This window comes from Ochlerotatus camptorhynchus, unplaced genomic scaffold, assembly GCF_037179485.1.
Source record: "Ochlerotatus camptorhynchus isolate MF236.1 unplaced genomic scaffold, CSIRO-AGI_Acam_v1.1 ptg000244l, whole genome shotgun sequence".
In the NCBI taxonomy this organism is placed as follows: domain Eukaryota; kingdom Metazoa; phylum Arthropoda; class Insecta; order Diptera; family Culicidae; genus Ochlerotatus; species Ochlerotatus camptorhynchus.
The window spans coordinates 3,031,636-3,154,455 of NW_027040734.1; the positions used below are offsets into that span (position 1 = coordinate 3,031,636).

Consider the following 122,820-nt stretch of genomic DNA (forward strand, 5'->3'; position numbering starts at 1 on the left):
TATATTGAATTCCATAAATGAATTATATATTTAGGTTAAGTAATCGTCTTTTAGCGATATCGGGGAGGTTTTTTAGAAGGTCAAATTTGATCATATCGCTTCCCGGAGCAAAGTTATTCGATTAAAGAAGTGCCATTGAAAATTCCAGCATTGTGAATGGTTCATCCAGAGAACCGTTACTTCGGGCTGTATCCCGTAAAGTTGATTGTGCTGGAACAGAATCTGGACAAACCTTTTTAGCGAAGTCGAATATCCATTGGGAGGAGTATTCTTCACTCTCATTGGAAGATGAGCGGTTTCGCATATAGCGAGCGCCTTTTTCCAAAGCGTTGTCATCGAGGTTTCTCTAGAAAGTCCCTCGATAAAAGTACGCCAGTAATTTCGTTTCTTTGCTTTTAGTAAGTTTTTAAGCTTTTTTTTTCAAGCTTTAGATATTTTTCAAAAAGCTCAGATCTTTCATGTCTACGATAATCTTTAAAGGCATCGGATTTCTCAAGATACAACTTTGTGCATTCGTCATCCCATCCAGGGGTGACGGGTCTTCTTTTGAGGGATGCACTTGGAACACGTCGTTTCTGAGCTTCTAATGCGCTTTTGTAGATTAGCTCGGTAAAGAAACGATACTCTTCCAGTGGTGGTAGAGGATCGGTAGAATCAATACCAAGAGTTATCGCCGATACAAATTTTTGCCAATCAATGTTCCTCGTGAGGTCAAAAGGAACTTGAATTGACTGATCTGTTTTTAGACGACCACTTTTGATTGAAATAATAATTTATTTGGCAAGTGATCACTACCATGGGGATCATTGATAACCTTCCACAGACAATCTAATGATAGTGAGTTAGAGCACAAAGAAATGTCAAGACGGCTCTCTCGAGCAGGAGGGTTTGCTATACGTGTTGCTTCACCAGTGTTCAAGATAGTCAAGTTGAAATCGTCGCACAAATCATATAAAATACCCGCTCTATTGTCATCGTATGATTCGCCCCAACCAGTACCGTGTGAGTTCATATCGCCCAGCATTAGAACTGGAGATGGAAGGATATTAACTGAACTCCAAAGCTGACGGCGGTTTATGGAAGTCCTTGGAGGGACATATACAGAAGCTATGCAAAGATCTTTGTTCTTCACATTTATTTGGCAAGCGACAATTTCAATGCCTGAAATTATTGGGATTGAGATTTTATAGAAGGGGTAGCACTTTTTGATCCCCAAAAGTACGCCACCATATGAATCATCTCGGTCCAGGCGGATAATGTTAAAATCGTGGAAGTTTAGTTCATCTTCAGAAGAAAGCCAAGTTTCACAGAGTGCAAATATATCACAATCAGAATTGTGAATCAAATACTTGAACGAGTCTAATTTAGGTATTAAACTACGACAGTTCCTAAGCCTAGAGGTTGCTTTTTGAAACCTTGTAGTAGTCACATAGTCACTATGAACGGAGTTCCAATTTTTGGTCAAGTCAAGGAAAATATCTTGGATTAGTACTTAACCAAAAATTAACTTTTAAAAATCACATTGAGGGCATTCAAGCCAAATGTAACACATATATAAAATGTTTGTATCCTCCTATATACAGGTAAAGGGTGTCCACGATGAAATTGCCACACACAAAATTGATTCACAAAATTCGAGTTTTCATCCGATTGCCATCAAATTTTCAGGGATTGAGAAATAACTATTAAACTTCATTTTACCATTTTACTCGTATTTTATTTACAGTCCATACGCAAATGCCCGCACCTTGGCCTTAACCCCGGCCATAAGATTCTGCACAACCTGTGAATCAACCGTTTTTTGCATGTAAACCCATACTTTCTTCAGTTCCTCGACTGTCTTCACTACCTTAGGTCGTTTAAGAAGGTGCTGCTTCATAATCGCCCAGTACTTCTCGATGGGGCGGAGCTCCATTTTCGGCACGAAATTGACCTTATTGTCCGCATACCACTTCAGCACGTCCTTGGAGTAGTGGCATGAGGCCAAATCCGGCCAGAAGATTGTTGGGACGTTGTGGGCCTTCAGGAGAGGAAGCAGCCGCTTCTGGAGGCACTCTTTTATGTACACCTGTCCGTTCATCGTGTCCTGGGTCACGAAAGGTGCACTCCGTTTCCCGCACGTGCAGATGGTTTGCCAAACCAGGAATTTCTTCGCAAATTTGGACATCTTCTGAGTGCGGACATGCTCCGGAACGCTGAACTTATCCTTGGCCGTGAAAAACAGGTTGCCGGGGATCTGTTTGAAGTCGGCCTTCACATATGTTTCGTCGTCCATGATGCAGCATTCAACTTTCGTCAGCATGTTGAGGTACAACTTCCTGGCACGGGTTTTGGCGGACTTGTTCTGCTTCTCGTCGCGATTAGGGGCATTTTGTACCTTGAACGTTCGAAGCCCAGCCTTAGTTTTGGCCTTCTGGACAAAACTTCGGCTTAGGTGCAGCTTCTTAGCCACATCCCTAACGGAGGCGTTCGGATTTCGGTTGAAGGCCACAACTACGCGGTTGTGATTTTTGGTGTTGTACGGAATACTTTTTCCTTCACTTCTGGGCTTCCGATCGGTCGTCAACCGTTCCTCGAACCGCTTAATCACAGCGACACCGTGGAATTCGCGATTCCCAACGTTTTAGCGATGGAACGATGCGAGAGATCCTTGTTCTCGTGATGAATGCGCAAGATTTTATCACGCACGAGCTGTTCTTTCGACTCCATTTCCGCGAGTTTTGATCACAGGACTTTAAAACTTGCAGGATGTAAATAATGCACTATGAACTAAATCCACCCAAATTTTCATTAAATTCTACCCAACGGTTAAAAAGTTAGAGCAATTTCATAGTGTGGCAATTTCATCGTGGACACCCTTTAAAATGAACACATGAATAATGCTCGCATAACATTTGAAAATGGATTATGATTTTTTCTAAACAACTTGCAAGGTCCTTTTCACTAAAACCGAAGTATGCTTACGTAAACCAAGAGAACTATCAGGAAGGGGAGAATTTCTCCTACCCGATGGTGTTAGTTTGCGTGGGCGTATTCGGTTCGCGCGAAAAGGGCTTAACAAGTTTTGTGTACAAAAGTTGATAGGCCCGTTTCAAATGTTACGCGAGTATTATTCATGTGTTCATTTTTAGTAAACAGGGCCCCGCTGTTGTGTCACTTTTTGTCGAGCGAGTGAACTCAAATCCATCCGTGCACTCGTCTATGAATCAAAACGGATCTAGATGAACCCATAAAGGTGGTTTCAATTTTTAGAACGGAATACACTGTCAAATCATAGAACACAATCTGGACAGAAAATACACACTCAAACATAAAACACAATATCTGTCTTTATAACTAGAAAATGGATTACACACTAATCATAACAGGCACATAATTAAACTACAACCTGAAGAATAAACTTCTAATATTTAAACAATTTTTTAGACCGGCCATGCTTTACGTTGTGCCAATATGATCAAGTTGTTGCACTACCAGGAAAAAAGCACTTCAAAGAATTCAGAACAAAGTTCTGAAGATGGTTTTGAAGTTGCCTCCCTGGTACAGTACTACCATAGAGGTAACTCTTAGACCACTGGGTCCCGAAGAAAATCATTATTATTTTTGGCTCACTCAGTACCAGAACAACGGTCCCAAGCAGTCCCAAGCTATTTCACTCACCCCTGCATGTTCTGCATGAATCCACACACCCCTGATGTTATCTGTCAAACTTTCATAGCGAATCAAAACAAACATAGTGTAGTAATAGAAATTCAACTAGAATAGGGTACGTTAATCGTTTGCTTGGGACCAATAGGCTACTAAAGTGGTGAGCCAATTTAAAATCGTTAGTTTCCTATTGATTGTTGGTACTACCGAGGAAGTTAGAATTTCGAATGTTGAGACTTTAGAACAAATGTCCAACAAAATAATTAATAATTTTAGGCAAAAATCGTTGCAATCCTCAATTATGTGCCTACCTCTCAGTGTTTTCTAACCTATTAATAATTTACTTTCCATTAAAAAATGTCATCACATGGAGCAAAAATACATAATTTTCAAAACCCATTCGATTTAGGCACGGTGCCAAAATCGACCCGTACCTAAATTGACCGAGTACTGTAATTAGGGGTTGAAACCGTTGACGTTTTTTACTACACTCGCTTCGTTGTAGTGCGCGACAGTCTGTCTGTATTCGTACTCTCATGCTCTACCGTAATCTCTCTTAGACAACACAAACGGTAGAACAACATTCGAGCAAAAAGAAAACTATCAAATAACCACAGACAAACAGACATAACACATTGAATATTTCTCACTGTAAAACATCGTCGCTAAAACATTACCGCCATCTGTTGAGTACACTGTGGTGGGTAGTACGCTGAACAGATGGCGGTAGTGTGTAAACGTCAAACGCAAGGAAAATGACTATGCGCGCCGCAGGTGGCGGTACTACAAACTACGATACTTTTAAATTGACCGTTAAATGCTAGTTCGATGAACAACTTGCGAGTGTTATGTCTGTTTGACTGTGAAATAACTATCATATGACATGTGTGAATTCGTTCTGATTCCTCAATTTGGTGTAAATTAAACCATTTCTGTTCAGAAATGTTATTACTAGGGCATCGTTGCTTGCTATTTTCAGAATTCACACAAGCACAACATCAGCAGCTCTTATTATGAGAAAAACTAAAATACATATATTCGTGACGGTCTTCGGTGACAGTGTCGTATGACAGAGCCAGTCATATGACATTTTAGTTTGGTTAGTGTAATTTGATTGCATATTTTGCAAGTATCGGAAGCAAAGGCAGACGATTATCACAGAAAATGTGTCCACTACAGTGACCGCTTACAAGACTGTCAGTAATACCAATTAAATTATTAATGTTTTTCAGTACAAAATCAAACACGATGCCTTCAAAAACACAGCGGCCTATATTCAAAATTATTCCGAAATTGCCAGCATTATCATCAACAAGGATTTGTCCGAAAAACATGGCCTCAAAGCATACACAGAGATCGAATACTGTGATCGAACTGGAGTTGATGAATTTCCCATTGGTGAATACCAAATCTCATAGATTGCAGTAGATATTTAACTCATTAGCCCCCCCTTTCTCAACTCCCTCGCACAGATAACCTGGACATTGCCTTCGTCGTCATCATGGCCGTGCTGATCATTCTGGTGTTCCTCTCCAGCTGGTACGACTACCAGTGCAAAGTCGGTTTCGGCCTCAATCACTACCGCGAGGATTTACCCACTCAAAGTTAGGTCGTGCCACCAACGAGTTCAATTCCTTAACTAATATCTGTCTCCTCCATCACCACCCCGATAGAGTCCATGCTGCTGGCATCGTTCTCCGTGATCCGTAATTGGTACCGGCTGACGGTCCGCGCGAGGGAACCACTTAACCGGGACCTTCGGGTTATCCAAGCGGTTCGGTACCATACCTTCACCCTGACGCTGATTGGCCATGCCAGCATACTGGTGCAACCGCGAACCGGGTGGGTTTTGGAGCAAAAGTACCGGGAGCTGCAGACGATGATCATTGTCAATGGGTTTCAGATTGTATCGACGTTCATCGGAATCAGTGGGTTGGTTTTCACGATCATGTTCATTCATAAGATGCAGGAATTGGGCAAGAAGCCTGGATGGTTGACGATTATTACGGTGACCGTTAATCGCTACATTCGGTAAGTGCGTGTTCCCCGCAACGTTCAAGTAAGGTTGATGGCAGTTAAACTCATCAACAGGCTATCTCCGGTCTACGCATTGGTGTTGCTGTTCAAAACTACATGGTTCATACGGCTTCAGGATGGCCCGTTCTGGCGGAGAGGTGTGGAAACGGAACGAACCTTCTGCCGTCGGAACTGGTGGATCAATCTACTGTACTTCAACAACTACTACAAACTGGAAGAACCGTGCATGCAACATTCGTGGTTCTTGGCCAGCGACTTCCAGCTATCGATCATCGGACTGATAGTTGTCACAGCGGTCGTAAGGTTCCCGAAGATTAAGGTGTTCCTTTTAGCCATGGTAACAGGCATATCGGTGTTCATTCCGGCCGTCGTTGTTTACAAAAATGGCCTCGACGGTGTGACCATCTTTTCACCAGAGTAATTACCCGATTTGGAATTTAACAAAATAAGAACTGTGCTATAACAATGTATCCTACAGAGCCAGGCGTTTCATATTTTGGTACGACGAAGTATACCACAAAACCTACCTGCCGACTCACATGAATCTCATCATCTACATGTTTGGAATAATCACTGGACTGCTGTATTTCCAGTTCAAAAAGAGCAACTGCAATTTTGGCACGCACTGGGTAAGGTGTTAAGTTTTTGGATCCTCCTGATCTAGTTGTCCGTGTCAAACTGTTCCCTTCTCTTTCCTGTAGCTATTCCGCATCACCTGGTACTCGCTGTTTCTTCTTGGACCGGGCCTCTTCCTGACGGGACGCATATTCTATGTGAACGATTTCCCGAAACCATCGCTCTGGATGTCGATCTACTTTGCGGCGGCTCGCGTACTGTGGGCCCTAATCATCGTGGTTGGATTCTTCGGTTTCGTTTACCGGGTTAACAAACCCGTCACCCGGCTGCTGAGCATTCGCTTCTTCGAAATCCTTGGTCGACTGACGTACGGAGCGTATGTTGTACATTTCTTCATCATCAAAATGATGTTCTACAATGTGCGGGAGCTTTCCAACTTGAGCGTTTTCGATATCGTAAGTACCGATGCAAGTTTCAATTTTGTTTTAGGATTGTAAGTTAATTGATTTTACAGTCAACAAAACTCCACGGAACACTGTACCTTTCGCTTATCCTATCACTGGCTATGGCCTTGCTGGTAGAACTGCCCATATCAGCGATTCAGAAACAGTTACTGGCGGGACTAATGAAGCAGAAGAGACGAGGCAGCCATAACCACGTGGTGCCCGAGGAAAACGCAAACGGGAAGAAGAATACACCCACAAACAACGGCGGATATGCTAATGATGCTTTCAGCAGCTCCTTCAAAGAAAACGTTGAATTGCAGCAGCGACTGTGAATGATTATTAAACCTTAGTTTGGATATCTAACGGCTTTTTATTCTAGTTATATTCGAAATGATTGCTTAGTGGCTTTTCAAAGTATGATTTGGATTGTATTCGATTTAATTTCATCGGGTTTTTGTGATTTTTGGGATTTGTGTGAAGGGAAAAAGATCGGAAACATATCTTGATGTACGGAACTATTGAGCAGCTTCGCTCATTTGGCAAAAACGGTCGCTGTTAGGACACTGATACCCCGTTCATCACAGCTTCACTGCAAACCACTGTGAGTGACGATCGTTTAAGCTGGGTGACATAAATCTATTCAAATGAAATTACGTCCTTGAAAGGAATAAATTATGGTTTCAAACCCAAATCGAGCATAAATTTACCGAGAATATAATTTTCTGCACATTTCTGACCGAGTTCTATTGGTAGCAATTTTCCACGTTCTTTTTTAATAGTAGTAAATTTGCTTTTATTTCTGTTCATTATGATTTTACATTGTTTTAACATTTTCAGGCTCTTCATCTTTGTTTCATATTCTAATTTACGTATTAAGGTTTTTCTACTAGTCTACAGAATACCCCTGGGGGAGGTGGAGTGGTGTTATGTTTGAATTGAAAAAAGTAATAACCTACCTAACTACGAGTATAACTTAACCTAACGTGCTAGATCACGTATGATCTGATGAGTTGATCTCAGACAGGTGTCTCTGAACCTTTCCAGGATAAAAACTCTCCGTTCTTCTAATGTCTGAATTCCAGCCAGAATTTCTAGTTCGGATCGCGTTAGGATCATCCTAAGGATCTTCTTCTGGATCCTTTGGAGTTTGAGGTGATGGCATTTGGCGCAACTCTCCCAGATTGGCATACCGTACTCGATTACGGGAAGGATGATTTATTTGTAGACAGCAAGCTTATTTTTCAGGGACAGTTGTAGACCTCCTGTTGATGAGTGGATACAGGGATCTTATCACGACGTTACACTTGGTTTTCGTTTTATCAAAGCTCCCTAAAAATCAGCTTGCTGCCTATTGTTAAGCCAAAGTAGACTACCTCTTTCGACCATTCCACCACTGTGCCGTTCAGGCAGATCTGATTATTCTCCGACGGAACAAGTCTGGGATATTTAGAGTGTGGAAAGATGATGACCTGGGCCTTTGCCGCGTTGATACGGATCTTCCAGCTGTTGAAATATTCAGACAGGACGTCCAGGCCTCTCTGAAGTTTGGCAATCAGAGCTCCGATGACCCTACCCTTGTAGACGATGGATGTGTCATCTGCGAACAGAGACAACGATCCACCATTAGGAAGAGCCGGCATATGGGAGGTGAACAGGTTCAATAAAATGGGGCCAAGGATGCTTCCTTGTGGAACCCCGGCACCGATGTTGGAAGCATCCGATGTGATGACATTCAGAACGACTCGGAACGTCCTGTCTGATAGATAGTTATTTATTATCTTCACTAGGAAGATTGGAAGACCGTACTGCTGCAATGCCAGACATTGTAGAACACTTTTTCAACGTCCAATAACACCATAGCAGATGTTTTCGAAACAGATTTGTTCCGTCTGTGAATGTTTGTTACTCGAGTCAGCTGGTGGACGGTCGAACGACCTTTCCGAAACCCAAACTGTTCCTCGAGTAGCAAGTTGTTTTCTTCGGCACATGTTAGGAGCCGGTGATAGACTGTTCTTTCGAACAGTTTTGATAACCCTGAGAAAAGGCTGATTGGTCGATAACTTGAAGGAGAGGACGGATCCTTCCCAGGCTTCCGGATGGGTATGACTTTAGCTGACTTCCAACACGAGGGGAAGTAACCAAGTCGGAGGCACGGATTAAAAATCAGATGGTTGTAGAATGTGGAACTCAAGTGTTTGAGTTCCAAATTCAGGACGTTGTCGAAACCTGGGGCCTGATTTGATACAGGCCAACAGAGACAAATATTAGGAATCTGATGGAGGTTGGTTGCGTTTACAGCAACCTCAGCTTCGTGAGGGCTGACGATGTTTTGTCCGAGATTATGAGAGCTGACGAAGTGTTGACCTACCGCGGCAGCCTTCTCTTCATGAGCTATCAGATAAACCACTGGATCGCCGGGACTAGCCAGTGGGGTCAGAAATCCATATCAAATCCTTCTCAAGAGGAGTTGTTGTCGCCGTCGGTGAGGTCTCCGCCGGGATAACAACAAGTTGAACGGAAACTTGATCGTAATTGTTTTGTGACAAAAGGAGCTCGGTGGCCTAGTGCCGACCGATTTTACTCATTGAGCAGTTGAATCGTTAGGACATCAATTCAGCATATCGTTTACCAAAACGAATTCTGCTGCAATCGCAACATCCTTGTGATTTCTCGTGGAACTGCAGAGGTGTTCTCGGCTTTCATTAAAGCGAGTATTACGTCAACATATTCCTATCCATTCGTTTCTTGACCAGCATTAATTACACCATTTTATTTAGGTTTAATGTAAGATTTGTTTGGTATAAAGATACTAGTTGGTTATTAATGGTTAATTATTGAAAATTGATCATAGTGTTTAGCCGTAATCAACCAATCACGTGCTCGCTCGCTATGATTATCGAGAGAACAGAGAGACAAGCTGGCACCGCTCAATACTCAATATAATTTTTTGTATCAGCAAAATACAGAAAAAAAGGAGGGGCATAGAATGCTAATCTAAATGCTTAAGTAATGGAAACGTAGAAAGTTTGAGGGCATTCTTTGCTCGACTGTTGAGCTGTTCAGTCCGTATGTTCACTCGAGATCTCGTTTCGATTTTGTTTAATTTTGTGCTGTCGCATTTCGCCGTGGAGCTGTTGCCACCTTCTCGCGTTCCGGAAAGTTTACTTGAACATGCAAACACGAAACAAATGGTGCGTAAACGTGCCAATGAGACAGGAGCGGGCCCTTCATGAGACAGGCTGCGGTGAAATATGAGCTGAAGCGGCTTGGGCTCAAGCCTGAGGCATTGTACCGGCGATGAACAGGCGTTCCAACCACAACACCAGCTTCCGTGATCAGTTGTTCCTTGTGCACATCACGAAGAGATCCACCAGTCTAGCGGCTCTGAGATCCAAAATCTGGGACCTGTTTCAGGTCATCATCAGTTGGGAGCATTACAAACTCCAACGTCGTGATGTAACGCAGTGTATGAACTGCCTCTCATATGACCATGGCACCAAAAACTGCCACATGAAGACAAACTGCGGAAAGTTTACTGGAACTCACTCAACTGCGTCCTGTGAGCAAGATGATGACATCGAGGCAACGTGTGTCAATGGCGGTGAAAACCACCAAGCCTCCAATCGCGGATGTCCCAAGCGAGTGGAGTTCATGAATATCCGTTGGAAGGCTACAATCAACAATCAGCCCCATCGCATCCGTAATCATCGTTCGCCTCCTGTACTCACGGAAGTCCAGTACCCAGCTCTCCAGCCCCGTAGACATGTTCCGAACCTAGCCCGCTTCCGCTCAACAACCAACAAGCCAATCCTGCGAATATACAAATGGTTCCCAACAGTCGGACAGTTCAGCATCGTCTCGCTGCTGCTGCGGCCCAGCCATTTCGAGGTCATCATCATCGTGCGCACCTGCAAGACTCGATCTGAACAGCTACATGCTGCCCTGTCCCTTGTCACTAAGTATGGACCGTGAAGCTATCAAGATCGTAAATTGAGTTTGTTGGCATTCTCAACGAACGACACATCGACATAGCCGTCATCACCGAGACTCACTTGAAGCCCGAGCTGAAAGTCTTCCTTCCCGGCTAATACTATCGGCTCGTAAGGCTTGACCACACCAGCTCCGGGGTACTACCAAGCTTCCAGCTGAAAACTATCGAGGCCATCGGAGTTGAGGTGAGTACATCGCTTGGTCCAATCACCATCATCGCGGTCTACTGCCCCAAGCAAACCAACATTAGGGACGGCTCGGCCGCAGACCTCCGAAGAGACATCATCAAGCTAATACGACGGTGGCAAAATGTCATCATCGCTGGCGACCTGAACGCCAAGCATCAAGCCTGGGGCAATAGCCGGTGAAACCAGAACGGCACAATCTTGTACAACGATCTGCAGGAAGCCCACTACAACATCCTGTGTCCGGACACTCCCACCCGGTTGAGTCGATCCGGAGCTCATGCCACCATCGACATCTTCACCAGCAACATTGGCGATAACATCTCTCAACCTATCAGGAACTGAGCTCGGACCACTATCCGGTGGTGGGCGAAGTAGGTTCCTCGAAATTACCATCGTGTCAACTGGCAGCAGCACTAGCGCTGTGTGGACACAGCAATCGACTACGACGTCCTACCGGAGTCGTTCGACAGGTACTCTGAACCTTGACAGTCCAAAGATCTTATCAGGCTTCGTAACACCATTCGTAGGCAGTTCCAGCGTTCTGGGCTGCCCCATTTGAAGACCAATGTCAATAGGCTAACCAAAATTATCCACGCCAGGATGGTGGAACTCAGAAATAACGATTTTGCCAACAAGATTCACTCTCTCCCAGATTGTGCAAAACCATTTTGGAAGATGAGAAAATTTTTGAAAAATAAGCCGAGACCGATCCCTCCACTTTCCTCTGTTGACCAGAACTCGGACCCATCCCTACTCATAACCCCAGTTGAAGAGGTCAATGGTCAATGTGATTTCACATAATCTTGGTCAAACCATGGTGAGCTACCATGAGCCTGCCGTACTGGAGGCAATGTCTAGAGTCGTTGACACCCCGTAGTAGTGCATGATGATAGTAGAATATCGGCTGATAGCAGCTATTAGAAGCACTAAAAACATGAAGGCCGCGGGTATGGATGGTGTGGTCAACCTCAAGTTGAAAAACTTGAGTATTGACTTCTTCAACCATCTTACCGTTATCTCAATAAAGGTTTGGAGCTTGGCTACTTCCCTGCATGCTGGAAGTTAGCCAAAGTGATTCCAAAACGCAAGTCTGGCAAAGATCCTACCAGTGCCAAAAGCTATCGCCCCATCAGCCTCTTATCCTCCATCTCGAAGCTATTCGAAAAGTTGATACTCAGCCGTCTGCTGGTGTTTTCAAATGATAATAGCATCTTTCTCAAAGAGCAATTCGGGTTTATGAAAGGCCACTCTACCATCTACCACATCATCAAGCGGAAAAAGTCCGTTTCCAATACATCTGCCATGGCATTGTTGGACGTCGAGAAGGCGTTCGACTATGTCTGGCATGATGGCCTAGTGTACAAGCTGCATCGATACAACTTTCCGATCTACCTCGTGAAGATCATCAAAAACTACTTGTCGGGCAGATCATTCCAAGTCTACTTGAACAATCTCCCCTCTGATACGTTCAACGTTGATGCAGGGGTCCCTCAGGGTAGCCTGCTTGGGCCTATCCTATTCAACATGTTCATGTCAGACGTTCCTCCCTGCCGGGTGGTGGTACCCTGTCCATGTTCGCCGATGACACCTCCATCATCTATAAGGGTCGAGTGATCCGTGCTCTGACGAGTAAACTACAATCAGGCCTGGATGTTCTGTCCGACTATTTCAAGAGCTGGAAGATTGGTATCAATGCAGCTAAAACACAAGCCATTCTGTTTCCATACTCGAATTCACTTCGACTTGTTCCGCCTGCTAACGTCAAGATCCATCTTGATAGAGCTCCCATTGAATGGTCAAGTGAAGTGGTCTACCTTGGTCTCACCCTCGATAGAAAATTGCTATTCCGATCCCATGTGGACAAGACATCCACCAAGTGTAACATCTTGATCAGGTCGCTCTACCCTCTGATAAACAGGAAGTCCTCAAAAACAAGCTTGCTGTCCACAAGAAGATCATTCTGCCAGCTATTGAGTATGGTATGCCAATCTGGGAGAGTTGTGATAAGTGTCGCCACCTAAAGCTTCAGAGGATCTAAAACAAGATCCTCAGAATGATCCTTAACAGTCCACCGCGAACTCGTAATTCTGAGATCCACCACCTGGCCGGTCTTCGAACACTCGAGGAGCGAAAGACGTCCACGCTGGAAAGGTTCAGAGTCACCTGTCTGCTATCAAACCACCAGATCATTCGTAATTTGGCAACCTAGTTCAAGTAGTTAGGTAGGTTCCTGTGCTCAAGTAGGTAGGTTATCAAATTTTTAAATTCAAACGAAAACAAGCCCTTAAAAGGGTATCCTGTAAATTAGCGCTAAACGCAATCATCACATTAGAACAGCTAATTCACTAGAACAAAGATGAAGAGCCAAAGGCTAACCAATTGAAATGTAAAACCAAATGTTGAAACTTGATAACACTATGAGGTAGAGGGATGATTCTATCTATCATTTGGTATAGTTTGTTTGTGAGATTGAGCTTTTATTCAAGAGAAATCAGTAATTGACGTGTTTGTTTTCAAAAGCAATTACGCCCAAATCTCAAATCACTCCGGGAATAAACGTAAATTTTACTACTACTGTTTTGCAAGTTCACTGTACACAAACATCATCCTCTGATCGAATGAAACCTCAGACCATTCAAAACAAAACACCGAAATCGCTTTTTCGAATGATAGCTGCAACCGGATGACGGTTGTTTTGAAATTAGATGATTTTCCTCTCGAATACGGGATGAAACTTGTTATGAGAAGGGATAGGGCCTTTAGTTGAAATGCGTAATGCTCTCTGCAGAATGACTGTCATACGTAATGGAAATGCATAAATAATTCTATCGAACGTCATTTGCTGATCTGAGCTGACAAAAGAGGTGGAAGCATATGCATCGCTATCAGAGCTGTTACGAAAAAAGGTAAAGGATGAAAACCAATGGTGGAGGAGTTTTTCTCGACTACGAAAATTTTTTGTATCCATAATGGAATGGCTTATTATGGCTATTCAGTATGGAATTGTAGATAATCTATCTATAATCTATCTATACATATAAAAATGAATTTCTGTCTGTCTGTCTGTCTGTCTGTCTGTCTGTCTGTCTGACCCTTATAGACTCGGAAACTACTGAACCGATTGGCGTGAAAATTTGTATACAGGGGTTTTTGGGGCCGTGGAAGGTTCTTATGATGGTTCGAGACCCCTCCCCTTTCTTTAAGGGGGGGCTCCCATACAAATGAAACAGAAATTTCTGCATAACTCGAGAACTAATCAAGCAAATGGAACCAAATTAGGCATGTGGGGGCGAGTGTGGGGGTTTAAGGAGATAATCATAGGGGGTAGCCCCTTAGATAATAGGGGGGGGCTACGTACAATATAGCATGCTTTTTTTTTAAATCGGCGCATAAACTCAAGCTAATATTGAATCCCGAGCAAGACCGGGCACACTCAGCTAGTCAAATTATAAATATAATTAAAAGCACTTGCATGTCACACTATTCTTAAATGTTTGTCCTCTGAGTGCCGTATGTTTTATTTGGATGACAGTCATATGGATGTTCATCATCTGACGACGAATTCAACCATAAGAAAATCATCCGAAATTCGAATGCATATTGTTAAAGGGCTCGAGCAATGCAATAATCATTCGAAGTATTGCGGATGTTTTGGTTCAGTGTTTGAGAGCAGTCATCGTTTGGCTGCTGAGTGATAAACAGGGTTGTTCGTTGCGTTGTACACTGAAAACGAAGCTAACTCAGTGATTAACTTTTACTCATATGTGCGTCACTTTTACTCATTCGTAAGAAAATTTTCTTAAAGCGTAGGTTACTCAGCGGATGAGTAACCTACGCTTTTAAAAATTTCTTCATACAACGCAATGAACACTGCTATAAAGAGTTCAGTTATGAAATTCACTTTATTCCAAAACGATATCCGAAACAACAAACTAGAAAATCGAACAAAAATTTCGTAGTCCTACGTCAACCATGCGGTCGTGTCTTGTACACCACCCTCCAATTTTTTAAATATGTATGTAGATTTTAAGCGGTGAACTTGAAAGAGCGATTGATTTTACGCTTATGAAATACGAAGGCCGGCTAATTACAGATCATTCGGATGAGATCCTTTCCAGTTATTTATTTAACCCTCCGTTACTCGCGCCAACTTTTGTAACACGAGTACTCGGGCGTTGTACTTTGTACAACAGTGTGAGTTTTCCATTGCCATTTTGCAGCTGAGCTACCAATCGATATGAAACCAACGGGTATTCCTTAAAAAACTTGTTTTTAACTAAACAAGCTTAACTTTAATCACAGTTAAATCCCAAAAATGCGGATAATAGAGAAAATGTGAATGGAAACTGCGTAAATGGTGTCCGTACTACGTGGGATTTGACTTAATTGGTTACAACATGGAAAATCTCGAGATCCTGACCAAATAGAAACTTACTGTCTTGGGCAAAGTTGTTCTAGAGATCATAACCTTTTCGCTGGTGGAGAGTAGTTCAGAATTTGGTCACTACGTAGTGCTAGAATACATGTGAAATTCTCGCATGTGATATATCTCGAGATCATGACCAGATAGAAAGTTACTGTCGTCGAGAAAGTTGTTGATGAGATCAAAGCCTATTTCTTGGTTCACAATACACTCAGGTCTTTTTTACACGGGAGATACGTCCCAACAAACAATTCAAAGTCACAAATAAGCATACACATTGAATAAATGCTGTATAACAGTGTACAATGCTGAATAAAACAGAATGTCGAATTATGTGCTGAAAAAAGCTCATTGAGATCGATAGATGCGCCTTTATTCCACCGTTTGCTCTGATATGATTAATTTCCTTATTAAAAGCTTTATAAACGTTGACTGTCTTCCTTATTCAGAACCAAAAGTTTGATCTAATAACAAACTGAATAAGTGTAATTTGCACATACATTGTCGCTTTAATTCGACTGTTTTCAATTGATTGAATAGAATGCTTTATTAAACGTCTTATAAATGTTTTCTGGCTCCATTATTAGATTTCATTACATTGCTTTACAATATTGCTGTATAAAGGTGAATACACTCAGCAAAATAGCTCTTATAACACCCAACAAACAATTCAGCGTCACAAATAAGCATATATATTGAATAAATGCTGTATAACAGTGTACAATGCTGAATAAAAAGAGTTGTCGAATTATGTGCTGAAAAAGCTCATTGAGAACCATAGATGCACATTTATTCAACTGTTTGCTGTGATCTGATTAATTTACTTATTAAAAGCTGTAAAAGTGTTAAATGTCTTCCCAATTCAACGCCAGAAGTTTGATCTAATAACAAACTGAATAAGTGTAATTTGTACATACATTGACACTTTAATTCGACTGTTTTCAATTGATTTAATAACATGCTTTATTAGACGTCTAATAAATGTTCTCCAGCTCCTTTATTAGATTTCATTGCATTACTTTACAATATTGCTGAATAAAGGTGAATACAGTCAGCATAATAGCTATTATACCACTATGCGTCCATGTTGTAATCAAATGATTTGTAAATGCTTTATAAACGACGTATTAGATTCATTATTCGACAACACTGATTCAATCTAACAACAAGGCGAAATCAGTAGAGTAGTGGTTACCGTTTCCGCTTTCCAATTAGAAGGTCGTGAGTTCAATCCCAAGCTTAACCCTTTTTTTTTATTTGTTTTCTACATCTAATTAATTTAAATAGTAATCATCGATCACATGACTCACGATAATGAATGCATTTATCTAGTTAAAAAAATAACCTTCCTTGGGATTGGAGTGGTGAAGAGGTAACATTGGTCTCATGTTAAACAACGATGAATGAATTAATCATTCCCACAGGGCCTTGAAGGAGCTAGAGTTGCGATCGGGAGTGCTGATAGGTATTTACTTTCATGCAAGCTTTTATTGATTATTGAGTTGCCCATATGATGAATTCTAGGATAGCTCAGATGACAAGGCAAGCGGCTGGTGATCGGAAGGTACATGGTTCGAATCCCATACAACGACATGTATAAATATTTATAAATTTTCTAATATCTGTGTGGTGCGAGCAACGTCAGAAATAATGGATACAATTACACTTAAGAAACACACCCTTCCTTCCCTGTCTGTCCCCGTCCCATCTTATTTTCTGGTTAATTTTCCCACAGTTGAATAATCGTTTAATAAATGTATAATAATGTCTAATTAAACGCTACTTCACATGAGAATCAAGCGTATACAGAGCATCACTGTTTAAAAAGGAAGCAGTGATGTCTAATAAACGCTGAATAATCAAAAATTTTATCGTATGAACTCTGTTACAACTCATATAAGTCGAATAAAAGCTTCTCGACATACCTTATACAACACCAAGTAGTTCAATGTTGTGGTTGAATAAATTCTCCAGATTTGTGTGAACAAAGCCTGAACAGAAGTTATTATTAAAAATAGTACAAGTACTATCAAGCATGCAGTTGAATAAAATGGCTAAGAAGTCGTTTCTTCAATAGGCGATTGTTTGTTGGGGTACGTGTATAAAAAAAACCGTGTAAAAAAACATACGAGATTTTGATTTTCACATGTTAAAAAATCGGATTTTGATGCGATTTGTAATTATAGCATGCTATGGTCCAAATAGACACATTTTAAAAATTTCTGTATTTACACCAAAAATTGTGATTTTTTTTTATAGTACGCCGTACGATTACCTATAGCTTGAAACGGATAATGTGATTGGAATCAAGTCGATAGGTTGTATCGTTGTCGAGAAATCGTTAAAAGCGTTCCGTGTAAATCGCAAAAAACCGTGTAAAAATAACCGTGTAAAAAAAAACCGCGTTAAAAAACCGTGTAAAAAAAGACTTCAGTGTAGTTCCAAATTTTCTCAATACGCGGCGCTATTATACACTTGAAATTCTCATATAAAATATCTCGAGATTCTGACCAGATAGAAAGTTACTGTCTTCGGCAAAGTTTTTCAGGAAGTCAAGATCTTTTCGGTGGTGGAGTAGTTCAGAAAATTCTCACTAAGTGGCGCTAGTATATACCTGCAATTTTCGCATATTCAATAGCTCGAGAACCTGACCAGATAGAATGTTACTGTCTTCGGCAAACTTGTTCAGGAGGTCAAGTATTTGTGGCTGGTGTACAGTAGTTCCGAATTTTCTCACTACGCGGCGCTAGAACACACGTGAAATTCTCATATAAAATATCTCGAGATCCTGACCAGATAGAAAGTTACTGTCTTAGGCAAAGCTGTTCAGGAGATCATAGCCTTTTTGCTGGTGAACAGTAGTTCAGAATCTTCTCACTAAGTAGTGCTCGTATACATGTTAAGTTCTCGCATGTGATATATCACTAGATCCTGACCATATAGAGAGTAAATGTCTTTGGCAAAGTTGTTCAGGAAGTCAAGATCTTTTCGTTGGTGGACAGTTGTTCGGGCAATTCTCGCATATCAAATATCATAAAATAAAAATACAATTTATATCAGCCTAAGTGGGATAAGACAAATTTATTTTGGATTTCTTTTACTAGTGAAGATTTTCATTCAGATTTGCAAAGCATGATTGACCGCCCACGGTTGCTGCTCTGTTATTACCAGATCATCTGTAATTACACAGATAACCAACAGATGATGTTTGGGACTAACATTCATCCTCAATGTGTAAGAACTGGAGATCTAATATTAAGCAATACCAGCGCCGGCCGTGTCCGAATGCAGGTCAACTAGGGAATGGGAAGGAATGTGTTGACGTGGTACTCGCTGTGAAGGAAACCGAGAAATCCTCTGCGCTTCCACGAGAAATCACTGGGATGTTGGATGTGGGGAAAGGTTGCACACGCACACGCAGGTATCGTTTTTGGTAGAGCGATTATAATACACAAACACACACACACACATACGCGCGCACTCATCCAATTTCTATTTTTAGATCAGGACCCACACTGTGGTAAGTGATGCGATCGGTGTTAAAGAAGAATTTGTTTTCATTAAAATCTAGTGGGTATAGAATAAGGCAAAGTGAAAAATTGCAAGGAAGGGGACGGGCCTGGGATTGAACTCCCGACCTTCTGCTCAGTAAGCAGAAACGGTAGCCACTGAGCTACCGAGCCTCGTCAAGATTTTCATTCAGATTTGTGGATACATAAATTGGGGTGAGTCTTCCACTTGTGTACCTCTGATAAATTAGTGGTAACATCTGCCACCAAATTAATGTTTAGAGTCTCCCTTTTATTTTAGGCTAACTTCAAAATGTCTTATCGAGGGGTCTAAAACAAAAAAAACCCTGTATTTACGTGTACACGGAAAAAGAGACTAGCTCAGAGAGTGAGGCACTTTTGCTCAGTTGAATGGAGACATTTATAAAACCGTACACTCCCGATCATAAGTTTAAGGACACCCCCTAAAAATGTCCAATTTTCGTTCTTTTTAGAACATTTGAAAGATTTTGAATGGAAATACGAATAAGGGAATTGCACAATATCATTTTCAAATTTTGTATACCAAAGGTTCACCCAAAGTTACACATTTTTTTTTTAAATTTACTCTGAAGAATCATGATTGATTTTCTCAGAATTGATTTGAAAAAAAAAATTGTAATTAAAAGTAGTAGTAGTAGAACCCTTATGCTATACCATTCATACCATTCAAATAACCTAAGGAGATCAAAAAATGGACGTAAAATGAGAGAGCTTTGAACAAAACACATTTGCATGTTCACCATCCGGAAGAACTTTGCCGCATGTAGAACTTTGGCGATGACAGTTACTGCCTGACCTTAAGCTATAGCATGTACAAATACTTTACATGCACACTAGCGCCGCATACCGGAAAACATTCTGAACTATTTACTGATCACCAGCAAAACAGCTTTGATCTCCTAAACAACTTTGCCGAAGACAGTAATTTTCTAGCTGTTCGGGATCTCGAGCTGTAGCATATATGAGGATTGCACGTGTATACTAGCGCAGCGCAGTGAGAAAACTCTGAACTACTGTTCACCAGCCAAAAGACCTTGACCTTGACCTCCTGAACAACTTTGCCGAAGACAGTAACTTTCTATTTGGTCAGGATCTCGAGATATTTATACGTGAAAATTTCACGTGTATACTAGCACCGCGTAGTGAGAAAATTCTGAAACATTGTGCATAAAAAATAGGCTTTAACCTCCTAAACAATTCTGTTCATGACAGTAACTTTCTATCTGGTCAGGATCTCGAGATATATTACAGGCGAGAATTGCACATTTCACTAGCGCTACGTAGTGAGAAAATTTTGAACAACTGTCCACGAGCAAAAATGTTGTGATATCCTGAACAACTTTACCGACGATAGTAATTTTCTATCTGATCAAGAACTTGAGATATTTTATATGCGAGAATTTCACAACTTTGTCGTAGACAGTAGCTTTCTATCTGATCAGGATCTCGAGCTATTGTATATGCGAGAAAGGCACGTACATACTAGCGCCGACCTGCGAAAAACCTTGATCTCCTGAACAACTATGCCGAAGACAGTACTTTTCTATCTGGTTGGGAACTCGAGATTTTTTATATGAGAATTTTACGTGTATACTAGCTTCGCGTAGTGGGCAAATTCTAAACTATTGAGCACCAAGCAATAGGCTGTGACCTCCTGAAAAACTTTTTGAAAGACAGTAACTTTCTATTTGCTTAGGATCTCGAGAAATATCACATGTATACTAGCGATACGTAGTGAGAAAATTCTGAACCACTGTCCGCCAGCGACAAGACTATGAGCTCCTGAACAACTTTGTCGGAAACAGTAATTTTCTATCTGGTCAGGATCTCGATTTATTCCATGTTGTAATCAATGAAGTCAAATCACAGTTTACGCGGTTTCCATTTACATTTTCCCTATTATCCGCATTTTTTGGTGTTTACTGTAATCAAAGTTTAGCTTGTTTCGATCAAAACAAGTTTTTTGAGGAATACTCGTTGGTTTCAGATCGATTGGTAACTCAGCAACAAAATGGCAATGGAAAACTCATGTGTGTTGTACAAAGTACAACAGCGCGAGTAACGGAGGGTTAAATTTAATTAAATCTTTACCAAATAACGTCTCAAAAAATTAATTGAGGATGGTGGACACTAGCTTGATGGTGGACACTTTTGCTTACTGAATTGATGATCATTTGTTTAAGACGTGCTGATCGAAAATCCCTATCAAATCCTTCTCAAGAGCAGTTGTTGTCGTCACCGCCGGGACCGAAATCTAGTAACAGTAAGCTAAACGGGAACTTGATCGTAATTGTTTTGCGATATAAGGAGCTCGGTGGCCTAGTGTCGACCGATTTTGCTTAATGACGTGTTGATTGGAAATCCATATGAAATCCTTCTCAAGAGAGCTTGTTGTCGTCGTCGCTGAGGTCACCACCGGGATAACAACAAGTTGAACGGGAACTTGATCGTAATTGTTTTGTGATATAAGGAGCTCGGTGACCTAATGATGACCGATTTCACTTACTGATCAGTTTAATCGTTATGACATCAATTCAGCATATCGTTTATGAAAACGAATCCTGCTGCAATCCCAACCCTTTTATCCAACATCCCTGTGATTTCTCGTGGAACTGCAGAGGTGTTCTCGGCTTTCATTAGAGCTAGTATTACGTCAACATATTCCTACCTCTTCCTTTCTTGACCAGCATTCGGGCGAGGCCGGCGCTGGTATTGCTTAGTTTTAGATGATTGCTAGTCCCAAGCAGCTCCCTGAGTAATTACAGCCGATCTGGCAATAACGGAGTTGCATCCATGGGCGGTCAATCATGCCCATGCCATGCTCATCAGCGAACAGGGTTGCATATGGCAAGTGGTTGTCCAGATCCTACGTAACTTTTCTTATCTTTGTCATTCCAAACACGTCCACGGCTTTGATCGAACAAACTTCGTTAGTTATTATTTTTGGTAAATATCGTCACTGCACCGTTTCACTGGTACACAACCCGCAACAATGTTCACACACAAACAAAAAATCAGCCTTTCGCAGGTTGTTTCCTCTGCATAATACATGCCGACAGGTCACGCCAAAGCACGAGAGCCTCCGAGTTTATTTTCTCCGTATTTACATAAAAAAGGAATTTCCCATTCCCGCACACACTTACCTGACAACGGTCACCACCAGCGATCATGATTGCTCCGAGGCTCCCCACAAAAAGCCGTTGACGTTCAAGCGTTGAAGGTTGTAAATCCAAAATAAATTTGCCCTGCCGTTACTGTTATGTGACAATATTATTTTCCTCCCAGAGTCGATAAAGCTGGCTGGCAAATATTAATCTGCTGCTGCTACTTGTAATCCAAAAATAGTCATCACACTAAATTCCATGTTCACATAATATACCCAACTGCTTAATAGCACTAGCTTTCCTTTCGCAATTCAACGTTTGTTTGGCACTCGCACTTCACTCAATTTCCTGAATTAATTTATTCGTGGCCAAAATACTTATTGCATTAATCTTGTTGTTCTTGGTTGGCCCCGATCCTAATCATTCCATGCATCTTCACGAAACCAAGTGGAGTCAAGTGAGCTTTCGAAATGAGCCAATCCGTTTATGTGTGATCTGAAAGAAAGTTAAAAAATGATTTTCAAAAATTATACCAAATATGTTTAAACAAAACATAAAATTGAGTTGAGATTCAAAATTTGCTGTTTAAATCAAACGAAACCGTGTTAGTAGTAACAACTGACGATGGGGAAAATCAATCCATAAACAGAAGAGGGAAAATTCCGTTCAATTTTATAACGAGTCTATGACTCACCCGTTACTCCGTTTATAAATCGGCCACCTAGCCATTTCCTTGACTCTCTGGGCAAATAGTATGACCACCGTTATTGCCCCTTTTGGTCAACAGCCAACCAACCAACGAGCGACCGACGACGACGGCGAACGCTCTACGGTATCGATTTCATCGTCCTACCTTAAACACAAACATACACGGGAGCACTTTGCGGAGTGGAACATCGGTGCAGATGGTTTATTTTTAATTTTTGACAGGGAAACTTATGTTGTGCATACAACGGCCTCAACACAACCTTAAAAAACAAGACTGGAATCTGTACTCTAAATAAGAGCTGAGACCGCACTGAACTGCACTACTGGACCTGGACCTGCAGGATGGATACCTAAACAGATTTTGTCGATTGTTCTTGCGGGACTCAGTTCCATGCAAGGATACGAAAGGAAAAATGTCGGGAAGCCGCTCATTATTTTAGTGCCTAATAAAATATGCAATCGATAGTTGGAAATGGGTTTAGACGGTTTACAACTGAACACTCGACATGGAAGGCATCGATGGAACCGCATCTAGTGACTGGGTTCGTTACATCAGTAGCTACACAGGAATAGACCTTTCCCGTGATGACTTTATTTTATTAGAGTTTTTAATGGGAAACGAAAGAAATCGCTACATTATTTCATTTTTACTCAGGATCTCTCCCTTACTAAGGAATTGTATAAAGACTAAACTAGACGAGACTACCTTACCACCGCTTTTAAAGCTAGTTCATAGGGTATTTTCTCTTGAAAATTTGGGTAGAAGTAGTTTAGAGTGTATTGTTTACACTGTATTTTTATCGCTGTCAGTTTTTCGAAAGTTGAAAATAATGGCGTCACCCGAAAAGCAACGTCGCAAATTGATTTTGCGCAAGCACCTGGAAAATCCTCAACTCTCTCATCGAGACATCGGAAAACAACTCGGAATCGTGCCGTCTACGGTGAGTCGTGTGATTAAACGTTACTACGAAGCTCTGAGCATCTAACGGAAGGAGAAATGCGGTCAGAATGGATGTTCTATTAGTGATCAGGATCACAAGCGTGTCGTGAAAGCGTTTAAGCGGAATCCCAATGCTTCGGTTAGGGATGTGGCCGAAAAGTTGAATCAGTCCAAGTTTTTCGTTCAGAGAGCCAAGGACCAGGAGGGACTACATACGGACAAAGTACAGAAGGCTCCAAATCGCGACGAACGGGCCCGGAAACTGTACACCCAGATGCTGATGAAGCCTCATTGTCTCATCGTGGATGATGAGACTTACGTCAAGGCGGACTTTCGGCAGCTTCCGGGGCTACTGTTCTTCACCGCCAAGCTCAAGTTTGATGTTCCGGAGGAAGTAAGGAAGCAGAAACTTTCAAAGTTTGCCAAGAAATACATGATTTGGCAAGCGATCTGCTCATGTGGCAAACGGAGTGCGCCGTTCGTGGCTACCGGGACAAACGGGGAGATTTACCTCAAGCAGTGTCTACAGAAGCGTCTGCTTCCTCTGTTGAAGCAACACGAGGGCCCTACGATCTTCTGGCCGGATCTAGCTTCGTGCCACTATTCAAATGTTGTGTTGGAGTGGTACGAAGCCAACGGGGTCATTTTCGTACCCATCTACAGGCTGCAGTAAAAGCTGTCGACAACGGGCTGTCGACAAGTGGGCGAAAAGTGTTGGCTTCAGAATTTCCGCGACAAAATCAAGCATTTTCTACGACAGACCCAACGACCGTCGAGAACCCAGCCATGATATCTTCATCGAGCTGTACCGAGAACAAATCAACTGAAAGTTGTTGGCGTCAACCTTGACCGGCCGCTGTCCTTCAAACACCAACTGCGGATCTTAGTTCTGCAAGGTAAAATTCGTGTTGCAATTCGTTTGATGGAGAAGGATTCCAGGTATTTCGATCTTCCAGTTGTGGAACGAGCGTCCGATCGCCTGGCGGCGGTTGATGTGGAGCAAACATCGCTGTACGGACACGTCTCGCCAATCGAGAGTAGAATGAACCCAAGCCGCATATTGTTTGGGATGTGAAACGGCAGGTGAAAGCTGGGGATCCCCGAATACAGTGCGTCCCATTGTGCAGGAATTACTAGCAAACCGGTTTAACCGTGTTTTGGCCATTTATACGGATGGCTCTAAGTGCGAGAACATAGTTGGAGCAAGTGTATTTAGCAACAGCATTCAGCAAGCAATAGGTCTTCCATCACAGTGTAGCAATCAAGTCGGAAGTTATCGCAACGAGAGCATCGAACGAACGTGTTATCATTCTGTCTGATTCGGCTGTATTTCGAAGATCACAGCATCCGTGGATCCAGGAAATCAAGCGCTTTGTTGGATCCCTGGTCATGCAGGAATCCACGGTAACGAAGCACGAAACAGTCCACCAATCAACGTCGCCGTACCAAGGAATGATGCCTTCAAGAATATGAACCAAGTCTTTCGTCAGCAATTGGAAGCATGTTGGGCACAATTGCCAGATGTCAAGCTGAAGGAGGTCAAAAGGGAAACGAAGAAGTTGACCAATCAGTACAGTTCTGCCGATCAACGCGTACTGACTCGACTGCGAATCGGTCAGACTAGGCTTACGCATGTCCGCCATCATGTGAATGCTATGCAACCGTTGTTAACATTCGTCACATTTTTGTGCACTGCAGGAAATTTGATGCGGCCCGAACGAAATACAAAATCGATTCTACAAGTCTTTATACGGCGTTACGCAAACAACGAGGATACTGAGAAGCGGTTGCTGAAGTACCTGCATGAAACCAACGTTTATCGGAAACTTTGAAGGGCGAGGATAGAAAGCAAGAAAACGGAGCGGAGGTCGGCTGCTAAAATAATGGATGAAGACAATGATGGTAAATAAAAAGCAAACGAAACAGAAGAAGAAATGAAGTCTGTAATGAATGGCAGAAGATGCCGGGGAGGAAATCGAAGAAAATGCAGCGGAAGAATGTTGCCGATGAATGTTGGAAGCAAGTGAGTTAATGAAGAAGATGCTGAATGGAAATACAGATAATGACCTAGAGGAAATCGAAGAACATACACACTAAGATTATTTTACGGAAATCTGTGAAATTTTACCGAAATCTCAACAGCTGAACGTTTAGTAAACAGTTTGGTGGTCAATAAATATCTGTGAAAAATCACAGAAAATCGTGAAAAATCACCGAACTGTTTACCGATTCTGCGGTAAAATTTCACAGATTTCGGTAAAATAATCTTAGTGTGTAGAGTGCAAAAGGATGAAGATAAAGCAGAAGAGGAAAGTGCGGCAACAGGCGTGAATGAGTATGGAGATGCAGAAGGATGAAAATAAAGATAAAGCGGGGAATCAAAGGATGGAGCAAAAGAACAAGAGAAGCAGAAATACGAGAAGACGATTAACGCTGCTGTTATGAGCAGAAGAAGTTGGAAAATAATGAATGTACAAGAAGCAGGAAACGAGAAGATGATGGAGGAGAAATAGAAGAATTATTATTATTATTATTTAGCTTTATTTAGGAGGCTTTCAGCCTTAGGCTGGTTCGCCTCCAATAGAAATAGAAGAAGCCGAAGATGGATAAAGTTGAAGATATACGGAAAAGAAGATGAGAAGGCCAAAAGTGTGAAAGAGTAGAAGTAGAACAAAATGCAGCAGAAGTACAAGGAGACGAAAGCTAGTGAACTAAATGTGAAAATTATTAGAAATCCATGATGAAGCAATGAAATTGGGTTGTTATCTTCCATTTAATTCCACTTAATTAATTTTGGTATCCATGACAGATACGTATTTCGACTACAATTTGCAATCTTCATCAGTGTCATTCCCACTAAAGAACTTATCAAAACCTAACCTGTGTAGAATCGGAACCTACCTGACTAAAAAACCAAAATTTAAGTAAACTAAAGGAGAAAAATCGATACAAATCTCTAATAAGGAAAAGTCCCCAAAACCTTGGTAGCCAAAAATGGATACCAATATTAATTAAGTGGAATTAAATGGAAGATAATCTTTTTGTGCTGTTTAATTAGAAATCCAGTTTCATTAATTGCCAGGACGGGTCTTCATTTTTATTTATATTACATGAAATGGCTCCACTTCAAGTAATCTCGTTAATTCAGTTTTGATCTGATCCAGAGCGTACAATGGGGAAAATTTAGCAAATGATCTTCTTCTTCTACTTTTTCTTATTGATTTCTTCATTTAACGTCGGTCTCTGTTCAGCAACCGACTGCCGATTAAAGCCCTGTCAAACTGCACCGCTTTGCTCTTTTGGAACAGCTTTATTCAGTTTCCTGGTGACAGTCGTCCATACTTTTACTAGAGAGCCTTGGTGCTAATAACCGATGGACATCGATTGCGATCAAATAACGGCAATCGGTCAGGGAGACGGCTTCCACACATGGGTCGGGACCAATGGCTAAGTTCCCTTCCGAAGAAAGACGTGACCAGAGATTTTTTATCGCCTCAGAATAATCCCAACGACAATTGATTTTCTCTAAACGCGAACATTGGATAAAACAACACTACTTCAAAACATTTTCAGGGAATCTATCGCACTAGTTATAAATAAAGTCACTTAGGGGCTGTTTATAAACTACGTAAACACTCTAGGAGATTTAGGGGGGAAATGGTTGTTTACGGCCCATATAAATTTATAAAAAATTAACGATTGTCTAGGCAGGGGTAGAGGGGGTCAAAAACCTCTAGAAAAGTATCTACGTAATTTATGGCCAGGCCCTTACAAACGTTACTAGCAGTAAAACACTTCGTGGCGTGACAACCCAACTAATAATTTTATAGCACGTTCAGACTACAGAGTTATAACAACAATCAATACGAAACTAACGATTTTAAATTGGCTCACTACTTGACTAGCCTATTGGTCCAGGCATGGAAAATCATTTACATTCATTTCATGCATTCATTTACATTCATTTGCCTCTAACTTTTTTCATCAACAGCATTTCGCAAAGAACTTTAGTAGGTTTTGTTATTAGCTACAACTTTTGCTCATAACTCAAATCTGTATCTCTTATACATCAGGAGTTAGAGCGGGCAGAACTTGTTACTGTTTTTGGAAATGAATGTAAATGATTTTCCATGCCTGGTCCCAAGCAAACGATAAACGTACTTCATTCTAGTCGAAATTCTAGTACTACACTATGTTTGTTTTGATTTGCAATGAAAGTTTGACAGATAAAATGAGGGGTTAGTGGATTTTCCTTTGTTTCGAGTGGTGAATCGTATAGCTTGGGACCGAAGAGAGTAACAGAGCTGAGAAAAGTTGAGAACGTTTCTTCGGAACCTTCTAGTCTTAGAGTTACCTCTATGGTTATAACATGTTATAACGGTTGTCAAATAATTGCAACACAGAAATCACCATCAACATAGCGCTATAACATGTTATAACTCTATAGTCTGAACGTACTATTAGCTGCAGAACGGCTTATTCCATGCAAAATTGGATTATAAATCTAATTCTTGCCTGCATAAGCTATTTTGCAGCTAAAACACATTCAAACTACTTTGAATTTAACCGGATAATGGATATCTCACCCCAAACTAGATACTGACTGCCACAAAACTAACACCCGCGGTCAACTACTGTAACCTAAACGAACGCGATAGAAAGACGCACGTGCTTTCGTCCGAATCGGCCGACCGAAAGGAATAAACTAAGCTTTCCGGTGGAAAAATAAATACTACTAACCTCCACATTTTCCCGAAGTAGGCTGCTCTCCTCCCAGATATCCCACCCACGTTCCACTCCGTTCTCCGTCGTTGTCACTGTTTCTGATGGTTGGTTTGTTGTGTTCGCTGTGCCATATCCTGCTGTAATGGTTGATCGTTGGTAGTTTGTTAGTAGTCTATGGTAGGGGAGAGTGGACACACAGTTGAGCAGTCTTCGGATTTTGTTTGAACGAATTAAACTGGTAACTCTTAAGACTTTGACTATATGTTTTGTATTACTTCTGCGTGAAGTCAACGATTTACATAGTTAAAGATGCTAATTTCAAATAACAGACTAAAGTGGTAATTTTTATACGATAGATGAGGAGATGAAAGCATAAAGTTGATAGCTCCACCTCAACTCCAACGCAGGCAACGGCTGTAGTTAAATTAATTCCATTAACTACTGCTTTAATTACATTAATTACAAAATGTAGAGCACTAACTACATTTTAACTCCATTAATAACAGTTAATATTTCGTAATTAAGGTACATTAATTACATTTTCAATAATTTTAATTACATTAATTCGGAGATGAACCAGCACGGCTGCAAATCTCCTAAATAAAGAAAAAAAAATTCATTAATTACGAATAGATAATTTTAATTACCGTCAGTACTACTTCAAAACGCATTAATTACTTTAAGTACTTTTGATTGCATTTTAACTTCAACGCACGGGTTCTTTGTATTGCGTGCCCCGCGGTTTATAGTTCCGTTAGAGTACGGCAGTGTGAAAATTGTATACAGAGAGTAGAAAGCGAGCAAGGAAAACTTTAGGAAGATACAAATCGGTTTGATCATCTCTCTTTACCAAACTCCCCCGATGGAGAAGGATGGTGAGGGGTATTCCTCTTGGAGGTTAAAGAGAAGTACAACCTGCTTGGTTGTTGGTCTAACAGTAACTAACATTTATTTTCTGAGAGAATACAAATTAATAATAGCATGGCTTGCTTCAATGTCGTTCTTGTTTCTACTTCAACACTCCTTCTCAAGGACGATGTTCTGCAAGCCAATCTCCTCCCGTATCTTCTGCAGCTTAATTCGGCCTAGTGGTTTTGTCAGCGCATCCGCTAACATCTCCTCTGATGGACAATACACGATGTTGAGGACTCCTGATCCGTACAAATCCCGGACAAAGTTATACCTGGTATCGATGTGGTTTGTTTGTCTCGTCACTCCTTCGGCACTCAGCATACTGATACAGCTTTGGTTGTCTTCATATACGGTAACGGGTTGCTGAATATCCTCGCCTAGTCCTCGCATTAACATGAGCAGTCAGAGAAGCTCTTTGGTGGACTCCGCAAGTGTGACATATTCCGCTTCGGTTGAAGACAAGGTCACGCACTCCTGCTTGCAAGCTGTCCAGCTAATTACTCCTCCGCCAAGCTTGAACAGAAATCTAGAATTGGACTTTCTATCCGTACGGTCGCTCGCCCAGTCAGCGTCAGCGTATCCTTCAAGATTGCCTCTTCCTCCCAGCCGCAGCTTTAGTCCAGCAGTACCCTTCAAATACCGCAGGGCTCGTTTCGCTTCCGTCCAGTCACGTTCCGTTGGTTTGCTGACTTTGCGCCCAAGGATGGACGCCGTGATCGCTAAATCGGGTCGTGTGCAAACAGCAACGTAGAGCAAAGCTCCCACAAGGCTATGGTATTTGTCGATGGTCAACATTTCCTCCTCCTTTTGCTCTATGGTGATGAACCCGGGGTCCATCGGAATCGGTGACGATTTTGCTTGTTCCATCCCAAACGTGGTCAGCATCTTCGAAATGTACGTGTCTTGACACAATAGGAAACTTCCATCAGCATCACGTTCAACACGAATCCCAAGGTAGTTGCTAACATCACCCAGACACGAAATCTTGAATTTCTGCTCCAGGTGCTTCCGTACTCGTTCGTACTCCTTGACGCCGTCGGTGACGATCAACATATCATCCACATACAGTAGGATGAAGGACAACTCACGACCGGTCTTTACGAATAGACAGCTATCGGCTTCCGTTGCTTTGTACTCCAGCTTCTTCAGAACGTCGGTAATGGTCTTGTTCCAAACCCTTCCTGCTTGCTTCAGGCCGTACAAGCTCCTCCTCAAATGGCATACATCCGTTGGACTTCCGGTTTCGTACCCTGGTGGCTGACGCATGTTAATTGTCTCCGAAATTTCTCCATACAGATACGCCGTCTTGATGTCGACATGCTTCACCTGCATCTTTCGGCGTGCTGCTACCGACAGAGGCGCCCGGAACGTGGCGTGTTTTGCAACCGGCGCGTAGACCTCGTCGTAGTCAGTACCAAATTTTTGACTGTACCCTTGACCGACAAGTCGGGCCTTGCATCTTGCTACATTCCCTTCCTCATCCAGCTTCTTCTTGAAAATCCACCGGCAGCCTACTTCCGATTGGTGGGAAGGCTGACGATATCCCATGTGGAGTTTTCCTGCAGCGACGTATACTCCTCGTCCATCGCTTTCTTCCAGTGTTCACGCTCTGCACCCGACAGTGCTTCTGCTAGCGTCGTTGGCTCGAACGATTGCTGACTCATCAGCTTGCTGGTTTCAGTGAATCGGTTCGGCGGTACCCCTTTGGTTGACCGACTTGAGGCACGTATCGGAATACACGTGGACAATGGATCTCTCGGTACGTTGAGGGGACGTTCATCGGGATTGTGCTGCTCGGTGAGCGTAGCGTCCTCGTATGATTCGTTGGATGTATCGTATTGATCCTCTTCCGCTTCGGATTCCGACACGAGTTCTTCCTCATCGTCAGTTGGCTCACCGAGAACGTCCCTTCCATTGTCATCTTCTTCGTCCTGGAAGCTGCATGTCGGCAAATATCGAGCATCTCTGCTATTGATAATGTGTCCAGTGCTTCTGTCCAGGAATCGGTACGCTTTTTTTTTTTGCACCGAATAACCAACGAAAGTCATCTTCTGCGCTGCTGCATCCAACTTTGTCCGGTTTTGCTTCGGGATCCACACATAAGCGTCTGCACCAAAAACTTGAAGGTGACCCAGGTCCGGTTTTTCTCCCCACCATGCTTCGTAAGGTGTGGTCTTCAATGACCTGGTCGGAAGTCGATTTTGAAGATAGTTCGATGTGTTCATAGCCTCCACCCAATAACTCGTCGGAAGCCTTGCATCCAGCAGCATACACCGCGCCATTTCGTTCAAAGAGCGGTTCTTGCGTTCTGCTGTCCCGTTCTGTTGCGGGGTGTGTGGAGTAGTGAACTGCTGCCTGATTCCTTCTTTCTTGAAAAAAAAAACTCTCCAGTGACCTGTTCTTGAACTCACCACCATTGTCGGAACGCACAATCTTCGGCGGTTGGCCAAACGGCGTCTTCACTTCCATCACAAAATCTCTCAGCTTCTCCTCAGCATCCGATTTCTCCGGCAGGAAAAACACATTTGTGTAGCGAGAAGCACAGTTGTCATTTTTCGCTTCTCGAACCGCCTTAGCTTTGGATGGATTCTTCCGATGCTTCTGGTCGCTTCTGCATTCTCCTTCTTGATCGCTTGCTAGCTTCCGACAGTCCCGCTACTTATGACCCGGCTTCTGGCAATAATGACAGACGATTACCTTCTTACCAGATCCAGAATGGTCTCCGCGTTGCAGCTACCATGTTTCGTCACTTCGTCGACAAGCTTGGTTTTCACGAACTCCAGCGCCAATTCATCGTCCGCCCGACTCTCCAACGCGGTCGTCAGCGTGTTGAACGTTTTTGGTAGACTACTGAGCACCAACGCAACCTGCAGCTTTTCGTCCAGCTTCAATCCTGACACGGAAAGACGTTCGAAAACTTCCTCCATTTCGTTCACGTGCTTCTCCATGTCCTCGCCTTCCCAGTACCGTTTGGAAATCAAGTTCCGCAGATACGATACCTTCGATGTCAACGTCGGCTTCTCGAAATGGTCCTTCAGCTTGTCCCACGCTTCACGAGCCGTTTTCGTCTGCTTGATGAGACCATGCTGGTTTGTCTCCATCAAAAGACCGATTGTCGCTCGTGCACGCTGGTCCCCAGAGTTCCAGGCTTCGATAGCGGCCGCATTTCCCGGGTCACGTTCTGCTTCTGGTCTTGCCCCGGTGACGTATTTCCATAGATCTTCACGAATCAGCAGCAGTTCGGTGCTGAACTTCCACCAGCTGCTGTAATTCGTTCCGTTCAACTTCGGGACTTGAATTTTCTCCATTTTACCTGGCTTCAATGAAAATTTTCTTCCGTTGTTGATCCGTTTCTTGGCAATCCAAGCGCTGGGCCCATAACCTCTTGGAGGTTAAAGAGAAGTACAACCTGCTTGGTTGGTGGTCTAACAGTAACTAACATTTATTTTCTGAGAGAATACAAATTAATAACTGGCGTCTTGCAGTGAAACTTTTCCAAGCTTTCGCCACCTACATTTTGAAGTGAGAACTACTAGAAGGAGGATAGTTTCCAAATTTTCCATGTAAAACAGACGATTTTTGGGGCAAATCGGTCCATAAAGAAAAACTAATAATTTCCCGTGGAAACTTTTGCTTGAATCGTGTAAGAAAACGTGTTTGAGAACAAATTGTTATTATTTCGGTATGGATCGGAGATGTTTTCATGGAAAATTATGCATAACAAGTTTGCACCCACAGCGAGAGGTTACCTCCTGCGCAGCTGCATTTTTCGGAAAATGGTGAATATGTACGATTTCCACTAAGATGAAAGTGGAAGTTAAGTGAATTTACTTAGGAAAGGTTGCATCATGCTGGCAGTGGTAATGGAGAATTGGTTGTTTAGGACGCCAATAATCAATAAATGTTCATTTTGGCCTTTTCTAAGCAAACATATTGATACTCACAATTTTCGATGGAAAACGCAACGGAACTTGCTTTACTCAACACGCACCATACTATAAAATGGTACTAGATGGTCTTCAAAGTGATAACAAGATGACAAATCATCTTTATTTTGAGTAATTGAGCAATTTACTTCTGCTTACATCATATTTACGATGCAGCATTGATGGAGCCGTGAAATGAAATGAATATATCTTATGAAACTTCAACTGGAAAAGTCAAAGATGCACATCAGTCTGATCGTAAAAACGTTTTCTTCTTCAATTCGAATGTTATATTGGAAGGATTTTACACAGGCTTGATGAATATTATGATTTAACGCTAATTTTCACGAATTTTATATGCAGTCTGTCAACATTATCATCATCATGCAGTGGCGACATCTGCGTAGAGCTTTTACGGCAATCTTCCAATAGCATGGCTTGCTTCAATGTCGTTCTTGTTTCTACTTCAACAATTCCATATTTCGTAAACTCCGTTGGCAACGAGGTTGGCAACAGTTTCTCAATTTGCTCTTCAATATATTCTTTCTCCCGAATGGCAAGCTCAGCAGTTTCGGCCATTATATGTATCCTTATCGGCCGGCACAGCCGAGTTGATGATGCCCGAAGATTACAAAAGTATGTCTTCCCATTCGTTTCGGCAACTATGGGAACTAGTGATGAACATGCTTACATCGCCTTTTGAACCGTCATCATCCTCGAATTTTTGATTGTGCTCAGCATTTCCGGTACTTCCGTCCATTCACCACTTGATCGTCAAATTGATGTTTAGAAGCTCCTCATCTGTGAAGTTATCCAAAGTTTCTTCGTTTGCATCGACGATTCGCTCCGACGTGTGGTCAAGAAGCTGTTGTAGATTTATTTTCACACATGTGTCGCTGACTATAACACAGAAAAAAAAACTTAATTTTAAACTATATTTAGTATAAATATAACTAACTTTTAAACATTTAAATATATTAAATATATTAAATAACTAACTTTTAATAATTTAAATATAGCTAACTTTTAAACATTTAAAGATGCTTGCAAGTTACAGAAATATTTACAAGATTTTTTCATACCGTGTATATAGTTTTCATCCGGAAAACAGCTTTTTTTTCGCTTCTAGAATGTGGTGGTACGGCGGATATATATTCGCATTTCGTTGTTTGGCCTCGGTCTGAATTCTAACGTGCTGCGATTTGGACAGCTTTGCATAAACAAATAATGCCAAAGCTTCAGCATCGTTATACTCGAACAATGGCAAGAGCAAATTTTCATTATGTCGTAAGTAACATTCGCACCGATCCGAGAAAAATAAAGTTTTGTTTTGATGACCGAAAAGTTATTCCTATTTCCAATTAAACACATATAATCTCATAGTGATAGCAATGTTTAACATATTTAGCCGGGTTTTAATCATACAAAGGCAAATCGCTAGCTTTCATGCTAAGAAATACTGGTTTTTGAGTCAAAAGTTATTATACGTCGTTTGGTGGCCCCTATTGTTACTTAAGTCAAAGTGTATTTACCAGGATATTCGGGAGAATTATCAATTACGTCTCCTTACGTGCAGCCCATTCATCATTTTAGGACCACCGAAATCATCTTAGCAACAAACAGTTCGATTTATTCACTTTAATCATGAGAAAGCGAAACGACGAAAGTACACACTTAGATTTTTTCGCCGAGATGGGCACCACCGAGCAGCTCGGCATTTTATTTTGCTGGATCTCAGTGAAAAACTTGCCGAGATTCAGCTAACAAACGGGAATTTTGCCGAGATCTCAGCTAACAAACATATTTTTTGCTGAATTTCCAGCAAAATAAAATGCCGAGCTGCTCGGTGGTGCCCATCTCGGCAAAAAAATCTTAGTGTGTACACTTTTCACTGGTTTCTCAGTGCTGTTACTTAAGGCAAACGGCATCTCCATAGAAATCGGGTGACTTAAGTAACATCGAAAACTATTTTGATCGGAAGGTGATTACGTCAAAAAGCAATTCGACTGGTAAATAAATTTAAAAATCGGATGTGTTCCTATATTCGGACAGTATATAGTGTAATAGCAGGAGCATCGATTGACACTGATAGCTCGACTTTGTTTACCTTTGTTACATTCGACGTAATGAAAATTTGCTCTTGGATTGTTCGATGATCTTTTCCACGATTTAGCTATTTTGCTTGCCCGCGACGGGGTAGTCTGCGCAGCCTCTTTGAGAATATCAGCAGCATGTTTCTGACATGACTCACGTAGCTTCATCTGCGTTGCAAATACAAGCTCTTCTGCTTGATGGTTCTCACGAATGGATGCTGTTTTCTTTCTTTTAGTCGAGTCACTACACTTTTCGAATGGCATTGGCTCGATGATGACGAAGGAAGCATATTGAGGATGTTTGCTGGAAGTTTGAAAGGTATTTTGAAATTCTCAAAATGGTGGAGCAGCACCCTGTCAGCTGTGCGATTATGTTTTATCCAAAGCCTTTGAAAAATATCATATTGGTATACTTTTCAACCTCCACAGCAACTTCCGGCATAATGTCTGAAGCAATCGAATAGGCTTTCAGGACCTCTTTGAATACGCTGCGATTTTTTATCGCCGAACTCCTTCCTGCTGCTCTTCATGTTGAAAATAGATGATGTTTATCGATTTCAACTGGAATATAAGAATGATTTAAAAAATAGTTCTTTACATAAATTCCAAAACATAGACAGTCAAATTTCAAATTGAGATATTTTACATACCGATGCAGGCCATTTATACAGTTGAAAACTGGGCACTGTTACCGTGATTCGTGTACTCAATAGAGCTTTCAAACCACTCCATGTCCAACAAATAATTAAGATTTAACAATGTTATTTTACTTCACTTGTCGATGGTTGCTAAGGGACTCAGAAAAATTATTGAAGTCTTGGGTCATGGCTTACTTGATTTCAACAGTAGCATTATAATGTATACAAGATATCTCTAACACTAGGTGCGGCAATTCTGATGAAATAGCATGCACATTTAGGCACGGCTATCACTATTTTGTTTAAATCATAGTTTACCAACAATCGCTTACATTCACAGATGTTTGCTATAATTTTGAAGTAAATTTATTAAAGTTTCAGATGCACCATGGGTACTTTGCCCCATGTTGCCCCCTGCTAAGTTACAAGTTCATAAATTATGGTCTAAAAATCTACAAAAACTTCAATAACTTTTATTCTACAGAAGATACTGCAATGCGGTGTGTATTTTGTTATTATTTACAACTTACTAGAACATGGCAAAGCCGAAAAAGTTATGATGAGAAAACCATTTTTGAGGGACCGTCGGCAATAAACGTCACATATCTTGAAAAGTAAAAAAGATATTAATTAAGCGTCTTCAGAAAAGTTCTTTGTCGAAGACACCAACACTGTATCATGAATCGTTGAAAAATAAATTTTCGATCTCATTTTTAGGGGGATTAATCTTTTAACTAAAAACATCAAAAGAAGCGCAGTAACATATTAAAACACTTCTCTGAAGACACCATATCTCTTAATTTCATGATAAAGGAGCTATTAATTAAGCGCACGAAAATGCCGAATTCCGATGTGCCGATAAGAGAGTTGAGGATTTTCCAGGTACTTGCGCAAAATCAATTCGCGACGAGTGTAAACAATACACTCTAAACTACTTCTACCCAAATTTTCAAAAGAAAATACATCATATTCTACAGCGTGATGCAATTTGATGTGGGACACCCTTTATTCACTGTTTATCTAATACCTTAATAACTTACAAACGATATAATGCGTTACAAGGCCAGAAAAGACAGACAAATGTAAATATTTCCACTAGCAGCGCCGGTGGTGTAGTGGTAAGCGTGGCCTGGGTTCAATCCCAGTTGGCACCGCCGAGATGTTCTGAGGCATAACATCTCAGTAAATCCACAAACGAACTTCGTTTGTGGTAAAACCGTTGGTCCCTGGATCATGAGTTGATGGTTTGATAGGTAGGGTCCAGGTGTGGGAGCTGCCTCCCTGGCGTCGGTAGCATTGGTGCTCAGCACGGAAAACAAGATCGACGGAAAACAAATCAAGGAAAAAAAAAGTTCCACTATGACATGAGCGGTGCATGAAAATCTCCTAAATAGAGATAATAATAATAATAATAATAATAATAATAATAATAATGAGCGGTGCATGGGACCTCTGGTTACATCCACAAATATGTATCAAAATATGCAAAGCATTGTTTTGGATATTTTATTCACAATCTTATGATAATGATAATCAAGCTAGTGCAAAAATATGCTCAATATATTTATGAAAAGTAATTTGACTAACGATGTGAACTTGATTTTCCTCTAAACTGTGGGGTGAATGAGCACCACACGGTAGATCCGACAAGAGAGCACTATGTGGGACTGACGTTTTGTATGTCCTAATTTAAGGCATATAGCGACGTTATTTACAAATCCGAATAATTTCATTTGATTTCATATAGAGTCTAATACTCTTGTCTCACACCCTTGTTGCTCAAAAATCACATTAATTGCCAATATTTACAATATTTCATCATGCCAAAGCGAATCTCACAAAATAAAAGGTTAAATAATTGCAATAATAAAATGAGCCAAAAAATTGCACGTGTTACAACTTTTGGGACGGTCTAGTTTAAAATTATTTCTCATAACAATTGGCAAATCAAAGTTGACACTCGTGGAGAATAGATGAACTATGAAAGTAATGATGGTTTCAAAATTTTACACGGTGAGGTATACGAGTTCAATCTTAAAATGCCTTTATTTTGCAAATGGAGCATTTTATTTAAATCTGGTTAGTGCTACGTTAGTAGAAAACTTAAGGACTACTCAATAGATATATAATATAGAAAAAATAATTTCTTTTCAGATTTTTAGGTGTATGCATAGATTTCAGCTTTTCTACAACTGTAGTAACAACCAGATTTAAATTCAATGCTCAGTTTTCAAAATAAAAGCATTTTAAGATTGCACTCGTATACCTGTCCGTGGAAAATTTTGAAACCATCATCACTTTCATAGTTCGTCTATTCTCCACGAGTGGCAACTTTGATTTGCCAATCGGAGTCGGTACTTTTTATCCGACATCGACTCCTGCTTGAAAATGCATCCGAATCCGACTCCACAGCCTTGGAAATCACAAATCGACAGTGAGCATGCATAAGGGCGTATACGCGATGATCGATTCTCTTAATCGATTTTCTCTTTGCATTGATACACCCGAGCAAAGTTGGTTAACAAAATGAAAGCAAATCAATATTAATGTTTGCAGTTCCTATCATAATGAAAACTCATTTTGATTTCAATTGTCGCGACAGAAGTCTGATAGGTATCATATTTTGCTTTCATTATGCAGTCAAGACTTTTTAAATCAAAGCAACATAACTTGAAGTTCTGCTGTTAATAATTTCTTGTTTAAAATTTGATTTATGTTCATCTGTCGTTGAACTAACGATTATTGTTTATTTGTTTTGTTTAACACATTTTAGGTCATTCGTGACTAGCCCGAGGTGACATTTGAGCTCAAATCTTTCAGCGTGAGAAGCATGGATGCTAACCATTTACGACAGGCCCGTATTCAGTTAAACATTATGAATGCAAAATCAGTCATCAAATTGATTAAATTTTCATTGAAAGCAGAATTAGTTTTCCGTTTGATTCAACAGTGTAAAATTGTGCTCTCATTTTTGCTGTGTTAACCGTTAAGTCAACCAAAATGAGATCAAATGGAGTATTCAAAATAAGTTACATCATAACAGCAAATTTTGATTTCAATTTGATCTCTAACTTTGCTCGGGTAGCTGGTGCGTTATGGAATGCCCCTTTCTGAAACCAAACTGTTCCGGTAGGAGAATATTGCTTTCCTCGACAGTCTTGAGCAAACGGTTTAGAATGAGTTTCTCAAACAATTTGCTCAGCGCTGAAATGACGCTGATCGGTCTGTAGCTAGACGGCAATGTTGGATCTTTACCCGGTTTTTGAATTGGTATAATTTTCGCCATCTTCCAGATGCTTGGAAAATAGTGCAGTTCCAAGCATCTGTTGAAGATAGCGGTCAAAAGCTTGTACACTTTCGTGCTAAGCCTCTTTAGAATAAGGTTGCAAATGCCGTCAAAGCCGGGGGCCTTCATATTCTTTAAATATTTTAGCGCTGAGCAAATCTGTTCTACCGTGATTTTATCCTCCGGGGGGACGACACAAGGGGAGGCATCTAAATTGTGGACGCATTACGTCACCTGATTTTCGAGCGGACTTTGGATATTGGAGCCAAGCAAGTGCGATGCAGCAATATGATCACCAATCGCATTTGCTTTCTCCTTCGGTGTTAGGAGCCGATCGTCATCAATTTCGAGTCTTTGAGGTGGAAGAGGTTTGGGATGAGACTTCAGAACCTTGGCTACCTTCCAAAATGGACGTGAACGGTCATCCAGATTTTGGACAACACGTCCAAAACTTTCGTTTCGGAGTGAGTCCATTCTGAAAGCAATCTGCCTGTTCAGATCGGCCGTTTCACGTTTTTTGTCCACATCTCCAGTCCTCTGAAACTGGCGTCTACGAATATTTCTCAGGCGAATCATCATTTGGGTTTTGGAATCAATGGTAGTAAACTTACCCCTCACAGGAACTTGACGGACACATGCCTCGTCAGCCTGATGAAGGACTTGCAGCGCCCGGTCGAGGTCAACTACGGTGTCAAGCGGCGGATTTTCGTCGATGTTTCTGTCGACCACACGTCCGAACTGGACCCAGTTTACGTGATGGTAACCCTTTCGTTGGTGACTTGGAGCAGCAGTCACTCTGATGCCGACTTCAGCCACCACCGGTTGGTGGTCTGAGCTAAGGTCGTTGTGTGCCACCGGTTTAGATATACCGATGTTCGTCAGGAAGAAGTCCATCGTGGAAGGGTTTCCCGCCGGAGAGATGAAGGTTGATTCAAGTGATCAAACAGCAAACGACCGTTCGGGTTCCGCTGGTAGTTCCGCCAAGTCTCGACGATTCCGGTTGGTGATTCCACCTCGACACTGAGAGCTTCGATGATAGAGGTGCGGATGTGGGGAAGAGTGACGAACTTGATCCCTTTTTTGAAGACGACCGCAACACCCCCCCCCCCCCCCCCTGGAGTTTGTGCGATCAAGCCGTTTGATGGTGTGGTCAGGCAACCAGAAGCTATCGCTGGACTTAAGGTGAGTCTCAGTAAGGAGCCCCACGTCGATGTTGTGCTTTCGAAGGAAATCATCGGCTGTGAACAGATCAGGATTGTTGGCTTGTGCTGTTGGTTGACTCCGGAATCCAGGGGGGATGGAGAGCTTTGTCCAGCAGAAGCGCTATGGGGTTCTTGAGAGGGGGCGAATCGGGTCCACGGATTTGCAGGACCCTGTTTCATTGGGCGGAATGGCGGAAAATCTTCCGGTCCAAAGGACGGTGCCTTCTCCTTCCTTCGTCCTGGTTTATTGTTTACAGACGCCTGATTTCGGATCCGCTTGAATTCTTCGCGTTTGATGCACTGCCTGTTGTTTCTTTGATGCGCTCCTCCACAGTTGACGCATTTGACCACCGCAGCTTCGTCCGCACATTCGGTGGTGACGTGATTTTGGGCACATTTTCCACAACGCAGTTTGATGTGGCAGTTACGGGTGCAGTGTCCGAAGTTCAGACAGCGCTGACACTGGGTCACATCGCGATGGCCGCCACGATATGGCTCCCATCGAACGATGATCGAGTTGATTGAACGGATGGCTGTATTCCGCTTTCACACCCAGAGCCGCCAGTTCAGCAATGAGTTCGTTGAAGTGAACATTTTTCACCACCAACGGCGGAAGCTTCACTTTTGCTGCATTGATATTTTCGGCAGCGTCGCCGAAGTCGATGACGTTCGTCGCGGCAACATCATCTTGACCATTCGCACCATCGGATTGGCGGTTCTTCCTTCTCTTTTTGCTGCGTTTTTCCTTCGCAGCCGGCTGGCTGTATACTTCATCGGTGGGGAGAGTGGCGTATCTATTTGAAATAGGTACGCCACTTCTTGAGGTTCCATCACCGGGATTTTCCCCGCGTTGGATGCTCCGCGAGCGACTTCGTCAGAGTCAGTACTTTTTATCCGACATCGTCTCCTTTTGCTTAAAAATGCATCCGAATCCGACTCCACAGCCTTGGAATTGTGCTTTAATCACAAATCAGCGGCGCCGGTGGTGTAGTGGTAAGCGTGATTGCCTCTCACCCCAGCAGGTCTGGGTTCAATCCCAGTCGGCGCCGCCGCGATGTTCTGAGTCATAACATCTCTGATCACGCTGAACGAAGTAAAGCCGTTGGTCCCCGGTTCATGAGTTTGATGGGTCGATAGGTAGGGTCCAGGGAGCTGCCTCCCTGACGTCGGTAGCATTGGTGCTTAGCACGGAAAACAAGATCGACGGAAAACAAATCAAGGGAAAAAAGAAATCACAAATTCGACAGTGAGCATGCATAAGGGCGTATTATATGCGATGATCGATTCTCTTAATCGATTTTCTCTTTGCATTGCTACAGCTAAGCGAAACAATTTTCTAGAATTTGTTCAATACAGAGTTGTGTATCAAAAGCAACAGCAAACGCACCGAGAAACGTTAATTTTAGCGAGTTATTAACAAAAGAGAAAATCGACGAAGAGAATCGATCATCGTGTTTACGCCCTTATGCATGCTCACTGTCGAAATGTATTTTGATTCATTTGCAAAGACATGTTGCTGTTGGTAAGGCAAAATAATATTGTCTTCATATAACAGCTCATGATACAAAGAATGGTGAATTATGTCATTGTTGATTTGAACATCCATTATGACAAACATACATTATGGCAACCATCCTATCGTCATGGTGCCTAACGGAATCCGTAATTGTGAAACCGAGTAATTGCACATTGAAAATTTAACCAGGTATTTCACGATTTTCGTAGCTATGCATAAGATAAATGTAAATACGTTACGATGTAAGGGATGTGAAGGTCTAAAATTCGTCAAAATTAATTTGTTTTATTTGCATTTTTATTACCGGGCAAAGATTTACCTTCTGGTGGATGTTCAAATCGGTTTTTATTAAAATATAGCACAGAGCACACACATCAACACCTCAATCCCACAGCTCTTGGTCTTCTTGGAACGATGTACCCTGCTGAGAATCGTCACTCGCGCGTGCTGGCTGTTGCTCTTCTTCATTCGCCCATCGATCTTCGGCTGCTTCATGCGCGACGTGGTCATCATTCTCGTTCAAATCGTACTCGAAATCATCATCACTTCCGAACGACTCATCGTTGCCGGTCACGACAATCATACCATCCTCCGATACCCGGTAGGACGCTTCCGCCAGGATGGGCCTCATCTCTTCCACGGTAGAAGTCAACCGCACCATGCAATCCACCACCAGCTGAAGCGGAATCCGGTACTGGTTCTGCTCGTAGTTGTAGTAATCCTCCTCGTGAAACTTCAACCGTCGAATCTGGTATTCAGCATCGTCCAGGAGTTTTTCCGACCTTTGTCTTCGATCGGGTTCCTGAACCGGGTAATCTACGCTGTACAGCAACTTGTACTCATCGCTGGTGGGATCCAACGGTTCATCGTCGTAATTCCCGCTATCGTTGCGCGCCCGTTCTACCGGAATGTAAAAATCGATCATCCTCGCATTGGGTTCATCGTGGTCGCTTCCTTCTAGGTCCTCTTCCGGTGATTCCAGATCCTCAACATCATCCCGGAAGACCCCAACTGGCGATTGCCGGGCCACCGGTTGCTCTTCTTCGTCCTCGTCTCTGGCCATGACAATTTCACCTACTTCCTCATCGAAGTAGATCTTCGACTCTGCGCTTCCGGACGCTTCCGTTCGGTTTGCAACGCTTCCTGTGGCACCACCCGCATCATTGTCTTGTCCGATGTTCAAAACTTCCAGCTCGTCTAGAAAGTCTTTCCTCACGAACACGGCAAGCTGACTGACGTATCCCACATCGTCGGGTGAGTTCTTTGGAGGCGGCCCAATTCCGAAGTACTTTACGACATAGTCGGGAAACCGCCGGAGGATATCTTCGCACCATTCGGCAAACTGTGCCCGTGTCCACTCGAACTTGTGATCCTCGTGCCGGAAGCCATTCTCGAACAGACCATCGAAGTGGATGTTGTACTCCGAATTGGGTGTACTGAACATGGCCACCTTGGGCCGGATGTAACCGAATACGTTCTGGGGAACGCCTTCCAGCACGTCCGCGTGCAGATGTTCGATGCTGTCGAGAAATGGGTTTAAGTAAAAAAACAGTGTTGGCGTTCAAGTAGATAATTACTTACATTTCGATTCCCACAACTACGTCCGTCCCTTTGAGGCACTCGTGGGCCCCCGATATGCTTCCGCGCCACACTTCGACGGTGAATTTGTTCGGCCGCCGTTGGATAAAGTCCACAAATAGAGGCCTGACGCTGTGCTGCCATTTGCAGAGCAATTCTTCGTCAATGTCCACCTGCGAAGGAGGGAAGTCAAATCTTGATAGATAAGAATCTACAACTGGTCGTAAAAAGTACAAAATTATCGGATTTTTTTTTTAAATAAAACGAAGGTACTTCTCAAATTTACAAACTCGGCTGATATCCTTTATTTCTAGCCCTTCGGCTATTTCTGTAACTATGTACAAGTTATCCGACTCGGGTGATTGCTTATAGACGTTTCTTAAAAATGGAGGATTGCGCAATCACGTTATTCCCTATCGTTTGCTTACAAATCTAGTCGAAAACCGAAAAGCTTAATGCTACAGAACGAAAATGGTTACTTGTAAAATAAATAACTTTTTACAAATCCTACACAAAACATTCTAGCCCCGCACCCCACCCCGATCACAGACTACACGATCGCCCGCTGACCGAGCTGCTGCCAGAAGCTACGCTCCTTCCGGTGGACGAACGTCGCCAGCATCAGCTTTGTCCGCCCGCTAACCTCGTAGCTGGGGCACCATCGGCACAACCACTCGTACACGTCGGCATAGTTGAAGCGGGTAAATCGCATCAACCCGGCAACGGCCGCCTCCTGGACCCGTCGATTGCCGTCGGTCTTCTGAACAATACTGCCGAGGATTTGCATGACACCGGTCACGTCCTGATAGTTCGGTTGCGTCTTCAGGATGGCCGAAATGGAGAAAATGAGACAGCAGATCTGTTCGTCGTGAGTCCCTTCGGAATCGATCTGCTTGAGGTAGTCGTTGAGGAGCGGGTAGAGGTGCTTTTGAACGATATTCTGTTTGGCCCAGTCGTAGCCCTTTCGCTTTGCGACCAGGATCAGACAGTAGTCGACATTTTTCAGCTTGTTGGCCTTGATTTTCTCTATTAAATTAGTGATGAGCTCTTCGTACGTTGGGCAACCCTGCTGGTAGCCGTAGAAGTGCTTGAGTAGTTTTAACAGTTCGCACTTTTTGTACATATGAGCATCGGGATTGTTGGCGATACGTTCTATGTAGTTCGTATTCATCAGAATGGTTCGGATGGTACTGACCATCGCATCGGAATTATCGTAATGGACACTGGCCTTTTTGGGCAGTGCGTGAGGAAAAGCTTTCAGTACGTAATAAATCAAGGGCAGACCCTTGAAGTTGAAATAATACAAGCACTTGTAAATATACATCCTAGCTGTGCAACCATACAAGCGGTTGCAGTCGGCCACTCCCACGTACAGGTAGGTCATGGCAGTGATTGTGTCCAGCTTAATTTTGTCAGACTTGAGCTGGAAGACCCTCCGATCGATTTCCTGCATAATTATCCTATCCAACGTGAAAAGGGTTTCGTTGAGCGTTTTGGCTAAAAGCACCAGTTGCTGGGTAGTTCGTGGCAGTGGTGGTGCCGGAGGTGAGCACTGGACATCAACCTGCAGATCCGCATAGGAAACCACGCAGTCGACGATGGCTTGGCAGAGTATCCGCGTATCATCCGAAACTTCCAGCAGCTGTGCACAACGCAAGTTCAGATTGTCCACCGTCCATTCATCCTGTACATAAGCCTCGATTACCTCGACCACTCGCCGGATCAATTGGCCTTCCTTTTTCGGTGGATTGGAAGCCATCTTCAGCAAGACTTCCGCTCGTCTTGCGTTGTTATACCAGGCAATGGACTTTCCTATCGGAGTGTTGTCAATTTTCAGCATTGTTCGACTGGCGAGAGGATTTTCCAACGGAATGATTTTGGGCTCCAACGAATCCGCGTACATCGACGGTCGGCTTTCGAGCGGCGGAGATAGCGGAGATTCGTCACGACTGAAGCATCTACTGACGACATTCGGACATTCAGGCATTGGCGACAACGGCGAATCGCTCAACACAGGGGACTCCGGAGAATCAGAAGCGCTGTCGGTTCCCAACGAAGGATCGCCGATGTCAATGCTTAGAGGCTTCTTGAAATCATCCCAACTGCTACTACCAAAGGAAACTGGTGGTTCTGAAAATTGAACAAAATCTAATCATTCCAATATTGATACAAGAATCACTCCGAACACAATACCTTCAACAGGAGACTCCGGAGAATCTGTGAGTGCCATCATGGGTTCATCCTCGTCCGTTTCAACCGTTAGTGGCTGGAACTGCTGCTCAGCGGACGTAAAGCACTCTTCGTCATCCTCATCGAACTGTTCCACCGGAGAAAACTCCCAACAATCCTCCTCATCCTCTTCCTCAACCTGTCGTCGCCTCGCCGAGCCATCCTCGATCGGATTCAAACTCGACGGCAGCGTAAAGTAATCCTTTATCCGGGTAAACTTCCGGTCCCAATCGTCTTCGAGCAACGATTCCGTCGTGGGAGACAGCCGGCCCCGTTTCGAATGACCTGCTTCAAGCCGTTCCCTCAGCTTTCGCTTACTGATGGCAGGACTAGTGGGAGTTTTGAACTGATCTTTGACCAATTCGTTGGTTTCCTTCACCTTGATCGGGGAAATCAGCGTGCCGTTGCTTCCGATCGACGTACAACTGGAACTAGCCGACGACAGTCGGCTGGGGGATGTTTCCACGATCATCATGCGACATTCATTCTCATCGTCCGTGGTCGATACGGATTCATCATCGCACACCACATCCAGGTAGTGCCTCGTTTCAATCTGTTCCAAATTGGGCACCTGGAAGACGGTCGTCGGCTGAATTCCGATTCCTTCCTCCATCAGCCGCAACTCGTTCTCGAGCTCATCGTGTTCCACTTCTTCCGGCTGCTGCTGCTGCTGCCGTTCATCACCATCTTTCGCTTTGGAATCGCCGCCATCGAGCATCGGTTCCAGCAGGGTGGAGCCGCAGTCGTTGGATTCTTCCGTCAGTGGTGGCGATGGGACATCGAAGAACACTGGCACCGGCGGTGGAAGCGCTTCTTGCGGGACGACTGCCACGGGACAGTCGGAAATGGTAGCATCGTCCTCGTGAGGAGTAGATATTAAGGAATCTTTGGTTTGTTTTGAGTCTTCAGCTGGAAGTTGCTCGGCAGCGGTGGACGCATTACAAGCAGCATCTGAAAAATAAATGCAAAGTTTTAGGAAGATGGTCAAATAATTGCTTCGTTATAGGGTTAAGGCAGGTACTTTTACAGTAGTTGTTCGCATAACAGATCCATGTAAATAGAAATTCAACAACGGCATGGGACTGTTATCCGAATAGCGATAGTTGATGGGTGATGGGTCATTAAGCCGAATGCCAGCAGTAAACCGAATGGGTCATCATTAGGTTGAAATTGTAATAGTTCTTCACTTTTCAAAGTATGGCATTCTTATTGGTCCAGTTGAAGAACAGAATAAGCAGCAAACAAAGATGGCAACATTGTGTTGATGAACAGTCTATCGAAGACGTCAAATATCATTACAATTACAATTACAATTACCACATGTGTTCCACGTTTTATAACTCTTTATTTAAGCGAATATTTAGAACGTTTACATCGAATCAATGCATCTGTGCTCTCTGTGTGTTGGTGTCGGTAGGAATGATGGTACAGGGAGTCGCTACATATTACAACATTTCCTTAGGAAAGGTCCATTAATTATGTCACGCAAATTTGGCCCATTTTCAAAAACCCCCCCTTCCTCCTTTGTCACATTTTTTATATGGACCTTAATTGTTTTTTGTAAGGCTCGTCACAGTTTCCGAAACCCTCAGTGTGACATAATAATAATCGTCTTTCTCTATCTAGCACACATGGATGAATGAACGGTTTGTTTTCCCACTACACTGAGCGAATTTACCATGTCGTCATTGCATGATTAATCATTCAGAGCTATCCGATTTCTTTAACATCGAAAATAATATGAGATACCCGATTGACTGATAATTGACATTAAATGGGATGATTCATCATACATATCATAAAAGGAAATTACATCAACCACTTAATGAAGTACCGTTCAAATTTTGAAAGGTATTAACAATAAATGAATTCAAGAACAAAAATGAACTAAAATCATCCAAGTGAACCCCATAACGAAAATCATACAACAACTGTCATACGATTCATTTTCATATCGTTTCAGTCTCCCATTACGTTTTGGCCTTACCATTTTTTCGCAGTTTGTTGCGTCTCTCTCGAATAGCAGTACACAGTTTTTTCGCATACCACGCGGAGTGTCACCAAAAAGCGAACGAGAAAAAAGTTTTTGGATTCATGTGGCAAAAAAATATCTACTTGTTCCGTTCCCGTTTGATTCGAATGCTTCAGTGCCCGTGGATTGTTCGCGATCCAGCCCCCCCTCGAGGAGGTGGTCAGCGACTTTGAGGAAAGCAAGTACCAAAACGCCGAACTGCCTCTTTCGTACTCGTCGCCGAACGAGTGGAGTTTTACAAACTGACCAAGTGGCCATCGACAGAAACGTGTAATCAAAACAACATCCGCTGGTTGATTCAAATTCCTAGACTTCAGTATGTTACTGGGAGGGAGGTCCTTGGTTTCAAGCAATAAAATTCTAACAAAACAAATTTATCTTCCAGTGATATCTTCAAGACCAACCAGCTGATAAGCTCGTTTAGCAGATTTTGGACAACATTTTCAAACTGCTTTTTGAGGCCACAAACAACCCGAGCCAACATCCTAAATTGCACAAGTTCCTACAGAACGTGATTGGGTTCGATTCCGTGAATGACGAGTCCGAACCGGCGAATCCACTGTTCGATGGGGACGCCAGGGGCGAGGCCGGCCCAGTGCAGCAATTAGTGTAGATAAAACAAATAAATGAATAAAACAATTGTTCAGCTTATAAAACAGAAGTGTTTCATTTACAACATTAATTAACAGTTCCAACAATTTAGAAGAGATATATTTCGTTATGATCACAATTTTTAAACAGTAAAATAAGCTTTCTGCTTCCATATATTTTTCATTCAGATTGCACTTATATTTCATTTAAACGTTGCATGACAATTTATTTTGAAACTGTATGACGAGTCCGTATCTATCTCAATGTTAATCATACGGTTTGTTCATTTCAAGTCTTCCTAAGAATGGATGATAATCATGCTAATGGTTTACAGCGTGCAGAACGAAAATCATCCTGTTTTAGAATTAATGCTATTCAGTTCTTCTGTGCTTTGAGAGCTGAATCAGAGAATGATAATCTTTCACAAATAGAAAAATAATCCGTATGGGGCTCAAGTGAAGCAATAATCATACATTGATGTATGGACAATTTGGTTCAGTGTAATCTGTTTCCCTCTTGCACCGATTAAACGTCAAAAAGCTCTATTAATGACGATCCCTTAAAATGAAAATTAAAGCTCCAGCTGATAATCCTTCAAACGTTCCGACAAGCATGTCTCTCTTCTTGGCCGCTCCACTTGGTTCGGCTTTCCTTTTGCATGCAAATCTCTCAGGCTGCTGCGATCAGGTACCTGGCATCCCTATCTCATTTGCCTTGCCTTGACAAGGGCTAACATCACTGCGGGCCCGGCTGCGATACTTTTAATATTTTGACAAGTAGAATCATCAATCCAGGGGAAACATGTCAGAAGGGTCTAACTCGAAACGTAAACAATGACTTGGATCGTCGGTTTCTTACGAATGACTATAGGGGAAATGACGGCTTCGGCATGACAGACTATTTTCGGCAACCCAAATTGAAACACTATTTTCACTGGATTTTCTTACGAAAACACTTCGCTGAATGCATGCAAACGATTTTTTATGCTTTCAGCTTCAATTTGACTATATTTTTACCACTGAGAAAAAGCAATCTAGCAAGGTTTTCTTGAAATGCAACACACGCACTACAAATTGTAGCTGATTTCGAGTTGCCGATAATAGAACAGCAGATTTACATGCAGTTCAAATGGAACGGTTGCCGAAGAAAAACTGGTTGCCGACAATACTCGCTCTCACTAGAGAAGATTGGAGCTTTGTAATTGCGTTTCAAAACAGTTTTTGACGATTCTTTCGACTGAAATTGTTAGAGGTTGCCGAGAATACGTAAATTCCCCTATAACCCACTCAAACTAACTAAATCATCTGACAGAGAAATGTTTGTTCTATGAGCTAGTTTAGTCAGATTCCGTGGGTGTGTGGTCATTCAAGAGAAATCGACGTTCAAAGTCATTGTTTACGTTTCGAGTTATACCCTTCTGACACGTTTCCCCTGAATCGTTCCGATTTTCTCCTTCCACGGGAGTGGATGGCGATGAGCGATGTGGTTGCATGGTAAGTTCTTTACGCGGCTTCAAATACACAAGACTTCATCGACACTGATTACCATCTACGTTCACCAGGTACGAGCGTTCATTCAATTTCGACGATGCTGGATCCAGTTGAATGTACGCTGGAGAACCGATGTCCATCCAGTACAGGCAAATTACGAACTTTATTATCGTTATGCAGCTTTGTGTGTTTACGTTGTCCTTCAAAAATTGATGAGGGAACATCCTCTACAAACTTTGGAAGCAGATGACTGGTGCTGGCTGGTATGCCGCAACGAGTTGAACGAGAGAACAAACGTGCTACAGAACTTGGAATATTACGCCAATGGAGGAGAGCATACCAGAACTCAAACTCACTGTCCTCTGCTTTCTTCAACAATTGTTTTGCTACTTTAACTGCAGTTTCCGACTTGCCATTTTTGTCTGCTGATGACGAGATGCCGAAGTTACATGTTCGAAGCACCATTCCGTGGCAAACTGGATCATTTTCCGATTGACAAAATTGGTTCCATTGTCCGGCAGTAGTAACAACAATCAATACGAAACTAACGATTTTAAATTGGCTCACCACTTTAGTAGCCTATTGGTCCCAAGCAAACGATTAACGTACCCTATTCTAGTTGAAATTCTATTACTACACTATGTTTGTTTTGATTCGCTATGAAAGTTTGACAGATAACATCAGGGGTGTGTGGATTCATGCAGAACATGCAGGGGTGAGTGAAATAGCTTGGGACTGCTTGGGACCGTTGTTCTGGTACTGAGTGAGCCAAAAATAATAATGATTTTCTTCTGGACCCAGTGGTCTTAGAGTTACCTCTATGGTAGTAATTTAGTATTCTGTGACGGGCAAAGTTTCCTTTGCAAACTGCGATAACGATTTCCGACGCCATTTCGAAATCCAAGATGGCGGCCTCTGGTTTCAGAAACAATTATTGGGAAATACAGCAAATACCCTTCAATATGTATATTTTCGGAATCGGGATGACGTCTAGAGACCGAAAATCGATGTCCAGCGCCATCTTGCAATCAAAGATGGTGGCTGCCGATTTCAGAAAAAGTGGGAAATACTACCAAATACACTTCAACATGGGTACTTCCGGAATATGTATGACGTACATACATACATACATTTATTTGTACAACATCACATTTAAGATAAGACATAATCAACAATAGTCTCCATCCTCGGTCATGCCCAATGCTCGCTAGATCACGCTCTACCTGGTCCGCCCATCGTGCTCTCTGCGCTCCACGCCTTCTTGTGCCAACCGGATCAGTAGCGAACACCAACTTTGCAGGGTTGTTGTCCGGCATTCTTGCAACATGCCCTGCCCACCGCATCCTTCCGGCTTTGGCCACCTTCTGGATGCTGGGTTCGCCGTAGAGTGCAGCGAGCTCGTGGTTCATTCTTCGCCGCCACTCACCGTTCTCCTGCACACCGCCGAAGATCGTCCTTAGCACACGTCGCTCGAAAACTCCGAGTGCTTGCAGGTCCTCCTCGAGCATAGTCCATGTCTCGTGTCCATAGAGGACCACCGGTCTTATTAGCGTTCTGTACATGGTACATTTGGTCCGGGGTGAATCTTTTTTGACCGTAGTTTCTTCTGGAGCCCGTAGTAGGCACGACTTCCACTGATGATGCGCCTTCGTATTTCACGACTCACATTGTTGTCAGCCGTCATTAAGGATCCAAGGTAAACGAATTCCTCCACTACCTCGAAAGTATCCCCGTCTACCGTGACATTACTTCCTAGACGAATCCTGTCATGTTCGGTTCCGCCTACTAGCATGTACTTTGTTTTTGACGCACTCACCACCAGTCCGACCTTTGCTGCTCCGTTGTGTCAGGCGGGTGTATAGTTCTGCCACCGTTCCAAATGTTCTTGCGATAGTGTCCATGTCGTCCGCAAAGCACACAAATTGACCGGATTTTGTGAAAATCGTACCCCGGCTGTTGAGCCCGGCTCGTCGCATTACACCTTCTAGAGCAATGTTGAAGAGTAGGCATGAGAGTCCGTCACCTTGTCGCAGTCCCCGGCGAGATTCGAATGAACTGGATAGTTCACCCGAAACCTTTACGCAGTTTTGCACACCGTCCATCGTTGCTTTGATCAGTCTGATCAGCTTCCCAGGAAAGCCGTTCTCGTCCATGATTTTCCATAGTTCTGTGCGGTCGATACTGTCGTATGCCGCCTTAAAGTCGATGAACAAATGATACGTTGGGACCTGGTATTCACGGCATTTCTGGAGGATTTGCCGTACGGTGAAGATCTGGTCCGTTGTCGATCGGCCGTCAATGAAGCCGGCTTGATAACTTCCCACGAACTCGGTCATTTTAGGTGATAGACAACGGAAGATGATCTGGGATAGCACTTTGTAGGCGGCATTCAAAATGGTGATCGGTCTGAAGTTCTCACATTCCAAATGATCGCCTTTCTTGTGAATGGGGCAGATTACCCCCTCCTTCCACTCCTCCGGTAGCTGTTCTGTTTCCCAGATTCTGACTATCATCCGGTGCTGGCAGGTGGCCAACTTTTCTGGGCCCATCTTGATGAGTTCGGCTGCGATACCATCCTTACCAGCTGCTTTGTTGTTTTTGAGCTGCTGAATGGCATCCTTAACTTCCCTCAGCGTGGGAGTTGGGTCAGTTCCGTCCTCTGTAGCACTGACGTAGTCGTTTCCTCCATTGCGCTGGTCTCCCGTGCCTACGTTCTCCTCGCCATTCAGGTGCGCATCGAAGGGCTGCTTCCACCTTTCAATCACCTCACGTCCATCAGTCAAGAGGCTCCCGTCCTTATCCTTGCACATTTCGGCTCGCGGCACGAAGCCGTTGCGGGATGCGATGAGCTTCTGGTAGAACTTCCGTGTTTCTTGGGAACGGCACAGCAGTTCCATTTCCTCGCATTTCCTGTATGACGTCTAGAGACCGAAAATCGATGTCCGACGCCATTTTTTAATCTAACATGGTGGCTCTCAGATTCTGAAAAACTGTCATATACTCTATAATATGGGTATTTACGGAACGGATTCAACGTTTTCATCCCGAAAATATATGTCTGACACTATTTTGCAATCCAATATGGCGGCTCTCGGATTCAGAAAAGCTTCAAATTTGGGTATTTTCGGAACAAGTACTACGCGTACATCCCGAAAATCGAGGTCTGACGCCAGTTTTGAATCCAAGATGGTGGCAAGTGACTTCAGAAAAACGGTCAAATACCCTATAATATAGATATTTTCAGAACTGGGTCGACGTGTACAGCCCGAAAATTGATGTCTGATGCCATTTTGGAATCCAAAATGGCGGTCGTTGTTTTCTGAAACGCTGTCAAATTCTACGATATTGATATTTTTGGTACAGGACGCGTGCAGATGCCGAAAATCGATGTCCGATACCATTTTTGAATTCCAAGATGGCGGCTCTCAGATTCGGAAAAACTGCCAAATACCCTACAATATGGGTATTTTCGGAACAAGTACTACAATTTATGTCCGACGCCATTTTGTAATGCAAGATGGCGGCCATTGACTTCAGAAAAACTGTCAAATACCCAATAATATGGATTTTTTGAGACAAACCAACATAATGAACAGGTAGGGGAAATTCTCCTCTACCCGATTGTGGTTTAGGTTTGCGAATGAAGGTTTCCGTTCGCGAGAAAATGGCCTTACAAGGTTTGTTTACAAAATGGAGTTAAGGCAATTTCAATTGTTGGTCTTGACATGTAGATGCCGAATATCAATGTCCGACACCATTTTTTTTCGGCATTCCAATTTTCGCCATCTGCACGTCGTCTTTGTTCCGAAAATATCCATATTGTAAAGTATTTAACAGTTTTTTCCACTTTTTCTGAAATCGGCAGCCACCATCTTGGATGGCGCTGGATATCGATTTTCTGTCTCTAGACGTCATACCTATTCCGGAAGTACCCATGTTGAACTGTATTTGGTAGCAAGGTTGCAAATACTCATTTCAGCTAAAATAATGTTTTTCGGAATAATAAAACCAAAAGATGGTATGATGACATGTTTTACTTGTAACTTACAAGGAGAGGTTACAAAGTATGCGTTTGAAACATAAAACCTGTAAATTTTGCTTTCTATGAGTCACAATCAGCGATTTGCTGATCGCTGAGTGAGTGAGTGAGTGAGTGAGTGTGTGAAAAATCGCTGATTGTGACTCTCATGAAGTGAAATATAAACAGGTTTAATATGTCAAACACATTCTTTGCAACCTCTTCTTGTATCTTACCAATTCCAAATATGATCATTAGACTGACTTTTTCGCTCGACAGTGCTTAATTTTTTTTCAAATCGGGTCCTGGTTAGCCTCCCAAAGTTACAACTCATTTGGTTAGAAACAGACTTCGCACAAGCCATTTGAAGTTTACATGTAAATTACTATGGGAAATCTCAACTTTTTGTTCATTGCCTTCTAGTCTTTTTCCATATTGAGCTGCGACACATTTCTTATAGAAAATTTTCTCAGCTACAACTTTGCTGAAGATAGTTTCTATGTTAAACGAGACAGGAAAAAGTTATTAATTATTTAAGAGATTGGTAAACTTATGACATGATCAAGCAGCTGCTCTGTAGGCAACACTGTATTTTGCAGTGTGACATAGTAGCCATGATTTGTGTGTCCTATTCAACGCCCCAGAAACACCAATGTTGCCTGTTGAGCAGTTGATTGAGCATGATCATAAGTGGTCAAAAAGTGGTCTTCAGCAAAGCAGACCGATATGGTGAATTATTAGATAGACATGAACAAAATTTTTGGTTTTCCCATAGTAACTCCCATTCAAACTTCAAATGGTTTGTGCCATCTCAGTTTCTCACCAAATGGGTTCAAATTTTGAGATGTTAGTCAGGATCCGATTTGGAATGGTTTAAGCATTGTGGAGCGAAAATTTAAAATTTTACATCACTCTAATGATCATAGCATCTAATTATTTCATAATTAAAAAAAAAAATTGTTTTAGCTGCAATGACTATTTGCAACCTTGTTTGGTAGTATTTCTCACTTTTTCTGAAATCGGCAGCCGCCATCTATGATTTCCAGATGGCGCTGGACATAGATTTTCGGTCTCTGGACGTCATCCCGATTCCGAAAATATACATATTGAAGGGTATTTGGCAGTATTTCCCATTTTTTTCTGAAACCGGACGCCGCCATCTTGGATTTCAAAATGGCGTCGGACATCGATCACTGCAAACGCGAAGTTCAGCGCCAAGATTCAAGCTACTGGCGAGTCAGAGGTGAAATGACGTCAAAACAACACAATTCCAGTTATTTCTATCTTGTTAATGCCAAAGCGACATGCATTTACTCGAGCATTTACTAGAAAACGACCAGCGGCAGTTTTGTCGCGACAGAATGGAAGAATGACATGACAGACTTTTTTCGTCAATAACCATGTCGACAGTTTCCGTCAATCTTGTCGTCCGACGTACGTGAAACCCGGGAAGGGACTTGACAATCCAGCTTTTCACTCTTCTTAATGTTTTTTTAAGAATGCCCTTCCGAAAGTTTGCGTGGTGTTTGAAGGAGTTGACCAATAATGCCACGAATGAAAAAAAATCTATTTTAATTTGGATTTTATTCGGAGTTTCTAGTGCAGTTTAGCAGCTTGTACATCAGTTTTGCTCATTACAATATAAACAACCATAAACAAACAATATGCATCACTTAAAACACGCAGAGCACTCAATTTTTCAACTTTCCTTTCGCAAATATAAACAATTAACATCGCCATTGACGTCAACATTGATTCCGGCATCACTACCAACCAGATTGATGCGATCCCTCTGTCCTTTCTATTCCACGATTGCTACTGTCAAATCGACCAATCAGAAACTGGCTCGGATTTGACAGCAAATAGGCTCGAAATCGCTACCCGATTGTCAAGTCCCGTCCCTGCGTGAAACAACTAAGGCTCTGAACCATTTGGTGGATTATTTTAACTTTTGGTTAAAATTTGACAGATGAAAAGTTATCGATTAACCCTGCTATCCGAGCATGGTTATTTCTGACAGACAAGAAGTTAAATTTTGACAACCGTGGCTCGAAAACCGGTCGATCGACAGCACGGGGATTTTCGAACATAGAAAATAACTTTCGAAATGTCACTTTTAACCACGAGTTAAATTTAACTCGGCAAATGGTTCACAGCCTAAGTCGTTCTGGAAAACGTCACGCAACAGATGAGACAAGAGAAAGACAAGAATAGAAAATGTTTCGTCGAGAGCAAGGTGACTACATATAGGTGTTCTAATGTGTCAAATTCATGATTCAGCCATGTTGGATTTTTGTATGGGACAGCGACCGAGTTTGTTTACAATTTGCACTAAAACCGCACTTTTCCCCCCCGCGACCTCCTCGCCTATATAGTGACAAAGCTGTATCACCATTTATATACCCACCATGGTCGAGAGATCAGTCTTTCAAGCAGAAGTTTGTTGCATCGTGGTTGTCAGATGAACGTTGACTTTCTGTTGTTGTCGTTGTTATATAGTTAATCGGACAATTCTCACAGGATGGCGTCGAGTGAACAAAGTCGCGAGTGTTTCGAGTTTTCGTGTGCGAAATATCCGTAAAATCGGTCAATTTTCACGGTGAAAGGACTGAGAATCGAAAGATTACGCGGCGGGAGTGCGTTTGAGCTAGGAGATTAATGCAGATCGGTGTTGATTAGAACGAAAAAAAGCAATTTATTCGAGCTCCAAAAGTTGTGCATAACCTAAAAATAGCAAGAACAGAAAAAGAACTGATTCGAAGAAAAACGACGGCGTTGAATCGGGTTTATCCGCTTGTCGTAAAGCGTGTGGAGGCAAATAGTGCGTTTTTCGTCGCCGGGAATTAGAATACGGATCGGTCTATTCGTCGGACCCGCCACGCCGCTCGCGGGAAGGAAGTGAAGAATACACGTTGAAGAAGAAAAATTAGGTGTTGATCAAGCGAGTGGGCATACGGTAGTAAAAATACCATGTCGAAGAACCCCAAAGTGAATGCAACTACCAGCAACGTCATGCTAGCGAGATCACAGTCCATGAGGACTGGCATAGGCACAACAGTACCACCAGGAACCTCCAGATTTGTACCAACGGGAGCAGGAACCTCTGGTGCTGCTCGGCATACGAAGAAAACACAAGGATCGAACTCAAGTAACAACGGAACAAACGTTAATCAGGTCCATGGCAGCAGCTCTGCTGAGGAAACAGCATCAGGAGCAGCACGTTCAGAAACGGTGTACTTGGAACCAATCGAATACGAAAAGCCAATACCAAAACATCCAGCCGAGCTAGGGAAAATTCTGCACGAGGCAGGCTTTCAAGGATGGAAGGAAATAACAAAGATCGGCAACTTCCGTTACAAGCTAAACCTAACCGCTGCACAAGGCTCGGCGGATTTGGCAAAAGAGGATTTTGCTAGAGCTAATCTGAGAGTATTCACGCCCAAGGCGCAAACACAGACGATATGTTTTGTACCGGGAGTGCCTCTGAGCTTTGATGCCGACGACTTGAAGCAGACGGAGGCAGCAGTACCAATCATCAAGGTGGAAAGAATCCGGCGGATGGGTCGAAACAGACAACTGTACGAGACGGAAAACCTGAAGGTGACAGTAGAAGGAACGCAGGTGCCGAGTCCGATCAAAATCTACGGGGTTAGCTTCAGAGCAGAACCATGCAAGTTCCCAGTGAAACAGTGCTGGAACTGCTGGTGGTTTGGGCATGTAAAGGCCAAATGTCGGAATCAAACCAAATGCCAAAGATGCGGCCAAGAACACGGTACATCGGACGAAGAGTGCGGGCGGGACCCATGCTGCGTAAATTGTGGGGAGAGACACGAAGCGAAAAGCAAAATCTGTGCGGAAAGAACCAGAAGGACCAAAATCATCGACAAAATGCGGATCGACCGAGTACCATACGCGGAGGCGGAAAACGCTTATCCCAAGACCCAAAACCGGTTTGAGTTGCTGGAGGACGATAATGTTTTCCCGGAAATAGAAGACCACAATTCCAACAACAACGAACGCGAAAACACTGGAAATCATTCCGATGCCGGAAACAGAGGATGGAGACAGGATCAAGGCAACGAGCGCAGGGCCAACGTAGGAGGGCAGCACAGGGGCCGCACGAAGTCATCCGAAGGTAGAAAGGAGCGGCAGCAGACCCACAAAGCAACGGATTTTGAAGCTTTTATTTCGGAGATGAGACAGGAGTTCATCCGCTTCTGCAGTGCCAGAGAATGGATCAAGCCCCTGCGCGAGCTGCGCGACAAACTAAGGAACAAACTACAAAAAGAACGAACAGAGGTGGAAACAGATCAAATCCTAATCGAGGTCAGCATGGACATAGAAGCGATACTGAACACAGAGATGAACAAAGAAACACAGCAAAACAGACGAACAACAACCGGCAATCATGGAATATAAAACCTTAACTCTATTGCAACACAACATACAAAGCATCAGGCCGACCGAAAAGCGCGAAGAGTTGTTCACATGCTTGACCTCGAACAACATAAGGATTGCCATACTACAAGAAATTTGGCTCAAAGAGGAGGAAACGTTCACTTTCAAGAATCATCAACTGGTATCTAAACGGAGGAAAGAAGGCTACGGAGGAGTAGGCGTACTAATACATAACGACTTGGACGTCCAGGAACTGGAATTGCCGGAATTCAGGAAGGTGGAAGCTGTAGGAGTCAAAATCAATCGAGGATTCGACCCGATAAATGTGTTTTCGGTGTACATCCCACCCGCAAGCGGAAGCAGCATTGAAACTACTGAAGACATAGCAGCACTGTTTGAGTTTCTAAAAGAACTGGAGGGAGAAACGATAGTTGGAGCGGACGTAAACGCACATCACCCAGCGTGGAGCCCAGATTTTCCGATGTGCAGCAGAGGAAGACTCATAAACGGAAAAATCGAAAAGTCTAACCTTATTCTCCTCAACGACGGTACACCAACGGTCATAACCGGAGTTGGAGGCAGACAATCGGCGATTGACATCACCTTGGCATCTCCGGGAGTAGCAAGAAAATCGACGTGGGAGGTAATGGAGGAAGAATTTGGGAGCGTCCACATGACCATCAGAGTAGGAATTACCAGCGAAATTCCAATCGTAAACGGCACGATTCGGAGGGTCAACAAGGAGCAACTGGTAGAATCCCTCAACAGCATCCGTCCACAATTCCTGTATTCGCCCGAGGAAATGGTGGAAATCTTCGAGGAGGCAGTAGAAAAATCGTCCTTTTGCGTCAAAAACAAAAAGGGCAACTATCTGAAACCGTGGTGGTCGGACGAAATCGCGAGCTTGTACGAGAGCAAACGAGATGCGCTGCGGAGATACAACGTGTCGAAAACAAGGTCCAACTACATTGCCCTTCAAAAGGAGAGAGCCCTATTCAAGAGACATGTCAGGAGGGCCAAGCGACAACATGTGAGAGAGCTTATGGAAAAAATTGACGAATTGACGCCTTCTCGACAGCTCTGGAACATGATAAAGGGCATCGACACTTCACTGACAGGGAAGCACAGGAAAAAAACGGAGCTATCCAAGGAGGACGGAACGAAGTTTATGGAGTTCTATTTTAATGGGAAATTCCACACACTGCAGATGCCTGAAACAAGGACGGAAGGCATACTCGAAGGCTACGAGAGGGCGCTCCAGGACAGCGAGATCTTACAGGTCCTGAAAGGGAAAAAGAACCATTCAGCCCCAGGCTTGAATGGTATATCGTATGCAATACTAAAGCAGCTAAACCCAGATATGCAGGAAAAAATATGCGAGATGTTAAGCAAAGTTTTCGTGTCAGAGAAAATTCCAGAAAAATGGAGACTGACGGAAATTCGCCCGATCCCTAAGAAAACGGGAAACACCAACCAACCCAACTGCATGCGACCAATTGCACTCATCAACGTGGAACTCAAGCTGATCAACGCAGCGGTCAAAAATCGCCTGGCGGAAATAGTAGAAATTAAAAACCTTATTCCACCCCTATCTTTCGGTTTCCGGAAACATGTGTCAGCATCCACCTGCGTAGCGTACGTAGTCAACAGGATCTATGAAGCAAAGGAGCAGAAAAAGGAAGTGCTAGTCACCTTCCTGGACGTGAGCAAGGCGTATGACACAGTGGTTTCCAAAACGCTGCTTAACACGTTGGGGAAATTGGGAATCCCTAGCAAGATCGTCTCGTGGCTGCACGAGTACCTACGAAGCCGGATCATGATCCTGAAGACCGACGAACAGCAAGTAGAAGTAGAGGTGTCAGAGGGACTACCACAAGGGTGCCCCCTCTCCCCGATACTTTTCAATCTGTACACGGCAGAACTGCACGAACTGTCGACGGAGAAAGGAGAACTAGTTCAGTTCGCGGACGACTTTGCCCTGGTCGTGACAGCCGACACGCTTGAGGAGGCAGTTGAGATCACCTCCGGTCTCGTACAGCAGATGTACACAAGGCTCGACCAATTAAACCTGAAGGTTTGCACCCAGAAGTCAGCAGCGATCCCGTTCACAAGGAAGAACACGGACAAGCTCAGGATATCGGTCAAAGGTGAGCAAATCGAGTTAGTCAACACGCATCAATACCTTGGATACACCCTGGACAGAGAACTCCGGCACAGGAAGCACATCGAAAACATCAGAGACAAAGCAGGCAAGAAACTAGGATTGATGAAGCTACTCTCCAAGAAAACAAGTGGTGCAAACCCGGAGACGTTGATAAAAATTGGGAACGCCATAATAAGAAGCCGCATGGAGTACGGAGCAGCGGTGTTTGGCAACGCTGCAAAAACCAATTTGGACAAGCTGCAAGTCGTTCAGAACGCGTACATAAGGCAAGCGATGCGGTACCTACCGAGCACTCCGGTGCACGTCATGCTAGCGGAGTCAGGACAATTACCGATGATGTTGAGAATAGAAGCGCTAACGAAGAGGGAACTAGTAAGAACGACATACTTCAGAACCCCTATCATGAAGTTTGTCAGCGACGCGTTGTGCAAAGAAATGGGCAACGGTTCGTACCTAACGGAAACGGCGGACAAGCACGTGGACTTGCTGTATCAAGTACACCCCTCAGATAAGGAACTCTCAAGGAAGAAGAGAATGCGGTACTTCAGAAGTTCAGACCTTTTCATGACTGTACGCCTCAACCTAGGAGGAAAGAACGTCAAGAAGGAAAACGTCAGCGAGGAATCATGGAGAAGAATATACAGGGAAGAAGAAAACACAACGTACAAAAATTATGAGAGGATTTTCACGGACGGATCAAAATCGGAAGCTGGAGTAGCATTCGCGGTATATGACGACAACAGGAAACGTAAAGCAGCCGAAAGCATTAACAGCAACTTTACCATCACCAACGCGGAATTTCTAGCGATTCTCCAGGCGGTGGAAACAGCAAAGAAGGAAAACTACAAAAAAGCGGTGATTTTCACGGACTCGAGGAGCGCGTGCGAGATGCTCCTAAACGAGGACATCATCGCAAACAACTATATCGCTTGGGAAATCTACAAGGAGCTACAAGATACGAGAGAAAACACCATCAAAATCCAATGGATTCCAAGCCACGTTGGGATTAGAGGAAACGAAGTAGCAGATCAAGCAGCGAAGCAAAAAAGCAGGGAGAAACAGACATTCTTCAACGGACTCACCATGGCAGATGCGCTGAGACTCAGCAACCTGGATATTTGGGCAGACTGGAGCAGACGTTACAAGGAACAATCAAAAACCAAAGGATGTTGGCACTTCAACCTAATGGAAACACCAGGTAGGAAAATCTGGTCACACGAGCTGCAACTGAATCCGGACGAAGTAAAAACCTTGAACAGAATAAGAAGTGGTCATGCACTCACCAAATCCAAAAGAGCCACGTGGGGATGGGAGATAGACGACCAGTGTGATTGGTGCGAAGTAAAAGAAGACATCAAACACATCCTATATGACTGCCCAAAGTTCAATATTGAACGAAACAAGTACCCGATACTAGAATACATGAAGCCAATCGAACAAGTTCTAATCGAGCTTTGTGAAGAAGAACTCAAACAGATCACAAGATTCATCAAGGAAACCAAAAGCCAAATTTAAATCAGGACAACACCATCAGCTAAAACCATGAACCAGAAACACGAAAATACGACACCCAACGAACAAGCGAAGAAGATTGTGGTGAGATGGACCAACCTATGGTCTTAGCCTGTCGTAAAGACAAATCCAAAAAAAAAAAATATATATATCAGTGCTAACATTTGAAAACGGCGCAAAAGCCATTTGTAAACAAATGGTTTGTGGGCCCTTTATATTATATAGTTAATCGTCATGAGGTTGACAATTCCCAAGCCTGGTCTCAACAAACCTCGTTCCTTTCATTTTCCTATGCCTAAGGGATATGGAGGCAGGATTATAGGTGGACGTCGTATACACGGATCTCAAGGCTGCTTTCGACCGGGTTGATCATGCCATTCTACTTGTCAAACTCGAGAAGCTCGGTGTCTCTCAAGGACTCACTCGTTGGGTTTGAATCGTATCTTACTGTAGTAACGTGCATAACGATTTCGATCAAGTTTTTTTTTATATCTTTATTAAGGAAACTTTCAGCCGTTGGCTGGCTCGTCTCCGAACATTTTGATCAAGTGATTTTTCGACGAAGGAAAAGAATCCTATGTAGAATAGTAGATCCGATGGAGAAAGAGATAAATATACAAAAAGGGAAATTGAGCTAGGTTGGAGATGTGTGTAAAAGGAATAGGCAGAATAAATCGACAGTGAGCATGCATAAGGGCCTATACGCGATGATCGATTCTCTTCATCGATTTTCTCTTTTGTTAATAACTCGCTAGATTTAACGTTTCTCGGTACGTTTGCTATTGCTTTTGATAGCTAATACAACTTGTTACAACTCTGCATTGAACAAATTCTAGAAAACTGTTTCGCTTAGCTGTAGCAATGCAAAGAGAAATTCGATGAAGAGAATCGATCATCGCGTATACGCCCTTATGAATGCTCACTGTCGAAATTATGTTTACTTTTTGTGACAACTAACGAAGCCAGTGGTTTTAATCTCTGTCCGATAGGAAGCCGAAGGATAAAGAGTTAATTATTTCACTTACCAATGGAGAGTTTTGTGGTACCATTCGGTACAGCGCCATTTTGTGAACCAACCGACTAAGTCGGTCAGGAAGCACACGAGTCGGATTATTGGTCCTTGGTGGCTATTAATCCTAACAGTAAAGGACATCATTTCGCTTTGTGGCCTTGCAAGGTCAAAATCGCCGCATTCCTCGGGCCAAGACGGCTCTAAACGCAAAAGAGGACCCCTCTCAGCAAAATCACTCCGGCCTTGCCTGGACTCTGGTGATTCTTGTCAACGAGGGTAGACGCCAGGAGACCGCCATCAAGTCAAGTCGATCTGTTGACCGATCCATTAGCAGGTAAATTCAAACATCACCACCCTGTCAGGCTTGATTCGCCTGACGTCAAGCTCGTCGTACGTAGTATCATCGGCGAGCGCTCGCACATCGGCAGAGTAGCCTTCGGCGGAGCAGAATCAACGGCGCAGCAGTTCAGTACCGGTACGTCAAACCCCCATAGTAAGAACCCACTGTACACCCATAAAATTCAATAGAACTACTATTAGAAATCCAATCCACACCTGCTATAGCTTTTATTAATCAATAATTAGTATAATACACCCTTTGATTACTGTGTCTCTTAAACTTTTCATAGCTTTTAGTCAGGTGACAGTACTGCATATGAGGATCGCGAAGCCCCTCCAGATTACCCAGTAGTAAGCCGACCTTGAGACACAGCTCGAGAGGTTTCTTGCTACTGAGCGTTTTTACCGGGATACAGACAGTAGAGTTACAAATTTGAGACCGCTGGTATTCTCGATATTCATTAACGAAATCGGTTTGACACTTCCAATTGGCTGCCGGTGATGTACGTAGTTGTGCGATGCTTCACTGATTGCTTGCGATTGCAGCATCTGATCGATAGTTTCGATCGATAACCAACCTCTGCAACGTGTGGACAACGTTCTTGATCTAGGAATTACACTTGATTCTGCTTTAACATTTAAGCTATATAACTTGGAGATCATAGCCAAAGCGAACAGGAAACTCGGATTCATCTTTAAGATCTCTGTTGTGTTTTAGGATCCAACCTGCCTGACAGCTCTATATTGTTCTCAAGTGCGATCGATCGGGGAATTTGGAATCTTGGCATGATGTCCGTTTGGATAGCAAGGATCGAGTCTGTTCAGAGGAAATTCGTTCGTTACGCTCTTCGCCACCTTCCTTAGAATGATCCAACGAACCTTCCACCCTACGAAGATCGTTGCCAACTCCTGGGTATTGACACTCTTGAACGTAGACGGAAGATTACCCAGGCAGTTTTTGCAGCAAAAGTACTGATAAGACTGAATTCGAAATCTATGCACCTGAACGAGTTCTACGATCGAGCAGTTTCCTGTATCTCGAACCCCGATCAGCTAGTTACGAATTACATGATCCAATACGTTTCATGTCTGCACGTTTCAATGACTTCTATGCTTTTTTCGACTTCAACTGCACAGCGGAAACCTTTCGTCACCGGCTTTTCCCATCAATCTTCATTTAGACAACAAAAGTTCGATGAAGAGAATGAAAACTGAAAACTTCTGGAATGTTTAAAATTGAGGACACTTCAAAATTGACAAAAATCGTAGAACAAGAACCGACACTGGATTATGTAAGATCGTTAAAAGCCAGGAACGTTCGAAGACTGCTAGGACTGGCTATTTCCTATCAGCTTGCGTTCGAAATTATAGCAGAATACCCATTACGCTATAACAGACCTTTTGAGGAAGGCGAAATGAATAGACAGAAGAGGGCGACATACGATACATAGAACTGACGTCGGCACTGATCCAGATCCGCAACACGACGCCGATTAATGTTGTTTTGTGTACAACTCGAAATGGAAAACGAAAACCGTATCTGCGCAACGTCATCATAAATTTAGACATATCGATAAGCTTGTTTTGTAATTTTGAACGGTTTCATCAAAATATGAAACATGAAAAAGACGCTTGAGCTAATCGAGGACCTGCAGTCAAACATATGATTGCGAGATGCGACTTTTAATAATAACGTTTTATAGCCAAAGAAAAAGTAAAAACAAGACACATAGATGATTTGATGTGTGTCAATTATTGAGAAATGATTCTTCTGAACTCAACGTACAAAATACAGTCACGCGTTCTGTTTAACAGACTATAAGTTTTTGACTGAAGATAACATCAGCTCCTTAACAACTGGAAGCGATTGCCTTAGGACCGAGTGCAATGAAAAATTATCCTACTATTACGAATTATTAAAGCCCATCAAGTATCAAGTGAGTCAGTATCATAGTACTACAAGAACCTTACCTGCATTATCCACCGATGGCGTTGGTTCAGGATCTATTGCAACCTCAGGCGCATCCTCCGTAACACAGCTGGAATCCCCTGCTGGTTCTTCTTGTTCCATTTGCTCATCCCTAGGCACACTTTCAATGTTCGACTCGAGCCCTTCGTCCGCTTCGGGACATTCAATGTCCCACGGACCATTCGACCCTGGAAAATAAAATAAAATTGCCAATCATCAGACCTTCCACTACCAACCACCCGACTCACCTTCGTCGTCATCCTCCCCACTCATTGGGTCCACTTCTTTCTCATAGTCTTGCATGCACTTCCCCCGACTCACAGGAACCCGATCAACCGGATCCACCACACTCTTCTTGCCCACTACCTGGTCCCTGCTGGAAGCCAGCGCCGCCGATGCTGCAGCAGCCGCAAACACCTCACTCATCATGGCCGTTCCCCGCCGGCTCTCCGAGTCGATCAAACTGTTTATCATCGCTATCCTTTCGTTGATGGTGTTATAGCACTGACTGTCAAACATCCGACCCGTGCCCAACAATCGGAACATGGTTTCACCCAGCAGACCCCAGATGTGCGTAAGCTGAGGATTCACCCCGCCAAGATCTTCACTCTGGAAGACGGTAGATGGAAGATTTTGCATCGAGCTGGCCGGAGAGATGCTTTCTTCTTTTTTGATGTTCGACAGTAGTTGGCTTCCCAAAATGCCGTCAACCTTTCGGACAAAGTCCAATTTTCGACGAATGTTACGCAAATTGGTAACGGTGCCAATTGTAACTAGTTGAGGTTTCGGTTCGATCGCGTCCGGAAGAGAATCCGTCTGGGTGGACGTCGATTCTGAACGAACCGAAATATCATCCAGAATGGGAGAGAGCAGCGATGGAAGTTCGATGACACATTCGCGCAAAATTTCGTTGATGGATTTTGGAACTACTTCCGGGAAATTGACCCCAACGTCGACCCGCTTGATGAAGGCTGACGTGCACGTCGAACGGGTGACTGTTGAGCTAGAGTACATCGTGCTCTTGTTGGCGAATGTCTTCTTCGGAGGTTCTTCCTTGGATGTTTCCTCCGAGAAACTATCGTTAGTTATCGAGTATTGCGGAGTTGGTGGTTCTAAATCCTGAGTAGAAGTTGAAGCACTGCTAAGGGATGGTTTTTCTTCAACGGCATTGACACCAATAGTAGTATACATAGGACCAACAGTCATGGTAGCTTGATCTCGACAATCCACTTCTAATTTACGCTTCTTTCTGGAGGCTCGCTTCTTATTCAAACACGCCAGCACATCTTCTGGCACTTCCTTGTCATCTTGAACCATACTCTGCACATGGCATTTCCAGTCCCTGAACTTCATCTGCTGATCAGTTGGCAGCAAGGAATTATCCACCAGTAAGCTACAATTTCTCACCATATCCAATGCCAAGCTGTCATACTTATCTCTCCAGTGGTCCGCTTTTCGCTCTAACTCCGCCACCGTTTCCTTCTCCTGTAGCTCTGCATTGATCCTGGCATTCTCCGCCGCAGATGTTCGTGCTTCCAGTTCTTTAACTTTCCTTACATAATCCTCCTCCCGATTAACAATCCCCTGATTTTTCCCAACTTCCGCTTCGTACAGCTGTTTGATCTGCAAGGCGGAAGTTCTCAGCGAGGCAATCTTCTCCTTTAGGCCCTCATTCTCCACCTGCTGGGCCTTGATTTGCCGGATCAACGAGTCTGCACTGGCCAGTGTGTTGGCAATTACGTTCAGATCCAGCTGGGCTACGTTATCAGTGTTGATCACGCTATAAATAAACTCCTCAGCGCTCATCTTTCACACTCTCTCTTGCATTCGTCCCTTCCGAAAAAGCTGAAGGAAAAAAAATCCCCTTCTTTTGACAGACGGAAGGTTATGCTGATGGTTCTTCTGTCGTGCGTGTGCGCTGCACTGTTTTGGTTAGTGGTTAAACGTTTGCGGAACTGCTTCCATCCTGGTGGTTCCACGGCACCGGAAATGCCACACTTTCGAACTTCGCAAAATGCAGCACTTTTTCCACGATCAAACCACGATATGGCTGGTCAAAGCCGTGAAAGTTTCGGTTTTCTCAGCCTTGCAAAACTATACGAACGACACTCTTTTTCTTCCTCTGACCATTTACTCGAGAAGACACAGCCAGCGAACAAAGTGGGGGAAGAAAATGCGAGTTTGACAGATGGATGACAGGAAGGAAAACTGCAAAAAAGGAAAAGGCCTTTTTGGGGGAGGGTCGTCCGCAAACGGCGTCCGATGAATCAATATTTCGGTACTAACATAAATTTTCATAAAGACAAAATTGCTTCTGAGAAAAAAATTTTTTTTTTTGTTTCATCCTAAAAAAAACAAATATCATGGGAATTCCGTAGGGCAACGATTTCTGCGACGGTTTCGACGCGTTTTGCCTCCAGTGAAACAGACAATATTTAAAACAGCAAAATTACAGTTTTGTTATAGCAAAAAAATGTCGATAGACTGATGCAAAAGTTGAAATTTTTGCTCCCCACGGTTCCCAACCGGGTCCTAATTAGCTTCCCAAAATTTCAACTTGTATGGTAAGAAACTGACTGAGCACAAACCATTTGAAGTTTGTATGAGAATTACTATGGGAAATCCAACCGTTTTGTTCATTGATTTCTAGCTTTTTTCCATATTGCGAGAAAGATCGTCAGATTTTCCTATGGGAAATTTTCTCAGCTACATCTTTGCGAGATATCGTTTTTGAGCCAAACGTTTAATTAAATAAGTAGGTATTAATTATTTAATTGCTAATCTTATGGCATGATTAAGCAGTTGTTTTGTTGGCAACACTGTATTGTGCAGTATGACATAGTAACCATGATTTTTGTGCTCTATTTCACGCGTGAAACACCAATGGGGCCTGCTGAGTAATTGATTTAGCAGTATCATAAAACATTAGCGTCTTGAACCATTAATAGCTATTGTTCCACACATATAATCGAAAATGGTCTTCAGCAAAATTGTAGCTGAAAAATTCTCATACAAGCAAAGCAATCAAACATTTTGACGATATACATGGTGAATTGATAGAAAGATATGTTTAAAAGTTGCTTTTCCCATAGTAATTCCTATTCAAATGGTTTGTGTACAGACAGTTTCAAGTTCAAATTTTGGGAGTTTATTTAGGACCGATTTGGAACTGTTTAAGGTCTGTGAAGGAAAAATTTCGAAGAAACTCAAAGAAACAAGCTATTTTTTTTTTGGCTCAAGCTAATCGAAGCAAATTTATAAGGCGAATAAGAAAAGAACACAAACTTCGACCGATTGTAATACGAGCATGGGTACGCTTATAGATGTACTTGGGACCATGGGCTAGCCAAGTTCAGATCCCATTTAAAATCGTTAGACCAGGGGGTCCCGAAGAGACAGACTCAATGTTTTGACTCAGGAAGTACTAGACCTTCGATCCCAAGCTAACTGAAACACCCTTTGAAACGTAAGAAAATCCACGAACCGCTCATTAAACTGTCAAATTTATAAGGCGAATCAAAACAAACACAGATAGAACGAAGTGACAGACGACTAACTGTCGAAGAAAACAATTAAAATAATGTACGTCACTGTAATAGAATTTTCTTAGAAGCTTGTGCCATCAGCCACCAGCTGGGCTAGTAGTTTTGTATTGATATGAAAAAAGTTGATTTTGTGTGCAATGATCTTTGACAGTGTACAAAGAGTGTATCATTTTGTACTTTTTTTTTAAGCATTTCAATTTTGAGTAGAATGAAAGAGATAAAACCAAAACATTCTAGTATATTTGGTGAAAATGCTAGTACAGTCCAGTAGTAGTGTTTTCATGTGGTACACTGAAAAAATGCAATAGCAGTCACCAAAGTTTCGTCTGTGTCACTTCGTTTGTGGTACTGTCTAAACTAAATACAATAACAAGATTCATAAGCCTTATGAATAGAATGGCACAAGAAGTTGTTACATAACTAGGCCACGAAAAATCAATACGAATTCTATTAATTAATTTTATGAAACATAAATTTGTCTAGAAATTTGTTCATAATTCGAAAAGCTATGAAATTTACAAGTCACTTTCACGAATAATATAAAAAATATATGAAAGCGGCACTGTGGCATCGAACGAAAAAAAACACTGAGATTATTGAATTATTTCAGAACGCTGAAAAACATATCTTTTGTGGTAGATGAATGGCAGAAACCTTGAATGTAAAATATTGAATTTTGCATTTCTGACTGGACTCCCGAAAAGTGCTAATAAAATGGCACTTTTACCATAGAAGTAACTCTAAGATCAGAAGGTCCCGAAGAAACGTGCTCAACTTTTTGGCTCAGCTCTGGTACTATCTTCGGTCCCGAGCTAATCGATGCACCCCTTGAAACATAGGAAAATCGACGAACCCCTCATTTTGTCTGTCAAACTTTCATAGCGAATCAAAACAAACATAGTGTAGTACTAGAATTTCGACTGGAATGCGGTCACCACAAAACTGAAAAAAAGTTGTTCCAATCAAGCAAAGCAGTGCATTTTGACAGAGGTCCATACTTTTACCAGCCGGTGGGAACTAACGGTTTTAAATTGGCTCACTACTTGACTAACCTATTGGTCCCAAGTACATCTATAAGCATTCTAGTCGAAATTCTAGCACTACACTATGTTTGTTTTGATTCGCTATGAAAGTTTGACAGATAAAATGAGGGATTCGTGGATTTTCCGTTGTTGCGAGGGGTGCATCGATTAGCTTGGGACCGAAGATAGTACCAGAGCTGAGCCAACAAGTTGAGCACATTTATTCGGGACCTTCTGGTCTTAGAGTTACCTCTATGCTTTTACCACCGACAAACCGACATGAATGACCATAGCAAAAACAATAAAATTTCTGACCAAAGCACACTACTGACATCTGGCTCCGTGCGAAATATTTAGCTGAGCCATGAACCCGCATGCAAAAGCTAAGCTATGGAATTGGTTCGTGTCTGATCTATTCTGGACAAAGTATTTTTATCTAGATCAAAACCCCTTTGGTTTTGACAGTTCGGATCACTGCACATTTAAATCGGCCGTTTACGATTTTCGGGCATAAGTTCGAATGAAGTGTCATATCGGTTTGTCGGTGCTTTTACGTTGTATTGTCTTGTCCAGTGTTGGCAATATCATCAATCATCTGCTCTCATAAACGTCATTGCACTAATACCAACAATCAATACGAAACTAACGATTTTAAATTGGCTCACCACTTTAGTAGCCTATTGGTCCCAAGCAAACGATTAACGTACCCTATTCTAGTTGAAATTCTATTACTACACTATGTTTGTTTTGATTCGCTATGAAAGTTTGACAGATAACATCAGGGGTGTGTGGATTCATGCAGAACATGCAGGGGTGAGTGAAATAGCTTGGGACTGCTTGGGACCGTTGTTCTGGTACTGAGTGAGCCAAAAATAATAATGATTTTCTTCGGGACCCAGTGGTCTTAGAGTTACCTCTATGCTAATACAGGGACTCTAATCAACTAGATCACTCTAGTAAAAGTATGGACGACTGTCATCACAAAACTGAAAAATTGTTCCAATCAAGCAAAGCAGTGCATTTTGACAAAGGTCCATACTTTTACTTAGAGGACATTATAATCCCGAGCAGCAATCGTGTTTTTTTCAGTTACCGTGGGAACTAGGGGCATCCCACTCTAAACCATTGAAGAATCAAAGTGACGATTGACTCTCAGATGGCGAGTGGGTGAATATGGTAATGACGTTTTGATATCTGTCGAATTGCATGAAATTTTTCTAGTGCATCATCATTTTTTGGCTTTGCTTTGATTCGCCAATAGTTTGTTTGTTTGTTTGTTTATTTGGTTCTACATAGGGTTACCATATGGTATCCTAATGGAGGACATGTCCTCCTTTTTCAATAATTTTTCTACATCCTCCTTTTGCCCGAAAATGTCCTCCTTTTTAATCCTTGCATTTTTTCCAGTGACATACCCATAAAATTATTTTCAAAGAGTTGTTTGCAGAGCTTATTTGTTCAATTATTTCACAACCTCATCTTATCTAGCAAATGTCATTCGATGGTGGGACTAGGAGTATACTACAGCTGTCAACCCCCCCATTATTTAGGCTGCGGTCCATTTGATGAATTTCAACTTATATTTGACAGATGGAAAATTTTCAAATAAACCTGCTATTCAGGAATCAATTATTACAAACAATTTCTCGAAAATCGGACAATCAACAACAGAGGGATTTTCGAACATTATAATTTATTTTCGAAGTGTCAGTGAAAATTAATCGAATGGAACACAGCCTTAGCATAAAGGTAACTCTTAGACTAGAAGGTCCCGAAGAAACGTGCCAAACTTTTTGGCTCAGCTCTGGTACTATCTTCGGTCCCAAGCTAATCGATGCACCCCTCAAACATTATGAAAATACACGAAGCCCTCATTTTATCTATCAAACTTTCATAGCGAACCTTAACAAACATAGTGTAGTACTAGAATTTCGACTAGAATGGGGTACGCTAACAGATTTACATGGGATCAATAGACTACACACTAAGATTTTTTTACAGGAGTCAGTATTTTTTTACTGGGTTTTTGAATTGCTGAAAAGGTCGGTAAAAATTCAAATGACCGTTATCCGTAAGGAATCAATGAAATCGACCAATTTTATTTTCTATCATTAAATGGGGTTAACAGAACTAAGTATGTACAAGTTCAGAACAAATATTCTCATTAATAAATTTTCCACAGATTTTTAAACTTTTACCGAACAGTTCCGCAATTCAAAAACTCGGTAAAACCGTACTGACTCTATTAGTGTGTAGTCAAGTGGTGAGCCATTTTAGAATCGTTAGTTTTCACCGGTTGGCCTTAGACTGTGTTCTATTGTTCTGAATTTTTACTTAAATTTGCATTTCGAAAATAAATTATAATGTTCGAAAATCTCACTGTTGTTGATCGTGTGATTTTCGAGGTGTTTGTCAAAATTGATTCCTGGTCTGCCAGAATAAAGTTTGGTACAATTTGAAAATTTACTATCTTTCAAAACTAAATTAAAATTCACCAAATGGAACACAGCCACACAGATTGAATCCAACATGGGTTCAATTTTGACGTTCTGGTTCTATGGGATTTCAGGTTTTTCAAGCATAATCATTCAAATCAACGTATCTGATGTTGTAAACAATCAATTCAATCGACGATTTGTGGCAACTGCAAGTTCACTCACAGAAACTAACAACACCAGCTCGTAGGCGAAAGTTTCCCCTACCTGATGATGGTGTTTGTTTGCGTGGTTGAGTTAGCAGTTAAGACAAATTGACAGTGGGGCGTATACACGATGATCGATTCTCTTCATCGATTTCCTCTTTGCATTGCTACAGGTAAGCGAAACGATTTTTCTAGAATTCGTTCAATGCAGAGTTGTAACAGGTTATATTGGCTATCAAAAGCAACAGCAAACGCACCGAGAAACGTTAATTCTAGCGAGTTATTAACAAAAGAGAAAATCGACGAAGCGAATCGATCAACGTGGTTACACCATAGAGGTACACGGTAGACTAGTAGGTCCCGAAGAAACGAGCTCTACTTTTTGGCTCAGCTCTGGTACTATCTTCGGTCCCAAGCTAATCGATTCACCCCTCGAAACATAGGAAATTCCGCTAACCCCTCATTTCATCTGTCAAACTTTCATAGCGAATCAAAACAAACATTGCGTAGTACTAGAATTTCGACTAGAATGGGGTACGTTAATCATTTGCTTGGAACCAATAGTCAAGTAGTGAGCCAATTTAAAATTGTTAGTTTCGTATTGATTGTTGGTAACACCCTTTTACATGCTCACTGTCGAAATTGTAGATTGAAGAGATGGTTTACAAAAGCAGATACTTCGATTAGTTACGCTTGATTTGTTTAGGCCGCTGTCATACTGAGGCTGTGTTCCATTTGAAAAATTTTCACTTAAATTTGACACTTCGAAAATAAATTGACTTCTTGCCGCAAGATTTCACCAATACAACGTTGCTAGTGTAGCCGTGTAAATTCGATTTGTTTATTATTTTCAACCACGAAATCAGCTGTCAAAGTGTTCGACTTGACAGCGGTTTGTTTTTTATTTTCAACCAGTAAAATTCTTGTATTAGTGAAACTGCTCACTAATACTAAAGGTGGTAGAGAACTCTATTAAGATGTTCGAAAATCCCTCTGTTGTTGATCGCCCGATTTCCGAGAAAGCGTCTGTCAAAATTGATTCCTTGTCTGTCAGAAATAAGTCTGCTGGAATAGCAGGTTTATTTGAAAATTTTCCATCTGTCAAATTTAAGTAAAAATTCACCACATGGAACACAGTCTGAGAACAAAGAGGCACGCTGTCCTACTGAGGCTGTGTTCCATTTGGTAAATTTTCACTTAAATTTGACAGATAATTTTTTTCAAATTACTAGTCAATCTAGCAAATTTATTTCTGACCGGCTGATCAACAACTGAAGCATTTTCGAACATCTAATTTATTTTCGAAGTGTCAAATCGAAGTGAAAATTTTCCAAATGAAACATAGCCTGAGAGCGAAGAGGAAGCGTGAAATCAAATGTAAGGAATAATATAAATAATAGATTTTTTTTTTGTATAAAACGCTAAGCACGCCTCTTCGCTCCCACTATAGCAGCGCCTTGAGATCCTATATTGAGTCAGTGGTAAAATTAACAAGTTGCTTAGATGTTCCATGTTGGTTTTCAATCAACGATGACATGTATCTTAATGTATGTACATGATAAAAGTTGGGATGGTTTCAAGGCGTAAAGCTGTAGTTTTCATGCAAATCAGCTAGACTAGATCATTTCCAAGGCTGTGGTCCATTTGGTGAATTTTCACTTAAATTTGACACTTCGAAACTAAATTATAATGTTCGAAAATCCCTCTGTTGTTGATCGGCCAATTTTCGAGAAGGTGTGTGTCAAAATTGATTCCTTGTCTGTCAGATATAAGTCTGCTGGAATAGCAGGTTAATTTGGAAACTTTCCATCTGTCAAGTTTAAGTGAAAATTCGCCAAATGGAACACAGCCCAAGTATCAAAAATGAATTATGAAGGCTAGTTTGATGCTTTTTTCAGAATGATAACGAGAAGATGAATTGAATTGGTAACGACTATAAGTTATGACAATCTCAATTGAACCTTTGCAAATCATGCATTTTGTGATAGCGCACATATTATTAAAACGTTTGATAAAAACTCAATGTTAAACTTTAATGTTAAGAAAAGGAATCATTGTCCTCCTTAATCTCCAAACCTCAAATGAAATGTCCTCTTTTTCAAGTTTTGCATATGGTAACCCTAGTTCTACATCAACAGACTGGGTTTAGTCCTAATGATGGATTAAGCAATACTAGGAAGTACAATATAGTCAAGAAGTAACAAGCTGCAAAGGCCGTGAAGTCCAACTTAATTCCTAATTCTTAAAATTATAGGTATCCCGGAATCTCTGACGCAGCGTCTCGCGTGCCAAGTGAAAATTAAATAAAGAAGCAACACGATTGAAAGCCCTTTGTAGCCCATTGATAGCACCATACGAACTATAGTTTGTACGACGAAAAGGTATCTTCAGCATTGCGTTGTTACGGAGTGCTCGTGGTTGAACGTTAACGTCGATTTGAAAATAAGGACAATCGATTCTGCCCTGTAGAATGTCTGCCACAAACAGGGCCCTTGTCGTAACTCTTCGACTTCACAAATAATCCAGGTGAATTACCTGCCACCGACTTTCGTAGCTTGGAAGGCGATGAGGATCCCTCCAAGGCAATCGTCGAAGGGCAAACCAGATGAATCGTCGTTGAATAGACTCTACTCTTTTAACACTGTTTTGGTAATTGGAATTCCATACAGGGCAGTAGTATTCTAACACCGACCGGACGAGGGAGCAGTAAAGCGACTTCAAACAGTAGATGTCCGTGAAACTTTCAGCTATCCTGAAGTCGAGCGTTCTGGATGCCTTGTCGATCACGTGCGAGATATGCTGGCTGTATGTGAGTTGACAAACTAAGATGACTCCCAGATCCTTAATGTGATTCACATGATGTACGCCAACGCCTTCTAGCATATAACTGAATGTAATTGGATGTTTCTTCTTTTCGTTCTCATGATTACTGAACATTTTGTTGGATTTACAACCATGCGGTTCAGTTGGCACCATTTAGCAAAAGCGTTGAGTTGGAATTGGAGAAGGTGGCAGTCAGCGAGATAGATTTCCATGTCGTCTGCGAACGACAGTCGTGGACCATCAAGGACGAAATGGACGTCGTTGAAATACACAAGAAATATCAACGGGCCGAGGTGGCTACCTGGTGGAATACCCGAAGTGGCAGGGAACGAAGGAGATCGGCAGTCGTCGATTGCAACTTCCAAATGACGATCAGATAGATAGGATGCGAAGCATCGTAGGAGACTGCCGTTTATACCGAGCCTATCCAGTTTGGCGATCGCTATAGGATGGTTCAACTTGTCGAAGGCGGCTGATAGGTCAGTGTAGATGACATCTGTTTGCATATGGTCTGTAGAGGTGAGACACAGAAGGTTGGAAGTAGTGTACCGCCCTGCCATGAAATCATGCTGATCTTCGCTCAAGTGCTGCTTGAAGTGAGAGACTAATGGTTCCATAACGACCAACTCGAACAGTTTAGATATGGCACACAACGATGTGATGCCGAGATAGTTGCCGATGTTTCTTTTGCATCCCTTCTTATGCACTGGAAACATCTCAGCTGATTTCCAGCAGGAAGGAAACACCCCACTGGAGAGGGACATTTCAAACAGATGGCAGAGAGGAGCCACCAGGCTATCGATGTGTTGCTTGAGAAAGACGGAAGGAACTCCGTCAGGTCCAGGCTTAAATGAAGACTTCAGTTGCGAAGCCGCCCTAGTTATCATAGCGAGGCCGATGTTGATAGCTGCCAAAGATTGACCAGACATTGGAACATTACTGGCTGCTAGAAAAATAAATGTTTGAAATTCTTGCATATTTCCATCGTTGCTAGTCTATAGACTATAGTGTAGTTGTTAGTTGTTGTTTTCTTCATCCAGTCATTTCTAAATATTTGTCACGTATTTAACCAAGGATTCGACAAGGATCTGAACGGATGTATCTCTGGCATGAAGCGAGAATGTGTCCTCCTCTGCTTCCGAAACGAAACCAAAATTCACCGATTTATGGTGTTAGTGGCAATATGGCTAAAAGCACTAGTACAAACCTGCAAAAACTACAGAATTATCATTTTCATTGTTTTTTTTATATATATTCTTCCTGGACGAAATAAGTGTAAAGCATTCATAGGGCATTCATTAATTTCTATCGAAATGGGTAGGGTTTACTCAGTTGACAAATGTCATCATCTGAGTAAACGTTACCCACTATTCACTATGTGCATCGTAAAAACACCAGGACATTGAAATGTTATGGAAGTTTACGCATTTACATGGATGTATATTTGTTTATGATGCGCTTTGTAATACATGCATCCAAAATCTCTTTTATTCAGGTTATTCTCATCATGATTGATAAGTATTATATGGCAAAAATTATGTAAATGTATAAGCATGTAATATTATATTATGAAACAATACTGTGCAACAACAACAAACTAACATACCAGCAAAATCTCTTCCACATCAGGTAGCGTTTTCAGGAGAGTAAAAAATTTCATTTCAGCACAGCCAAACTCGACAATCTAAAATAATAACAGACAATGTTAGAGGGTCAATGATAAAATCCTGATTACAGTTGAAAAGATACTAACTTTTTTGAACGAACTCTTCCAAATATCGAGTTCCAGCAACCGTAGAACCGTCAGGTATCGCTGTTCATACACCGGTGGTTCGAAACGAATCTTATTTTCTTGATCATAAAAACAGCTATTATCAAAAGTGTATGTCAACGTGATCTGATCCATTTCTAGGGTGGGTTTTTGTTTAATATGAAAACAATCAGGAAAGTTTATTATTTTCAACTCAACTACTAATGATAGATTCAAAATAAAAAATAAATCGCGCACACTACTTCGATAAATCCTTCACTATCGAATTTCGACTTCAAGAAAGTGCACATGTAAACAAAAACAAAATTCGTCGCACACAGTGGGCTTCCTTGAGAAAAGGCTTTTTTTTAACGCGAGAGCGTGGCGCTCATATATTTTTCGTCAGGTTCAATATCGAATGCAAAGGCCCTATAGGCCTATGTATACACGCTAAAATCAATAATTGCTTGCCGGTGGGGCAAAAGTTTGTTTTGAACACATTCGAAAAAAAAACTGTTCTATAGCTACTAATGGACGGAAAACTCATCTAAGATCTAATAGTACGTTCAGACTATAGAGTTATAACATGTTATAGTGCTATCTTGATGGTGGTTTCTGTGTTGCAATTATTTGACAACCGTTATAACATGTTACAACTGCTCAGTCTGGACAGCGTTTAAGGGAAAGATGTAAACCTTGAATGAGGGATCCTGTCTATGGAATTTGTTTGCATGCAAATGTTTGGAGTTTTGAGAAATTTTATTTTTATCCTATAAGTACTCTGTCAAATCCGAGGTCAAATCAAAAGTTCGACAGTGAGCATGCATAAGGGCCTATACGCGATGATCGATTCTCTTCGTCGATCTTCTCTTTTGTTAATAACTCGCTAGATTTAACGTTTCTCTGTGCGTTTGCTGTTGCTTTTGATAGCCAATACAACCTGTTACTACTCTGCATTGAACAAATTCTAGAAAATTGTTTCGCTTAGCTGTAGCAATGCAAAGAGAAAATCGATGAAGAGAATCGATCATCGCGTATTCGCCCTTATGCATGCTCAGTGTCGAGTTTACCTCCTCTCCCTTTTTATGGCACAGACCTGTTGGTCCATATTAGATTTACCTTCTCGTTAATGTAAAAGTTGAAGCTTCAAAAATCAAACTGTCAAAAAGAAAACCAATGCTTTTAAAATGAAGTAACGTTATGAGTGTATGCGTTAAAGTTACACTGTTAATTTTCTACTTTTAAGCTTTCCGCTTGACAGCTAATATCATTAATATTTATACTAAAAATTATAATAATCACCAATTTGAGCAATTTTTACACCAAATATTACTTCAGATCAAGCTGTTCTTCCCCTACGTTATGTCTGTTTGTCTGTGTCAAACAGACATAACGTAGGGGAAGAACAGCTTGATCTGAAGTAATATTTGGTGTAAAAATTGCTCAAATTGGTGATTATTATAATTTTTAGTATAAATATTAATGATATTAGCTGTCAAGCGGAAAGCTTAAAAGTAGAAAATTAACAGTGTAACTTTAACGCATACACTCAATGACATTTCACATTTCACATGTTTACTGCAGCTTTTTGTTTATCATCATTTTTGCCAAGATTTTCGTTTTCGATAGCTCTGATCGATTTCGACTTCGGCTTTTCATGATAAAAACGGTACTGGACACTCGACTGGACGTTCCCCCAGCAGCAAATCTCTCCAAGTTGCAGGCTCATGGCGAATCGAGCGTAATACCAACAATCAATACGAAACTAACGATTTTAAATTGGCTCACTACTTGACTAGCCTATTGGTCCCAAGCAAATCGACTAACGTACCCCATTATAGTATAAATTCCAGTACTACACTATGTTTGTTTTGATTCGCTATGAAAGTTTGACAGATAAAATGAGGGGTTAGTGGATTTTCCTATGTTTCGAGGGGTGAATCGATTACCTTGGGACCGAAGATAGTACCAGAGCTCAGCCAAAAAGTTGAGCTCGTTTCTTCGGGACCTTCTGGTCTTAGAGCGAGTCAGAGTTACCTCTATGGTAATACCACCACGGAATCATCACTCTGGGACTCCGCTTACAGGGGTGGCGTAGTCAGTCGATTGCCGTTTTATCGGAGGACAGCACATTGGTTCGCAGACGATGAAGAATTCTTCTAATTAATGACTATTTCCTGGGAACAGAAGTGCGGCCGATTATGTGCCCTGAGATCAGCTACCAAATAATGCCGAATTTATTAGAAAAGGAGCGGATTTTGGTGGCGGTGACCAGCAAGATCATGAAGGAATGATTTGCCTCTCGTGTGAAATCCATTTTTGATTAAAAGAATTTGACATACACTTAAAACCAAAAATAGCCAAAAACAAAAAAACAACTGTCAGATTCACAAATATTACACATATTAGAATATTTAATATTTCCACCATTGGTATTGATGCTGATACTTGGAGCTGTCCTTCCCCTAGGATTGGCATCAAAAACGACAGAGTGACGTTAATACTGTGGGGTTTCTCCGGTTTAATCGAGCTGGAACTTTGCTACGACACTTACCTAGGTGGGTTTTCGGATCCATGACTTCGGTTTTGTTGCGGACCGTTTTCAGTTGATTGGCAAAGCTGGAGCAATTTTTTTTTTCCTAATGTAAACAAGAAGGAAAAAAGGCAGGGCACGCTAAAAATCGTTTAGTGGTTAGGGGTCATCCATTAATTATGTCACACATTTAGGGGGGAGGGGGGGTTTTGAAATCTGTGACGAGCCCTAGGACGAGCCATACAAAAAATAAGGTTCATACAAAAAATGTGACAAAGGGGGGAGGGGGGTTGAAAATGGGCCAAATTTGCGTGACATAATTAATGGACCATCCCTTACTCAAATTCTATATTGTTGGAATAAACATGCTTTTGACCAGGCTTCCGGAAATCTCACGCGTACACAAATGCGACAGCGAGCTGTGAGACAGAGCGTCGCATGACTCTCAAATCCATAGTGTGCTACATTAATTGTACAAAAGAGAGACCAGAACGATGCGCGCGACAAGCTACACGCTCTCAACAAATTCAAGCGTTTCAATTTTTTTTGTCTCATCGCATTGCTCTCTCAATGCGACGCATGTATTCAATCACATGCGACTGTTTCATTGCAACATCTCTATGCGCTCTCTCAGGGCGCCATCACCGTGCGCTGTTTCGCATGCCTTGACTCTCGCGGTCCCATCATATGTGATGTTGTCGGGTGACGAGAGAAGGGACTGAAACGGTTTGTTCACAGAAGACTTGTGTGCCCTTTTCAAATGAGGTGAAGTTTTTAAATGGTTCCAGAAATATCTTCTAGTATAGATTCAAGCAGACTCAACACATGGTTCCAGAGTTATACTGGAATCACCGTAAGATCACCACTCATGATCCTAGTAAGACGCAATTGCTTGTCGAAAGGATGCTAAAGGAAGACTACGTGAGCGGTGGATGGCAACCTTACCGTAGCTGGGACCAGGGATGGAAAATCATTTACATTCATTTCGTGCATTCATTTACATTCATTTGTCAGTAACTTTTTCCATCAGCAGAATACCGTAAAATGATGTATGAAGTTTTTGTAGCTTTTGATATTAACTAAAACTTTTGTAAATAATTAAAATCTGAATCTCTTATGCATGACGAACTAGATCTGGCAGAACATGTTATTGTTTTTCAGTGAATGCAATTTACATTCACTGAAAAACAATGGTGGGTTCCTATCGCTCTGATTCATCATGCATAAGAGCTACCGATTTGAGTAATTTACAAAAGATGTAGCTAATATCAAAACCTTCAAAAGTTTCAAACACTATTTTAAGGAATTCTGTTAATGAAAAAAGTTAGAGGCAAATGAATGTAAATGAATGCACGAAATGAATGAAAACGATTTCCCATCCCTGGTTGAGATACCGTTAGCATGTTAGCACCCCAAATAATACCGGAATATCTGTGGAACTATGTGTCCTTCAACAAGTCCTTATGCGGAAATCTTCTAAAATACATTTTTTTGAAGCCTCTGAAGCTTTCAGCCCATTTGGTGGAAAAATAAACCAAATTAGACTCAGAATCCCTCAGAATACTTTTACTCAGACCAGTAAAAATATAAATGGATGATTTTGAATGTAAAATAGCACTACATTTTACGACAGACAAACAGACGTAACTCTTTGAAAAAGTTTTTCTTGAAAACATAGTATCTCAAAACATAGGACCTCAGTAACGACATCTCTCTAGCTTCTCGCGGAAAACAAGATTGCTCGCTAATTCGCAAACAATATTGCATAAAAGTTTTATAGAATGTAAAGAAACGTCAAAGTGATCCGATGCCAGCGCTGCGGTGGGTAGTTCGCGGAACTGATAATATTCAAATCAACCGTTATATGCGTGAACGAAGATACACAATGAAGAGTTACGTCTGTTTGTCTGTGATTTTACTATATAAGATCATATAGTTGGCGTTAAGTCAGAAGCGACTAAGTAGCAAAATAAAAACAAAAAATGAGTTAATGATATCATAAGATCAAGAATTCCCTCAGCTATATTTCACTTTTTCAGCCAGATTTGAAAAATTAGAGTAGCAAGAGAAAACGGTCAAATGATTTGTCCTATTACATAAGACACAATATTGAACAGCCAACTTTAAATTCGTTTTTCTCGAAATCAAAAAAAAATCACAGTTCGGTCTGACTTGACCGATCATATCAACACGCTAGTAATGATAGAACTCTTGCCCCGTAACGTGGGTAGATCACCTTTTCGTGGTACGTTACGGGATGTAAGATCTACCACCGATTCATAGTCTTGTCTACTTCAGACTAGGGGAACAGGATTTTTCAGTAATCAAAGGAACACATCTTAGTCCTTGTTACTGTTTATGCCTTGTTGATAGTGACAAGTCCCCGGGTTTCCTTGACCGAGGATGATCTTGAAACAAGGAAAAAATGAGCTAGTCTTCACCTATGTGATTCCAAATCTTCTATTCATTGTTCCCTAGTTTGAAGTGGTTAAGACTAGGGTTCTGATGCATGGTCATTATCGGTGTCATTGCTTGTTTTTGTTGCTAAGAGATCCAATTTTGATTGACAAAGGAGCGCGCCTTTGAAGGGTGTTCCAACACTCCGAAGGGTATAAATAGCGGGACCTTTCAATTAGAGTCGGATCCTTGCGATAAATGCGAGAATGACAACTGTAAAAAAATCGAATGCTTCATCATTTCTCAATAGTGATGGAGTAATACGACATGCACTAAAGTAAGGACACGGGATATACTACAATAGATCAAATTACTGGTCGCAGTGGTTTTATGTCCCGAACAGAGGAAAAAAAATGATAGAACTCTGAAGATTAATATTTGTATTTTGTCTTGCTTGAGTGAACACTATTTTAAGGGATTATTTTCAACGCAGAAGTGTACTTTGCTGCAAAAACGTTGGTGGTGACTTCTCATTACATACACACAAGTCTACACTTAAAAATTAACCAAGTTTAACATGTTGTAAATTTGTTCTGTTATGATCAATTGAGTTAAAATTTTGACTCAAAACTTGCTTTTCCATTGACCTTTGTCCGATCAGCTATGCACAAATTTTAATTTTATTGTCACCTTCCAGCAGGTGCTTCAAAAAATTTGGTATTTCTTACACGTGAAGCTCAAAATATTTGTAGTTTTGCGTCAAAATTTCAGCTCAATTGATCATAACAGAACACATTTACAACATGTTAAACTTGGCTAGTTTGTATGAAAACGACCTTTGTCCGATCAACTTGGCACCTCAGTGTACGTAGGTACGAAATGCTGGATTAAGGTTAATGTAATAAATTTAGGAAAAAGTTGTGTCATATCTGCATTACGGATTGTTGCTATGCTTTTTGCTTCAGGAATTGTATTGAATACCTGTCAATCAACAAACTTACTACGGCAGCAACTGAATTCTTCAGATGTGTTAGTGCTCAGAGAATAGTTCATATCAGCAACCATGATGCTGAACTGAAACAATCAATTTGCGACTACAGATTTCTAAATAGTCCTAGTGTTAGTACCGTGGACCCTCGGTGAAATTAAAAAAAAGCATATGTATTAACGAGCAAATACACCACAACTTGATTGTACATTTCGCTTACCAAAGCCACATCTCTTCCTTCGTTCGTTATGAATGGGCCATTTTTCAAGTTAATCCTTTAATCAACAAAAATTGCCGCTAGGAAAACTTGGTTGGTCATAACCATCCGACACCTCTTCTCCATGTTCGATAAGAGTGTAGTAGCTAGGTCGCTTTCCATCGTTTTCAAAACAAAACAACACTTTTCCCACATCAAGAACACGAGTTGGTCTTCCAGTTTAGTTTGTTATTTCGATGTCGCATTGAAACGTCGCTTAGCGACGTCTCATTGCGAAAAGCGCATGAGCTTCGGCTCACGCGACGTCGCATGATACTCGTTCTCATGAAACGCATACATCCGGAAATGTGCTGTGCTTACAAAACAGTGCGACACACTGACATTATGAGAATGTGAGATGCGACAAAACTGAAGAGAGAGAAACAGAGTGCTACAAATCTCGTGCGCATGAGACTGCTATGACTATGAGACTATTCGTATAGCGTCTCGCATACGGTAGCGCACGCACTGGAAGCCTGCTTTTGACTTTAATTCAAACATATATATTTTTGTTGCAAAAATGTTTTTAATTTATTTTGAATTATTCGTATGTTTATAGAATGAACATTTATATGTTTGATTTAAATGAACAAAGTTCGGTTCCGTGATGTAATACCGTGCGTAGGCAACATGTGACAGCGGGCCCAGCACAGCAAAATAAATTATTTGAACCCGTGACATGCTGCTTACAGCAAGGGGCACGCAGTACAAAGAACCGGTGCGTTGAAGTTAAAATGCAATCAAAAGTACTTAAAGTAATTAATGCGTTTTGAAGTAGTACTGTAATTAAAAGTATTGAAAATGTAATTAATGTACTTTAGTTACGAAATTTTAACTGTAAATAATGAAGTTAAAATGTAGTTAATGTTCTACATTGGGTAATTAATGTAATTAAAGCAGTAGTTAACGAAATTAATTTAATTACAGCCGTTGCCTGCGTTGGAGTTAAAGCACAGACAAACAGACATTACACATTGACACGTTTAATGCTCATTTTAATGAATTTTATATGGAACCTGTCGACGTGCTGCACACTAAGATTTTTTTACAGTGTACCGTAATTTTTTACCGAATATGGAACAGCTGAACCACAGACAAACAGACACAACACTTGCAAGTTTTTCATCGAACAAGCATTTAACGGTCAATTTAAAAGTATCGTAGTTGGTAGTACCGCCACCTGTGGCGCGCATAGTTAGTTCTCTTGCGTTTGACGTTTACACACTACCGCCAGTGTACCGTAATTTTTTACCGAATATGGAACAGCTGAACCACAGACAAACAGACAAACTACCGCCAGTGTACCGTAATTTTTTACCGAATATGGAACAGCTGAACCACAGACAAACAGACACAACACTTGCAAGTTTTTCATCGAACAAGCATTTAACGGTCAATTTAAAAGTATCGTAGTTGGTAGTACAGCCACCTGTGGCGCGCATAGTTAGTTCTCTTGCGTTTGACGTTTACACACTACCGCCATCTGTTCAGTGTACTACCCACCACAGTGTACTCAACAGATGGCGGTAATGTTTTAGCGACGATGTTTTACAATGAGGAATATTCAATGTGTTATGTCTGTTTGTCTGTGGCTGAACATTCGGTAATCTATTCGGTATTTTTTTTAATTTACAATCCGTTCGGTAAATTTTGTTCACTTTGTGAGCTGTCAAAATGTACGGACCAGGACTGTAAATTTTGCTGAATGATCGGTGAAGTTTGCAATATAGCGTTCGGTATAATTTTTACCGAATGGCTGTACTTAATTTGCCTGAATTAATCATTAATAACATGATTTTTATTGATTATTTAATCATTTATTTGACTAATCATTTATTTATTATCTATAAACATACATTTTCATCGTGCGTCCGTATATAAAGTAAGAACCTGACCGTGGTTAGCGACCCAGTAGCGAACCGTGCACAAATTCGCTTTTTGCTGTTGGGGACGAGGTTTGTGTGTGAGATTTGGCCATTTAATGTCCATGTCGTCTGAAAGCAATTGACCCAGAAATGAAAAAAGCATTATATAATTTATACTTTCGATGTAAATTGGACGGATTATAGGAAAAAAGTAACGTACTTACTATTCTAGAACACTCAACTTCAAAATGACAGCAAAGCTTTACAGTGTGAAGTTTGCAAATCTGTTCTGTATTTTTACTGCTGTTTGTTTTTGTAAAAGATTATATTTACAGCACATTCGTCACAATGTTTACAATATTGCGGAATTGTAGCAATTAACGATTTAGGTCAGTAATTTTGATTAACAGTTTTCGGTTGATTTCTATAAATTACGGAAATTCAGCAGTTTTGATTGCGGAAAATTGGTAAATCAATACTTTTTACAAAGTTTTCGGTAAAATTTATATTTTACAGAACGAATCCAGCAAAAAAAGTACCGAACAAGATTTAAGAAATTTGGTGTGTGAGCTTTTACTGAAATCTTCCAATAGACAAACGATGGAACTTTTGTTTTGCAAAACTTGCAGCACTGCCAGTTGCCCCATCGTTGTGGTGAACAATAATGGCTCGAATGCCGTGGTGAATAGATGACGAACAAAACTCAACGCCTTTTCGCCTCGTTTTCCACAGTTCCGCATTGGATGTCAGAGGAAGTGTTTCGGAGAAAGTGGTTTCGCTGTACGGTGTGTGTTCGGTCGATTGAAATACAAGAGTGAGGTAGAAAAAAAACCCCATTAGTGCCAGTCATCTTCCCAGTTCGTTCCATCGATTGTGCTGTAGTGTTTGACCATCTCCCAGTAGCCAACAACAACTCCCAGAATGTCCGAAGTGAAAACCTACTCGTTGGCAGAAATCAAGAGCCACAACACGAACAAATCTTCCTGGATTGTAATTCACAACAATATTTATGACGTGACGGAGTTCCTGAACGAGGTATGTGCATTGTGCAATGTTAAGAAAATCATCCCGGCTTGAGGAGGGAGTACGTGGATTTTTTGATCGTTCTCCACTAGGACTGCTTCTAATGGGGAACGTGATTACACACTTTTGCACCCTGATGATTAGGTAGTCGCTATCCAGAGATAAGCTCCTCCACTCTCATGATTACACATACCTTAACGTTTGCATTTTTTGTTCATGCCGAGTACTATGGGGGGCACTAAGGGGCCTCAAACTGGAAGATTATATAATGGAAGAAAGCATATAAGTATTTTTCTTGTTTTCCGCTAATCACACTGGTGGAAATAATTACAGCACCACATTTGAAAATAAAACTGACCTCTCCCGCTCGCGCAAAAAAAAAATCGTCCGGAATTGAATTGCAGATGGTATTGGTTCATCTCCTTAACACAAATCATTCAGTGATGCAATGTATTCAAATGGGTGCTTATACTTTTTATCCGATACTTGCTATATTGATTGATACTGGGCTATACAGTATGTTTTACAGCATCTTGAATTTTAAGGATAGACAATGACAATTGGATGCTCTTCAGCTGACGACAAATTGAACCATAAGGCAATATCCGGAATTTTAAAGCACATTGTTAAAGGGTTCGAGAAATACAATAATCATTCGAAGTCATGCATGAAGATGGTGCGAATAGTGTACGCTTTTCGCCTTTACTAGACCGCTAAGAGAAATTCTTTGGGAATTATTGAATAATAAATTGGGAGGCATCATGACAGCTATTTTGATGTGTGAGGAAAATGTAACAATCCTAGATTGGGCTACAGTAATCCTAGGAGGTCCTGTAGTTACGCCAATGAATAAAACCCTGATTACCGATTTCGGTAATTTTTCATTAACTTTTCTACAGCTGAACTTACAGTAAAACTTCATTTAAGATTAACTCTGTTCGGACCACTTCACGAAGTGATAGTTGGATGAATATATTTCTGGTTTATAGTCTGCGCCAAAAGCCCCGCCAATGGCTATTGACGAGCAAGATAATTGTCGATCGAGAAGCAGTTTCAGTGGAGGTGAGAAAACAAATTGAATGAGGCTCATTTTCAAAATACGAGATCAAATTAAATGAACTTCTCAATCAGTGATTCTTAGTGATGATGTTTTAAAAATGAGATGCTTCAGAACCACAGAAAGGGATAACTAGCGCTGATCGCCAGTTTTATAGAAGATTTCTAACGATCTTCACTAACTAGTCTCGGCCAGTCATCTATGACTATAAATGTGCTATTTATTGAAATATAGGCTATAATGTAAACATGATATTGCAATTTGAGTGTTCTATTTTGCTCCACCCGTTCGCTGTTAGATATGGCATCTAAAAAAGGATATTAATGACTGAGTACTCCATATATTTGTACTCTAGATTTTCAGTTAGTGGACTTTCAGTTACGGAACATTTCAGTTAACGGGTTTTCGCTTAGCGAAAGTGCAGTGGATATTTATCGTACCGGTTATAAGTTTACCGAAAAACTGAGTTGAACCAAGTTTAGTGAGAACCTGATTTCAGGAGAAAAAACCCAGTTTTAAGCATGACGTCATAATTATTTCCATCAGTGTATGTAAGCTTCAAAAGCAATAAGAGATACATATTACCATCCCATGAGGTTTCGTACCAACGCACACTGCTAAGCGACAACGAAGTTTATCATTCACTTCTTTTTGCAAACCATAGTAACAACGGTTAACGAATAAACGTCCAATACACGGGTTAAGATGGTGATCTTTTTTTGATTGCTACATACTGCCGGTATTCGCATGACAGTCCTATGTCCTTGAAAATTCCTATCTACATGAGACTGTTATGCGAATAGCGGCAGCATACATATAATACTGTTTTTGGAGTTCACGCCCGCACACCAACGCATGCTCGGTGCGGCGAATAACACGTACTCGTCGGGCGAGTGTTTTTGTGTACAAAGTTCAAGGTCATCATCATCATCGCTATCGTTAATTTTGTTCTCGATTTCTAGCCGCAGATTGCAGTTGCATTGGTTTCTACTTGCCTTGATGATTGCTGCAATCACTGTCGGTATAGGTAATTGCTTTCATCGGAAAGCGATAGGCTATATGTTTACCTACCACGCGCCTTCGGTATCTAAATAGTTTATTATACTGATCGACATGATCGAGCTATTTACGCCTCATGCATAAACACATACAAACGCCGGCTTGTTTCGCTATTTGTTAAGTTTTGTATAGAAAAGTCAATATAGTGAAAGATCGTTTGCGTTGGATTTCAAACTGGCTGATTAGTCGGTTTGCAATACTCAGATAGCTTAATTGGCCAATTCAGGCGGTACAAGTTGAATAATTCGACGGTTCAAGTTCAACAGTCTAGCCCAATGGAAGGTCAGATGTGCAAAAGCCGTGAATTCTAGTTGCAGAACGGTTTGTTTACATAGGCTGCTAATCAAGGACGTTCGTTCTGTGCTCCATCTTCGGCATGGAATACTCGCCGTTAAAGTGACTTAAAAACCAGAACAAAAATTTACCATACAAAAACAATAAAACTTATTGTTACAATGTAATAAGATGTATTGTAGCAACCATAGCCAAAATCAATAAAAATACAATAGAACTTATATGCATCTGAGTCTGATAAACTAATTTTAACTCTAATTTGTCCAAAAGTTGTTCAATGAGTTTTGTTAATTTTTAAGGCTGTGAACCATTTGCCGAGTTAAATTTAACTCGTGGTTAAAAGTGACATTTCGAAAGTTATTTTCTATGTTCGAAAATCCCCGTGCTGTCGATCGACCGGTTTTCGAGCCACGGTTGTCAAAATTTAACTTCTTGTCTGTCAGAAATAACCATGCTCGGATAGCAGGGTTAATCGATAACTTTTCATCTGTCAAATTTTAACCAAAAGTTAAAATAATCCACCAAATGGTTCAGAGCCTAAGTGTCCAACTTGAAAATTTCCCAAAAGATAGAATTTTTCATAAGCTTTTTAATGATAAATATTCAAAGATAACTCAAAAGTTGTTCGCTCATTGAACAGTTGAAGAAACAAGAAATTGTTGAAATAAACATTGGCGTAGCTAGAAAGTTTTACGGGAGGGAGCCTGCGGTATTTTTTGTATTGTTAAACTACGGTTAAATCTCGGGTTAAATGTGAACTCTGGAGCTGCTATTCAATCAAAAAGCGTCAAGGCTATTTGTTATTTTATTTTCCTGTTGGACACATTTCCACTTAGTCCAATAATACGACCTATTATGTCGAAGCTTGCTATTATTTTAATGGTGAAACTGATTTTGAACCAGCAATGATCATTTGTTCAAGCATTTTGTAATGAAATTACATATTGTCTGGATCTCTATTAGGATTTTAAGAATGTCAAACTCAAACTCAAATTCTCAGATAAGATAATGCTCAGTGTTAGATAATTCCATGAATTTTGAAACTAGATTTTGTTTAGATCTTCCATGCGGTTGCGGTACAAGCACATATCGTCGATAATAGACGATTGTTGTGTATTAGAGAACGCTTGCACTTGTGTAGGACACGGATTCGAAACTCAGATGTCATAGTTGAAGATGCTAATTTCAAATAACAGACTAAAGTGGTAATTTTTATACGATAGATGAGGAGATGAAAGTATAGAATTGATAGTTCCGTTTAGAGTACGGCAGTGTAAGATGTCATGCTAAATACATCCGTAGACCATATAAGTCCACCGTTGTAGAATGGGCAATGCATCCGTGTACTGAATGGGATTTATGGGTTCAAATCTTTTTACGACTCGCGCGACTTAGGTGACATCGTGACATCGGATGTATGTAATGCACGAGAGATAAATACAATTAAAAGAAACTTTATTATGTAAGACACAAATAAATTATGCTTCGTGTGTAAAACACGCTGTTTCACTTCTCATTCTAAAACCTGCCGATGACGTTTCTCGCTGTTCGGTAGCATCGACTGGATACAGGGTGGTCTGCCAACAGTGAGCTCAGCTGGTCGATGGATTCTGTTTCGTGTACTAGGGATGTCCATGGGTCCCATCATCTCCCCTCTTTAGTATAGAAGGTAGGAATCGAACCACTGAGGCTGCCTTCGAATCCTCGAAGAGCGACGTAGTAGCTGTACCGCTGGGCTGCTCTCGGAAGCGCTCTGGAACTCCGACGACGTTGTCTTGGAACTGGAACTGGCGATTTACCATCGGAAGCTGAGGGATTCAGTGTGGTCCGATAGGTTAGCAGAAAGGTATCGATAGCTACCTGGATGTCTCCTCTCCCCTCTCGTATTTTCCCGGTTGCCCGCGTTCGTCCTGCCCGTTGGACTGCGGATGGTAGGGCTCCGTGGTGATGTGGTCGCTATCGTTGTCAAGGCAAAAGCTGCTGGTGGGCATTCCGAAAGTGCGAAAATACTCCGAAGAATGACAATCGTGGTGTATGAGGTGATGCTTTTGGTTCTCACGATTTCAATCCACTTCAAGAAGGAATCGACGACTAGTAGAAAATGATCACCTCCGAGTGGCCCAGCGTAATCAATGTGTACGCGTTGCCACGGTTGGGTTGACTTCGGCCACGGTTTTGATGGAGCTTTCGGAAGACTTTTCGCGACGGATGCGCACTGACGGCAAGTCTTGACGAATGCTGCGATGTCGGCGTCGATTGAAGGCCAATAAACGGAGCTACGAGCTATTGCCTTCATGCGTTGGACTCCGGGGTGACCTCGATGCAGTTGGTGGAGGCAGCGGTCCCGAAATTGTGCCGGAATAGCAAGACGTTCTGCGAACATCACGCAGCCTTGGACAACCGACAACGAGTCTTGACGGTCGTAGAACTTCTGGACTTCTTGATCGGCGATGGCCGACCTGGAATTCGGCCAGCCCTGCTGCCCGAACCGGTAGACCTTGCCAAGTACTGGATCAGTGTTACGGTGTTTCGCACCATCCCCTTACAATCAATTCCTCAGTTGGACACCCCTCGGATGAAACCCGCTGAACGACGACCAAGATGACAGCTGAAACTATCGTTGTGTGAGAATTGTAAGACGTCAGAAAGGATTAGGTCTGCACTCGGGTCAAACGATTGATAGAAAAATATAGAAGAAGAAAAGCAAACTGAATTATAATTGAAGTGAGTTTTCAGAACGTTCAGCCAGAATTTGACCATTTACTTACCAAAATTATCGCCTGTTATTGTATTCAAACAAGATAGTTAACAGTACCAGGGAACGTTTTATAATCATTTCGTGAGGAAAGCTGATGGTTAGTTTGGGGTTATGAAAACCCTAGGAAACATTACTTGAATTATTCTTGTTGGGTACGTAAGGAGTTAGTAAGGAGGAACCAATCTTGCGCTCGGAAATACAAAATCCAGGTGTGCTCAAAAGACTCTTCGAAAGAGAAGTCCATCGCCCAACAATCAGTCTGGGTGGCTTGCTGTACTGTCCTGAAACTGAGAGGAACGAACTTGATAGAGTTGGACCGAACTGCTGTGCTGACGTACTCGATCTTGAAGTCGTAGAGCAGTAGCTGCAATGCCCACCGCTGCAGACGATTTGCCGTGTAGACGGGAATTCCCGTTTTTGACCCAAAGATGCGGAGAAGAGGAGCGTGATCCGTTTGAAGGAGAAAGCTGCGACCGTACAACATCCTGTGGAATTTGGTACCCGCATACACGATCGCAAGGCCTTCACGATCTGGTTGACCGTACCCTTGCTCTGCCGGTGTTAGTGCACGAGAAGCGTGCTGCACGACCTTGATGGATCCATCATGCATCTTGTGGCTCAACGTAGCTCCAACTCCCACTGAAGACGCATCAGCCGAAACAATGATCAGCAGCTCTGGATTGTAGCAACAATCAATACGAAACTAACGATTTTAAATTGGCTCACTACTTGACTAGCCTATTGGTCCCAAGCAAACGATTAACGTACCCCAACCTAGTCGAAATTCTAGTACTACACAATGTTTGTTTTGATTCGCTATGAAAGTTTGACAGATCAAATGAGGGGTTAGTGGATTTTCCTATGTTTCGAGGGGTGAATCGATTAGCTTGGGACCGAAGATAGTACCAGAGCTGAGCCAAAAAGTTGAGCACGTTATTTCGGGACCTTCTAGTCTTGGAGTTACCTCTATGATTGTAGTGCGTCAACAAGAGATCAGATGACAAAAGCTGCTTGAATTTGTCGAAGGATTTTGGCATTCCGAAGACCACTCAAACTTCTTGCCGGCCTTCAACAATTCATCGAGACGATTTCGCAAAGTTCGCATTTACTGAGAAGAATTTACCGTAATAATTAATCGCCCCAAGGAACGAGCGAACGCCGAACAATTCCCGGATAGTTTGGATTTTGGCTAGATCCGGTCGCAATCCTTGTCCGTCGATGAGATGCCCAAGGTACTTTATCTGTCACTGCCCAAAAGAACACTTCTCCGTCTTTATGGTGAAGCCATATTCTTGAATGCGCTGAAGAACTGCTTGCAGGTTTCGTTGGTGAACCGCTTCATTCACTCCTCCTACAATCACGTCATCGATGTAACCTGAGGTATGCTTGAGTCCGATCAGCATGGTGTCCACCAGTTGTTGAAACGCTCCAGGTGCTGCTTTCACTCGGCAATCGGTTGTAGCGATACAAGCCCCGATGCGTGTTGACTGTTAGCAGATCTCTTGAGGCTTCGTCCAGTTCGACTTGCAGATAGGCGTCTGACAAGTCGATTTGGCTGAAAATTTTGCAATTGGCCAGTTTTGCAAAGATGTCCTGTGGGAGAGGAAGGAATAGCCACCGCAGATTCGTATGGCACCGCTCGCCTTCCGGACCACAACTATCGGTGCAGCCCACTCGGAGTACTCGACCGGTGTGATGATGTTTGCTTGTTCCAGTCGATCCCGCTCTTGATTCACCGTGTGTCGTACATATCGTAGGCGACTGGCCGTTTTGGGCGGAACACAGGAGTCTGTCCTTCCTTCAGGCTGAACCGGATCTTCGCTTTCGTGCACAACCCTGGTGCGTTGGAGAATGTCGAGGGAAACGCTTGCCGTTGTTTTCATTCAACAGGCCATTGATTTGTGACAGAATTGCGGTACTTTAACTGTCCAGGAGCTGGATGGTTCCTACGTGGAAAGATGAACGCTCGTGATCAGGACAAAAGAAACCACCATGGGTTGGAGTCCATGCAATGTCCGGTAGGTTAAAATCGCCAAGAACAATAACTTCGTCGGAAGGGTCTGCTTTGTCTGAAGCGACCAAGACGGATCGACAATGTTCGTCAATAAGCTCCAAGTCACGGGTTCGATCTGCAGGGATGTAAACTGCACAGAGAAGCAATTGACGATCACAAAGTTGAATAGCCACCCACACTTGTTCAACCGTTTTCCATTTTCGTCCTCGATAACTTCTGCTTCCAGTTTGGAATTAACTGCGATAAGGACGCCTCACTTAGTAGTTTTCTTACTATCGCAGCGAAATATTTCGTAGGCAACACCAAAGACATAATTGAGCCATGTTTCGGTCAAAACTAAAATGTCGTAACAGTGATCCACGACGGCACACATTTTACGGAACGCAAATTTTATTTAATGTTCTAAACCATCCAAACTATACTGGAGTGAGAATTCTTGACAATATAGCTAAATCACCAGGGTACGGGTGTTCCCTATAGAAAATGTACAATCATTCAAGATTCCATCAAATTCGATTAGCTGGAGTACTTTTGAATACTTTTTGATCAACCTGTAGTCTTGGAAGAATATATTAGAGACTTCATTTGTATTTTCTATCAGTTGAAGATCTTCAGAACTTGACCAACTAGAAGTCTTGAAAAAATATCTTCTATCCAGAAGATTTCCTGTTTATTCATTGCTTTATTTAACGTCGGTCTCAGTTCCGCAATCTAGTGCCAATCATCGACGGACATCGATTGCCATCAGTTGACGGCAATCGAATGTGCAGGAAGGCAGCTTCCACACCTGCCTAGGATATCGCATCCATTCATTCAACACACATGGGCCGATCTTATCTTGTCTTTCTTTATTAAAGAGACTTTCAGCCGTCGGCTGGTTCATCTGTGTACATGGGCCGAGACCAACGGCTTTACTTCCCTTCCGCTAGCTTGACTCAGAAAAATCCCACCGACCTTGGCTGGGATTGAACTCAGACCCCTTGGGGTGAGAAAGCAGTCACGCTTACCACTACACCACCGGCACCGGCAATATATTTTCTGTTGTCAATGAAGGATATCTGAAAGAATATCCTATAATGTTGCAGACGACCTCAGCAGGTATGGAAGCTTTGGTCGAACCGGTCAACGCACAATGATCACCTCAACAAAACCGTAGATTTCATCGTACAATCTTTATTCTCCTGCCATTTTTCTTCCTTGACTCCTGAACCCTTACTTGACGAATCGGCGTCTCCTAACTCTCCCTAGCTTCTTCTTTCCTCTCTCTTTCCACCCTTTTCTCTCATTCACTCACGATCTTCTCGTACATTCGTCTTGCTGCTTAACCTCTGCATCTGAGCCTTCGTTCGGTCCGTATATCGTGGATGCTTCCACCGATGCGGACGCCTTACTCTGGCCAGGCGATAGACTGATCCACGCCGTCCGTGATCCACCGGTTAATTTGAGGCTGTAAAAACAAAAGCCCTGAAGCGGTGCTTCATTAGACTCGCTGTGGCACTGAGGAATGCAGCGCGTAACTTACTCCTGTGTCGAAAGCTCTTGCTTGGCTCTTATGGCTCTCTCAATTCGCGGCGTGTTGGAGCTGATGCTGCTGGACGAGACAATGCATCAGTGATATCACATTTTTAATTAATCGTAGAATTAGCTTACCGCCTTATTTGACCTCCGTCTCATCCGGATCGTGCCCGTTCTCGTTCGACCGACTAATGGATTTGATGTTTTGCGGGGACAGAGCTTTCTGCTCTGCGACGTGGGAAGATGGCGTCGCAGAATGTGCGGAATATCTTCTGTTTCAATAGTGAGAATTAGTTCCCAGCTCCGAAGATAGGTGTATCGGACTCGGTAGTTTCCTTGACGAGGATGGGCCCACACCATCTCACTCGTCGTAATCCTCGCTACGGTGCTTCCGTCACTCCGGCAAAACTATGCACCTCACGCGTTGAAAGCACTCTTCGTTGCACTGGTGGACTCTGTTTCTACCGGTATGTGATGGCGAGCTTGCCGACACTGTCCGGAACAGTCGTGTGTGTGTGTTTTATTGTCACTTTGGCGGAAGCAACGATTATTGTCATGTCTCGCCCCAGCGGTGACGTTTGCCCAAGTTGCGTATCTTCTTTTTTCGTGAACACGTTTAAACGATTGTCCTCAAAGCTCATATATTTAACTAACTTCCATATATAACAATAACCTTTGCAAAGTTCCCTGAACATCTACAAAACTCCCTTAAGTTTTTCGAAATTTACTCAACTTCTACGAAGTTACTTACCTTACCAATCAGGCTAAGGCCTTGTTGTCCTCTGCTGTCCGAAGAAGTCGTCTCCACTCTACTCGATCCATGGCCACAGTTCGCCAGCCTCGTAGTCTGCGAAGGGTCCGCAGGTCACGTTCTACTTGGTCGATCCACCTTGCCCGCTGCGCGCCTCTTCTACTTGTTCCTGTTGGGTCGCTTTCTAGAACTATTTTCACTGGGTCGTCGTGTGGCATTCTTACAACGTGCTCAGTCCACCGTAGTCGCCTAATTTTTGCAATGTGGACGATGGATGGTTCGTCCAGCAGTTGGTGCAATTCGTGGTTCATTGGCCTCCTCCATCTGCACTCCACCGGAGGTGGTACGCAACACCTTCCGTTCGAAAACACCAAGGGCGCGTAGGTCCTCCACGAGCATAGTCCACGTCTCGTGGCCGTAGAGGACCACCGGTCTAATCATCGTCTTGTAAACAGTCAACTTCGTGCGGCGGCGAATTTTATTCGACCGGAGCGTCCTCCGGAGTCCAAAGTAGGCACGATTCCCTGCCATAATGCGTCTTTGAATTTCTCTGCTGGTATCATTTTCGGCGGTCACCAGTGAGCCCAAATACACGAACTCATCGACCACCTCGATTTCGTCACCGTCAATCTGAACTCGGGGTGGGAGGCTAACATTGTCTTCCCTAGAACCTCTTCCTTTCATGTATTTTGTCTTTGATGCGTTGATGGCAAGTCCAATGCGTCTAGATTCAGCCTTCAGTCTGATGTACGTTTCCGCCATCATCTCAAAGTTCCGTGCCATAATGTCAATGTCATCGGCGAAGCCAAGGAGCTGGATGGGCTTCCTGAATATCGTGCCACTCGTGTCTATCCCAGCTCTTCTGATCACACCTTCTAACGCGATGTTGAACAACAGACACGAAAGTCCATCACCTTGCCGTAACCCCCTTCGAGATTCAAAGGGACTCGAGAGTGTCCCCGATACTCGAACAACGCACATCACTCGATCCATCGTCGCGTCAGTTTGTCCGGAAATCCGTACTCGTGCATAATCTGCCATAGCTGACCTCGATCGATTGTGTCGTATGCGGATTTGAAATCGATGAACAAATGATGTGTGGGCACGTTGTATTCGCGGCATTTCTGCAGAACCTGCCGAATCGCGAAAATTTGGTCCGTGGTAGCGCGGGCACCCATGAATCCCGCCTGGTATTGCCCCACGAACTCTCTTGCATATGGTGACAGACGGCGGCATAGAATTTGGGAGAGTACCTTGTAGGCGGCGCTCAGCAGTGTGATCGCGCGGTAGTTGCAGCAATCCAACTTGTCGCCCTTTTTGTAGATTGAGCATACGACACCTCCCAAATCTTGGCAATTACCCAGTGCAGTGCTCTAGCCAGTGCTTCACCACCGTATTTTAATAGCTCACTTGGTAGTTGATCTACACCAGTTGCTTTGTTGTTCTTCAGCCGACCGATCTCCTCCTCAACTTCTTGAAGATCAGGGGCCGGTAGCCTGTCGTCTTCTGCGCGTGCTCCAAGGTCTGTTGCCGTGCCACCTTCGTTTTCTGCTGCTTCACCGTTGAGGTGCTCGTCATAGTACTGCTTCCACCTCTCAATCACCTCACACTCGTTCGTGAGAAGGTTACCGTCCAAGTCCTTGCACATATCGGCTTGCGGCACGTAGCCTTTGCGCGAACTATTTAGCTTCTCGTAGAACTTCCGTGTGTCGTTTACGCGGTACAGATTTTCCATCGCCTCGCGATCTCGATCTTCCTGCTGACGCTTCTTCCTTCGGAAAACCGAGTTTTGTCTGTTCCGCGCTTGTCTGTATCGCTCCACATTCAATCTCGTGCGGTGTTGCAGCATTCTCGCCCGTGCTGCATTCTTCTCCTCTACTAACAGTTTGCATTCGCCGTCAAACCAGTCATTTCTTCGGTCCGGAATTGCAGTACCTAGTGCCGCTGCAGCAGTACTACCTATGGCTGAACGGATGTCCCTCCAGCCATCTTCAAGAGAAGCTGCGCCAAGCTGCTCTTCCGTGGGTAGTGCAACTTCCAGCTGCTGCGCGTAGTCCTGGGCAACTCCGGCGTCCCGTAGTTGCTCAATGTTGGGTCGCGGCGTTCGACTTCGACGTGTGTTATGCACCGTCGAGAGTTTTGAGCGCATGCATACTGCAACTAGGTAGTGGTCCGAATCTATGTTCGCACTGTGGTACGTGCGGACGTTGATAATGTCGGAGAAGAATTTCCCGTCGATTAGAACGTGATCGATTTGGTTTTCTGTGTATTGGTCAGGTGATCTCCAGGTGGCTTTGTGGATATCCTTGCGGGGGAAAAAGGTACTTCGAACTACCATACCCCGAGAGGCTGCAAAGTTCACGCATCGTTGGCCGTTGTCGTTCGATACGGCATGCAGACTGTTTGGCCCGATTGCTGGTCTATACATTGCCTCCCGTCGTACCTGAGCGTTCATGTCGCCGATGACGATTTTGACGTCCCGTTGCGAACAGCCGTTGTACACCTGCTCCAGCTGCGCATAGAACGCTTCTTTCTCGTCGTCGGGTCTCCCTTCGTGTGGGCAGTGCACGTTGATGATACTGTAGTTGAAGAAACGGCCCTTAATCCTCAACTTGCACATCCTCGCGTTGATCGGCTGCCAACCAATCACGCGTTGGCGCATCTTACCCAGCACTACAAAGCCGGTTCCAGCTCGTTGGTGGTGCCACAGCTCTGGTAGAAAGTAGCCGCTCGATGCCCACTTTTCCATACCTTTTGTCCCGTCCAGCAAAGTTCCTGCAGTGCTACGACTTCGAAGTTGCGTGGTTGAAGTTCGTCATAGATTAACCTATCGCAACTCGGAAAGCCGAGGGATTTGCAGTTCCATGTTCCGAGTTTCCAATCGTAGTCCTTATTTCGTCGCGTAGGTCTGTGCCGATTGTTCCGATCCGTATTTCTTTCTTCAGTATTTGCAACTTTGTTTTTTTCCAGGGCGGCTTGTTGGGCCTGCCCCAACCCCCTGTCTCGCCGGGGGACCATCGTGCACAGCTCTGTTTAGAGTCCCACGCTGGCACTAGGACGGTGATCAGCCGCTCCTAACATGGAGAACAGACGCCGTTTTGAGCCGCACCTCCATGATGAACAGACGCTCAGGTTTGGTGAAGCATTTCCTCTATCACCGTACTATGGTTACCGCGCCAGTGTTCGCGTCGCACCTCTTCACTTTGCTATTGCCGGACTGGCTACATTGCCCAGGCTACGCCACCCAGCTGTGTCCATGTTTCAGCTGGTAGTCTTTTGTTATCATATGACTCGAGGAGGCGTGAAGTAGGAACTTTTGAGGACCAGGGCTAGGTATTCCGCTCCTTCCAGGTTGTCAACTCACCATTTTGAATTTTGTTCTACGAAGCTCTCTGAGTTTATTCAAAATTCCATATTTTTCCATCTCTCTTGATTCTACGAAGATCTCTGAATATTTTTGAGCTTCTGGAAAGACCCCCACAAATATTCCTTGAAATTTACCGAAGCTCCCAAAACTTCCAAGAAGTTCATTGAGCTTTTACTTCAAAGTAAGATCTCTGACAAACTGCAACGAAGTTTCCTAAACTGAAGCGAGGATCCCTGAAGTTCTTAGAAGTTTGCTGAACTATTTTAAGATGCTCTAAAAAATTCCCTGCAGTTATATGAAGTTTTATGCAGCTTCTCAAAATGCTACGAAATTCGCAAAACTTCTACAAAGTTTGTTGCACATCTACGTTTCACGTCCGCGAAGTTCCACGTATGGAATTTATTGAACGTGTTCCCTGATCTATTTCAGGCTTCAATAAAGTGTCCAGAAATTATATGGAGATCTTCGAACAATAATGAGGTTCACTGAAATTAAATAATGTTTAACTTCTACAGAGATCCCCGAACTTAAATAGAGCTCCCAATTATACGCAGTTTTTTGAACTTTTCCAAAGCTCGCTGAGTTTCTACGATTTTTCTGAAGTTCCAAAAGAAGTTCCCAAAGCTTCGCCAATGGAAATAAATAAACTCAGATGGTTAGTCGTATCACAGACAAAAAGACGTAACTCTTTAAATAAATTTTCCAGTTCCGAAGACGTAGTAGTGACCGTTAGTGTGTAGTCGGAAACGATGGTGACAGTTCAGGATCATTGATTACAATTTTAGGACGCAATTCATGACCATGATTAAAATACTGGCACCTCTGTACGTGCATGTTGCGAAAGGCGCATTATAACAGTTTGTTCACGGAGAGTGCCGAGCAAAAATGCCTTCGGTTGTTATTTGTGATGTGCATGTAGTGTTTGTACGTATACATATATAATCTTCCATTGACTGCCCAGTAATGCTTTCACGTTTGAAAAGTGTCCAGTTCTCTGGTAAAGATTGCATCATACATTAAGAGAGATCGTTTGAGCTAATAACGTTTTCTCACGATTAAAGTCAATTCGATGAAAATATAGTTGACAGCGATTTATAGGTAACACAAACACATTTGTACATTTCTTGACAAATGATCATCATCATCATCAAAGATGCTGATGATGCTGACTAATTTCAATTACAGGTTGCAAAAACGAACGCAAATAGGTATCCAGGCCCGTTTAAACCGCCCCGTCACGCAAGCGTGTGTCTAGCACTCATTATCTGCTATAGAAACCGTATCTTTACGGCGTTTCGTTAGCGATCGCAGTTTTACCTTAAATGCTTATCGAACTTGTAAGAACCTGAGTCCGATAAGACAAGACTGTTTCGTCAGTTTTTAAAATGACAAACACCTTCCCATTTATGCCTATCTCTGTTGGTTACTTATTCACTATCTTTGATAAGAGGCAGAAAAGTGCAATTTCACTATTGGCTTTTTTGGCGTTGGGATTATTAAATAACGCACAATCATTAACCCCATTCCGTTTTTAATTCTAGCACCCCGGTGGTGAGGAAGTTCTGCTGGAGCAAGCCGGAAAGGAAGCCACAGAAGCGTTCGAAGATGTCGGTCACAGCACAGATGCCCGCGAGATGATGAAGAAGTTCAAGGTCGGTGAACTGATCGAATCGGAACGGAAGCAAGTCCCAGTTAAGAAGGAACCCGACTGGAGCGCCGACCAGAAGGACGAAAAGTAAGCTTTAGAATGACCAGTGTTCCAAAAAAAAAAATACTCATCCTTATTCTATTCACTTTCAGCTCCCTGAAATCGTGGATCGTGCCACTGATCCTAGGATTAATTGCGACCATCATCTATCGGTTCTACTTCACTCAGTAACCTACCACCAAGTATACACCAGTGTGTCCGGAAAGGAAACCTCTACGTAGCCGTGCCGAACGTTCTCTTCATTCCAAATACCTACGACAGCTAGAGAGAAACCTATGCATACAGTGACACTCAAACAAACATAGACAGAAAGACACACACACACACACAAAAGCGCTAAGTACTTTCTAGGCGACACAGGAGCAGAAGGAAAATAACGATTGCGTTCACAATTTTATCCATTTTTGACTAATTAAGTATGTATTTAAGGAGGACTACAGTGCAAGGGAAAGGGATCTATACAGCAAAGCTTTAGAAACGAGACATTTTTTATTCCAATTCTACCTATTTCATGTAACCTAAGCGATGCGCCCGAGATTGAAAGCTAAACAAACTTGCAAAATTTTAGAAGGGAGAATGAATTGATTCTAGGAAAACCAAAAACGAATAATATATTGATTTGAACACAGCTACACAGCTATTTTTTGTGGTATGTTGATTTCGTTCAACGTGGAAATTTAAAGAAACTTGGATTTCGAACTTGTCTGCACTGTTTCGTAGTATGGTTGAAATGAAAAATAATTGTTGACCTTGGTAAGGTTTGTTTGTAATCAGCATTTTTTTTTTATGATTCAAGGTTATATTGATGTTTGATTATTTGTTTTTCCTTTTTTAAGCAAATTTGCATAATATTTCTGGGAATAAACTAAAACTATATTTGTACGTACGACTGATTCTTAAAGGTGCTAATATCACATCCCCAAACATCCGGGGAAGGAGTAAAATTAATACATTGATCATATTTAATGATGGGATGGAAAATAAGCTTTTCATATGCATGGTGGAGGGCATCCTGGAAGGCTCGGTAAGAGTCAAGAATGGTAGAACAATAATAGGATGAAGAACAACAAGAAAATAGAGGATAGTGTTACTCGAGGATGCGATGATGGAAATTGAGTGAAAGTGAATGAAGAGATGCAAAATAATAAACCCGACGTCTGGATTGAATCTGATTAAATAGAAACTAATAGCGTATTTGTTTATTATTCAGTTCAACCTGGATCGGGTATCAAAATCGGCTCTGTTTGTTTTCTGACAAACGTCAGTTTGACCGTTTGTTTTTAAAACCTACCTCAGGTTCAGGTTCGCACTGACAAAAAGTTCGGTTTCACACTGGTTCCTACCCCGATAATAAACAAATTCGCTATAAGAGATCGTTTTGACCTCTGGTGGTGAACAGAAGAATCTTCAAAAGAGTATGTATTGAGGGCTACACTGCCGTGCAAGTCTGTCCAAGTTGCGTGCAGTGAAGAAAACAACGGTTGAATATTTCAACACATGATGGCTAATTTTCGAATTAGTGGGCGTTGGCCAAATTTGGATTTTTCAGATATAATCCTAAATAGGACCTAGATTATTTAATACTCTAGTAACCTCAAGTCCGTGCTCTGTCACAATGTTTTATTGTGATTAATCAACACTCAAAGGGGTAAAATATAAAATTTGAGGTGAACTTGGAGTGTAGAGCGCACTGCCCACTGGACGATTCTGAAGCCTGGCCAAGTGAGTGGGGTATGGGTTTATTTGATTGAACGTCATTTCCAATGTATATATTGATGCATTCAAACCATTGGCATTTGAGATAAGACAGAGATAGGATGCGGAGGGCCCGCTTAGGGGGAGCGTAACCCATGTTATGGTTTCCATTTATTGAATAGTTCAGATGGGCTAGAAATGACAAGTTCATAGTGAGAAAATGTACCATATTGGATCCGTTCACTGATCAAAATCAGATTCACATCGTCAGGCCCTGCCCATGAATAAGGGGATTGACGATGTTTTGTCAAGTTTTATTTTGCATTTGCATTTTGCATTTAATACTCTAGTAAATCTCACGTCCGTGCTCCATCACAACATTGTGATGTGTCAATACTCACTGGGTTATATGTCTTAGACCAGTTCCAGATTAGTTTGCTATGAATATCTTCTGCATCGCAGTTCGATTACAGAGAGATTACTAAATATGGGTTCTCTTTTCCGACCATAATAGTGTGAGGGAAGGGGGTGAGTTAAACGTTGCGATCTGAGAGCGAAATAGAGGCAAATAAATAGGGAACTCAACACCATGACCCAAATAAGTAGCCAGGCTTGCTTCCACTCATTTGCTATAAAAGGGTGGTTTTCTGAGTTTTGAAATCGTTAGATGTTATAATGATGTTTTGTGCTTGCTGGATACAAAAACAGGTTGAAAGGCGGTTGTTTGACACATGGGACCTGTCAGATTCGCTTTCGGATAGTCGCAATCAGCGATTTTGCGACACCAATCGTAGAATTTCTGATTGTGACACTCAGGGTGCGGGATTGACGGGTTTCGTGTGTCAAGCACATACTTTAAAACCTCTTTTAACTTGCAAGTACAACATATCATACAAACATCTATTGATTTCATAATTCCGAAAATAGCATTTTTGTTATGGCAAGTTAGTGGAAGCAACCCTGTAAGTAACCAATACATGCGGCTCACACTTAACTTGTTCTATTTCTTTCTTCCTATCATGTACTAATATTAACTGCCTGAGGACAAATGGGAACACGACACACAACCAGAAGTTCAATAGGAGGAAAGTAGCGAAAAGTTTGAACAAGAAAAGAAGAGCGGCAAGAGTGCAGTAAACGTATCAAATGATCCCCAAATGATTGTTGCTGGCAGCGTACTGGCAGCCGAATAATAATAATAATATAAAAATAAAAATAATACACAACCGACAATATCACTGCAGACAAGCGTGTGAAGCATGTGAATAAAATTCATCAGTACGTCACAGCAAAGGCACAGGGGCTTATGGCAGCAAAACCCCAACAAGGAAATCAAGCAAACCAATAGGAATTTGACCTGGGCCCAGGTCAAGCAACCGCTCAGAATGGAGGTTTCTCATGTTGGCCCTCTGCACCTCTGGAGGTTCCCAGGATACTTGAGTGAGTGAGCACGTGAAGAGGGACGTAACCCGCAGGAGCGGGAATGAAAGCGGACATAGCTCATGCAGCACAACAAGTCGGCGTGTTGTTTTTGTTCTTCTCTTTTCAGAAAAAAACAACAAATACTCTATCGCTCTTCTCTATTATTTTATTCTCTTACTATTCCCTACAAATCTGAAGCTAGTGGGACTGCCTACGGGAGCAACAGGCCTGCTGGTGGAAGAAAGTCGTTATGCTATACGGTCTAGCATAGGGCACGACCAAAATTTCCGTAGGTTCATACCTAGCTTAAAGTGCAGATGAGCGGACGATATTCGGCCAGGGTGTGAGCTGAGCAATAACAATAACAATGATGGCTAATTTTCGAATTATTCACTATTTTAAACAAAACATGTAGATCACAAGTGTGGTATTTATGACAATCGAATGCAATACAATCGTAATGTATTATTGAAACATTATATTAACATCTCTCATAACGTTTTCCCATTTCCGGATCATCGTCGACGGGAGATGAGCGTCGGGAGAGTGAGTGTAAAACGAGGACATGCATTGCAGATGTTTCTTGCTCATGGTCAGATCTATTTAGAATGCACAATAGCCGTGAATTTCTAATGCTTGACAAATGCCATTCTAAGACTAGAACATTGATTTGCATGGAGCGTCACCTCACACGAGGTGACAGAGAGTCACGTGACCCGCAGAATAAGGGGGATTGGATAAAAATATTGAAAGTGATTCGTATTGGCGCTGACGGCTTCGTCTCGAGCCAACGTCTCTTCAGAGGTACTCCGAAATTTTCACCAGTTATAGATAAACAATCGAATAAGAAGTATTGAAGAGCGAAAAAAAATTGTCATTACCCTGAAAATAGTAGAGCCGATCTTGATACCCGATCCAGGTTGGAACTGAATAATAATAAAAAAAAAATCGCTATTAGTGTCATCATGCGGGACCACTGATCCAACCGAAAACTCCTCTGCCACGAATCAAACTTTCGAGATTGAGCAAGGCCTTATAATTGACTGATTGGTAGGCCACCCATCGCACCGGGCCCTTTGGGACGAACTAGTGCAACAGAAGAGTGCAGATTGGATCGTTGATGATGGGGCTTACTCACGGAATAGAATGTAATTGCATTGATCTGTTCCTATAAATCTTTTACTGTTTCGCTAAGGCAATCGTACATCGAACCAGATCTGATGGAATATTTGGGGTTAATTCGTATCGACATCGCCCAGCAGTACTGGGACTTGTATGGACATCCCTATAAAGTCCTGTGGATTTCCCATAAGTCAATACCAATTGAAACCAAGGACTGGGAAGAATACCTGACGGAAAACCCTGGGCAAGACCGGGAATCAAACCTGACAGAAATACAAAACCCATCACCCACACCCCCCATGATGTGGTTTTTTCTTGATCGTTCGTTCTGCATAACAAACTTGTAAAACAAAAATCCTTCCCATCAGCTAGCACAATATTGACGTCGTTCAGAGGATTTTTGTCCATTCAGTTCGCCGATCGCATTCTCCACCGTACCGTGTATTGGGCGATCTTACAGGCATTTGATCAACCGTTGCTGGAGGGAATCCATTTTGGCTTTCTTGACTGTCGTATCGACCCTCTCGATCGACCATGGTAATTCAGCGTTGCCAGAATGTTTTTAAGCTTATCGGTATCAAAGGTTTTAAAAAATCGGTATTTATCGGTATTTACTATTTTAATTAATTTTATATTTTTGCCGTTTGCGAAAATTTTAACTTTTGGACGATGATTGGAAAATTCCGGAAGGAAACTGCAGGGAATGTTTGAATTAGCTTCTGGAGGAAGCTGAAAACAACATCCAGAGAAAGAAGAAAGAAGCTCTCCTGGAGGAAAGTTCTGAGAGAAGTCGGAAAAACATCCGTGGAACTTCCAATTTAGAAGCTTCTGGCGAAAACTTAAAGAAACTTTTAGAATCAAATCGGATTTTGTCTGCCTTCCTTTGAGACAAGTTTCGGAAATCGGAAATAAATTCCAGCAGTAGCCATTTCCAGGGGAAGCCGGAGAAGCTCGGAAAAACCTTCCAATAGAAGTAAAAAAAAAACCAACTAGGCAAAATTCCAGAACTAAACGAAAGAAATTTCTGAACTTCCTGGAGAAAACAGAAGAAACTTCTTGGAGACGCTGGCAGAAACTTCCTAAGGTAGATTAGAGAAAAAAAAAACTGTAGGAAGTTGAAAGAAACAAGGATATAATTCCGGAAGAAAGAGCTCTTGGGGGATGTTCTAATGATCCAGAAAATTTTCCAAATGGTCATAAAACATCCCTGAAGAACCTGCAATGCCCCTGAAGTTTTTGGAACATTCCTGAAATGTAGTTAGGAATATTACATATTTCCTCGGAATTCCTTAAAAGTTCTTATAATTTTCCCTAAGTTAATAAGGCTGTTTTGAAGTACTCTGATCATCTTTGAAATACTTGGAACTTCCCTGATTATAATGAGACTACCGGAATATCTCTAATCAACTTTGAAGGTCTCTAGACTTTCTTAAAAATTAAGAAATTTCTTAGTCACTCTCGCAATTTGACATGAAGCTCTTTCTAGAAATAAGAAATAAAGAAGATATACATACATACCAGATTGAAATAAACTTATTCTATGTTTGGTGTAACAAAAACCTCCTGCAACTAAACGTTCAAAAATGTAAATCAATAGCTATTAGTAGAAAAAGAAACAAACCAGAAAATACAATTGTTTTAGGAAATCAGGCAGTAGAAAAGTGTGAACGAGTTAGGGATTTAGGAGTTATAATTGATTCAAAACTAGCATTCACTGATCATTATAATACAATTATCAACAAAGCAAATAATATGATTGGCTTTATCAAACGATTCAGTTACAATTTTTATGACCCGTATACAATAAAATCACTGTACATTTCATATGTAAGATCAATACTTGAATATTGCAGCATAGTTTGGTCACCTTTTTCATTCACGCATGAGGAACGATTAGAATCAGTGCAAAAGCAATTCTTACTATTTGCTCTTCGTAAATTAGGTTGGACAAGATTTCCTCTTCCATCTTATGAAGCACGCTGCATGCTCATCAACATTCAAACATTGAAAGCGCGTCGTGAATTTGCAATGGTTTCGTTTGTGAACGATATAGTATCGCATCGAATTGACTCAGTAGAACGGTAGAACCGTTATCAAAGCTTAATTTTTACATACCTTCTCGGCAACTGCGAACTCGAAATATATTTACTGCAAATCACTATCGCACCAATTATGCCAAATTTGGTCCACTAAATCAAATTATGACTGCTTAATCAATAGTGAAGCTATTGATTTTATAATGACAAAAACCAGATTAAAGCACTACTTTAATTCTATTCGTAATTTTAACACATGACTTGTAAGTTGTAAAAAATGGTCTACATCTGATTGACGACAAAATAAATAAATAAATAAATAAATAAATAAATAAATAAATTTTCTTGAATTTATTGTAACATCAGCATTGAAGTTCTCTGATCTTCCCGATTTTTGTAATTTTTAAAAGTTATCGGCACTGCCATTAATAAGCACGGAACCTCTCATAAAATGTTCTCACAATGTGCTAATATTCATGTAACTTCCCTTACATTTCTTAAATTTGTATGAGCCTATCGGAACATTGCTGAAGTTTTCAGAAATTACCTGAGTTTCTCGGAACTCCTTTAAAACTTCAACGGTTTCCTTGAAATTTTATAATTTGTCCTGATGTTCTCGGAGCTTCCTAAAGTTCTCTCAATTCTCCTGAAACTAAACTGTCCTGAAAATCTTTAAATTTTCCAGAAGTTCTTTGGACATGTGAAGTATCCAAAATATTTATGATGTTTCCTTAAGTTCACTGGAGTTCGCTGGACTTTCCTGAAATTTCCGGGTTTTGAATTTTAACAGAAACATTCTTTAATTCATCGAAACTTAATCAAAATTCTATAATTTTCTGAAGTTTCAGAACTTCTTAAAAGTTCCTGCAGCTAGTGTGGATACGCAATAAAAATCTGAAGCATCTCTGAAGTTCCGGGAAAGTTGAAAAAACTGGCAAGAGAAGATGGAAGAATCATTCGAGCGAAGATTGAAGAAGCTTCCAAGGGAAGTCGAAATAAGTTTCCGAGAGGAATCGGAAGATAATTAACGATGTAAGGTGAAAGAAAATCCAGGAACTAAAATAATGTTTAGAAATTTTTCCCGATTCCCCCGAAATTACCAGAAAGAGGCATCGACTGCTTATCGATTCATGGGTAGCCAAAAACGGTGAGGAAATTGAAACATTAATCGACAGAGTATCCATAAGACATTTTTGAAAATGATTTTTTTTTTTAGAATTTTAAAGGCTCAACAAATTTTAGATATTCAAAAAGATACAAGTCTCTCACAATAATTTTCTCAAAAATTCTGAGAGCGGACAGGCAATCATTTTGATTATTTAAAAAATCGGTATAAATCGGTATAAAACCTCAAAAATCGGTATTCTGAGGAATCTTATCTGTATATCGGTATCTAGTTCGAACATAGGTATAAATACCGATAAATCGGTATATCTGGCAACGCTGCATGGTATGGTAGAACTTTGCTAGCGTGAAGCCCAAAGAGAAGCTATTCTGGACGAAACCAGGAACCGCTGGGATTTTCACTGCGAATCGGATGAGATAAACTTAGTTTTGCTGGTTGTGAAGAGATAAGACATTCATGGTGCAGACAATACTCACAGAATTTTCCCTTGGCATTTTTCAGGCACGATCCTCGAACCCAACGTAAAGCCCAATGGAGTAAACAAAGAAGTCAACCTTAGCAACGATTGGCAAAACGTCCACACTCGACAGTGATGCCGTTTTTATATTATATTGATTGTATCCTGCTTGTCAACGTGTGCCCTAAAGTGCCGAATAGTGTGCCATACTGTGTTTTGGCACAGTGTGCAGAGTTGATTACCCCTTGACCAAATGAATTAAAATTTTGGGAGGATGATAAAAAAAAACGTCGATGAAGAGAATCAATCAATGTATTCTGGTCTACTTCAAAAGTAGTGCGAGAATTCTCGCGTCGCTTTTCAAATAGACCAATCTACATTTATCGATTCTCTTCATCGACTCTCTCTTTCGTTCTCAACTCGGCTCCAAAAACATGTTCAGCTGTTCTTATCATCCAATACGTTTAATAATACTTTCTTTTAACAGACTATGTAGTAAAATTAATGTGGTCTTTAGTTGTAGATGATCTTCTAAGAAGCCTAGAGGCGAAAGGTTTCGAAGTTGTGGGCTTTGCGGATGATATAGTCATCATAGTTAGAGGAAAGTTTGACACTATCATTTCAGAAAGAATGCAACAGGCTCTAAAGTTTACCCAATCTTGGTGTATTAAGGAGGGCCTAAACATTAATCCGTCAAAAGTAGTGATCGTTCCTTTTACTAGAACGAGGAAGTTCAACCTAAAGGAGTTCAAGCTTGGAGGAGAACAGATCGATCTTAGTGAACAGGTCAAATACCTAGGAGTCATATTGGACGCCAAGTTGAATTGGAATGCTCAGATTGATTCTGTGATCAACAAAGCAACCAGTGCCCTGTGGTTATGCTCCAAAACTGTTGGTAGAAAATGGGGTTTGAAACCAACAATGACAATGTGGATTCACACATCAGTAATCCGTACAAAAGTAACTTATGCTTCGATAGTGTGGTGGCCAAAAACGAAAGAGGCTACCGCACAGAGGAAGCTGGCAAAACTACAACGTCTAGCATGTATTGCTATAACGGGTGCGATGCGCAGCATCCCATCAAAAGCGTTAGATGCAATTCTCAATCTACTGCCCTTGCATGAATACGTGCGCTAAGGCTCAAAATGTCTAAAAAAAGTCATGCCTGGTGAGCTGGTTGATCACCGAAGCATTTTACAATACTTCCAAAGAGGACCAGTGATGAGTATGAATGGAGACTGGATGAAACCAGAGGACAATTATGATACCCCAACAAACAATTTGAGCTGAATAAGCCATTGTTTAGATGAAAAAGCATATTTTACCTGCATAAGCTCTTATTCTGCATGCAATGTTTGTTGGGACTCCCTTCAACATTTGTGAAATGTTGCGTTCGGATTGGGAAGTCGGTGGTCCTAGCGTTCGTCAAGGCTCAATCATATTTTTCACAGATGGCTCAAAAATTGGAACATAAACAGGTGCAGGAATCTTTGGCCCTTGGACAAATATTTCAGTAGCGATGGGACATTGTCCAACAGTGTTTCAAGCAGAAATCGTGCCCATACTTGAATGTGTAAGTATTTGCCTAACGAGAAAATATAGATGTGCAAATATCTGTATTTTTTCTGACAGTCAAGCAGCACTCAAAGCATAGAGGTAACTCTAAGGCTAGAAGGTCCCGAAGAAACGTGCTCAACTTTTTGGCTTAGCTCTGGTACTATCTGCGGTCCCAAGCTAATCGATTCACCCCTCGAAACATAGGAAAATCCAATAACTCCTCATGTTATCTGTCAAAATTTCATAGCGAATCAAAAAAAAAACATAGTGTAGTACTGGAATTTATACAAGAATGGGGTACGTTAATCGATTTGCTTGGGACCAATAGGCTAGTCAAGTAGCGAGCCAATTTAAAATCGTTAGTTTCGTATTGATTGTTGCTAAAAGCGCTTCGTGCTTACAAATGTACATCAAAGATTTTCTGGGAATGTATTCTCTTGTTGCGACTGCTGTGCAAACAGAACTCAGAAAACTTATATTGGGTTCCTGGACTCTGTGACATTGAAGGGAATGAAAGGGCAGACGATCTCGCTAAATTAGGTTCCAATTCACCGTTTATTGGCTCAGAACCATACTGTGGAATATCAAACTGTACGGTAAAAATGGAACTCAAACGCTGGGAAGAACAAAGGGTGATGGCCAACTGGATGGCCGTCACGAAATGCAACCCGTCGAAAAGAATTATAACTCCAAATGTAACACATACCAAAAAGCTCTTGGAGCTCAATAAACGGGCTCTTAGTATATACACTGGCCTAGTAACTGGGCACTGTCCGAGTAGATATCATTTGAAGAACATTGGTCGGGTTCAGAGTGATATCTGCCGTTTCTGTAGCATAGAACGTGAAACCTCGGAACATCTGCTCTGCAGTTGCGGCGCATTACACGGGTTTAGATCTAAATTTCTTCGTAGTATTATCTTACAACCTAGTGGAATTTGGTCTGCTAATCCTGGAAAGGTAGATAGTTTCATAAACCATATCATACCTGACTGGGAAAGGACGTGCCCAGACAATTAGCTGTCTACTCATTAAATGGCGGTCAGCTTGCATGATACGAACAGTAAACAGGGGTACTACAAAAGTTCAAATAATGGACGCAGTGGTTCAACTCCCCCTAACAAAAAAAAATGTAGTAAAATTAGCCCGATATATGATGAATGCAACCAAGTTATTAACGAAAGAAAGAGTCGATGAGGAGAATTGATCAATGTAGATTGGTCTATTTGAAAAGTGACGCGAGTATTGTCGATGGAAATTTCTCGAATGGCTCTACGTTGTTGGTGTGCTGGAAAAAAAAACCTGTTCTTAACGCGTGTAGCTAGAATCTCACTAGTTTCTATTGAATATTTAAATCAATTATTGCCTGAACTAACTAGCAACGATGATCTACTACAGTATGCACCATAATAAAATGCGAAAATTATAGCGTTAGCGTTAGCGTTAGCGTTGTTAAATAATAAAATGCGAAAATTATCATGCAAAATGTATGACGATTTTCGCATTTTTTTATTGCGCATGCTGTACAATGATTACTAAAAAAAAACAAGATTTTTATAATGCATAACATATCATCACTTGTCTGAGTCTGCGGCTTCTCGATAGTCTAGTCAGTAAACCCAGTTCATTCCCGGCTTTGTTTCCCGATTCGATCGAACTTATTTTTAAATTAATGATTTTCTCGACTCCCTTGGCATAGCACACTTTGTGCTTAGGGCAGACAGAATATACGAATGCAAAAATGATATTGGCTTTGACGGCACCGTCGAGAAGTCGTCTCTTCTAGCAATTATTGACAGTTTCTTGTGGAAATTTTCAGAGGAATGAAAGGATAGTACCATAGAGGTAACTCTAAGACCAGAAAGTCTCGAAGAAACGTGGTCAACTTTATGGCTCAGCTCTGGTACTATCTTCGGTCCCAAGCTAATCGATGCACCCCTCGAAACATAGGAAAATCCGCTATGAAAGTTTGACAGATAAAATGAGGGGTTCGTGGATTTTTCTATGATTCAAGGGGTGCATCGATTAGCTTGGGACCGAAGATAGTACCAGAGCTGAGCCATAAAGTTGACCAGGGGGCCTCCCTTAGCTCAGTCGGTAAAGGCGCAGCTACAAAGCAAGACCATGCTGGAGGTGGCTGGGTTCAATTCCCGGTCCCGGTGTAGGAATTTTCCGGGTTGGAAAATTTCTCGACTTCCCTGGACATAGAAGTATGATTGGACTTGCCATACAATTATACCAATGCAAAAATGGTACAGGCATCGAAAGCTCTCAATTAATAACTGTGGAAGTGCATCTGGAACACTAAGTTGAGAGCACGCAATAAGCTAATATGCGATATGCAATAAGCTTGAAATGCGAAGAAGAAGAAGAAGATAGTACCAGAGCTGAACTAAAAAGTTGAGCACGTTTCTTCGGGACCTACTAGTCTTAGAGTTACCTCTATGGTGAAAGTGCATAGCGAACAGATCACCGAGAAATTTGTAATGAGATCAGAGAGCAGACATAAGTTCCAATTAGCAAAGAATGATCAAGATAGAACAAGAAGCGATCATTATTTAAAAAATAACAATAAACATTAAATCACAAGCAACTACTCACCGAGTCGTATCAGCAATCGTACTGGCTTTATACGCTTTATATTGCCAAGATTGAACTGAAAGTCATCAGTTGAAATTAGTTTGTTGCAGCAGTCACTTCGGGAGCAAATCGCCATAAACATGAAACTAGTAAGTTCTAACTCGTAGTTTCTAAAACGTATTATAGAGTGATCTTCATGTGCCCTCTGCCAATATTCCAGACCATTCTATTCACGTTGCTAATGCTGCTTATTGGGGTAGCCTTCTCGTTTCCTGTGGAAGGAACCGACTCCTTGGCTGAACCAAAGGTAGGTTAATTCAATTTTCACTTAAACTGACACGCAGTTTTAACGAGAGATATCCGTATGTAGCAAGAAGAGCCCCAATCAGCCAAAGTAGACCACACACATCATAGATGCTCCGGTGAGCATTCTGGTTCGGAGGAAAGCAAAGAAGATAAAGCCAACGTCGCCCACTAAATGGACGAAAGGGGCCGCACGCATTTCCATGGAAGGAATTGATTTGGAGGAAATTTTGATAAAGCTTCAATAATTTATGGTTAATTGAATAAAGCATTTAAATTTGGAATTAGGTACTTGCTTTTACCATCAAACTCAACAGAGGTCACCACATAAGTCTGTGGAGAAATCGCAGTACGTATATTTTCGGAAAACAGCTCGGAAAACAGGGGCCTAATTGAAAAGGTTAAAACAAAGCGTTTTTCGTAAGAACGCTTGCATGAAAACAGTCGTATTAACTTGGTACCATAATGTGGCCCCAGGTGATTTCTCTATAGGGCTCTAAAACCCGCCATCTTGGAAAAAAGGCTTGAGGATGCAGATTTCAAAATATTGCACGGCGAGGCATAGGATTGAAATGTTAAAATGCTTATATTTCTCAAATAATATTTTTTTTTATAATTTTGGAGTAAAACTCAAGGGCTACTCAATAGACGTATTATATTAAATATTCGAAGATTTTCCAAATATTTGATAAAAGTGGTTCAAATAGTATCACTCAAATCAATTTAAAGTAATTATTTTGAAAACTATAAGCATTTTAAATCTTTTGTCACATACCTTGCCATGCAATATTTTGAAATCTCCTCATCATCATTACCAAGTCTTTTTTCAAGATCGCAGGTTTTATTGGCCTATGACTATCGTTTCTTTCGGTGCACAAATTTCTACGTTTTGTTCTATCAAGCTTTCCACGCTCGGTAATGGTAGTTAGAGTCGGTGTATAATGAGTCACGCCAAAAGTACAGCCATGCCTACATATTGAACTGTTAAACCGGCTACCTATCGTGCAAATTAAATAAAAAATCCGATTTTTTGAAATCTCCATGAAAGGTATAAAATGTAAAATATAATCGAAAAAATGACCATAACACGTAGTGAGTATGATACTTTGACTAGTGCGGAGGCAAATATTAGCCGTATAATCCTATTTTCGCCTGTATAAGTTGTATAAGAATCTTTCGAAAGCCATGATGCGAGTTCTATTGTTTTTCTCTTGACGTTACTTTTATACACAGACTCTAAAGCTGGGTTTAGACTAGGCAAGTCAAATTATCAACTCAGTTGAATTCAATTAATTATATGATTTCAGTAGTAGCTATAGCCGGCGCCGGTGGTGTAGTGGTAAGCGTGACTGCTTTCTCACCCCAATGGGTCTGGGTTCAATCCCAACCGAGGTCGGTGGGATTTTTCTGAGGCATAAAAATCTCTGGTCACGTCTTCCTTCGGAAGGGAAGTAAAGCCGTTGGTCCCGGCCCATGTGTGTTGAATTGAATGGGTGCGATATCCTACGCAGGTGTGGAAGCTGCCTTCCTGCACATTCGATTGTCGTCAATGGATGGCAATCGATGTCCGTCGGTGATTGGCACTAGATTGCGGAACAGAGACCGACGATAAATAAAGGAAAGAAGAGTAGATCCGAGAGATGTCGCCCCTTCTGTGGTAGGAAAATCATTTTTCCAGTATGGAGAATATCAGAAAATCCACGATTTGTGACTAAACATGCTTTCACAGAAGGAAACAAATAAACGAGTGTTTACCTTATCACCATAGTAATGTACTCGTGCGATTTTTGAGTATCTAAATCTGCTCAAAAAGACGATAATAAATAAAAACTGAAAATTTTCATGCATTTCCAAATGGTTTCCTACCATTCCCATACATTCGAAAGTGACTGGCCCTCTGGATGTGGATTATGTCAAAAACAACAAAACATGAATAATTGGTTTGAAAAGTTGAGCCTGGTTTATTTCAAGTGAGTTGATCAAGTCAGTTGAATGGCATGGTTAACACGTTCAATCGCGTTCAAGTCAGTTGAATTCAACTTGCCCTGTCTGAACCCAGCTTAATAAGGTGATCCAAGACGAGGGGGACGACTCTATCTACGATGCAGAAAAGATTGTGTTTTGCTGTGGCTAGCTGCAAGCACGCTGAGTAGATAGAATGAAGATTTATGTCGATTTTGAAGATTTCCTACAAAAAGATGAAGCACGATGCAAGTAGATGCGAGAAATGAAAGATGATTTTTCGAAGATTGATTCGCTAGTGTGAGATTTTTTGAGCATCTAGAATTGAGATTTAGATGTGTCGCCCCCCTCGATCCAAAAGACGTTTCTCAATGGAACTGACAGCTAGAAATCTAGAGTGTGCGACTGATCTGGTGTTTATGGTGCTGACTGTAAACATAAACAAAGCAGAAATTCATATGAGACTAAACTGCCAGTTCTACCAACAATCAATACGAAACTAACGATTTTAAATTGGCTCACTACTTGACTAGCCTATTGGTCCCAAGCAAATGATTAACGTACCCCATTCTAGTTGAAATTCTAGTACTACGCAATGTTTGTTTTGATTCGCTATGAAAGTTTGACAGATAAAATGAGGGGTTATTGGTTTTTCCTATGTTTCGAGGGGTGAATCATTTAGCTTGGGACCGAAGAGAGTACCAGAGCTGTGCCAAAAAGTTGAGCACGTTTCTGCGGGACCTTCTAGTCTTAAACGCTGTCCAGACTGGAGAGTTATAACAACAATCAATACGAAACTAACGATTTTAAATTGGCTCACCACTTTAGTAGCCTATTGGTCCCAAGCAAACGATTAACGTACCCTATTCTAGTTGAAATTCTATTACTACACTATGTTTGTTTTGATTCGCTATGAAAGTTTGACAGATAACATCAGGGGTGTGTGGATTCATGCAGAACATGCAGGGGTGAGTGAAATAGCTTGGGACTGCTTGGGACCGTTGTTCTGGTACTGAGTGAGCCAAAAATAATAATGATTTTCTTCGGGACCCAGTGGTCTTAGAGTTACCTCTATGGTTCTACTGTGGTCTGTCAAAAGTTCTTGGTAAACAAAAAAGTCAGATGATCGCAATTGTCTCGTGGACAGCCTTATAGACGAGTGCACGGATGGATTTGAGTTCACTCACTCGATAAAAAGTGACACAGCAGCGGGGCCCTGTTTACTAAAAATGAACACATGAATAATACTCACGTAATATTTGAACCCGGCTTATCAACTTTCGTATACGTTTCGGCGTTGCAAAACTTACACTAGACACTAAGTGCAAGTGGCAATTTTTGAACAGATAATTTATCGATAGTAGCGCCAAATTGGTCGAAAGTGATAATTTTGCAGAGGAAATCAGGAGATGCTAGCGCTACGTAACGGCGACGTTTCGACTTAACTTTACACAAGTTTCTGACCGAACTTGGATGTCTGTTCTCTGTGCAATTAGGGAGAGCTATCAAGCAAGACAGCAAATGGGAAAGGAACAATTACTACGAATAAACCTAGGTTAGAAACACTAATAAATTAGATAATGATTTCCGTTATTTGGCACTGAAATAAATGTTGATACGTTAAATTAAAGCTTTCCCCGTAATGTTAATTTTAGTTGTCTAGATTGTTCACATTTGCCGTTGTTCTATTTTTGCGTTGTAATTTTTATTTTGTAGCTGAATTTACTCCAGGTTGGACTGCCTAGGAAAACAGTCTCTGCACTCACGGGTCAGGATCGGTAGAGGAAATTTGAATGGGAAGTTCCTCCAGTGATGATAAATGTGAGTGGGGTTGTTGTGCTTCGGTAGAACGACGGTAAGCACCAACTTTCGTTTAAGACCATTTGAAGCACAAACGAAGTGACAGACGGAGCGACTCGAAAACTTTGGTGACTAACCTGCTATTTCAATTTTTCAGTGTACCACATGGCAACACCACTACTACTGGATTGTACCACATGGCAACACTACTATTAGATTGAACTAGCATTTTCACCAAATGTACTAGAATGTTTTAGTTCTATCTCATTCACTCTACTCAAAACTGCAATGCATAAAAAAATGACAAAATGATACGCACTCTTTGCACACTGTCAAAGAGTCATTGTACACAAAATCAACTTTGTTCAAATCAAAACAAAAAAACTAACCCATCTGGTGGATGATGGCACAAGCTTCCAAGAAAATTCTATTACAGTGAACCACATTATTTAAATGGATTTCTTCGCCAGTTAGTCGTCTGTAACTTCGTTTGTGATTTGAAGCGGCCTCTATATGTGAGGATCTCAATCTTTCCTGGGATTTCAGTCTACTGGATTGCCCTAACCTAAATTTGGGTCTATTTTATACATAAACCCACCCTAAGGTTGGGTTTCTTGCCGGGCAAATTAAACCTAGATGAGTGGTCCTCTTCGGAGGTGGTGCTTAAGCCACTCGTTATTGAGACAGGAAGCGCATTCAGTGGTCAAAATCTCATAGGTAGCGGGTGTGCGTTACAATGTACCTACTACTGAATTTCAAAGCGCTTTGTTTCGAAAATATCTTCCAAATAAACAAATATCATCCAAATCACCATATTCGGCCACGGCCCGCATAAACGCGAACCATAACTTGACCTTACCGAAAATGGTTAAACATTGTTTATAAACCCTGCTAAACTTTAACTGAAATGGTAATGGAACATTACATGAACGTTTGTGTGATAAAGTTTCAACCTTATGTAGGGGAATTTACGTATTCTCGTCAATCTAAGCAGCGTCTGCACTTCTACTAGCATTTTCTCAGCGTCACGCACATATATGATGTGTCTGTTTGTTTACATTCATCTGCTGCTTGCTTCTCTATCCATTCCAATCGACAGAATTTTTCAAAACGTTTTGAAAGCGTTTTTACAACGCTCCAAACTTCTCAGGTGAGTGTGACTATTGTCGGCAGCCTCTTTTTCTTCGGCAACCTTCCCATTAGAACTGCGTGTTAACCAGCTGTTCTTTTTTTTTTTTTTTTAGGCAACAAATGGCACTGGAAGCAGGACTGGTCTAAATTTGACGCAAAACAACGGACTCGCAGGTTGCAGGAAAAAGCTGCTGAAAAATCCAAACGCAGCAGAAAACGACGAAAACAACAACAAATCCACACCAGCAGTACCAAAAACATCATCCAAGGAAATGAATACAGCCGCGCCAAGGGATCGGACAAGCAACTACTGGCCACAGCGAAAGTACAATTTGCTGGTCCGCCATTGACCACCGACCACCCAATTGCAGCCCTCTCGGTCCCAAAATTCATCAACTTCAGGAAGGGTGAAACCATCAACCAATACCGGACAGAAAAGCAGGTACAACACAACAACAAGACTGAAACGCCGTCATCATTGCAATCAAATACAAATACATCAAATCAAACATCTGGATGGTCACTCGACCCTATGCGCCCACCCATCGTAAGCTTGACGCAGCAATCAGCTGATGGGGACGGGCGTTTCCTGAAAGCACTGAAAGCGTGAAAAGTGAAGAAATCTTTGGAAATGCTTTTAATGTATTCAGAGACGACAGAAATTTTCATGCAACTCAGAAGAAGTCAGGCGGTGGAGTCCTTATAGCTCTTTCGGCCAATTTTAACTCAGAAATTATCTTTACACCAAAATTTACAGAATTTGAGCATATTTGGGTGAAATCACACATTGCCGGTGAAACGCACGTGTTCGCCTCAGTGTATTTTCCACCAGACCATGCTCATAAAAGCACTTATGAAGCCTTCTTCCAAAGTGCTGAACAAATTCTATCTGAGCTTCCTCCTGAGGTTAAAGTTCACATCTATGGAGACTTTAATCAACGCCATGCTGACTTCATTCTGGACTCTGAAAATGAATGTATCTTACTCCCAGTCGTTGGGGATAATGAAACATTGCAGTTCATTTTTGACAAAACTGCTAATTTAGGACTGAACCAAATTAACCACATCAAAAATCAACAAAATTGCTATTTGGACTTTTTACTAACGAATATTTATGAAGATTTCTGTGTGACCGAATCATTTAACCCATTGTGGAAAAACGAAGCGTTTCACACAGCAATTGAATATTCTTTATTTGTACACGAATACCAAAGACCCAACGACTGCGAATACGAGGAAGTCTTTGAATACAAATTAGCAGACTACGAAAAAATCAAACATAAATTAAACAGCGTCAATTGGCAAATAATTCTAAGGAATGAAGGAAATGTCGAAACTGCTGTAGACATCTTCTACCAAATTTTATCAGGAATAATTTTGGAAGAAATACCTTTGAAGAAAAAAAGACGCTACAGAAGCACAAAAAATCCAGTCTGGTATAACAGACAAATAAAAAACTTAAAAAATCGAAAACAGAAAGCACATAAACATTACAAAAAACACAATAATAGTGAAAATTTGGCTATCTATTTGGACTTATGCGATCAACTAGATTTAGCCATCAGTAATGCATTTGAAGAATTTAATTCAAAAACTGAACTTGAAATAAAGTCCTGCCCAAAGAACTTCTTTAATTACGTAAAAACCAAATTAAAATCTGACAATTTTCCATCAATAATGCATCTTGACGAACGTGTCGGGGATAGCTCGGAAAAAAATTGTAAGCTTTTTGCAATTTTTTTTCAAGAAATCTATACGACATTTTCCGATGAAGATCGCGACCGCGATTATTTTGCATTTCATCCAGAATTTTCAAGGGACATTGGCGTCAATCAACTTCAAGTGCAGGATATTTTGCAGGCTTTAAAGAATTTAGACGCCTCAAAAGGTCCTGGACCTGACGGAATTCCTCCAGTATTTTTAAAAAGTCTAGCAATGGAACTCACTGCTCCATTGTTTTGGCTTTTTAATATGTCACTGGAATCCGGAACCTTCCCAAAAATATGGAAAAGCTCATTTTTAGTACCTATTTTTAAATCTGGCCGAAAATCTGACGTACGTAATTATCGTGGAATAGCCATTATCTCTTGCATTCCAAAGCTTTTCGAGGCAATTGTAAATGAAAAATTATTTCTTCAAACCAAAAATAGAATTACTGACATGCAACACGGCTTCTTTAAAGGACGTTCGACCTCGACAAATTTACTTGAATTTATAGACTATTCCTTAAATGCAATGGATAATGGAAACCACGTAGAAGCTCTCTATACAGACTTTAGCAAGGCATTTGACCGAATTGACATACCAATGCTTCTTTTCAAATTGAAAAAAATTGGAATTGAGCCAGGACTCCTGAAATGGCTTGAATCATATTTAACTAACCGCCAACAAATAATTAAATTCAACGGAAAGAAATCGACCCCAATTCAAGTCACCTCAGGAGTCCCGCAAGGCTCTCATCTGGGACCTCTTCTTTTTATTCTGTACGTAAACGACATTTCCTTCATTCTCAAAAAAATAAAATTGCTAATCTATGCCGACGACATGAAGCTCTTTTTGGAAATAAAAAATGATGAAGACATCAATATATTCCAGAGTGAAATACACATATTCTACACATGGTGTAAAAAAAGCCTATTAGAACTGAATGTAAAAAAATGCAACTTAATATCATTTAGCAGAAAAAGAACACCATCAAACATTTCAATTGCATTAGGAAATCAGAATGTAGAAAAATGTGAAAGAGTCAGGGATTTAGGGATTATCTTAGACTCCAAACTAACTTTCATAGACCATTACAATACAATTATTCACAGGGCAAATAACATGCTAGGCTTTATCAAGCGCTTTTGCTATAACTTTCAGGACCCATACACAATTAAAACACTATATATTGCCTATGTGAGGTCAATACTGGAATATTGCAGCATTGTATGGTCTCCATTTTCAATCACGCACGAAGAAAGATTAGAATCAGTACAAAAGCAATTTCTATTATATGCCCTTCGTAAATTAGGTTGGACATCATTTCCTCTTCCATCATATGAAGCACGCTGCATGCTTATAAACATACAAACATTAAAAGAGCGTCGTGAATATGCAATGGTTTCGTTTGTAAATGATATCGTTTCGCAGCGCATTAACTCAGCAGAACTTTTATCAAAATTAAATTTTTATGTACCTACTCGACAACTCAGAAATCGAAATTTATTTGCCGTAACCCATCATCGCACAAATTATGCAAAATTTGGGCCATTAAATCGCATGATGGCGTCTTACAATCAATACTGCGAAACCATTGACTTTTCAATGTCTCGGCATAAACTAAAACAATATTTTAACTCCATACGGAATCATAACTCGTAGGAAGTAAAAATATAATAGCTGACAATATATTTTTTAATATTCTTAAGAAAAACAAATTTGTATATGTATTTGTACTAGTCTACATCGGTTGATGAAATAAATAAACTAAACTAAACTAAACTATTATCGGCAACTCGAAATCAACCCCATTTTGTAGTGCGTATGCTTTATTTGAAGAAAAATGTAGCATTACTGGATTGCTCGATCGTTCAAATATAATCAGATTGAAGCTGAAAGGCTAAACAATCGTTTGCACACATTCAGGGAAGTGCGTTGATGGGAAAACATAGTGAAATTAACGTTTAAATTTTGGTTGCCGAAAACAGTCAATGGGTGCCGAAGCCAACATTTACCCTATAATGGTTTTTTGGAAGTAAACCTTACAAATAATGGGTTGTTAAGAACCATTACCGTTCCAAATTATTGTTTTCTCCATACATCTTCGGAAAGAAAACTATATTAGAACCTTTTTACTTATGGGTTGAGAACTTTAATGGCAATGGTTATAGTAGTCAGCAAGGTCCATGGATGGGTTTGTAACATCGATCAACTTAATGTGGATTATATCGCGAATAGGTTGCCTGTAAATTAATGATTACCAATTCGCGATATATTCCACGTAAAGTTGATCGACAATACAAAACCATCCATGGACCTTACTGACTTCCATAACCATTACCATTAAAATTCATTGATTGTTTGCAAAATTGTTTAATTTCAATCTAATTTCATGCAAATTGCTTGTTAGAATGGGCACCGACCACCCGACATGAATGATCATGCAAATTACAAAGGAATTTCTGATCAAAGCACAAAACTGACATCTGCCGCCGTTCGCGGAAAATATGTATCCTAGCCCAGGGGTGGGATGTGGCTGTCAAATACGAACAATCGTTGCCTACCTCGTATAACTGGTTCCAAACGTAAACAAGCCATAAGAAACCTACATGATTTGTTTACGTTTCGAACCAATTTTATACAAGAATGATCAGTAGGCTGATTTGACAGCACGTCTCCCTCCAGTCCTAACCACGAAAACGCGTACAAAATTTATGAGTTGATTCGTGTCTAATCTGTATCGGACCTAAGAGAAGAGGTGACAATACGGGGGCGAAAATGAACCACTTTTCTGTCAAACGTGAACCAGCTCCTGATTGGCCGATTTCATGAGCGTAAGATAGAGATAGAGATAGAAATAAAAGAGGAAGAAGCCAATTGTCACCTCTTCCTCTTAGTGTCGGACAAATTATTTTTATCTAGATAAAACATTTCTATGGTTTTAACGCTGCACATTTGAATCTGCCGTTATGGATTCTCGATCAAGATTTAAGTTTAAGTTTCATGTCGGTTTGTCGGTGGAATGGGTTGGGTTCCCACATGAATTTGAACTTATCACCGCTGCGATTGCAGTGCCACGGTTGCCTATTGGACTTAGATTTGTAAATTGGCAAAATGGTAAACATTGCGGGAGAGGATGGTCACGACGTCATAACACTCGAAAGAAACTTTGCGAAATATGAAGTATAGCAAATCCTAGCTATGTTTGCATGATGATTGTGTTTGATTGTATTCTTTTGTAAAGTCTCCGGGAAATATCGGGCCTAATTACGGGTGTCACTACACGGTGATAAGGAAGTGATACTCATAATAAGAGCCG

The 122,820-nt window shown here is 41.6% G+C and overlaps 5 protein-coding genes and 1 long non-coding RNA gene across 6 annotated transcripts in view; 4 read left to right on the forward strand and 2 right to left on the reverse strand.

Moving 5' to 3' along the window:
• LOC135704627 (nose resistant to fluoxetine protein 6-like) overlaps positions 1-7,040 on the forward strand; it is a 10,399-nt gene extending 3,359 nt beyond the window's left edge. The window contains exons 3-9 of the mRNA XM_065226100.1: positions 4,881-5,046; positions 5,121-5,252; positions 5,322-5,679; positions 5,740-6,102; positions 6,164-6,314; positions 6,387-6,716; positions 6,776-7,040. Of these exons, the coding sequence (XP_065082172.1) occupies positions 4,881-5,046; positions 5,121-5,252; positions 5,322-5,679; positions 5,740-6,102; positions 6,164-6,314; positions 6,387-6,716; positions 6,776-7,039 (1,764 nt within the window). The 3' untranslated portion in view covers position 7,040. The remainder of the gene's footprint in view (positions 1-4,880; positions 5,047-5,120; positions 5,253-5,321; positions 5,680-5,739; positions 6,103-6,163; positions 6,315-6,386; positions 6,717-6,775) is intronic.
• Positions 7,041-42,219: 35,179 nt separating this feature from the next.
• Hen1 (Hen1 methyltransferase) lies at positions 42,220-77,243 on the reverse strand. Its single transcript, XM_065226111.1, has 4 exons — positions 77,026-77,243; positions 76,879-76,956; positions 43,491-43,660; positions 42,220-43,429 (listed from the first exon to the last, which is right to left on the reverse strand). The coding sequence occupies exons 1-4, from the start codon at positions 77,176-77,178 to the stop codon at positions 42,292-42,294; spliced, it is 1,539 nt and encodes a 512-aa protein (XP_065082183.1). The 5' UTR covers positions 77,179-77,243; the 3' UTR covers positions 42,220-42,291.
• Positions 43,769-67,374, reverse strand: Ice1 (Interacts with the C terminus of ELL 1). Its single transcript, XM_065226069.1, has 4 exons — positions 65,490-67,374; positions 65,244-65,429; positions 45,681-46,667; positions 43,769-45,617 (listed from the first exon to the last, which is right to left on the reverse strand). Exons 1-4 carry the CDS (start codon positions 67,045-67,047, stop codon positions 44,038-44,040), a joined length of 4,311 nt encoding a protein of 1,436 aa, XP_065082141.1. The 5' UTR covers positions 67,048-67,374; the 3' UTR covers positions 43,769-44,037.
• On the forward strand, positions 61,298-61,936 carry LOC135704650 (uncharacterized). Its single transcript, XM_065226133.1, has one exon. It carries the CDS (start codon positions 61,298-61,300, stop codon positions 61,922-61,924), a length of 627 nt encoding a protein of 208 aa, XP_065082205.1. The 3' UTR covers positions 61,925-61,936.
• Positions 77,244-85,790: 8,547 nt separating the features above from the next.
• LOC135704607 (cytochrome b5) lies at positions 85,791-101,489 on the forward strand. The gene is made up of 3 exons (XM_065226059.1): positions 85,791-86,096; positions 100,441-100,634; positions 100,700-101,489. The coding sequence occupies exons 1-3, from the start codon at positions 85,983-85,985 to the stop codon at positions 100,776-100,778; spliced, it is 387 nt and encodes a 128-aa protein (XP_065082131.1). The 5' UTR covers positions 85,791-85,982; the 3' UTR covers positions 100,779-101,489.
• An 11,187-nt stretch (positions 101,490-112,676) lies between these two features.
• On the forward strand, positions 112,677-114,093 carry LOC135704575 (uncharacterized). The gene is made up of 3 exons (XR_010517791.1): positions 112,677-112,750; positions 112,822-112,908; positions 112,972-114,093. It is a non-coding gene; the product is annotated as an uncharacterized LOC135704575 (long non-coding RNA).
• The last annotated feature ends 8,727 nt before the right edge of the window (positions 114,094-122,820 follow it).

What these genes read in the sequence shown, in the direction of transcription:
- LOC135704650 (XM_065226133.1), top strand. Translation starts at nt 61,298, where the DNA reads ATGCTCCTAAACGAGGACATCATCGCAAACAACTATATCGCTTGGGAA.
- Hen1 (XM_065226111.1), bottom strand. Translation starts at nt 77,178, where the DNA reads ATGGATCAGATCACGTTGACATACACTTTTGATAATAGCTGTTTTTAT. An exon ending in GGAAGAGTTCGTTCAAAAAA is followed by an intron (nt 76,957 to 77,025) that starts GTTAGTATCTTT and finishes TTATTATTTTAG; the next exon opens with ATTGTCGAGTTTGGCTGTGC. An exon ending in ATGTGGAAGAGATTTTGCTG is followed by an intron (nt 43,661 to 76,878) that starts GTATGTTAGTTT and finishes CCTCCTTCGCAG; the next exon opens with GTGGACATTGACGAAGAATT.
- Ice1 (XM_065226069.1), bottom strand. Translation starts at nt 67,047, where the DNA reads ATGAGCGCTGAGGAGTTTATTTATAGCGTGATCAACACTGATAACGTA. An exon ending in GCCATCGGTGGATAATGCAG is followed by an intron (nt 46,668 to 65,243) that starts GTAAGGTTCTTG and finishes TTTATTTTTCAG; the next exon opens with ATGCTGCTTGTAATGCGTCC. An exon ending in TCCGGAGTCTCCTGTTGAAG is followed by an intron (nt 45,618 to 45,680) that starts GTATTGTGTTCG and finishes TTCAATTTTCAG; the next exon opens with AACCACCAGTTTCCTTTGGT.
- LOC135704607 (XM_065226059.1), top strand. Translation starts at nt 85,983, where the DNA reads ATGTCCGAAGTGAAAACCTACTCGTTGGCAGAAATCAAGAGCCACAAC. An exon ending in TGACGGAGTTCCTGAACGAG is followed by an intron (nt 86,097 to 100,440) that starts GTATGTGCATTG and finishes TTTTAATTCTAG; the next exon opens with CACCCCGGTGGTGAGGAAGT. An exon ending in GCCGACCAGAAGGACGAAAA is followed by an intron (nt 100,635 to 100,699) that starts GTAAGCTTTAGA and finishes ATTCACTTTCAG; the next exon opens with CTCCCTGAAATCGTGGATCG.